The sequence below is a fragment of the Aythya ferina genome, assembly GCF_964211825.1.
Source record: "Aythya ferina genome assembly, chromosome: 4".
NCBI classification, from domain to species: Eukaryota; Metazoa; Chordata; class Aves; order Anseriformes; family Anatidae; genus Aythya; species Aythya ferina.
Genome location: NC_140300.1, coordinates 26,412,495 through 26,534,390, shown reverse-complemented (window position 1 = coordinate 26,534,390; position 121,896 = coordinate 26,412,495). Strand labels below are relative to the sequence as shown.

Sequence of the window (121,896 nt, the reverse complement as noted above, 5' to 3'; positions counted from 1 at the left end):
GATTTTTGCTAATTCTTCAAATATTTTTCTCCTACATTAAGGGAATTTGGGAAAAATGAACTGTATCTCTTGCATTCCCATGATAGTCAACACAATATGTGACCTATTGTCATTGCTGCTTCCCCCCACACACACCCCTTTTTTCCTACCTAATATGCAGATGTTTCAATTTTCCTTAAAACAATTTGTATTCCTTACACTTTTAAAGAAAGTCTCTGAGCTATGAGCTCAGCATCAAAAGTTATAACAGCCTCTGTATCTCCAGACAATCTGAGTCAATGGATCACTTCTGAGAAGTGCCATTTTAGTGTGCTGTGGACTAATCAGTTAATTATTTAATTGGTACTCCAATTAGGATAATTCAAGCAATTTGGGCAAGGAAGAGGTTTGTTTCCCCTACTGGGCTACAAATACATATTTTTAACTGTCTGTGGTGCTAAGGAAATGGAAGAGAGGAAATCATAAAAGAAGATCAAACTGAAGTTTCTTTTGCACCAACATTCTGAACCGAATAGAACTAAAACTGCAGACGGTAAGGTAAGGAAGAACTTATTTAAAAGTTCCTACAAAAGCTACTACAGAAGCAATAGATTTTATCAACTATACAAACACTTACCCTCTAATAAGGAAATGGGAAATGGTGGGACATGGTCTAGAATTGCAGCTGCACCTCATTTTGGTGATAACGGTGTGGAGAATTCTTTTGTCCACCACAGAAAAGCCAGTATGTGAGAAGGTTTTTCACAGTGTGTTTCAGCTTGTCAGCAGTTTCATCTTTATTACATGGTTAGATCTCTTATTACACATTAATATCTTATGTTTATTAGTCTAAAGTTACTTGGAATAATCCTTTTTATGTTATGATACTGCAACTGACTCAGTGTCCTGATCTCCTGCTATTCATTCTCTGCTTTTGCAATGAAAATTTCTAAATTATCCATTCAGTCTTGCAGAACATTAATGACAATAAGATGATTTCCAATTATTCTGAGCTTTTCACAATGTCATAAATAACTGACTACTTGAAATTATTCCCTTTCTCGCTATTCACACATTATACCGGTTGCTAAGGCCTAAGTATTTATGCCTGAACAGTAGTTGGTTTGTTGCTAAGTTATAATAATGATAACAACATGTTAACTTTGAAGTTTAGTAAGCATAACACACATATCAACATTGTTTTAATTATTTAAATATTGAAGAAATAGTGATCATCAGTGTTGAAGAAAAAATTTTATGCTAATGAAAGTTTGCTATGAGTGATATTTTGTTAATTTTAGCAATGTATTTAGGTCATGATAGCATGTCTTAACCATTGTTTCCTCCTAACTCCCACTGCAGATCTTGATTTTTTTTTTTTGTTCAGATTTTCACTTGTTTTTACTGTTTGTTTGTTTATATATATATATATACACATATATATTTTATTTTCTGAGGTGGAAAAACTGCTCTCTTTCCACATATGAGAATTACTTCTGACTTTTTTTTTTAATGTTGACATTTGATTTCTCATGTTATTAATTATATTTGAATCCCTTACAGCTGCTCAAGTACCAACTGCATATTACATCCCTGCATCCAATTACATTTTCTGGTAACAATTATTTTTTTTTTCTCATCCTGGTATGTGTTGCAATAACACATTGAGTACTGCTGTTCAGAACATTCATAAGTCTCCTTCATTAGAATTTATTTTGATCAGTTTTGAAGGACCAGAGAGGGCCACAAAGATGGTCGAGGGGGTGGAGCACTTCTCTTATAATGAGAGGCTGAGAGACTTGGGACTGGAGAAGGCTCAGGTGGGATATTAGGGTTTATAAATACCAGAAGGGAGGGTACAAAGAGGCACTTTTCAGTGGTTCCCAGTGCCAGGATAAGAGGCACAAACTGAAACACATGAGGTTCCCTCTGAACATCACAAAATGCTTCTTTACTGTGTGGGTGATGGAACACTGACACAGGCTGCCCAGAGAGTCTGTGGAGTCTCCCTTCTTGGAGATTTTCAAAAACTACGTGGATGTGGTGCTGTGCACCCTGCTGTGGGTGTCCCTTCAGGGCTTTGGACCAGATGGCTTCCAGAGGTACCTGCCAACCTCAACCACTGTCATTCTATGAAGGAATCTTATTGGTTTCAAGTATTTAATTAATACATTACCCACAAATTATTCCAGTTGATTAATTTGTAAGTTCACTTACTGATTACAATTTCTAAAATGTAGACCATATATAAAAACTGAAACAAAAGTCTCAGTTCATCTAAAGATTTCCTCAGTGGGGTAATGTATCACTGCATATCAAAATTACTATTTTAGTAGAAATTAACATTCAGATGACAAAGTCTGCCTTGTACCTTGTATACTTGAGGAAAGTCATAGCATTTGATTAAGAGAATAAGTACAGTATTATACTGTAAACAACCAAAGATGCTGAAATTGCACAGGCAAATAGGTGAGTAACTGACTTACTGATCTACATCATGTTCTCATATATAATTGTTTACATTTTAAATTTAATTTAAGGAAAAGATCATACCAAATACTACTAAGTAACAATTCCTCACCTCATGCTTGAATTACACTGCTGTGGGTTTTGTTCCTGACTTGTTGAACCAGTATCACCCACTCAACCATGTCCAACCTCTCCGTGAACACCCCCAGATACAGTGACTCCACGACCTCCCTGGGCAAACCATTCCAATGTCTGACTGCTCTTTCTGAGAAGAAATTTCTCCAAATTTACTACCTAAACCTCCCCATGCACAACCTGAGGCCATTCCCTCTAGTCCTATCACTAGTTATCTGTGACAAGAGGCCGACCCCCAACTCCCCACACCTTCCTTTCACATAGCTGTAGAGCGCAATAAGGTCTCCCCTGAGCCTCCTCTTCTCCAGACTAAACAACCCCAGCTCCCTCAGGTGCTCCCCACAGGACTTGTGTTCCAGACCCTTCACCCAGCTTCTCTGGACACACTCCAGGGCCTTGATGTCCTTCTTGTAGTGAGGGGCCCAAAACTGAGCACAGTACTTGAGGTACAGCCTCACCAGAGCAGAGTACAGAGGGACAGTCACCCCCCTGATCCTCCTGGCTACATTATTCCTGATATAAGCTAGGATGCCGTTGGCCTTCTTGGCCACCTGAGCACATCTGCCAGCTCATGTTCAGGCAAGTGTCAACCAACATCCCCATATCCTTTTACTCTGCACAGCTTTCAAACCACCCTGCCCCAAGCCTCTAATATTTAGTGGGGTTGTTGTGGCCAAAGTGCAGGACCTGGTGATTAACCATGTTGAACCTCACCCAATTGGCATCGACCCTTCCTGTCCAGGTCCCTCTGCAGGGCCTTCATACCCTCTGGCAGACACTTCCCCCCAAATTTGTATTGTCTGCAAACTTACTGAGGGTGAACTCAATTCCAAATTGTCAATAAAGATATTAAAGAGAATGGGCCCCAACACTGACCCCTAGGGAACACCAGTCCTGACTGGTTACCAACTGGATTTAACTCCATTCACCATTACTTTCTGGGCCCAACCTTCCAGCCAGTTTTTAACCCAGCAAAGAGTATAACTGTCTAAGCCATGGGCTTCCAGCTTCTTTAAATTTAAATTTATGGAACTCAGAACAAAGCACTTTCCTGCCCAGGTAGCATGCAAGGGTAGATTCACATTCATTCCTAAACTTGCAGCCCTGAAAGAAGCAGAATGGTGTGTAGTGAGGCCATTGCTCTCTCCTCCCATTGAAGTGGAATATAATCTGGTCTTGTTACAGGAAAGACAATGATGTTCTTTCATAGGAATTGTACCACAATTTTTCTTCATTCTACTTAATCAAGGAATGATGCTAACAGTTGAGCCTGAAGGCATTACCTAGTCTTCAGGGACCATTATTGTTCATATTTTGTCATTTTGCATAAAAGCTTTTAAAATAAAATGCAATGTTGAGGCTGTAAAATAACCTCAATATCTGTTTAACATCCCACTCATATGATATCTCAGTGAAATCCCAACAAAAAAAGAAAAGTGGTTTAAATGAAAGAGGAAAAAGCTATGGAAATCACATCTGTTGTATGGTACAGCACCATAGGGATTGAAAGAAAAGGAAAATGTGCAAAGAAGCTAATAAAAGAATTACTTTAATTGGAAAATAATTGGAGAGGGAGAATCATCCAAGAAGAAAAGTGCAGAACATGACTCATATTATTTTCATAGCAAGTTACAAATAAATCGCTTAGAAATGTGTTATGTTATTTGAGTGTTTAATTATTCAGAATAGATTTTAAAGAGAAAATTTTAGAAAATCTTATTTCTAACCCTGACTGTCTTTCAGCCTGACCTACCTTTAAGGAATTGATGCTTTTTATGTTCTTTTACACTTTAGAAAATCTGACTAAATAAAGTAACATGATTTATTGATACATTCGTTTTAAGAATTAATTCAGTAAAAGGCACAACTGTTTTTTTTTTTTTTTTTTTTTTTTTTTTTTTCTTGCTAAGCCAGATATATGACCATTTCAGTAAATTGTTAAATTAGGGTTAAAAATGGTGTTTACACAAACCACTTTCTATATATAAGTACAGAAGTAACATTTGTCACTCATAAGAAACATCTATAACCAAAATAAGTTAGAAAAGTCTTCTATAAGAGAAATCACTCATGCTTTAAGGATTATTTTAAAAGTAATTGTCACTGGTATTTAGAAAAATAAAAGATTTTATAACTTTTTCATCCTCCCAGAACGTACACCTGTATAAAACTCTTTAAAGCATAAAAATGTTTAACAGAAACCTGGATTTATGTAAATTTAATGTGAGATGAGAATTGTATTTTCATTTCATGGTATATTTCCCTAATTCTAAATCAGAAACTTCGTCTAGGCAATAGTCATTAGCTCAATAATTAGGGAGTGACTCAAAGAAATCTCACACCCAGTGCAGCAGAATGTGAATATCAATACCTGCAATATTTGTGAATAATTTAAAGTAAGCATTTGAGTGTTTGGAAAATTGTATTGCTAACTGCTGTGGTGTCTTACATCTTGTTGAAATCTCTGAGTAAATCTCTGACCCTTTAAGCAGATGGTGGTGCTTGCTTTTGGTGAAGGGGCACCTTGCAGGTGGATGAACCTGGAAAGAAACACGGATAGACCTGCTCTTTGTGCTGTGAAAGACCTAGACCATCAGCTGCCATTGAGGAAAAGATCAGATTGTATTACAGCTCAAGTTTCTAACAACCTTTTAATTTTATTTATATTTTTTTTATTATTATTTTTTTCCTGGATGTAAAATACTGATATTGGATTGACTTCTGTGTGGCTATCTAGCTGCCACCTCCTCCCCTCATGTAAGCTGGTGGCACAATGTGGCCTCACAGAGTCCAACAGCCATAGCTCATTTTGGTGGTTGCAACAGCAGATTGGGCAAATGAGTCTGGGGTTTATGGCATGACCCCAGGTTTACAGGGAATGATTGGAAGGATGGTGTCAGGTGCCTTGTCTTACTGGGGCACCTGACAAAGCATATTTCTTGTGGTGCTCACAAGGATGGGGGCCATTAGGGCTTTTTTTTTTTTTAGTGGTGGGAAAACTGTGAAAGCTGGTATGGATGGAGCTGAAAAGAATGATAACAACCTCTCAAACTGTCCTTCAGGTATGTAGCTCTTGTATTGGAAAATGTCCCAGCAATAAAGGCACGTGAGAAAAGAGAAATACAGATAATATTCTTAATTCACACACACAAAAAAGTCAATTTATCTGATTTTGTGAGTTGCTCTTTCTTCTCCTATAACTTTTTATTTCAAAAAACATTAATACTTAGATGTGTCTTTTATTCAGAATCCATGACACTGAGATTTTGGTAGAGAGGGACCTTGTATTCAACAGTGAGCTCTCATTGCAGTCAACTTTTAGAAAACCTTCCTCTACTTAAAGTGCTCTTGTAGCCTTTCTGCTCTTGTAGCCTTCGATCAGGTTACAAGAGGCTATATAACAAAAGAGAGGTTATGTAATAATGTACCGCTTCAAGTAAAACGTATTTCATATTCATTCCTCAGTACTATATATCCCTTTCATAGTCATACTTGAGAGTCACCATAAATAAATTCGGGGTTAGATTCTACCTCTCAAGGTGACTTGTGCAGAATAAAGGCAGTTGTTATTGTGTTTCAGCTCTTTGTAATATATGTAGAAGGCAAGGAGGGTTTTATCAAAAGAAAAATATTTCAGTCTCCTGTCTTTTTTATTTTATTTTATTTTATTTTATTTTATTTTATTTTATTTTATTTACAGCAGAAAGTCAGAAAAGCAGGAAACTTGCACTTTCTCAAAGAAAACTTGCTGAGCAATTGAGGGGGAATAGCTTTCTTCAAAATCAGCCTGTTTAAATTTCATTTGTTTGAGGGATTTCTTCTTGTTTCTTCTTGTTGTTTTCTTTGCTAACACATTTAATCCTCATGATTTTTTCCTTAGTGAAAATAACTCTTTCTTAGCATTGGTCTTTTCCAGATCTTTCCCTATCCTTTCTAGCATCAAGCATTTTCAAGTTTAATTTCTTTAAATTCTGTTTGATTGTTAGGGATTTTTTTTTATTTTTTTATTTTTATTTTTTTAATTTTGGTTGTTTTCCCAGCAAGTGGCATTCTAGTGAATTCTTTATTAGCTTAGTGATAGGATTTTTTCCCTTAGCTTCAGTACTTATTGTATTTCCTTTTAAAAAGCGTGGGAGCTTACAAGAGCATTTCTGAGTCCTGTATCTCCCCACAAAACCACAGAAGATAAGATGTAGTGTACCTCTTCTCAGGCACAGAACTCTGAGGAAGAAACAGTTTTATTTTCAGAAATGTCTGCATGCATTAGAGAGAAGTCAATAACAGGCAAACCTCAACTGCATAACATCCTTTGCAGTTAGTCTGAAAGTAGGAAGGCGTAAGGATTTATAATGTATGTAAAGCCATAATCCTTTCCTTAGCTTTTCCAAATCATCTGAGAAATTCTCCCTCATTCCCCTCTGCTTGCTCAGGGAGGGTATAGAGCTGGAGCTGCAGGTGGGTGCAAAAGGCATGGTGATCCCCCAGCTCTTGCAGTACAACAGGGGCACGAGGTGACTGGCACCAACTCTGCACGGTGTGTGGAGGAGATGGCAGGCAGCTCGCATCAGAGACCATCTTTCAGCAGCATGCAAGCCAAAAAAAGAGGGCTTCCAGAGACAGCTCAGTTACAAGTTGTGGGTGCCAGCAGTCCCAGGGAAATTCTCAACAACTGGAAAGGGTAAACATTTTCTTTTCACTCTCCTTCCATTCCTGTGAACAGTCAGGCTGTTGGCTGTCCCCTTTTTCTGCTTCACCCACATAGATATATAACCTGGCATCAGGCTGTGCAAGGTGGGATGTATGCAAGTGTGTCCCATCTTGCTGCAACAGAAAAGAAAGCTCAAGTAACATTACAGAGCAATAATAAAAGAGTTATTCCAAAAGTCTGTGGTAAAGTTCCTGACGGGTATGAGAGAACTTACCAAAATGTAAAATGTAAAAGAGAACATACACTTTAGTCAACTAGGGGATTCAGATCATACAATTTTTTTTTTTTTTTCTACAGAAACAGAGTTCACCCAGGAAAAAAAAAAAAAAAAGGCCATGAGATATTTCAAACCAATATTAATTCCCAGAAAATCCCAAGTTAGTACTCTGTTAAAAAAAAAAAAGAGAGAGAGAGAGAGAGAGAACATTTGTTCTGATAGTAAGATAGGTGCCTTAGAAATGGCTTTGAGAATAAAATTCGCTCCACACGTATCAGATGTTAGCAATCATTTTACTTGATGTCTTTTGGCATCAAACCAGATCACTGTTTTTTTGTTTGTTTGTTTGTTGTTGTTGTTGTTTTCCTATTTAGAAACAACTGGGAAGGTTTAATTATTAAAATAATGTGGGATAAAATTAATAATTGTAATAACTATTAAACAGCTTCAAAAGGACTTCTTGGTTCATAAAACTCACGATAACCCAACAAGGGATATTTAACTCAAGTTTATTTAAGGTATTTTCTACCTCCAACTTGTCTGGTGCCTCAAATTATTTCTGAAATATAGAGTATATTAATTCTTTCACTTGAATGCCTTGGACTGATCTCCAGGGAATTCTTTTAAAGCAGATCACATTGTAGCTTTGGTAAAATGAAGCTCAGACTTTTACAATTTCCTTTCCTTCAGCATTTCCATTCCCAATTCAGTTAGCCTGAGTTGCATGAAAAATAATTATATTTTGCTTGTCCTTTAACTTGCCTCACAAAAATTCTTCTCCCTTACTTTGCATGCACAGAGCACCCATCTATACTTTCTTTTTGCTTGGGTAGGAAGAATGAAATTGTCATGTCATTTCCTTCTCTGGAAATTATAATAAAGAAAGGTTATTTTCAAAATCTCATTCTCTAAGGTATGTCATTTTAAGTTTGATTCTGAGGTTTGTGAGGCTTTACCCTACGAAGCTCCTGTGGGTCTGCCTACAGGCAGCATTCTTCTGTTTGTGCTTAGGTCCCCAAAGAGTAACTGTTGGGGTAATGTGTCACAAAATGTCATTCCTCAGTTCTGTTACTGATTTCTATTACTAGCAAATTTCTCTACTTAATTTGCCTACATTTAAATTGTATTTTCTTTGGCACAAGCTTTTTGTGTTTATTGGCAAAACAACATTTACAACTCTGGTGCCAGTAAACAGATAGACAATAATCAGGATGTTAGAGATAATACATGATATCCAGGCACCATGGCATGTTCAAGATGCTGTGTTTAAAGCTCACCTTGTGACTTTGTAGTGAATTTTAACTGGGAATGGTTTGTTTTCCATTAGCACAGTCTCTGCATAGTGACAGGTATAGTGGGAAGATGACAAAGTAGTAGCCATGTTCAACACTGTGTTGTGTAAATGATGAGGGAGCACACACAGCCTTTTCTTATCACAGGCACTTCCATTTAGAGCATATGAAAAATGATGTGAGACATATTAATATCTAGGTAGCTACTGTGCTCTACAAGAGCTGTCTTTAAAAGGTTTGTTTGTCTACTGGAGTATCTAACTGTTGTGTTTGTTTTATTTGTTTTTTTTTTTTGTTTTTTTTTTTGTTTTTTTTTGTTTTTTTTTCCTTAAAATATGTTTTCACACTTAGATGTCATTTCAGTCCTGAAGAACTACTACTTTAATCTGCTGAATGCTGGATGGTCCCTAAGGGATTTTAGGACACCATTTAAAGTCAGATTTTATAGCTCTTTTATGCTTTATGACTGACACAGCTATTTTGAAGTGGAGAGAATGCCTACAAAGTAGATAAAGGGGAAAAAATTCTCAGGCAATTCAGAATAGGAAAAGGAAGAAGCAAACACATTAATAATTTGCTATATTTAATCACAAGCTACGGTATTACTCCCTTAGAGGGAGATTTCCTGAAAACATTCTACTCAAAAATTATTGAATTACGTTAGGTTGAGAGATTATTTAAGAAATTCTGTGAACTGAAGTAATCAGACACGTCAGGGAAGTAAAAAGACAATGTCTAGAAAGTTCTAGAAAGGACTTTTGGGGTTTTATGTATTTAGGGTGCTGTTATATTTAAGGATACAGTACAAAGATGTGCTGTGGCATATTAAGTGATTCTTTGTTCTTCAGTAACTGTGTCTGATGGGCTGTGATTTTTATCAAGGACTCCAGCAGCTCATTTCATAAGCATTTATCACTATTTTATAAACATTTGTTTTCCCTAAACCACCTCTATTAGTGAAAAACTAATTATCCCAAAACAAATATCAGAGATACAAGGAACTTTCTCTCTCTTTTTTTTTTTTTTTTTTTTTTTGTTTTTTCTCACTCATCTCTCTGAAACTTTATAATTTTGGACAGAAGCTTCTGTAGCTGGAAGGAAGTAGAGCTTTCACAGAATCACAGAATCACAGAGTCACAGAATCACAGAATCACAGAATTTTCTAGGTTGGAAGAGACCTCAAGGTCATCGAGTCCAACCTCCAACCTAACGCTAACAGCCCTCCACTAAACCATATCCCTAAGCTCTACATCTAAGCGTCTTTTGAAGACTTCCAGGGATGGTGACTCCACCACTTCCCTGGGCAGCCTGTTCCAATGCCTCACAACCCTTTCTGTAAAGAAGTTCTTCCTAACATCTAACCTAAAACTCCCCTGGCTCAACTTAAGCCCATTCCCCCTCGTCCTGTCACCAGGCACGTGGGAGAACAGGCCAACCCCCACCTCTCTACAGCCTCCTTTAAGGTATCTGTAAAGAGCAATAAGGTCACCCCTGAGCCTCCTCTTCTCCAGGCTGAACAAGCCCAGCTCCCTCAGCCGCTCCTCGTAGGACTTGTTCTCCAGGCCCCTCACCAGCTTCGTCGCCCTTCTCTGCACCCGCTCAAGCACCTCGATGTCCTTCTTGTAGCGAGGGGCCCAAAACTGAACACAGTACTCGAGGTGCGGCCTCACCAGAGCTGAGTACAGGGGGACGATCACCTCCCTAGCCCTGCTGGTCACGCTGTTCCTAATACAAGCCAGGAACTTTTCCTTTCTGTGCGAAAGGAAAAGTTTCACCTTCACAGGTGCTCTTTGGGGCCATCAGAAGATGAATTGTGCCTGGAGAAGGCTTAGATAAATGAAAGCTCAGTCCCATCCTGATACAGTCTGACCAATCTGGTCAGAAGCAATTGTAACAATGAGAGTATACAGAGAATTCAGAGATGGCCAGGAGGTCAAATGGTGCCTGTACAGATGAGCTGAGGGCACAATTAACTTGTGGGTGTGAGGTGGCTCCTTATTTGTGTAGTTCAGGGAGCACTGTTAAGTGACTGCAGTTAGCCAATGCTGCACAGGTTTGTGCTTTAAGGTCTTGCAATCCCTGCATCTTTCCAGAGTGCTAGGGGCTAGGTGGAAACAATGACACAATCTCTTCATCAAATTGCTGCTATTCTTGTTTTGATTGTTGTGACATAGAAGGTGATCAAATATTCCTACTCAGTAGGACCTTATATATACAGAGCACTTCATTAAAAGAAAAGCTATCCTACTAACCTGTCTATGATTACAGCAGGTGTATGTTTTAAGAAATGAACAAATAAACAATAATTGAGATACACTACATATCTTTAGAGTAATGCATCCAGATTGCGATCACAAGGGTGGAGCACCAGACCACATAGTTTGTGCAGTCTATGTGGGCTAAAGAAACACACCTTCTGCAAAGTCAAGAATTTATTGTTAATCTAATTAACATATTAGAAATCTAATCAAAGACTTATTACTAATCTTGTTACAATGATACTGGCACTTACTGTTCAAATTATCCAATTACAGCTAATTCTCATTTATAATAAAGATACAATTGCTGAACACAGACTTCATAGTGTCTATCCTTGTCTCTTTTATGTTCACTTTTTCACTGATACTCTGGGCCAGAAGACTAATAGTACTACTCTTCCTTAAAGAGAATATGGTAAGAAAGGGGAGTTATTCTGGGGATCTGGCATCTCAGATGTTTCACTAGAAGGAACACAGTGTTGATGGTTGGATTTCTTCCTCCTTATTTCTGGTTTGGTCTGAGATTATTTTTATAGGTTTTCCAGCAAATTCATATGCTTTATTTATTTTTTTTTTCCAGTGGTCTGAAAATTCCATGTTACTTTTGGATTTTAGTACATATGGTTATTCATGTGTTAGATACCTTTGCTATTTTTGTTATCCCTTGGCCCTGTGCTAGCCTGGCCTCAAGGTTGCATTTCTTTAGTAACCAGTAACTGCTTGTTTGTGATTTATGTATTTAGCCCTGAGGTTTCTGGTATCATCTTGCACTTGCAGTTTCAAGGCTATAATATTGATCTTTTGGAGGCTGCTGTACTTCATGAGCCTTGAAGGTGTTCTTTCCTGATAAAATAATTAACACTTCATTAGCACAACCTAGTCAAGCATACAAGCATACATCCTTGTTCAAAGCTTATTAAAGAGTTCAGTCCACAAAAATAATGCTCCACAGATGCATCTATTTGTGTATAGATATGCTCTGGTAACTACTTGATATTAATACGTTGATATTGATAGTTATGGCAATATCACTGTTATCAAAATTGCTTTACAACAGGAGGGATTTCAGTCAGTAGAATCATAATAGCTATTTAAAACATTTATAGCATGTTACTTTTGGTCACTGCCTTAATGTAATTATATAACTTGGTAGTGCAATTTAGTGGCTTCTATAAGTAAGAGAAGATTTGAGAAGTTAAACTCAAATCCTTAGCATACTTCACACATTGTCAAAAGCTGTGTAGGAAAGAAGATAGAGTAATTCTGTTTGAATGCAATGAATATGCAAAATTCATTGGTAGGTAGCACTGGGACACAACTCCTAAATCATTGATTCCAACTTATTGTTATTACCGACATGAATTAAGTTTCTTTGTATACTTAACAGTTCTGTTTAAAATCCATTTATGTTTTGCACAGATAATGATATCACCTTAAGCAGGTTTGTACAAAGAACAAAGGCAGCTCAAAATGCCTACTAGCAACTCTTTCCCCATCCAAGACTGGATATTTTGACAGTTACATATTCTAAATGGGATTTGTAACTGGAAGCTGTGTACTGGCTTTGTTAGGAGAAAGAGGCAGGACCACAATATAAAACATCCAGTTACCATGAAAAATCCTGGAAAGAAGTAAAACTAGTTGCAGACAGGAGAACAGGGAAGCAAACTCTTAGGAGCTATATTAGTGGGAGTTCTTCTAGAGCTAAAAGTTTGAACTGATTTATGAAGAGAATATTTGGGTAAGTTCATCAAGTTGAGGAGGATTTACTGAAGGACTTAAAGGCACTAAAAAGTACTTAAACTTACAAAATCTCATGGAAAAATACTGTCTGAAGATGACGTGTGATTTCAGAATTCTGCTTAAAAAAAAAACAACCTTCCAGCACCAAACATAATTCTCTTAGTTCAACAGCCAAAAATTCAGAACCATATTGTGAATGGATCATAAAACCAATCTACCTTATCTCCTACCTCCTATAGGTCTTTGTTCAACAGGTGCTAAGTGCTCTTTGCTTTCAACTTGTTTGTTTGACAAATAAAATTATGTTAAACTGAAAGTAACTGCATTTAACCTCTATTTTGCTTGGAATTGTTCACATTTTTTTTCAGACTTGGTAAAGACATTCTGTAGCTGAAAGTCTGTCTGCATTCTCCAACTATTTCAGCTAGTCTTAGACAGTCTCTTACCTTTTTTTTTTTTTTTTTCCCTGAGAAAAGACAAAAATCATCACAACAGACTTGATTCTGGTAACTTGTTGATAGAGAAATACAGGGATAAAGATGGATGGATCATCAGCATGCAGCAGATTACAGACCTATAATCCTGAATAATATATTGGGCTCCTATAAAAAAAAGCCACAAAACCAGCAATAAGATCTGAAATTTAAAACAAGATTGAAAGGTATTTAAAAGTCACCGTTATTTAGAGGGATGAAGGTGATAAACATTTCTATAGCCAAGGATCAAGGACTAAATCTGGAAAAGGCAAAAGGAAGCATATCTATGTCATTCATACCTACCTCAATTGTAGGAAACACAATCTGCTGTCAGTGTAGATACACTAGGTGGACAGTTTCTGACAAAACAAATAAGGACATGATGAAGCCTTCTGCAATCCAGATGTCACACAACAGGGCGAAAGTTTCTCAGTTTAATATATGGGTTAGTTTTTCTAAGATGATGATAAGCTCGGAGATGTAACATGGTGTCTACTACTAGGTTATTCTTGTAGCTAGCAGGGTGATTTTATATTTTCCTTACAGAGAGAAAGAAAAGCAGCCACAGACGTGTATGATGAAATGGGGAAAAGACTACCAACCTTCAGATGATAGGTTGAGACAGTTGGGTACATTCATCCACGGCTAAAAGATTTTCAGAAAAGTTAATTAGTAAAGTAAGGGTTTTCTTTTGGCTATAGTTAATTTGATAAATTCTCAATGATTAATATAGGCAGCATTAGCAGCATGAAATCTGCAAGATCTTGATACACAGTGATTTGTTTTGGTTTGTTTTTTATTTGGTTTGGTTTGGGGGATTTGAGGTGTAGTTAACACCTCAACTCCGTATAGCCGCACTGTGGATGAAAGAAGGCAAGAGGCCTTCTGTACAGTGTACAGAAGTACACTGCCTTATGCCCCACTGTACGCTGTATGCTGTACGCTGTACAGTGGGGCATAAGGCAGAGGGGAGACTGATCATTTTGAGTTTCTAGGAATTTAATGCATTCTACCAATTTGTCAGAAACAGTAATTAGCAGTAGTACAGCTACAGTGAAATTCATCTGAAGGAATGGGAGGGAAGGACTAGTCACACAGATGAATTGTAGATTCTCTGTGCAGCTGAGAAAGAGAAATTGAATCCTCCAAAAGAATTATTCTCCTTTCCATGGACTACTCGGTGATCCTGAGAAGTAAATCTCTTAGCCTAAACACTCCACAACAACATCAGATGTAAATTGGGTGTCCAACTAGGCACTTGCTAAACTTTCATTTTTGCTGTGACTTTCTGAAGTTCAGCTATAACTTGGAATTTCCGGACATTCTAACAAAATAGAGAGATTGCATTTAAAATTTTCTCTCCACTCCTTGATAAGTAAAACATGTAAAAATTACTTCAGTATGGTGATTTTTTTTTTTCACCTAAATTATTTCTCCAAGGAAAATATGACAATATTTCAAGGAGCATTCTTACAGGATAAAAACATATCTTGCTATCTTGAAAAGCCTTTAAATAAAATCAAAATGTAATCACAACTACATACATTATGTAAGATGACATTAGGCGCATATAGTAAGATGTTGCACAACTTTATATTATGTTGCAGTTATTTTCAATACATTCTTAATCATCAGAGACTCAAACAAGATTAATGGAATCATCTCTCCTCAACAGATGTAATGTGTAGGGTCACCCATTTTTCAGAAGTTTTAAAGATTTGTTTAAAAGCAGCTTATTCTGAGCCCAAACAAGAAATATGCACTTCTGACTAGGACATTCCTATAAGGCTACAGCAAGAATAGTTGCTGCAAGCAAGAATCTCCATCATCCCAAGAAGGCAAGTAGCTTTACTTTTTAAAGACAGTTTTGAGTGTTTAGTCACCAGGAGAAAAATGTTCTGTGATATCCATTTGGCAGGGGACTACACCACTGCTATTCAAAAGTATTTTGCCATTGCAGTATGCTCCTGCAGTCATTCATACAGCTATGACTCAACTTATCTGGGTCTTATACAGGGACTGTGCTTTAGCATAGTATGTTGGTGACTCATGGCCAAGAGGTAGCATGAAAGTCTCTTTTCCATTTTTTTTTTTTTTTTTTTTTTTTTTTTTTTTTTTTTTTCTTCAAGGGCCTGATCTCACTCTGCTATGGACTGGATCTGTGGAGTTTTGGCAAAGTCTGAGACTGGTCTCTCTCTTGTTCTTGTCATGATTCACCAAGAGAGTGCAGCTGTACTCCAGGTCCAGCTCACAACACAGACTCTAAAACCTGGAGGCAGGACTTTATCAAAAGAATAATTACCAGAAGAAATCTGTAGAATGAGGAAAGGCAAGCAGGGTTCATGATGGCAGAAGGCTCTGCAGAAAGACAGCACTGAACAGTGATTGTCTCTTTACCTTTCTGTCTTTCCAGAAGGTTTTCACACTCAATATCTGTTTTTATTAACTGGAATGTGTGCACCCCACTCTGAAATTTGACAAGGTAGTTAAATAAATTTAAAAAGTCATTGATATTATGGTGGATATTTTGAAGAAATTCTGTGGAGGGGAAGAGACAAGCTGGAAAAATGGAAGTAGGGGTATGGTCCTCTTAAAAGAAGTTTTTCTCAGCAGAAATAGTGTGACACAAGAGGAGCTGCAAAATGCCTTGTAAATACTCACCTAGATCCTGGTATTGATCCAGAGAGAAGTGAGGACTATGATAAAGAGGTGTATAAAATGGAGATTCTTCAGCTACAGTATGCATCATCAAATTCTGAATGAATGGCAGCTATTACTGGACACCTGTCATAAACCTATGACACACTGAGATTGACAGCTATTAACATATTGCAGTCTTTGCAATACTTCTAAAGGAAAAGGGCTAGCCTCCTGGTGGATGACATTTTGCCAGGAACTAACGAGTGTTTAATAGAGAAAAAGAATTAGTAATATAGAAGAAATAATTTAAAGAAATTAAACAATATTCATTAGAAAATTATTTTTAATTTGCAATTTATTTTGTTAAATCAGTTTAAATTAAAATGATATTTTTCAGACTAAATAAAGAATCTCTTTTAAATGGCTAATACGGTTTGGTAACTGAGGTGAAACTTCTCAAAAACATGGAATACTTTTAGCTGCTATTAAAGAAATCAAAGAATATAACAGAATACCAGCTGAAGAACAAGATAATATGAATATCACCAGTCTTGTCAGTGGAATTATTTTAGGAGATATTTCAAGAAAATGGTTGAATTACCCCAGGGAAGGATCATACTCAATAATAATAGTCATCAGTAATATAAACTTAAACAACTGTTACCTTAGTCTCTGATCAAAAGGGTGAATTGTTATTGATAATCGTAGCTGTTAATGATTATTCTCCTGAGAGCACAAGATAAACCGTAAGATAATTACTTCATATTAAAAAAAGTTGATTTCTGCACCATTCACTAGAACTACCTCTGCACAGCAAAAAATTTGCGTCATGCTGGAATGATGAATTTTCATCATATACTAGAATATGCAAGTCAGTGATTAAGGATGACTGCAAAAACAAGAGTTTGTCTAGCAGCAAAAGTCCCAAGACTAGGGGTATTCTAGTCTTACCTCTCTAGGACTGATTAAAGGAGAAAAATAACCTTCTCTGGGACTTGTTAAGAAAAAAAAAAATCAGAGCACTTTTGTATTGATGAAGTGATGAAGTCATTTTGAAAACATTGAAGACTTCTGCATTTTGACACAATGGAATATGCATTGTTCATATGCATATGTTCTTTATTGTTTAACTTCAGTCTATATCAACACTCCTTAAAGCTGACATGTTTGATACCATCAGGAAATGGTTACTGGTAATTAACAGTGTTATCTTTATGTGATCTAGTGAGGACTTGTCATGAAAAACTACTGAGGAAGATTGTTTCTTTCCACTTTGTGCTTCAGTAATTAAGCTTGGAACTAATGCAGTTTTTACATTATGTATTTTGACCTATTCCTGACACTGCAAATAAATCTGTTGACCTGACAATTGACTTTACAGCAAACTATTTGTATAATTTGAAGCTCAGACAGATCTCTCCTTATTTCCCTAGGAAGCATGGGAGATACTGATGATTGTGATGAATTAAAAATGGAAATTGAAGATATCTTTTTAAAGTGTCCTACACTAACCAATAATGGGAAGATGAAAGAAGAACCATAAGAAGAAAAATGGAGATGCAAAAGAAAATGGGAAAATTAGTGCAATCTCAAAGAATATATACCCTCTGCAATAGGCAAGGAAATGTAATCTGATGCACAAAAAATGCAATCTCCTAAATACCTCAGGGTTTTTTTACAGTTGAGAGGTCTAGAGGTCAATTAATAACAATTATAGGAGAAGTTCAGTAAGTGACATAATATATTACAAAAAGAGTGCTCATGTTCTGGACAGCAATTATATTACTCTTCATTAGATTTGCGATGGGATTCTGTTACTAAGAGTTTAAATTGGCATTCTGGAGAGAGTGTTTTTACATTATCGGACAGACCAGTCTTATGAAGAGGATTCACCTTTTTATGTCTTATACTTTGCAGATTAAAAAACTTCTTATATTCTGAGGAGGATTTGTCAGGATAAGGTATACTGAAAAGCCACTTTCAACTTTCAACAGAGGCAGAACCAAGTACCAACCAATTCTTTTTGAAACTGGGAAAAGTACAGACCACACTCTTTTGCCTGTCCCATTATTTTTCATTTTCACATCTTTGTCCTCCTGATCTGGCTGGAACAGTAAGTGTTCACAGTAGTCAGATAGAACAGCTGCCCTGTTAGCCTCTAACAAAATGAGACCAGACAGATAATCAAATATTAGTCTCCTGAGAGCATCCTATAAGCTGTGAAACAATTCTTATTCTTACCATTTTCAGAGAATTTCCATCCTGCCTGGAGACAAGAGGAAACAGCAAAAAGAAAAGAAAACTGCTATAAGATTTGAAGCTATGAGAGCAGGTGCTTGGAAGGCTGATTTGCCACATCTAATGCCAGGGTCCCTGTTTTCTAATTATTTAATGTGGTTTTAGCTACATTGGCAAATACTGTGGAGGAGAAGGTCTTCAGAGAAAATTAGTTGGTGCTGAGGACCACAATTTATCTGCTCCTGTAGACTGAAGACCTATTAGAACTGGAATACAGTAGGTTCCAGCACTTCTGGAAGGCACTTTCTAGTTTAGTCTCCTCCAAAAAGATGCTGCAAACATCATCATGTGCTTCAGGACCTCTCTGTTATGCCAATAAAATCTCAGTACATGGGGATGATTGGGAAGTTCAATTTGAAAGTAAACTGTATATGCACATCTGTAGTTCACTGGGGTGAACCATGTTGCTTCCTTGCCAGGGAAAACAACATAGACTAGAGAAGAGTCTGAACCAGTGCTCACCTCCCGCCTGCAATACCAACCTAGTCCAAACTGGACTTATGTTCCTAAACCACTGGCCTGAGATGCCACAGGCATCTCAGTGCCCCATTCCTGTGTAAGACTCCTCATCCTGTCTCGCACATCCTGTGCGAGACAAGTGCCTCGCACTTGCAAATATGATGCAGCCCTGTTTCTGTTGGTCACTATGTTCCACAGGAAAGTCCACCATCTTGAAAGATGGGAAATCCAGGTCCTGGGAAATCCAGTACCCATGGCCTGCATTTTCTGTGATATTTCCTGGAAGGTGAGGGAGAGGCAGAGAAAAAAAATATACTCTTGGGGGGAAAAAGAGACAGAGTGTTGACTTATATCCTGAAAAAAGAGGACGGGGCAAGAAAGTATTCACTTCTGTTTTCTGACTCATATTGAGAATATTTCAAGGTCTAGTGAAAGGCAATGGCAATAGTCTTTAGGAAGGCCAAGCAAATTATTGGGATTTGAAATTACCTTTTTTCACCTAGGCACTTCAGCCTTGTTACCCTGTATCTGCCTCCACTTCAACGTTTTTCATTTTGTCATGGCATAAAAGGAGAAGGGTAACAAATGGTAATTGTAGAGGAATACAGTTTTGTATGATCTAACACTTCTCCTCTCCCCTGGATGCAAAGATGTGTCTAGCTGTCTAGCCTTCTCCCTTCCCACATCCGTCGCTCTCTACTTGAGATTACTTCTCATTTAATTTTTAAGTGCCGCTATAGTTGCACTGTTAGTAATCATTTTAATGAATAACATAAGTGAGTGAGCAGTTAAATCAATGTATCAGAGATGAAATCTTAATTAAAATGGTATTTAGCTATGGGAAGTGAGAGTTTTATAATTTATTTTCTATTAAGATGTTGTCTGTTTCACCGAACACAATTATTTTGTGGTTTTAATCATGATATGAAAGCTTCACTGACGTTATTTTTCTCCATCTTTCTGTTCTCCTCCATGAAAATCCACTGGCTTCATCTTTAAGGATACATTTTAAAAGGTCAGTGCTAAAATGTTTGTATTCATTTTCTTTGTTCTTGAAATTATTTTTATTATTATTTATTTATTTATTTATTTATTTTTACAATTGCAACAACAGGCTACCATGCTGTTTATTATACAATTCTTCAATTTTATTACAGGGTAAACATTCAGATGGGTTTAAGTATGAAAGATTTATTACATATTTGAAACAATGTTTTTTTCTTTTTTTTTTTTTTTTTTTTTTGTTTGTTTTGTTTTTTTAACTTTTTTTTTTTTTTCCTGATGTGTCCTAAGGAGAATGTAGCTGTTTTTGTTTGGACCGCAGTTACAAAATACACGTGACTCTGCACTGGCATATCTAGTTATTCAAGTGCAAGAACATAAATCACGTGTATAGTCTTTGCAATCTGAGGGGCAAGGTACCCACAATTCCCACAAGTAATTACTTTGTGCATCCACACTTAGGATTTGCATATGTAACTTCACTAAAAATGTGCTAAGTAAATTTGAATCTACCGTTCTGAAGACATGGCTGCAATGGTCCTTTAGCTCTTGCTATTATACGCACTTTTATTTTTCTGGAGAACAGAAGACCTAAATTATTTTCTTTTCCTTCTCCACACATTGGATGTCTTTGCTCTCAGCAGGATAAGTGCTCCTTACACAACTACAAAAGTGACGACCACCAACTTTCCTCAAGCATAGTGAATGCAGTTGGACCACCCATTAGTGCTACCTTTTCAAAACTCTTCATGTACTCAAAGTGGTATGCAACACCCAGACCTGCCTTCAAATTTAATTTGTTCCTGTCAGGAAAACAGTTATGTCACAGAGAAATAAAGAACGTGTGATACCAACTATGTGAAATTACATAGGGCTGCTTTTAGGTTCCTGGGTGGTCTCGAACAATGAAATGTTGAGGACTCAACATGCTTTTCACCCCTCAACTAGAAGTGAAAGCTCCCAGGTGCAAAATACAGTTTTGTTTTATTTTCCTCCTCCTTAGATTTGGACTTGGACTTTAAGCATGAAAATTCTTTATAATTGTAGATGCACTACAGATTGTAGGTACCTCAAAGTTGAATAGGTAGCATCCAGACTGGAAATCACGAGCTTGTGCCAAGTTTTACAGTGCCTGAGGGATAGGGGTATTTATATATATAAATATAAACACTATATACAGTGCCTGAGGGATTTGCATGGAATCCAAACCAAACCTCACAGTTATAAGAAGTTGGGAAAGGAGTTATCTACACTGGCTGTGTAGAAAAAAAGACTTTCATGTTGCATTAGATTATCTTATTATATTGCAATCCTGAAGGTTGGAGTGTAGAAAAAGATTTCAGATGAGCTTAGGCAGAATCTTGGTCCCGACCTATGTAAACTAGTGTCCTTCTGGTTGCTTATAAGGGTGCTGTGCTACAATGCTGGAGCATTAAATGGTCAAACATAAATGCTTTCTGTGGATCTTCTACTATTAGGTAGCTGCATGGCTGAGGGCTGCAATGCAGTTTCATATTTAGGTACTTCAAATCTTTACCAAATTCAGTCCTTGAATTATCATCTTCTGTTTGCCAGCATCATCACTTCCCATTTTACTTTTCATTTTCTTTACTCTAAGGAATTTATCAATACTCTTTATTTTCCACAGTCTTAAAAAATAAAACTTTCATCTGCAAATTTTGCTATTTCTTGTCTTTAAAACCATTAGTTCAGTGAGGAATCGGTAAAATAAAATAAAATCAGGAACAGACCTACAAAAATGTGACCATGCCAATGGTACTCTCAAGCAATTTGTGAAAGATGACATTAATGTCCTACCCAACCTATAATTATGCAGCTCTTTTAACAATTAACTGATAGACCTAAAAAGGTCTTGAAAGACAATAAATTATGTAGCCCTATTCTTCTATTCACAGACTCATTAAATATGACTGAAGAAGTTAGAGACACATTGGTTTTCCTTTGCAGAAGACATTCTGGTTTGTTCCTCTTTAATAACAACAGTGATCTGAATCCTGCAATTTTGTTTGAGCATTAGCATTGTTCATTTTGCTGTTTCTGAAGTGATGCCTAATAGATCTGAAATTGCACTGGTGATCCCTCTAATGTTTTAGTCATTTGTTTGTTTGAAGAGAGCCCTTCTACTGTCAGCTGGAGAAAGTGACTTTAACTGAGAATTTAAATATTGTTGTTAGGTCAGCTTCACCAATACCAAGTGTTTGATGAGTATCAGCAAGTCCTGATTAACACACTGTCCCTTAGTTTATTATCCTGCATCAACATCTCCTTCTTTTGATGCTCATCTGGGCAAAGTTAACCTCCCCAGATTTCCTTCAATATCACCTCTCCCATTTTACAGTTTTCCTTTATTGCTTCTTTTGTTTCCTAGAAATCCAGAAAATATGAGATTTTTTTTTTTTTTTATCCTTGAGTTTTCTTTTTCTGATAGTTTACTATTATTCTTTCATGTTTGCTTTTCAAAGTTTTTATAACAATTTTTCATCTATTGTTTTATGATGGACTTCCTTTGCTTACAGGAAAAGTCAGATTTGCTACTATCTGAATCCAGTGGGTCCTGATACCATTCTTGTTCTTGTGTCATTTGAGAAATCTCATTGGTGCTGATTTTAAACTATTTTTAATGTCAGTCTTCTGTGCCTCAGTATCCTAATCCCAGAAATCTAACAAAAAAAATATTTTTGCACTATTTATTCTAAATGTTATGTTAGCTGTAATCCTTTACCTCCTTAAGTGCTAGCAAGCAGGTGGTCCTACACAGGGGTGAAATTATGTTTTTAAATCTTTATTGTAAACTGCTCATATAGAAAGAAGTTGTTTTGTAATCTTGCAAGTACCCTTAAACTTCTCATGCCAAACTTTCTCAATAGTCACGTTAATTGTATACCATTTCATTGATGGGATGAAGTTTTATAGAATAGTAAGAATTTTAATGGCTCCATAAACATCAGAATGCAAAGGCATAAGAAGAATTCATTGCATATTTTGTGAAACTCAGTCCATTTGGCAGATCAATCCATAACAAACCTAAAGACCATGGCTGTTTTCAGGGCAAAAGGACTTCACAGAGAGAAAGGGACTTGGAGATGGGCTGGGATTACTTTATTGCTTAGGGGGACAGCAGACCTGCTCCTTAGAGCCAGTGCCACCAGCTGCAGCAGGAGAGCTGCTCCTACACTTACTCTTTAATAAATGCATGTTCTCTCCTCTGAGCTCATGCCTCTGCCATCATGCTAGGATGCTGCCTGCTGTGTTAATCCACCAATGAAGAGACCTCAGGTCATATACTAATATGTGCCTTTACCTTCTGCCAGCACCCCCAGGACTGGCTATTAATTTTCAAGTCGTTGAATTTTCACTTAATGTACTGCAGCTCTCTGAAGCGTGGTGAATTTCTTTAACCATTAAAGCAGCTGTAAACTGTGTGTGTGGAACAATAACTGGATGATGATGCATAAAGAAACAGGAGAACCCAAAACAAAACAACACCTTTCATAGGAATAACCACTGAATGGGGCATTAGTTGCATTTTTATACAGTTTTGACTCAGAGGAGGATTATGATAATGATCACAACCAAACAGGTTGCTTCATGCTGAGAATCAAGCAGTGCAGTTATTCCAGGAGTGCCCCATAGACAGCTGCAGTCTGGGACACCTCCAGGGACAGGAAGAATTAGGGAGAGAGGCTGGGGTTGCCGCCCGACCTGAAGCACAGGAACGTGCGTAGTTTCCGCGCTAGTCCCGTCGGAGGAAAGGGCTGCGGGCGCAAAATAGTCGCCGAGTTTCCACCACCGCGGTTGCCTCACAATTTATACAAATCGCCTTTCTTTTTTTTTTTTTTTTCCCCGCCTACTCTTCCCCGCAGGTCTCCCGAGAGGGGCAGGAGGAAGAAGCAACAAGGGGAAGGAGAGGTGGAAAAAAAATAAAGATAGCTCGTTTTGCATTTTATGGCAAGCCCCTACGCATTTTGTAGCATCGTCGGCTTCAGCCCCCGGCCTCCCTTCCCCACCCCGGGGGCGCTCTGCGGCCGCGCAGAGCCGCCTGCAGCCTCCGGACTTGCGCGGCTCTCGTATTTGGGGTGCGCACAATTACCGCGGTTGCACTTGCGCGCCGCCTGCCTCCAGCGCAGCCCTAGGGGGCCGCGGTTAGAGGGGAGGGTCCCTGGGGACGGGCGAGGGGCTGGAGGCTGGAGGCTCCCCCGATGCCTGCAGCTGGTGCCTCTCTCCCCCAGAATCGCGGTCGAGCGGGACCGCGCAGTTCTCGCGGGTCTCCGCGCAAGGGGACCCAGCGCATCCTCTCCCGGCCGCGAGTCTCCGTTTGCCAGGGCCGAAGTGCTGCCCCTCAGGCTAAAAAAAAAGACTAACATATATATTAAAAAGCCTAATATATATTATATATAGCTTTAAATAGATATTAAATATTTTATACATCATACACATATATATTAAAGATGTTTTATTTCCCTCTTTGGAGAAAATAGCAAATCAATGCCACCCTTTCCTCCAAGCATGTTTCCCTTCTAGTAAGGGAGGCTCCACCTCTGCTAGAGATTGATTCGCCCGGCGGTTTTTAGGATAATTTATGGAGCAACCTGATGAGCCTATTGGGCGAGTTGCTCGGTCCTTGTAGAGTGGGTTCCTACCTGTTTGGGTGTTTTATTTTATTTTTCCCCCCTTTTCCTTCCCCTCCCTTTGCCTGCCGTGTGCCGCGAAGGGGGGGGGGACGGTGGGATTGGCAGGGTCGCCGTTCCCCAGCCTCTCCGGAGAAAAGTCGGGGAAAGGAGAAGCTCCCGCACGCCCATGGATGCGTGGGGGGGCTCCGCGCCCCTCTGGAGCCGCCGCCGCGGGGCCCGGCTGCTGCTGCTGCTGCTGACCGTGAGGCTGGGGAGCGGGTGAGTACGGCCGGGCACCGCCACCGCCAGCCCGTCTCCTCCCGGGGAGGTGCCGGCCGGGCTTGGGGAAGGGAATGAGGCGTGCTGAGAAACTTAAATAAATAAATAATAATAATAATAATAAAATTTTAAAGGTGCTTCCTTTAGATGCGGGGGAAGCCGGCACCGGGAAAGTAAAAGTTCTGCCGCATCCCACTTGTTCGTGGGAGCGTCGCATCACCCGGCCGGCGCAACAAACAGCCACCCCCGACCCGGCTGCGCTCCCACGGGTGGGGAGAGTCTGCCCCCGCCGCGGATGGCAGGGTGCTGGCACCGCTCGTGGTGCTGCTAGTGCTGCTACTTTTTTTTTTTTTTTTTTCTTTTCCCCCAGCCAGTGGGGTGCTCGCAGCCGGGAGTGCCTCCTGGCCTTGATCCTGCCCAGCCCCAGCTTGCGGGATCGGGCCCACGCGTGCCGGGCTGCTGCTGCTCAAGTCCGCCAAGTTGGAGATGTGCCCTCCGAGGGAGAGTTGCGAAATTTGGGCTGGAGGGCTCTCAAGACACAACAGTTTGGTGCTGTTGTGTGTTAGTAGTGCCCGTAAAAAAATTAACAAAAGGCAATCTGATCGTTCAACGGCTTTAATAATTCAGAAGTAATGTGCATCATTCCACAGGTTATACTGTCCTTAAAAAACAAAGCAGTATCGAAATGGTATTCAGTTGTTGCTCAGTTTCTTCATAAAGGAAGACCAAATTGTCATTCCAAGAGGCTATATCAGATATGTAGTATAAAGACTGGCTGAAAAAGAAAAAAGAATCCATAAACATTTTTTTAAAAGTCTATTAGAATGTAGACCCCTTCCTCATGTTGAATGATCATTTATCAATCGTGTGAAGTGTGTTCATCTCAGCTCATCTCTCATCTTCCGAAGGCTGCTGTGTTATCCTATTTAGAAACCCTACTGATTATACTTTTCTTATTCTGTCTTTTAAAACCTTGGCATATTATGGAAATATTTTTCAAAAGCATTGATGGAAATTATACCAGTGCAGCTGTGCATCTTCAGAATGCTTCTTAATGAACATATTGTACCTCAGGTATGAAAGAAATTATCAAGTGGTTTGAGAGAAAAGAATATGCATGCTAATATATCAGTTCAAAGGCTTGGTTACAAAGGAGAAGGACTAGCTTAAAAAAAAAAAAAAGTTTTTTTTTTTGTTGTTGTTGTTGTTTTGTTTGTCAAAGTGTGGTTGTGATTATAAGACTAGGTGTTAGATTATTATGTTTACATCTCATTAATGGTCGCATTTATAAAGAAGTTGATGAGAAGTCTTCAGTGAGAAAAAGGAGTAACTTACATGCATCTTTTTATTTTGTGCTTCAGAACATCTCAGATAAAATGCGCCCGTTGGTTTAAATAGGCACTTATCTGAATCAACGTTTTTCAGCCTTGCCTTTCATCCAGAGAATACATAGGAAAACAGTGTCTCTGTTGAGAGACTTTTTTTTTTTCTTTTTTTTTTTTTAACGTAACCACAAATGGACATATTTTTCAGATCCCGATTCTCTGATGTGTATTGCATTACAACTCAGGGTGTTTGCAGAGAGCTTGCAAGCTCTAGCACCTTTTAGCAGCCTGCCACAAAGTATGATGGAAATACTATTTCTCTTCTCTGGCTGCCTTTCTGTAGTTTCAGCCAGAGCTTTTCATTGAAGTCCAAATGAAAAAACATAGAAGCAATGCTTTTCTCAAGAATAGACTAGGCTACACCAATTCTAGCTGGTTTTCCAAAAACATCCTACAGGAGCCAAAACATCTTTCAAGCCATGGTTTTTAAAGGCTGCAAATTGCATAACTTTTCGTATGCATTTCATAGAATGGTTTGGGTTGGAAGAGACCTTAAAGACCATCTAGTTCCAACCCTCAGTTATATATGTTGTTTTGTGTCGAGTGTGGGTAAAAGTTACTGCAGATATGACATGTGGAACTAAAGCCTAAGAAAGGAAATCTGAAGTTGATTTCAACCATTTTTAGTGTATTGCCCCCAACGCCATAGCACACCTTCACTGAAGGAATTTGCAACAGTTGAATTCTGATCTGTAAAACAGTTGTTTTACCCTAGTTCTGCACACACACCACAAACAGACCAGAATTATCATTGCACTCGGTGTAAGTTCATGAGCTGGTATTTTGAAGAGGGATGTCTTCAATAGCTTGTCTACCTTCTACAGAAGTGATCCTTTCCAGGTATGTGCAAGAAAAAAGTAGTTACCCAGCAGTCACCACAGTCCTACAAGTTCAGCAGTTCAGCACACTCATTATACTTAGTAATCTCAAATAAACAGATATTTCTTGGGGAGACCATAAGGGCTGATAATAAAATTAATATTGTTTTCCTAGTTCTAAATATACAGGCACAGCTAAACTGTCACTTTTTTTTTTTTTTTTTTTTTTTTTTTTTTCTACTGAGTAGAGCAAGAGTTCAGTTGGAAGGGACCTTCAAAGATCATTGAGTCCAACTTCCTGACCTCTTCAGGGCTAACCAAAAGATCAAGCTTATTAACGAGGACATTGTCTGAATGATATCTGTCGGTCAGCATCTATACCAGTATATGTAAGGTTTACTTTATTTTGCCATACATTCTCTTTAGTTTTGGCGGTGGCTGTTCTAAAAAGCAGTTATAAATGCCCCATCACAATGGGACTGTCAGCAGGTGCAAATGTCAACTAATATTTTCTTTTCCATTTCATAGCATCTCGTAGGAAAATACTTATATAATACAGCCTACATTTTCTTCTTGGATAAATTCATGGATCAGAGTTAAGCCTGTCATAACAACATGGGTTTCTTAATGCTTGATAATAGTGATTTAGTGTTTCATTTGAACATCTGCGATGTTTATTCATTATTATCCTTACTCATATATGCTTTTTTCATGACGTGACAGTGAAGAACTCGTTATTTAGTAGAACCAGTTGTTTAAAAAGTTCTTTATTTTATTAACAGTTCATAATCTTTTTTGGCAGAGTTAATATAAAATTTAACTAGAAATAGTTAAATATCAAGAATGACTATTATTTATGCATAATTTTCTGTTCCTTTATTGGATTTAAAGGAAATCTTCAAACTATGGCAATCTGAAAATGATCTCATAGTAAATTAAACAACATTTTCATTTGCTTTTAACTTTCTGCTTGTTAAATATTGTTGCTTGCTACCAAGTCAAACTTTTTTTTTTTTTTTTTTTTAAGCTGGGTAGAAAATGTTAAAGGTGAGCACTCATTGACTTTGGTCAACTTTTTAATGGATACATGTCTGACCACGTAAATTACAAGGGGATAAAAGGACTAGTTTTTTTCTTTGAAGTTACAGAGGAACAAAATTTGGGTTTAATGCAACACCTAGTTTCTATGGACAGTATGCAGGAGTACCTTGGCATATGTGCAGTTGGAAAGTAAGTTGCACTGGTTTGTGCTATCATATATAGCTGAAGAGGTCATGTATTTTGAACTCACAGAAAAAAAGATAAGAGTCTGCAAGTTGCCAAGATGAACAAACAACCTTTTTTTTTTTTTTTTTGATAGTAACATTTATGAGAGAAGAGTGTCTGGGCTTTTAAATTACTTGCTTAGTCCTCTTTTGCATGGCATACTAAACTGATTATGCACTTAAAATAATATCATAACGTGTGGTAAAAAGTGACAGAGAGAAATTATGATTACAAACAATAGTATGTAGCACACTGACAAGAGTCTTTGAAAGGGTGGTGGATGGCAGTGGTGCTAAGCTTTATTTTTTGACAATTTCACTTAATAGTAAAAATTTGTAAGGAAGAATAGCTCAAATGCAATTGAATTAATCTGCTGATGACATGGAAATCCTGATTTTGCAGTTTTACACATGTGAGTGCTTCTATTAATAAATCTAAAAATAGTGTGGTGAGTTCAGTGGCCTACTGGCCTATGTAAAAACCTGATTCTACATATTTAGACTTAAAAAGGTAAATCATGCACTGAAAAAGATGTTGTGATAGAGGTGGCTGGAAAGACTAGATATGTCTCTCCAGTGCTCCAAGAAGTTGAACAGAATGGAATTTGCTTCAAAGAGGGAAATCCTAATGATTGGCAAAGATGAAAATAAATACTTCATAAAATATGCTTTCATTGATGTATGTTCAAGTCTGCAGGATCTGTTATGATAATCTGGTCCAACATAAGAATAAATGAAGATGCAGAACTTAACTTCTGCATCAGGTTTGTTGCTTCAGTATAACTGTTTTAAGCCCCTGCACACACACTCAACAAGAAGAAATCCAGTGAAGTATTTTACAATATTTCTAGTCTGAGGTTTTTCTAGTTTCCAGCCACTGGATTTTCTGCCTTCTTCTGCTAGATGAAAAAGTCTCTCCGCTTCCTTTCTCTTCCTCTCTTTCTCTCTTCCTCTCTTCCTTTTTTTTTTTTTTCTTTTTTTTCTTTTTTCTTTTTTTCTTTTTTTTCTTTTTTCCTTTTTTTCTTTTTTTCTTTTTTTTTTCTTTTCTTTTTTTTTTTTTTTTTCCTCTTCCATTTACCACATGCTACAACTGTCCCAGCCACTTTTGAATCTGATGTGCTTCAGTCCATCTCTTGGGAAAACCGTGACCCTGTTTGTACCTCTGATTCTTGTACCTCTGTGAGGGCAACCTCACAGTGTGGACCCATGGCTGCAGATGCTCTTAGGAATGGAGCATGGTCTGCAGCACCTTGAAGAAATCTCAGAGCACCTCAAATTAATCCTGAGATTCTTAAGGGAATCACTATCTTGGTTATAAAACATCCAAAGGGAATCACTATCTTGATTATAAAACATCCAGTTTTCTGTTTTCACCATTGTCTTTCATGACATGTTTGGATTACTTCCTTGCTTCGAAAAACTTCCTCACCTCTCAGAGATGAGAAACTGATGTGCAGTTACGTCCATAGCAGTATTTATGGGGTGAGTGATCTAGTCCAAAATGAAAGTTTTATACAAATGTGTGACAATCAGAGATATTCAGCACAGGGTGGAATTTTCCATTAAATTGGATTTACCCAAGCTACAGCTGGAATTATTTCCTTGGTATATATAGTTTAAGAGGCAACTTGATAGCAGCTTACATTTTTCTCTCAGATAAGTAAACTGAGCTACTTAAATTTCTTCAGCAAATATTGAATTATTCGTTTAGACATTTTTTAAACCCTTTCAAATTTTTCTTTGAAGAGCAGACCTCAAAAATGGGTAGATTATACAAATATTAGCCTCACTAATGGTATATACACACAGAATATTACTTCCCTACTCCTGCTTAATACTGCTGAGATAATATATCCCGGGATTAGCTCCAGTACTGCCCTGGTGTACTTCGTGTTCTTTTTGATTTTTGCCTTGATTCTCAAATCCTTTTCAGTGCTACTGCATTCCTCATTCCTGGTCGGGTGTGAATGTCTTTCCATGGTCCTAAATTATATGCAGTCATTCTTCTTGTTTTCAAGAAGATAGACAGAAATTGCAGGTAGAAAAGATCTGAGGTAACACAAGATACATCCCCACTGGATGAAATTATTCGAAGGCTTAAAAAGTAGCTGATTGCCCATATAATATGGTTTTATTCTTATTTAAGGCAGTGTACCATGAGGGATTAAGTCTTCTTATTAATAATGTAATATTATAGTCCAATTTATCTTTCAGAATAAAGTTCAGCGGGGTGGAATTTATATTAGGAAAAGTTGTAATATTAAGTATTAATTTAGGTTGCTAACTCTGGCACTGTAAGTCATGACAAATTTTTTGTTTTCTCTTCATTGTGCAATGTCACATTTACATTGTAGAATAGATTATGTAGATGTTTTTAAAAATAAACTATTCCCTAAGTTTTCCTTGAGGGAGAAATGTACTTGACCTCACCAACATATAGACATTGAATATGTACCAGATTGTGTCAGACCTGCTGCAGGTGAGCTATGAAGCCATATCTTAAGATCTAGATTTTTTGATGAAGATCTGATGGCCAGCAGGTTTCATCCAGCAGGGGATATTTCTGACAGTCATAAACTTTATTCACCATCTGTCAAGAGGTGGAATGCTTCTCTTGTAAAATACATGTGTTATATTTAATACACAATAAATTACACTGGGGAAGAGAGAATTTTGCTTGCAGAGACAGACAGCAAATTTTATCTTGCATGGTTTAGGTATTGTCACTAGCCCTTAAAGAGCATATTTGCCTCTTTGTATGATTATTCATTAATTTCATTGACCTTTGGATTAGTCCACAATTGCCTAATAACAATTACACAACAATTACACAAAAAATTCAGAAGAACCCATTGACTCTCTTTCTCTTGGGTATAAGTTGTCATTGCCTAGTTATAGAAGGTGTATGGCTTTTTCTATGTTATTGAGCCAGATTCACCTATACACTGCAGTTATGGTATGCAGTTCAATACAAGTCTCTAGTTCTGTTGCTACTACAGCCTATATATATTTCTTAAACTCCCAGGGAAGAAGACTGGTGCTTGCTCAGGTGTGTGTCATTACTTGGAAGTATTTTTAAGAAGCTAGTTTTTGTGAAGGGCTATAGTAGATTCCTAGTTACCTGAAGATTTTGCAGGAAATATGCTATGAATTGTGTTAGAACACATGTTTGCATGAGTATGCATAAATATCAGTAGCTTATATAACTGAAACTACCTCATGAAGGAGAACTTGTTTTATATATTTCTTGTGATGCAGGAGACATTTTAAAGTTGAAATCTAACACTGTTGACTTTGTTATTTGATTAATGTTATAGTGGCTGTGGGGTGGCATTTAATTAGGGTAACTGCTTTTTATTAAGGTTATGGATCTCAGTATTCATTTATGTTAGGTTTGTTTTAGGTCTAGTTCTACTCTGGAAAACGTTTCTTCAATCAAAGCACTTAACACACCAAAAATACATCAGTTCATTCTGAACCTGATGATAATTAACCTTTCATCAGTCAACTGCAGATAAAGATCTGCAGTCTCTTGAACTGGATGCTGACATGTGGCACATGGATTTATGTCTGTTTGTCTCTGTGTGATGATTCTAGTCTGAAACTCCGAGGAGGTCTGATACTGTTGTGCTTAATGTGCTCCAGATATCCAGAGGTGATGCCTTTTCATCATCATGTCCTTTCTTAGTAATTTGGGAACATTTTGTCCTTTACTTAGTGCCATTTGTCTCTTTTCAGTCATATCTACTTAGACTCTATAATTTGCTATGGTTATCCTTTTATCTTCTGTTCTCTGAAGCTCAATTTCTTCCCTGCTATTTGGTCTGAAGGAGCACTGGAATATGGCATTTTATGTTTTAATTGCTTGATTGCATGGTCTGACCAAAACCCACAAAAAAGGTGAGACTTACCAAATGAGAAGGCAAAACTTAACAATGTCCATTGCTAGGTTTCATTCAAATCCATCTGAAATAAATCTCCCTAAGAATTTTAGTAATTTACACTTCAGTTTCAGTCAAGGCAGTATCAATTTTCTTAAAAACTACTTTATCTTCTTGATAAGTTTTATTTTCTTTTGCATATAATGGTGGGAAGACTCTCCTTAGAAGACAATTGGTAGGAGAACATAAATGCATATTTCTCTAAAAAAAATATAATGGCAGAATGCACTTTATGCCTAAGAGGTTTTGTTGGCCAAAACAAAACACACAACACATTCTGCAAGTTTTTAACCAGAACATAGAATAATTGGTGTGAAGAAAAGAGGACTAGTGATAAATGTGTCCTGGTTTCTCACTTGTCTGGGGCAGAAAAAGAGCTGCTCAGAGCATCAGGAACAATGATGTTAGTATAGCCATTGCTGAAGAAAAATCATGTATTTTTAACTTGTTGAAAGATTGCTTATGTTCATATGTTTGATGGCAGTGCTGCCATTCAGAGGGCCCCAGAGCTGATGGTAGAATGGGTTGAGAGGAATATTATGAAATTTGTTGAGGATGAATAAGAAGTTCTGCAGCTGGGCCAGAAGCCCCCCCCCAGGCAACAGAACAGGCTGGGGACTGCTATCTGAGGAGCAGCTTTGCCAGAAAGGACCTGGAACTTGTGGTGGACATCAGGGTGCCTTAGCAGCAAAGGCGGCCAGCAACATTTTGGGCTGAACAGGCATGTACTCAGGAGGTTGAGGGAAGTGACTGTCTCACTCTGCTCAGCACCTGCCAAACCACATATAGATACTGCATCCACTTTTGGGTCTAAACAGGAGAGAACTCAGCAGCGGGCTGTCAAGCTGGTCAGGCAGGAAACCTTTCCCTGTGATGAGAGGTGAGAGGCTGTGGGACTGGGGCTTGTTCAGCCTGCAGAAGAAGTGGCTTTGAGGGACCCAACAGGAACCCCTAGCACTTACAGGAAGGTGATTAAGAAGACAATGATAGCCTCTTCACAGTAATGAGTGGTAAGAGAATAAAGAACAATGATGAAGAATTGCAACAGGACAAGACCCAATAAGGTGTAATGAAAAAAAACACCACACTATAAGGATAGATAAGCTGTGGAACATGTCCATTAAGGCTGTGGGATTTCTGTCCTTGGAGTTTTCAAAGACCCAAATGGGTTAAGCTTTAATCATCCTTTTCTGAATTCAGTATGAGCCCTCCTTTGAGTTGAATTTGACTTCCCAAGGTCTTTTCTAAAGTGTGTGATTCTGTGGGAAATAGCAAGAATTAGCAAATTACATTTTTTTTTTCCCCCAGTATTGTTTGCTATCTCACTCATATGAGGTTCTTGCTCTCTGTTTTATAGTGTAAAAGAAAAGGGGTGCAGAGGTGCAGAAACAGCTACTTGTCCCAATCAGATTTACAAAACTGGGAAGAGTATTTTTGTGACCACATATGAAGGTAAACTACTATTTTTACTAAGGTGGTCAAAATGCTTTATCAAACTTAATATGTTTGAGAAACCAGTAGCTCTGAACTGGCACAGAGAATTACCTGTATGTGGATAGATAGATGTGTGGAAAATTTTCAACTAATTTTTGGACAGTAACTTGGTAGAAGCAGAGATGGCAGTTATACTGGTTTGAACATATCAATAATTGGATGAACTTTCAATGAGAGAAAATTAACTCAGTGTTATGTGTAAGGACTGGTGGATAAAGAATAACTGCGATGCTTTGAGTCCAGATGATAATTTCTGTGAGAACTTTGAAGTCATTTGAATTGATAAGAACAAATTTGACAAGTGTCATTTGAAATAATATAACATTACATGAAAGTTGACATAGGAGGAGAGCAATTTGTGTTGGTCTCAGAAAAAAATCTTCTGTATCATATCTTTAATAATTCCTGTTGTTCTGAACTTCAGAAAATCATGTTTCTATAAATGTTCTTTGGAGTCAGGTAGTGCTTTTGTTAAGTGTTCAGAGTTAAGTCTACTTGTATTGTTCATATTAGTTTTTGTTATACTAGTATACCACCGAGATGTTGAAGATCATTTTACAAGAAATGTGATAATGCTTTTAAGTGAAGGTCTTACTGAGACTAAAATTAATTGTACTGAACTTATTGTGTGTGGGAGAAAAGTTTCATATCTTTCAGAGGTGCACTTCAAAGCTGTAATGACTCAGAAAAGCTTGATCACCTGATGCTTGTGATATGCATTAAGATGCCATGAGTCTGGTAGTCTAAACACTCAAATTTGTAGGCAACACTTTCGATTATATGAATTGTTGAAATGCCAGCTTTTGTTTTGTTAGGTGATTTTCTTAAACAAAACTTTACCAATTATCAAATAGGTAAGTAAACTTTACTTCTTTATTAAGTTTAACCTAAAAATGGAGTGTTTTTTTCTCTATGATAAGAATCTTTTTTTTTTTTTTTTTTTTTTTTTTTTTTTTAATTATTATTATCATTATTATTTTCCCTGATAATTTTAATGCTGGTTTCAGGGGAAAATTCATCCCTTCAGTCAAAACTTGTGAAGGAGAAGGGAAAGAGGAAACAAGGCAAGAAATTATGAATAGTCAGAAAACATGATATTAGAGAAAGCAAAGAACATAAGTAAGTATGTATATACAGAAGAAGAATCAGCCTAATGGTATCTGGTAGGTAAACTGCAAAAATATTTTAAAAAGCTATATTAAGTAAAACAGATACTTTTTTGGGATAGAAATGGATACAGTGGGATAGAAATGCATTTTGACACACAACGAGATGCCAGACTCTGGGAAGGCAAAAAAAAAAAAAAAAAAATAAAATAACAACAGGAGGAAAGGGAATAAATTGATAAAAGCACCTGAGATGAAATGGATGGGGAAAAAATAAAAGAGATGTTTTTGTCAAGAGAATGTCAAACCACTTTAAGAAGAATGAAGATGAAGGAATATGCCAGTGAGTCTATATCTCACAGGATTAGAAAGAGCTAGTAACGCTTCCCAGATACATGTTTTCAGTAGCCACATTTCTTTGTTTGCAGTTCCAGTATTTTCCCAGGAATTTTCTGCCATGAATAAAGCATACCGGTGAAGAAGCTGATGATGAAGTGCAAAAGAGTTCTACAGAAACTTCATATACCAAATGAGTATGAAGTCAGTCATCAAGTTTTGAAGTTTTGGAGAGATGTCTAAAAAAATACAGTACTCGTAGAAGCAGAAGAAAAAATTCAGGAAAGTCCTTGAGGAAAAAATGTTGTTGTGTCCTATTCTAGCAGTCATTCCCCAGGGACATAGTCACTGCACCAAGCCTGTCTGAATTTAAGGAGCGATTGGACTATGCACTTAGTCACATGGTCTAAACTTTTGGGCAGACCTGTGTGGTGCCAGGAGTTGGACTTGATGATCCTTATGGGTCTCTTCCAACTCGGGATATTCTACATGTATGATTCTATGATTCTATGACTATGTGGTTCTGCTGCTATTGGTATTGCTGTGAAAAAGTGATATTCTTGTATGTGCAGGACTCAGAGTCCTGAAGGATACTGCAAATCTGTTTCAGGTTCTTGTTTTATCTTAGGTAGATCCAAAAAAATATGCTATTATATATTTTAAATTGCTCAGATAAGAGCAATTATTCTTTCCTACCATGTTGAAGTTGTACATGTATTTTGCACTATTTGTAATGAAGTCTCTTCTGTCTCGGGCAATGTTTAAACTTGTCATCCTTCTACAGTTCAGATTTTCTTCTATACCTGGCCCTATGCCTTGGTCATTCATGTGAAACATATAAGAACTTGCCTTTTTACCTTCAGAATTAGAACCAGCACCTGTAAAAGTGCTTGGCTCTGAATACTGGGTTGTCAAATCCCATGCTTTGTTTTTTGGCAATGCTTTAGGTCTTTTTTCATAGTTGACTAGGTCATCTGACATCTGAACTCTTACTGATGGGGCCATGAAATACACTTTTGTATTGTATCCAAGCTTATCATGTTTGGTGTTCTGGAGCAAAATCATGTCTGGTTAGATGTCTGAGAGGTTGGAAGCCTGACCTGGAAACCTTTGTCTGGACTAATTTATTGTGAAACATTGTCTGGTTAATTGTAGGATATTGACAGACTTCTGAAGTCGTATTTTTACCATGAGTGTATTCTTTCATGTTTGTAGTTTGGGAAACATTACCATTTTGTCTGAAAGTTGAAAATCATTTATTTATTTATTTTTGAAGTACTGTAAAATAGAAGTTAAATTGAATTATACTTAGAGGAGATACAACTAATATGCTGGGAAGCACAAACAGTGAATAACAGCTGTCTTCAAGCATTTTTTATGATTTGTTAGTTGCTTCTTGCATTAAATATATCAAAATATATAGGCTGCTAGGACCTTACATATAAGAAGCAGAAAAGTGCTATTACTGATTGTGGAATCATTTAAGTTTTTAAACTTTCTGTTGTGGACTTTATTATTGTCAAGATGAAGATGTCTTGTGAAGACATGGTCTTCACATTTGTGCTCTATCTATCATTATGCAACCTTTTGAAAGCTGTGCAGGCAATGTGTGCTGGGAACTTCCTTTCTCAGGTTCCAGTCACTACATCCAGTGTCAGACATCTATTAGTTGGCTGTGGTTTGTGAACACTGATTTCCTCCCCTTATCCTTTCCTTTTCTTTGTAAAGCCTCTGCATGCATCTTTAGCTGCTGAACCAGTTCATTTGTCAGCCAGAAGAGCAGACTTGAGACTGGTCTTTTAGAAATGGAAATGTTATTTCATCTGCTCATTAAAAGAAGCTTTCTCTTTCATCCTCAGCTTTGACTTCTGTTCTTCTTTTAGTTTGTCTCAGAGAGTCAGATGAGTGGAATGCTCTGTGCAAGGCAGTGTGTCCAGTTTACCAACAGGAGAGAGTTAGCAGTGCTTCTAGAGTAAAATGGGATTATGCTCATTTTACTCAGAGGAAAGTGAAGGCATGAAATGTCAGTGGAGATAATACAGGTTTTCTGGCCATTCTCTATTGCTTCTCCAAAAGTCTATAGGTTCCCCATAGATCAACCCTACCTGGAGAACTGTGAACCCTTGTGTGTGTTGGGTGAGAAGAAGAGCCTGGGAGTGGGTAATGAAATTGATTCTCAGCTGTGTTTAAATACCCTGTCTATGCTATCCATGTACTTCTATGTGTAATACTTTCATATGCTGATGCAAATGGCAGTAGCAGCAGTCTCACTATATCCTTTTTTTTTTTTTTTCAGTTCCTTATATAACCTGACAGATGTTAATTGCAAGTTAAAGCTCACCTGATTGTTTTTTCTCATACTTAAAGTAGAACAAAGACCTGTGATATTAATGTCTGAAGATGTGCATGCTGCCTGATGTTGGAAAGACTTATTCATTCATTATTTGCTTGTGCTGGGGGATTTATTAGCCATGGTAATGTCTCCAATTAGTTGAAGGACAGAGAGCATAATTAGGGCACTTTGTGCCTAATTACTGTTCACTGTATACATGCAGTTACTGTTAAGTTTATGAGGCTAGCTGAAATGTTATAACAACAAACATGTTAAGAAGTTAAGACTTTCATACTTAGAGAATTATAAAAATTAGGGTCAACCTAGAAATATTTGAATGTAAAGATGTAATATATTTGCTCTGAATCTTTGTCTCTCCAGACAGTCTGAAAAAGACCTACTGAGTGAAATTTGTTGAAAAAAATATAGTTTATAGTAAATGGAGAGAGGATCAAGTGTGATGATCTGTGTACAGTGACATAATCTTTAGGTAAACTGGGAAAGGAAAAGAACTCTTCTTTAATTAAGTTTGCCTTTCTCCCCTGGGTTATGAGAGAGAGAGGAAAGTACTATTGTTAAAGTTAGGGTGGAGTTAATTAGCATTAGTCTTCATGGGTTTGTAAGATTTATTTCAACTGCAAAGAAGTAAAATAGTGTTAAGCTGAAGTTAACTGTTGTTATATTTCAATGGCATACCTGAATTTAACACTTTATCTTTTTAGTTTGGAATTAAATTTATAACCTTCTATCTTGCTCTTTATCCCATTCCAAAAGCTGGGGAAAAAAATGGCCTTTGAAAAGTGAATTAAGAGGCACAGAGACTTACTGTGGCAATCGGCTCTGGGTCAGATGCGTTCTGCAGCAGAGCGGGGGATTGGGCAGGCAGGACTAATTTTTCCGGCACCAAGCCCGCTCGAGGCAGCCGCCAAGACCCGGCAGCCCTCGTGAGGGAGGTGAATGAGGCCAGAACGAGGCATAGGCGGAGCCAGCAGCAAAGGCGGAGCCAACAGCGCCCTCCCGCCCCCCGGCCGTTCATAAGGTGCCCCTAGGAAGCGCGAGCAACCAGGAGTGTGGTGACCAGGATGGGCAAATAGGGTGTGGCATGTCAGAAGGGAGTGGTGCGGCAGCTAATAGGATGGGCAAACAGGGTGTGGCGTGGCGCGGCAGAAGGGTGAGGCACGGCAGTTGGCGCAGGCAGGGAAAGCAGGAAGAGGTAGAAAGTCTACCCAGGAGGATGCCTAGGGCGAAGAAGTCAACTCCATGCCTCAGGACCGCCTCCAACAGGACAGAAAGAAGGGTGCTTGTTGTGGGTGACTCCCTTCTCAGAGGAATAGAGGGACCTATTTGTCAGCCTGATCCTACCCGTAGGGAAGTCTGCTGCCTCCCTGGGGCCAGGATCAGGACACTGCCAGAAAGCTTCCCAACCTGGATCGCCTCTCTGACTATTATCCTTTTTTAATAGTCCAGGCTGGCAGTGATGACATTGAAGAGAGAAATCTGAAGACCATCAAACGGGACTTTAGGGGACTGGGATGGTTAGTAGATGGAGCGGGAGTACAGGTGGTATTTTTGTCCATCCCTGCGGTGGCAGGGAGGGGTACAGGGAGGACACGGAAAGCCCACCTGATAAACACGTGGCTCAGAGGCTGGTGCCAACATACAAATTTTGGGTTTTTTGACCATGAGGCACTTTACTCGGCACCCAGCCTGATGGCTGCAGATGGGTCCCTATCTCTAAGGGGAAAACGGATCCTAGGCCAGGAGCTGGCAGGGCTTATTGAGAGGGCTTTAACCTAGGTGAGAAGGGGAACAGGGCTGAAACAAGGCTTGTTAGAGCTGTGCCAGGGGGAACAATGGCAAGGCTGGGAGAGAAGGCAATGGTCCAACTGAAGTGCATCTACACTAATGCATGCAGCATGGGTAACAAACAGGAGGAGCAGGAAGCCATCGCGCGGCAGGCAGGCTACTACTTGGTTGCCATCACGGAAACGTGGTAGGACCACTCTCATGACTGGAGTGCTGCAATGACTGGTTATAGGCTCTTCAGAAGGGACAGGCAGCATGGAAGGGGTGGTGGTGTGGCTCTCTGTATCAGAGAGAGTTTTGATGTCACGGAACTTGAGGCTGGGAATGATAAGGTTGAGTCCCTATGGGTTAGGATCAGCGGGAAGGCCAACAAGGGAAGCATCCTGGTGGGGGGCTGTTATAGACCGCTGAACCAGGATGAGGAAACTGATGAAGAATTCTACATGCAGCTGACAAAAGTTGTGAAATTGTCAGCGCTTGTTCTTGTGGGGGACTTCAACTTCCCAGATATATCCTGGAAGCACAACACAGCCCAGAGAAAGCAGTCTAGGAGGTTTCTGGAGAGCGTGGAAGATAGCTTCCTGACACAGCTGGTTAGTGAGCCTACCAGGGGAGGTGCCCCGCTAGACCTTCTCTTCACAAACAGAGAAGGACTGGTGGGAGATGTGGTGGTTGGAAACTGTCTTGGGCAGAATGACCATGAAATGGTAGAGTTCTCCATTCTTGGAGAAACCAGGAAGGGGACCAGTAAAACCACTGTATTGGACTTCTGGAGGGCTGACTTTGAACTGTTCAGGACACTGGTTAGTAGATTCCCTTGGTAGGTAGTTCTGAAGGGCAGAGGAGTCCAGGAAGGCTGGCTGATCTTCAAGAAAGAAATCTTAATGGTGCAGGAGCAGTCTGTCCCCACATGCCCAAAGACGAGCTAGTGGGGAAGAAGACCGGCCTGGCTGAACAGAGAATTGTGGCTTGAGCTTAAGAGGAAAAAGAAGGTTTACAATCTTTGGAAAAGAGGGCAGGCCATTCAGGAGGACTATAAGGATGTTGTGAGGCAGTGCAGGGATAAAATTAGAAAGGCTCGTCTGGAGTTCAATCTGGCGACTGCCGTCAAAGACAACAAAAAATATTTTTACAAATACATTAATGCAAAACGGAGGACTAAGGAGAATCTCCAGCCTTTACTGGATGCAGAGGGAAACCTAGTTACAAAAGATGAGGAAAAGGCGGAGGTGCTTAATGCCTTCTTTGCCTCAGTCTTTAGCGGCAAACCCGGTTGTTCTCTGGATACCCAGTACCCTGAGCTGGTGGAAGGGGATGGGGAGCAGAATGTGGCCCTCACTATCCATGAGGAAATGGTTGGTGACCTGCTATGGCACTTGGATGTATGCAAGTCGATGGGGCCAGATGGGATCCACCATATGGGTGGACCAGATGGGATACTAAGAGGACTGGTGGAGGAGCTGGCCAAGCCACTTTCCATCATTTATCAGCAGTCCTGGCTATTGGGGAAGGTCCCAGTTGACTGGCGGCTAGCAAACGTGATGCCCATCTACAAGAAGGGCCGGAGGGCAGACCCAGGAAACTATAGGCCTGTCAGTTTGACCTCAGTGCCAGGGAAACTCATAGAGCAGATTATCTTGAGTGTCATCATGTGGCACTTACAGGGCAACCATGTGACCAGGCCCAGTCAGCATGGGTTTATGAAAGGCAGGTCCTGCTTGACGAACCTGATCTCCTTCTATGATAAAGTGACGCACTTGGTGGATGAGGGAAAGGCTGTGGATGTGGTCTACCTTGACTTCAGCAAGGCTTTTGACACCGTTTCCCACAGCATTCACCTCAAGAAACTGTCTGCTTGTGGCTTGGACTGGTGCACGCTTCGTTGGGTTAGAAACTGGCTGGATAGCCGGGCCCAAAGAGTCATGGTGAATGGAGTCAAATCCAGTTGGAGGCGAGTCACCAGTGGTGTTCCCCAGGGCTCAGTACTGGGGCCTGTCCTCTTTAATATCTTTATCGATGATCTGGATGAGGGGATTGAGTGCACCCTCAGTAAGTTTGCAGATGACATCAAGTTGGGTGCGTGTGTAGATCTGCTTGAGGGTAGGAAGGCTCTGCAGGAGGATCTGGATAGGCTGGACAGATGGGCTGAGGTCAATTGTATGAAGCTCAACAAGGCCAAGTGTCGGGTCCTGCACCTGGGGTGCAATAACCCCAAGCGGAGCTACAGGCTGGGAGATGAGTGGTTGGAAAGCTGCCAGGCGGAGAAGGACCTGGGAGTATCAGTGGATAGTCGGCTGAATATGAGCCAGCAGTGTGCTCAGGTGGCCAAGAAGGCCAACGGCATCCTGGCTTGAAGCAATGTGGCCAGCACGTCTAGGGAAGTGGTTGTCCCCCTGTCCCTGGCTCTGGTGAGGCTGCACCTCAAGTACTGTGTTCAGTTTTGGGCCCCTCGCTACAAGAAGGACATTGAGGTGCTTGAGCGAGACCAGAGAAGGGCGACGAAGCTGGTGAGGGACCTGGAGAACAAGTCCTATGAGGAGCGGCTGAGGGAGCTGGGCTTGTTCAGCCTGGAGAAGAGGAGGCTCAGGGGCGACCTTATCGCTCTCTATAGATACCTTAAAGGAGGCTGTAGAGAGGTGGGGGTTGGTCTATTCTCCCACATGCCTGGTGACAGGATGAGGGGGAATGGGCTTAAGTTGCACCAGGGGTGTTTTAGGTTGGATATTAGGAAGAACTGCTTCACTGTGAGGGTTGTTAGGCATTGGAGTGGGCTACCCAGGATAGTGGTGGAGTCACCATCCCTGGAGGTTTTTAAAAGAAGTTTAGATGTTGAACTTAGCGATATGGTTTAGTGGAGGACTTGTTAGTGTTAGGTCAGAGGTTAGACTTGATGATCTTGAGGTCTCTTCCAACCTAGACAATTCTGTGATTCTGTAATTAGGCCAAAGATAAACAGTTTTGGACCAACTTGTTCTCCTATGTGAGTATTTCTTTAAATAATGTAGTGTACCAGCCTCATTTAGATCCTGGTAACATCTCAACAAATCCTGCTGACTGTAATTCTGAAGGGTTTTCTACCTTTGAAACAGAGTGGGTCAAACCAGTGTAGCATGACAAGAATTAGTAATTCTGATTCCTAGAAATTAGTGTATATCCATTCTTTGCCCTTCACGTGTCTATTTGCTCTGTGTGGGGAATTATCTGCTTTATGCAACTTTCCCCAAATCTCTGAATGTATTACTCCAGCTGGCAGGTGTTGTGTGCTCTGTTTCACTGGAACGCATACAGAAGATATTCTATATATTCTGCTCACTTCCTTTTTCCAGCCAACACCATTCCTGTCTTATCTCTCTTGTGTGACTTGCAAATCAATTGCTATGGCTTTCGAATCAAAAGTGCAGAAATGTCTGCCATTACCATTGCAGAGAGATTATAGTCTTCATTGCTTGCTCAAAGTGGTCTTGGGCACATTCTAAACAAAAATTAAAAGGATGGTGTTCTGGTAGCAAGATGTCGCAGTCAGTCATCTCTGTAAAGGCTAGTTAGATAGGACTGGAGAGAGTGAGAATGTCTCCTCTCAAATTAGGAATAGCAATAGTGCCTTTTCTTCCACATTTGGATATATTTATTTCTAATCTGCACTGGTTCCTTTGCTTGTTTAGCTAATGGATGATCAAGTCACAAGGTCTTGAGCTAGCATACTGGTATGGAAGAAAAGAAACAGTTCCTGATAAAAGAACTACCTTAAAAGGATTTATTTAGTAGTGTCTGGAAAAGCTGTTGGATGTTGGGATGGAATTTTTCCATCTCACCCTGCTATTGTATTATTAATAGCTTTCAGAAACTTATCAGTGTCCACATCTTCATAGTACTTTTTATTTCAAAGTTTTAAAAGTAGATGTCCAGAGATTTTCCATTAAGCAAAACAGGAAGTACAAATCTGATATGTACTTATATATTTCTTTTATTTTTATTAGTTTCAAATATATTTAAAGATATTACATTATAGAAAAAAGAGAAGTGGAGAGTGGATTGCTTGGAGAGGTAGTACTGTTTTTTCTCCTTGGATGTCTCCAATACCTGACTGAATCAAGCCCTGATCAACCTGGTTTGACCTTTAGGCTGGACTAGAGACTTCATGTGGTCCCTTCCCATATGAGTTGTCTTGTAAATCCATAAATAAAACGAACGCTTCAAAATGGCAGTGTATTTGAGTGGCTGTGCATGGACGTATCATGGTTGTAACTCTTTTTGCATTTAGGTCAGCATGGGCATTTGGCATGATGTCTTGTACCATTCATTTTGGCTAAATCTAGTCTACTTTTAATAATGATGATGCATAAAAGAACATTAAAGGGAGACAAAACTGTGTCCTCATCACTCTGTGTCAACTATGGAGCTCTGGTAGTTTCCTTGTACTTTCTGTTGTTTAAGGAATGGGGAACAAAAAGAATAAGACACAATGGTCAGTTTTGTAGTGAACATTTCCTTCCTTAGAGAGCTGCTCATAAGTTAAGTTTTACTCCTCATCATCTTAATGCCTCAGGGAAAGGCTGGGATTGCCTCTGCACTCTGATGAACCATAAGATAATTTATGTAGTAATTAGATGACATAAAGTACAACCAGGCCAAAAACAAATAAATAAATAAAATAGTGTGGTAATGAAACATGAAAGAGATGGCAATAGGTAGCTTTGAGGGAAAAGGAGTGTACATTTACAAAACTTCACTTCCTACTTCTTTTAGCACTCCCATTAGTGGTATCCTGCTAATGGGGAATGTTAAATATTTAATAGCTGACATTTCTATAATGTCTATGTAGTGCAGTAAAAGGTACATTTCAATTTAAGAGAATGAAAGCACTTTTCGGGTTGTTAGAGGGGAAGCTGATGGTGAACCTTGTATTTAGATTTCTTATTACTTCCAGCTATAATAGACTCTTGTGACTTGTTTGCAGCAAGCTAGGTATGAAAATCCTGATATCCAAGCAGTGCCTTTTGTTCACCTTCTGGAAACTTACTGAATTGTTGCCAGCTCCCTCTTGCACTTGCCTGACTAAGCAGGCATCCTGAAACTACTGAGCAATTACTACAATGGTGATAGTCTTGAGTTTCAGCGAGACTTAATAGCATTATGTGAGAGGTGGTGCAAGGTCTTTTGGATACAGTATATTTTGGTGCATTCCCATGAAGGACTACAATAACAACCAGGCATCTCTGTCCTTTCCTGACTTTTTCTGTTCTTTCTCTATGAAGTCGTAGTGTTGTGGAACATCCTTGTGGTCTTCATTCCTATAGGAAATTTACTGAGAAATTCCACCCTTAGCCTTGAGTGCAGTATGCTTGTAATTTAGAAGCTCTTTAAAATCCTTTTCTAATAATGTAGAAATACATTTTTAGTTTTGGTGTACAATACAAATTGGTACAAGGACAATTCTTTGATTCCTTTCCTTTACGGGAATACCTATGCTTATGGTAACATTAGAACTGATTTATATGAATTGCATACCCTCAGTAATAATTGCTATCCAGTGTCCATTTGTGAAGATTGTGTGACTCTCAGAGTTACTGCTATCAGTCTGATGCACTTTGCTTGATTTGAAGCCCATAGCAGTTCCCTGAAATATGCTGGATGAGTAATGTAGATTGCAAACTTTAGCACTGGAGGAATACTTAAGTCCACACGCATTTGATCCAAATGGAAAGAAAACTACTTCCAGGCACTCTTTGACCTTTTGATGATATCTGAGTGACTCTGCAGACACAGCCAATGTACTGCCATTTTTTTACTAATGACTTAGCAATAAAATATATATTGCTGCTTATCTAATTAAAAGATAGGCGATGTATGAATATACAAGTGTTTTTCTTGTGCATTTGTTCCATCTTGATAAAATAGATGGCTAACAGATAATTGTAACTGGAAGGAATGGTACAGAATTTTAACTATAGCACATATACGTGCAGATATATTTTTGACACATGACTGCAGCTTCTAACTGTGAATGTTTCATAGCATATGGACACAATATTTGTTTGTTTTCTTAAAATTTGAATGGAGTCGAGTGAGTGCATTTGAGGTCTTATTGTTATAGATAGAATAAGAGGCTACTAAGAAGGAAATCCTGCTAATGCTTTTGACACCAATATGTGCCTATTATGATGACTAAACATCTACTAGAAACATTAATACCATGAATTGAAAATGGAGTATGTACAGCAAAAAACCCATAGGAATTCCATTTTGCGTTTTAAAACAGGAAAAGGTTGACAGAGGATGCCTACTGGTACTTTTATGAGTTTTACTCATGATTTGAGTTTTTCTGTGTATGTAATGTGTTAATGTTTCTCTTGACATATTTATTAGCTTAAAATTTCTCTGCTATAAAATAAAATGTTGGTGGTTCAAACAAGGTACTTCTCTTTCTGTTGGCACCAAAACGCATTATAAATTACTTTAAATTATATTCAGTATTTTACCATTTTCTTCTTCACCTTGTGTATTTTGTTTAACTGTTTCTTTCTTTCTAAACTTTTTTCTTCTTCTTCTCTCTCCTCCTTTTTTTATCGGCACCATTAGAGCCGATAAAGCAGATGATGAGGATGACGAAGATCTAACAGTGAATAAAACATGGGTCCTAGCACCAAAGATTCATGGTGGGGATGTGACTCACATACTGGACTCCTTACTTCAAGGATATGACAATAAGCTTCGGCCAGATATTGGAGGTAAGCTCTTAAAATAATTCAGTAAATAGAAGATGTGAACCAGAGATCACCTGCATTTTGCTAAAGTTGGCACAAATGTGTTTAATGTGTTATTATGCTTAATAAAGTTAAATATAACAGCAATAAAATGCAGTGGTTTTATAGAACTGGTAAAAATAATATACCATGCATGAGTAGAATTTTTGTGTTATATTTATAATTTTTTCCTTATGCAAAGTATTGTTTTCTTGGGACAGTGATCAATAAACCATTAAAAGATAATTATATTTTGCTTTGTTACTCCAAGATAATATTACAAAAATAATTGTATATATAAACCAGCCACAATTAAATATATAGAGAGAGAGTCAGCAGGAGTTTATTAAAGTATTATTCCTAGACATTTTAATCTTACTTTAGAAAGTGAACTGTAAATGTGTATTTTAAAGAGATTGAACTCAATCCACCACTCGTCTTTCCTTAGCTCAGATTTTGAAAAACTTTGTAAGAATCTATGAAGACAGTTTAGGACTTTTGAAGATTATAGGAAGGAAGATTTCATTACTGTATTTTAAACTTTGCAGTTAGTAGGAAAACAATTTTGTCTTTCAATAGTCAAAATATCAATTCAGATATAACTATTAAGTATAAATATTTAATAGGATTTGTGTTGAAAACATGGAATACATGAAAAATTCACCATCTCTTGTCTGCCACATGCATACTGGATCAAGCTAAGAAAAATAATTTTATTTCTCTGGGTCTGTTTTCTGAACTGTGGATGGAGAGGTGGAGGACAGACTTATGTGTTAAATACTTGGTGTCAAAGAAATTTAATTTAAGTCTATAAGCTGCTTATAGAATAAACAATTGTACAATCTAGACTTACTTCATTTATGTAGGAGATCAGAGAGATGCAATCCCAGACTGTTTGTTTCCTTTTAAAAGTTTCTGACAATCTTTTTTTTTCCCCTAAATTTCTTAGTTCTGTTTTGTTGCTGACTGTTTCATTGAAGACACTGAATGGCAATTTTTCTGTTTGTCATAACAGGGAATCTCATGAAGTTTGCTTTAAGTCTTTCCCTTCACCTTTATTTCATTGAACTACTGTGAAGATTTAGACAACAAAAAACTCTTCCAGTTTATTTTTCTTTAAATTCTCAATGTGTGGCAGATGTATAGCATTCCTGTTCTTTCAGACTGCTCGATGCAAGAGAATTATAAGGGAGTAAACTATCTCCACAAAAAATCCTTCAAATGGAGGGTGTAGATGAAAGAAAACAGAATTCTGTTTCTCTTCTCTCCCCTTAATATTTTGTAATAAAGAAAGGGAAAATAGAGAAAGAGAAAATTATTCTGACATATCCAACTGGTTATTCACTGGTCCTGGCAGAGCAAAAGCTCTGCCTTTCTGTGAGTAACTCTATGTGTAACTTTCTGGATTTCAAATACTAGTTTCCTAAAGAAAACACCTCCTAACTTCTACCTTCTCTCATATAAACACTCCCTTTCTTTTTCTTCTTTACTTTCTTGATGATACACTTTTATAGTAATTTGACCTTTGCTATCTGGGACTTACGTCTACCCATATATTAAAAGGCTGGTGAACATTAGCCAGTGATGAGAACAGGAGACATTCTGGGGTATTCACATTGTTGTTAGGGGAATAAGTATTAAGGCTGATCATTCTGGATGGAGGAGAAATTGCAGAGTTCTGCCATGGGGCAGAAATTGTTCAGAATGTAAGATGAAATTTCCACCTTCAAATACAGGCATCATATTCTGTCCAGATGCTTGAGAGATGCAGCAGAGATTTATCAGAGAGAAAAACAAAATCGGCCTATTGTTCATTCATCTTAGTCTGCTTCAATTATATGGATAAAATCTAGTGTCAGATTCCACATCTTCAGAGTGTATGTCAGTACTTTTACAGCAAGGTTATTGACTGGAATTATAATTATCTTTCAAGGTAATAATCTCCCGCATAAAATCTTTACTATTGAATTACAATGCTCAGTAAAAAACACTTTTTATTTTTTTATTTTTTTTTATTTGTTTTGAGGCCTGCAATTTTTGAATTTAAATAGCAGAGCAGAATTTTTTCTTCCTGATGTTGACACAGAATTTCAGCATCTCAGAGTGAGATAAGGGGTTTCATTGTTAAATACTCAGAGGAAGATGATAAAGGAGAGCCAAATGAAAGTTGAAAAGTTAATGGTAATGCTGAAATTTAATAGCAGAAAACCACATTCTGTCATTTTTGGTGTGTCTCACACAAGTATCCATGAGTTGTACTGATTTCTAAATTGCTAACCTTTAATATGTTTATTAAACATATTAGTCTTTAACTCACATATAACATACTTTTAGATGTTTGGAGCATAAACATATTATTAAAGTACTTCTTCTCAGTATGAAATAGTAGCGGTTACCACCTGGGATCTCTTATCTGTAGTATAAATTCCTATAATTACAGATACAATCTTGGAGTGTTGATGTATTAATGAAAAAATATTCTCCTGTATGTTTACCTTTTGGCTACTTATAACCACACTGTTTTAGCTCCAGTCCTAGATCAAATTGTTTATTATTTTTCAACTTTCTAAAAGGCAAGTATTCTGGCTGCTCATTATTTCACCTTTCACAACTAATGGATACTAAAATAATTAATATTAGTTTATCAATTTATATATATTTTTTCTAGCTGTGTCTTATGCCCAGTGTTGTGTAAAACACAACTGATAATCTGAAAGTTCAATTAGAAATATTGATTAGTGACATATTACATCTCTAATGTAATGTTTTCAATCACCAAGTTAAGAAAAGTCATTACTGAAATATTTTTAAGAATGATGAGGATGATAGCTCATGGGCATAGAGAAATTTCTACCTAGAGAATTTTGTGTAGTTGTGATTGTCCTGTAAGCAGAGCATGGGCAAGTAATTGCATCTCAGTCCACTAAGGTGAAAAGATGTATTCAGGGATTTAAGGGTTACATTGACAAAATGTGGGCTTTCAAGAGACTGACAGATACACTAACTCTGAAAAGATAAGGCTATAATGAGGGTATTCTCTTGAACATGTAGGTGCTCTTATTGTAGTATCGACAAAAGGTTGTTATAGGCAGGAAAGTAATAAACTTAAATAAGCACAAAAAGTAGCAGGAAAATGTAGAGAAGTATGTATTCTGATATGAAGAATATTTTACAAGAAATAAAGGAAATTAAGTACAAGAATAATGTGTAGGAGACTGTATGCAGTAAATGTTAAAAGTACTCTGGGTGCACTGCATGGAAAATGATGGAAATTATAAAAGTGTTGGGGTAGGTATTTGCTAAAGATTTTATTATTATTATTATCAATTATATTTAATAATAAATAACAAAATAATAATAAAGGTAGAAGAGTGAAGAACAGGGCTCTGCTTTCATCAAACTCACTGAAAAAATTATTTAGAGATGGAGCTGGAAGCCCACTGTAAACACTTGAGGACAAATTTTAATATAGATAGCCATATAAGTATATTCTTAGATTAGGTTGTGAAGATTGTTATTGCTATATTAAATATTTTTACAAATTAAAGACCCCTGTTATTTCTTTATGCACCTAATTTCTTTGTTGAATAACTGCTTTAGCACCAAGAAGAGAAAATTCTTCAGGCTTCTTTATGCAATTAATAAATAATTACAGAAAATTTTCTCTCAAAAAAAAAAAACAAACAAAAAAAACAACTTAGATGAAGTTAGCAAAAGTCTCTGTTTAAATTAAAAATTGTGATAAATAAAAATAAGTGCTATGCCTTCACTGTAAAATGCACATTTTTTTGATAAGGGGAACAGTGAATTAACAGGAGTGAATTTAGATGGGCTAACATTCTATTGGGTAATGGTGAGGACTGAAGTAAACTAAATGGAAGAATATTCAACAAGAAAAAGGGCAACATTCTACATTTTTAAAACAATTGTAATAGTTTCTGTCAGGAGATAGAGGTTTGTAAACCTAGAACAACTGGTAAAGAGAGATCTTCAACAAAAAAAGCAGAGAGATTTCAAATATCAAAGGCTGAAAATTGGACCTGGATAAATACAGGCTGAAACAGAGTTACTTTCAACAGCAAGAACAATTATTAAAGTAATTTGTCAATGATCAAAGTAGATTTTTGTCACTTTGATTTTTCTAATCTAGAGCGAATGTGTTCCAGAATACAGATTTTTGAACCCAAACTTGAGTTCAGAATATTCCTGGGGATTATCCAGCATCATCCCTTGCTAGTGAAGCACTGGTTCATATCTGCAAAAGAAAGACTTCTTTCCATGTCTTGTTGCTTGCTGGGAAATTCTTTCTCATTCTTGAATTTTAAGCACAAGTCACTTATTTCTTTCCTGGGACAAACCTGTCCTTAGCTACATGCTTGTGTCAAATGATGCTCAGTGCCAGTCAAACTTTCTAAATAACAGAAATTTAGTCTAGTAAAGAAAAGGTAGAAAAGCAGGAAATCAGGAAGTGTGAGTGCATCTCTCCAGATAAGGCTTAGCGAATGGGTTCCCTCTGTCTCTTGCATGCTACAGCTAATTTGAGACCTGATGAATTCTCTCTTGTGGGCAGCTGCTTCTTGGTGTTCTTTGCTCTCCCTGTTTAATATGCAGTCTACTGTCCTCTTGCATTCTTGCTTTACTCTAACCTCTTTCGTGCTCTCTTTTCACTCTTTGGAATCTCTTTTCACTCTTTAGAAGTTTCTGTAAGTCTATAATACTGTTTTGCACTTCACTCAGGATGTGTTAAACAGCTTTCTTCCTACTCATAATGTTTTCAAGGCTGTTACTAAATTTTGTAAATAAAATAAGAAGTGTTCACTGTAGAAATATCTTCCCAAACCACGTTTCACAGTTAGCTCTTTGTGGAGAGCAGCTGAACAAAGTAATTATATGGATGTTAAATTAGTATAAATAATGTATTTTCCTCCAGCTTTTGTCATTTTAGTGGGCTCATATCAGTTCTAGTTTATGAACATGAGTAGAATGAATTCTTTCTTCTAGTTCACAGAAACACTGGGATCTGTTCTATACAGAAGAACTAAGAAAAAAACAGCCCTTTTAATGTTATTGCATCAGATATATTTCTTCTTCTTCGTTTGAGTCAATTAAAATAATTTCAACAGAGGCAGATTTTCAGACTCTTCACTGGCTCTTAATAGGTCTAATAATCTTACTCAGAGCAGTATGGAAAAGGCAACTGAACCCTGTGGCACATTACAAGAGAACCCTTGTGGCAGATCAAGTACTGCTTTCTGCAAGCTGGAATTTCATAAAATTGACACAACCCACATTAAAACTGGCTTACTGACAGATCTCAAAATTCAGTTATTAATAAGGGAATATCAGAGGTAGGGCTGTCTCACAGGAAAGTCTTGATCAAGAGTAGTGCTATTTTGAAAGATTTCAGCAAATTTATTTTTTTTTTAAGTAGGCAAATGATACACAGATTGTTGGAGACTGTATGTGCAGAATAATTCCGTCCTTCAGTAAATTCATAGACACAAACAAAAGATAATTGTTAAAATAAAGAAAAAAGAAAAAAAAAGCCTGTGGGTTATAATTCAAGGTGAGATCTGCACAGAAGAGCAATGATTTAGGGCAAAACTTGGTTATTTTGTGTAGTATGAGTTCTTAGGTATGCATCACCCAGAAGAGTAAGTCCCCTTTGAAAAGAGACACTATGAGTAGAAAACTGGAAGTATTCATGCAGCACCGATAACACCATTACAAAAAAATTCCACTCTTGGTGTCCACATCTCAAGATGGGTCTGGAAACAATAGAACAAGTTTAGAAGTTAAAGCTGAACAGATTATCCATGACTAGCATTTGCAGTATGTGGCATGAACTGCTCAGGTTACGGAAGTCTGAGGTGACTTTAATCCTTGTGTGTAGATGTTTGTGTGTGAAGAAGAGGTTTGACATATGGCTAGGAATTGCCAAAGTTGGAATTAAAGAACTGAACTTCAGAATAAAGCAAAATTTCCTATTAATAGGAAGAATTAAATATTTCCTACAATTACAGGGCAAAAAGGACAGGATCCAGCATTTCTTGACCAATGAAGCAAGATATGCTTTGATCCAGCTCCTTATGTTCTAGTCTGGCAGTAGTTAAAATGAGGGGTTTGTTATATAGTTAAACAGGCTTTCAAAATCAAAGGGAGTACATATGTATTTATGAGACGTGGCGTGTGTAAAAATACATGTAACATTACAGAGGCAACATGTGTATATATACACACAAATTTATTTATTTACTATTATTTTTTCTTCCTCTGATATTTCCATCTGTGCATACTAGTTTCCAAGGGTCCATTTAAACATTCTGTGAATCACGCTCGGGACAGCAGGATGATCAAAGGATTTAGTGCTCTGTGGTCATACAGAAAATTCTTTGTGCAGCCTGACTAGGGTGTCTTGGTCTCAGGTTCAGGGCAATGGGTAGTCAGATTTGGGATCAGGGAGAATTTCCTGCCAAGTGAGACTGGCAGGGAAAAGGTATCTTTGGATATTTAGGAAATGTATCTTGCCCGTTGTCATAGCTGACAGGAGGGATGCCCTTTTTCTTTCTGTGTGCCTGTCTGAATTTTTGATTTTTAGATTTTTTTTAGTTTTAGATTTGAAAAATCCTGTATTAATTAAGGTTTTACATTTGTTATAGAGCACTTAGGAGATCTCTGATTGTTTGCAGTATAAAGAAATCAAATCTGATGACGTAGCACCCCTCTTCTATGAAATCAAAGTACGTTTTTCCTGTACCTTCCTCCTTTTCCATCTACAAATGAGCAGAGGTGCTTCACTTTAATGTGTCAGATCATGGGAGAAAGAGCAGCAGAACTTTGTAATTAAGGAACTAGGACATATATCTTGTGTCCATACTCTTTGTCATTCACTCTCCAGTACAAGCTGGAAAAAATGCCTGGTGAATTGATGTTGTTGAAATGCAATTCTCTCCTGCACCACACCCTGACCATTTGTACCTTTTCCCCAAAAAACAGTTATGAGTTTAGAACTGATTTATCAATGACAAGTACATCAGACATGACTTTCTTTGGAAGTTGCTTAGAGTTTTTGTCTTTCTGTAAATACAATACGAGAATATATTTCTAAAACAGTTAATATTGTCAGCCCAGTGAGAGTAGTTTTACTGGTTTTCTTAGAAAAATAAGTTTGAAAATGTTTAACTTTTAAATGACTTTCTCTTAATGAATTTTCAATTTGGTGTGCGGAGCAGTATATTGATCAAGTTGATGAAAGGATATTAATAATCCTTTGGTGTTCTATTATTGCATGAATTGAAGAAATATGTAATAAGTTATTTTATTTTTGTCAGACATCTTCAGTAGGAATTGACAGAGGTGCTGTATATTGATTTCTTGTAGTTGATAAACACACCTGCTCCAAGACCTTATGGTTTGCTCTACTATCATTTTTTTCTAAACATTTGTTTCTGTTTATGATTAATTTTTAATGTTGGAAGAATGTTATCCCCCTGCACCCTCCTTACCTTTTATACTTTTTTATATCTATCTTGTACCTGTTAACATGACAGATGGTGGTTGTATTAAGAATTAAAAAAATCATCTTGATAATTCTAACTTAATTCACATGGAATAAGGGAGTCAAATCTTATATGATTCTTCACGGAATGAACAAAACAAGATTTACTTTTTCTGAGTTTAATAAATGTTGTTTAACAAATGTTGTAAAAATTGTTGTTTTAATACATACATTGAAATATATTAACAGTGTAAAGAATTAATTAAATATGTAATTACTATTGTTACTATTTTGTTTAGTGAGAACTACGGTAATTGAGACAGATGTCTATGTTAACAGCATTGGCCCAGTTGACCCAATCAATATGGTAAGTTTTGAATATTGACAGAAAGTAGTATCTGAAAGATGTTGTAGATTAATATTATGAGATAATTATAAGCTTATTCAAATAAGCTTCTTTATGTCTTACTGTGTATTCTTGTGCTGTTAGATATAATTGTGCCTATTGCAGAAACTTGTTTAGACTATGTATTCCAAATTGTTTTAATTATTTCAATAAACTTATTTTTTAAAATGTGTTTTCTAAAAATACAGAAGACATTGCATCAAGTGTTTATTTTGGTACATGTTGAACAATTTCACTATGTTTGTTTATACTTGGTCTACCTCTGGCCCAGTATAAAATATTTCCTGGAGATATTCTTAAGACTAGGAAAAATAACAATTTACCCAGCATTTGTGAGTAAAACCGTTTTCAGTGTAATGAGTTATTTATTTTGATAATTCATGGAAAGAAAAAAAAAATAAACTCTATTGTCTTCCTTCTTCTATGTCTTATTTAGTCTTATGGGTCTTCCTCAAAGTGTGTGCACATAGCTGGTTTCTTCAGAAGTTAAAGCAATGCAACGCACCTTAGTTTCAGGAGAGATATGTTGAGGTCAGATCTCATCTATTGGTACAAATACTGAAATAACAGCACTTACGAGGAAGTTCAGTCTGTGGCCTTTTCTCAAATTACTTAGATTTTCTGTCATTTCTGTCTGAAATGGTGATGCTAGAGGATTTAGAGAGGCTTCTGTACAAGACTTTTCCTGGGCAGTGCCACCCAGCACTGGCAGTGGCTCCTGTCAGTAGCTCAGGATCTGAAGTACTAAGACTGAGACTGGCACTTGGGTGAGTTTGAGCTCATTGTCCTCCTGTCTTTTTCCTTTTCTACCTCCCTACAGGACTGCTCACAGTTTTGCATTTGCATACAGAAGGGCATTTTGTTTAGTTCTAGTATGCTGGGATATGCCAGAGCAGGCAATTTCTGAGCACTTGGTGAAAGCAGTTATTCCAGAAGACTGTTAAAGATTTAGTGATTTGCTTGTATGTCATCATGCTTGGGAACGGGGAATGTTGACTTTCATTGGTGTGAAGCTGGAAAGGGCAGTGGTACTTAGATACTAAGGATAAAGATGCCAAAAACAGATGATGCAGATCTATGGCAAATGACATACATTAAAGTGTAACAGTCTACCAAGTTTAGGGTTGTCATCACTTGGGCTGTGGCAGGGAATTCAATGTTTCAGGTGAGGGCTGTATGTAAATAACTGATTGAAAGAGCACAAGCAATGTGGTAGGGGATTTTTTTCACATTTTCATGCCCAATATAAGTGCTTTTTGTGGTTTCATCCCTTTTTCAAATGTAGTCTTTCTCCTCTGCTTCTCCTCTTCACATCTGAAGGAACTCACAGCGGGAGCAAAATATGGGGACAGGCACTTACTGCTAATGAGAACATAGCAAATTGTAAATGTTTCCTTTACTAGTAACCAAGGTTTCCTTTATTAGTAATGAGGTCTTTCAGCCAGTGACCAGTAGGTTGCATACATGAGGACCAAAAAGGGGAAATATTTACAGCTCCAGTTTGCCAGTTATAAAGAACCAACTCTTGCCATCCTCTTATCCCTACCATGTGTTACACCTGCAGTGATTATAGGATCAGCCATAGGACTATATCATGCCACTTGGTTAGAGGTCTACCCATATCTGCTACAGTTGGGCAATGCTGCTTTTGACATAGTGCTAACAAAATGCAGTCATACTGACTTTAATCTAAGGCAAGGATATCAAATTGAAAAAGCATATTACTTCATTATAAAGTAGGATCCTACTGGTTATAATGTATATCAACATTTATCCCCCTAACCTGATTTAAAAAAGAAATAACAATGAAGCTGCTCACCAGAGGCTAATAAGGTAAAAATGTCTTTAAAACACAGAACTTTGAAAACTATTCTATGTTTTAAAAAAATGAGCAAAGAACTACTTAGCAATTCAAATTATAATCTAAGGGCACTATGGTCTTCATAAAATAGCAATTGCTTTCTCTGTGCTTGGACTCCAGGAACCTGGATCATATGAACATCTAATATCACTAGAAAAATAAATGTTTGTGAAAATAAATAAAACCATATATATGCAAATAGTTTTTATTAAGGCTTCCAACTAAGATGTCTTTAATCTAGGAAACAACATTCTCAGCAAAAAATAATTATGGATTTGACCCTGTAAGCAATTGTTATGTGAGCTCTTTCATTAGGGAAGCACTTTTCCCTGGAGTTAATATTGTTTGTGCTAGTTAACCAATATTCCAAAAATTGCTTCCATTACAAGGGTTGTCCTTAGTCCTTCATTTTATCACTTTATGTGAGAACACATATCTGTGATTCCCCATCAAATTACTCATTTGCCAAATATGTTAATTCACTCCGGCAAATGATGTCCTTTAACTATTTAGTTAGGAAACAATATGGCATGATGTAGAAAGGTTTTTTTTTGAAACGATGTTGAAACAGCATATCAGGGGAGTATGTTCCTCTGAAAGCTTCAAAGGACACTCATTATGAGAGGAAACTGATTTATGTTTATAATTCAGTCTATTTTCCTCTTGCTATCTGATAGACTCTTTCACTTTCATAAAAGTGAGGCTTTAAGCATATGTATGACATTCATCAGAACTTGTTTTTGAAGGCTTGCATTTTGGCTTTCAGTATTTAATTTAACAAAGATCTACATACATTTCTAGATGGTATAGACACCCCATGCATAAATAATGTCTTCCTACAGCATGTGGTCTCTCTAGGCATCTGCAGCCTGAGTAAACATTTTTAACAAGTGTCCAGATCAATGACGTATTTAGGCTTCTAATACTAGATTTTTGAATCTGTCGTTTAGAGCTACCCTGGGCTATGCATCCTGCAATGGTCATATAAACCATACCTAAGTGCATTTTTACGGTCAAAGTCTCGGTCCCCAATACCTCTGCAGTGGTCTAGAGGTTTCTTAATGGAATTTAGACATATGATGAATATTTAGAGCCTGTTTTTGTTTATGTGGAAGCTTATTCTGCTGAGCGCTTAATATATACATTCTAGGCTCTTTCCTTCCAGAGTAGGGCTAATATATATATTTAAAAAAGGCCACTGGTGGTACAGTTTTTAAGTCTGTTATATGGTCCCTGTGTAGAAATACATGTTCATCCATGCTGTCTGTGGGCCTCACAATCTTTTTTTTTTTGCTGTGTTCATCCCCCAGTCCCTCTGTGTTCACCAACACATAAAGTTTTGTGCTACTGTTGCTCCAATGTCTCCAGGATATGCAGATGTTCTCTGCTACTGCCTGTGGCAGAACCATGCTAGTGCCTTGGCTTTTGTGGTCTGACAGCTCAGATTGGAATTCCTTTCATGTTGGAAGAAGATTGTGCAGAGCAGAACCATTGTCTGTAAGAGCTCTATGATAACCAAGTGAGAGTAAAGGCATGAGCACTTCTGGCCACGTTTGAGAATTTGAGTTTTCATAAGGTTATCATAGAATCATAGAATATCCTGAGTTGGAAGGGACCCTTAAGGATCATCAAGTCCAACTCTTGACACCGCACAGGTCTACCCAAAAGTTCAGACCGTGTGACTAAGTGCACAGTCCAATCTCTTCTTAAATTCAGACAGGCTCGGTGCAGTGACCACTTCCCTGGGGAGCCTGTTCCAGTGTGCAACCACCCTCTCTGTGAAGAACCCCCTCCTCATGTCAAGCCTAAATTTCCCCTGCCTCAGCTTAACCCCGTTCCCACGGGTCCTGTCACTGGTGTTAATGGAGAAAAGGTCTCCTGCCTCTCGACACCCCCTTACGAGGAAGTTGTAGACTGTGTAGGTTGTGCATGTTCATCATGCAAGCATTACAGGTTCTGTTTTATTTTGTTTTGGAGTCCATTGTATGCATTTTATGAAAGCAGCTTCCATTCTCTTTCATAGTGTAGGAATAATTGGAAATCAGAACAGAAATATCAACAAGTCTTTGAATATTACCTGTCGCTTATTGTATAGCATCCTCTTTGGACTGAACTAGAATAGCACACTTTCTTTCCCAACTTACTCTTTTATTTTGACTAAGAAAGGTAGATCCCAATCATTCTGATGCCTATCAGCACTAAAAGTGATCAGAGTTAACTGCTTCTTACTCAGAGGAGTGTTTGAGATAGATGGAGACAATGTTCATTTACAACAGCTGAGGAAATATTCACAGAATCACAGAATTGTCTAGGTTGGAAGAGACCTCAAGATCATCGAGTCCAACCTCTGACCTAATGCTAACAAGTCCCCCACTAAACCATATCGCTAAGTTCAATATCTAAACATCTTTTAAAGATCTCCAGGGATGGTGTCTCTACCACTTCCCTGGGCAGCCCATTCCAATGCCTAACAACCCTCACAGTAAAGCAGTTCTTCCTAAGATCCAACCTAAAACTCCCCTGGCGCAACTTTAGCCCATTCCCCCTTGTCCTGTCACCAGGCACGTGGGAGAATAGACCAACCCCCACCTCTCTACAGCCTCCTTTAATGTACTTATAAAAAGCGATAAGGTCACCCCTGAGCCTCCTTTTCTCCAGGCTGAACAAACCTTCTGTAATCTTAAACATTGTTGTTTCTTTGTTATAAAATACGTATTTTTTTATAAAATACGGTATAAAATACGTATTTTTTTTAAAAAATTAAAATAAGTATTAAAAGCAGCATGTCTATTAGTATTTCTTATTTTGCAAGCTGTAGGAACTTGAATAATAATTCATAAATACAATTTTATGAATGCTTTCTGTTTTTCATGGGGGAAAAAAATAGCTTAAATTGATTAGTCTGGTTCTGGCAGGCAGCGAGTTTGCCTATTACTATTGCAAGGTACTTGCAGCTTATCCTACCTGGTTTCGGGGGAATCAGCCAAGTACAAGCAATATTCTGCTCATACTGGCTCAGCACAACAGTCTGTATGTCACTCTCAATTTCTGTGATCATTTTGAAGGGAATGGCAAGGGCTGAGGGAAAAGACAGCCTTTGTATGACAGGGAAATGTTGCAGTAGCTTTCTGAAAACCAACCAAAGAAGAGCCATCTTTTCAGCCCCCACTTTAAACAGCATTTAGTACTTGTCACTTTTTCAACTGCAGTTTGCCAGTCGTCTCTTTACAGATATGAAGTCAGAATAGGTAGTTAAGGTCCCACACATTGCACTAGAAAATCTGTGCTCTTTGATATACAATGTGCCCTAATTTGTTAGGAATCATTTAGGAATGATGTAATCTGCGAACTTTTTGTTCTGTAGCTCATTCTTTAATCTTGTGTTAGTCTAGTTCATATTTCAGGAGATATTGTTTTTGTTTTTGTTTAGTTGCATTGTGTCACTTAAGACACAGTTGACATATTTTCAGTATAAATAATAATTAAGAAAAAAAAAAACATCTTACTTGACTTTAAATTTCTTGACTTCAGTAGAGAGTATGCCACTGGTTTAAAATCCATTTTATATCATTTTAGATTCATCATATTCACAGACAAAACAATAACTTTTTGACCCTTCCACACTTTCCTTTGCTGTGGATAATCACTGCTCTGTATGTGAAGTCTGAAGTCTGAAATCTAAAAATTTTCCGTAATGCAATGGATCACAGAACCAGGAGCAAGGCCTCAGACAACCTCACAAATTCTGATTTTCTTCTTCTTTTTTTTTTTTTTTTTTTCTTAATCTGTCACAGTTAATCTCTTGTTCGTGTTTCCATTGTTATGATGACAATTTTTTGTAACCTTTCCAATTGCAGTCTTGCTCCACTCATACCATTTAGAGATGTCCTACAGAGACAACATTCCACAGTTTCTACTGAGTTATTTCTTGCTCCTGCTTCCTTTAAGGAACTTCAAAGCCTATTCTCAGCTCTTTTTTTTTTTTTTTTTTTTTTTTCTTCATTTTTCCCAAGAGGCTAGCTTCTGCTTGAAAGAAACTTTTTATAAACAAATAAAAAAAGCTTCTAAGCTTCTTCCCTTTTGTTCTCATCATGATCCTGCTTAAACTTTTTTTTTTTTTTTTTTTTTTTTTGTAGAGGCTACAAAATGTTGCAAGCAATTAAGCCTTTGCTGTGCTAAAATCACTATCTGTAATCCATAATTCTGACTGGTATTGTGTTCTGTTTTCTGTTACTCTTGTTCCTATTGCCTTTACAGATTTATTTTATATTATTTTATTTTTTTATGTTAAATTTAAACTGTAAGTTCCTTGCAGAGGATGTGTATCCTATATAAGCACTTTTGAGCATCTGTGAAATCAGTTTTGACCTAAACCAAGAATAACAGTAATATAATTACCACATAGCATTTCACTGAAAAGATGAAGGTATCAGCTATCACTCAACCAGTGTTCCACTCCTGCTTTTACTCCAGACTGCACAGACTTCTTGGCTGCTCTGCTGTACAGTTTATTGTTACTTCTGATGCCTTAATATCTGCTCCAAACCCTTTCTGACTGCTGCTGTGGTTGTCTGTCTTGTATCTGTAGCTTAGACAAGCTACATAGAGTTCTTTGTCATGTACCTCTTATCTTTGCTTCAAATATATTATAAATATTTTGGAGAACATTGCATGTCTGTTCTTTGTTATTAATTCTTAATCTGTCTGTCTATATGGAAATTTGTGATGCTGCATTCAAATTGTGGGAGTGATTCTGCTGGCCTAGATTTGCCTAGGTTTTGGGTAGAAAGATGAGGGATGTGCTTTGACTGTTAAAACTGCTTGTAGTCATCTAGAAATTGCCCTTGGCTTTGGCTCCTACAATACAGGTTGTCATTGACTCCTTCACTATTGTGCTCCAGAGGAAAGCTGCTGTCCTTGTGAGTGCCAGGATCTATGCTGACACTATAAAATCTCAACATCTGTTAAAAGCTGAGCAGCTATAGGAACAGGATTTTTCTCCTCATAGAGCATGCTCTAGGAAGTCTACTTTGCCAAGCGAGGGAATGGTCTGCTTGCCCTTTCTACAGCCACACCTCCTAGCTTTTTACTAAGGAGGCAAACCCATTTTTGGAATAAGTGTTTGGAATAAGTGTTTGTACACTCTTAGTAGGTGTGAGAGAGCTGATAAAGTAGCTATTAAGAAATGCAGTGTTCTTTTACTAGTGAATGTAACTTCCCTGGCTGTTATCTTGGCTTTCATTATTTTTATTTTGTTGTAGTGTGCCAGCCCTTAAAAAGGACTTGGGATCAATAGTTAAATAAAGTCATTGGAAGTTCTTATCATTTATTCATGCTTTTATATCTTCAGTGTAGCACACAAGTATTAGGAGGTTCCTGACTGCCTCAGGAACCAGATAGGTAAACTGGTATGACTGCTATTATTTCACATAGGATCACATATATCACGTATCATACAAGAGTTGCAGGATAGAAACCAAAAGCAGGTAAGTCTCTGTCCTGGTTTTGCTGTCAATGTTGGGATTTTGGTTTTGCCATTAATGTTGGGATTTTGAATCTTATCAGGAAAATTGTGGAATCAAAAGAGCAAAGAGTAACTTTGCTCTTTTTTAAAAGAGCAAAGAGTGCAATTAATCTGGTGGTAAAGCAGTTGTAGTGTACTGAACAGTGAAGTGTTGTGTTTGAGACTTATTTATAAAATGAAATTGTAGAAAACCATGTATACTTGACTGATGCACAGCTTTGTTGCTAAATTTGTTCGTGGGACTAATTTTGACTACTTAAGTCTCTCTAGTTATAGAAAGGTAGATGTAGCTTCAGAATTTAGAAACTACTGTTAATGCAGTTGATAGATCACTACTGGCAGCCTTGAAGCTGAAGACTTACTCCTTATTAGCATTCACTCCTGGGTTTTATTTATATCTATGTATATATGTATGTATGTATGTCTGATTTTTGAGATCTGAGTTGTCTGCTTCTTTCTGTAGTTTAATGTTTTTGAATGGCAGTGGCTGAAATGTTCAGATTTCAACTGAAAAGCATAAAAAACCCTTTCTGTATTATTTTCAATATGCAAATGTATCCATATTGTTTACTTCCTCTTCTCATGCTTTCTTCAAAAGTCCCAAATCTAAGCTGATCATATGAAAGCAGAGATTTTGCTGAAGTATTTTAGTTATTTTTCTATCTAATCTTTTAACTAGTGGGCAAGATTTTTATTATAATCTACAAAACAAATAAATCTTGCCTTTTGTTCACATTTTGATTTGCATCTGTCACTTTACATGTTCAAAACAAGGACTGGAGAAGCACAGATGCCAAATTATGTTGTGAGGAGCAGTGGATATCTTCTGTATCATGGTTATATAGGTCTCTCTGTGCTCCCTCACCTTCTGTAGATATGATTTGCCATATTTGCACTTCCCCTGTGCATATGTTGTTATAGTAATACCCTCCAGTGTGATTAGCTGCATAATTATAACAATCGGACTGGTTAAAAGAGTCTGGGAGCAGATGGTTTACACTTTTGTTTAGTGTATTTCCTGCAACCTCCACCCTTTCCACCACTGTAATATCACTAATTTAATATTAGATGTACATATCAGAATCATTGTGATTTGTCAGATCTTTTCAATCTCATTGGAGGGCCCACAAGTGAACAAACTAAAATGGCTTACTAAAATGTGGAATTTTACTTTTGCTTCAGTCCCAGACATGGGGATCAAGTTCTGAAACCATGGTTGAGTCTGATGCAGCTCAAAAACCTTATTTAAACAGCTTTTAAAGTAACCCACCAGGGAGAGCAACCGTATGTTAAAACTTTTGTTAAGAGAAGTTATACTTAAAGGATAGCTAAGTATTTGAATAAAGTACTTAAAGACACTGCATTGGTGTCCAGAGATATTTTGGTGAGGGAAAAGGTAAAGACTATGAGAGCATACTGGCTTCTCAATGACAAGGTGAAGATAAATTGGCTAGTGCCTCATGGTTTTGTTGGCTCTTACCTCTTGAGAGAGCATGTGTTTGGTTGCCAGTTTGTCTATGACTCTTCATTGTCTAAACCTCTTAACCATCACACTTATCTGAGTCTTTGATATTAAATCGCATAACTTCATGTCAAAACATATAGATTGATAGAGCGTTTTCTCTAGCTTCCCTTTCTTCATTTCTTTTTCCCTGAAGAATTCCCTGCCTCATTCACATTAAATTTGACTTAAAGGAATTAGAAAACTGAATAGAATAAAGAAACTTGGTGAAAATATTATGGGTAACTAAACAAGATGAAATCATGTTACACTCAGCGACTTAACTGAGTTCAGGCACTACCTCTGAAATAGATTTCTGAATTCGCTTGTGGCACTGCAGAAAAATCCAGGTGTGCTTCATGTAAAATTTTGAATCTAGTAGAGAAGCTAGGGTAGGTTTATTGTGAGTGAAGAAGGAATGAAAAGTAGACACTTTTATTTATTTATTTATTTATTTACTTATTTATTTATTTTTACCCCTCTGAAATTCATCAGTAATGAACTGTATTGCAGGGCTGTAGTTGGATTACACAATATTTCAGCTCCATTTTTTTTTTTTTTTTTTTTTTTGGGGGGGGGAGGGGGGCTTCTCACTGCATTGTATTTAGTCCCAGAAAGCTAGGCTACTTTTTCCAGTTGCCAAAGAAAATGTGTTGTGGTTAACACAATCCAGCCAGACATTTAGCTACTCATTGCTTGACTTTTCTACAATTTTTACTATGGAATATCAAATCACTTGTGAGACTGCCAGACAAAATAATCAAGAAAAAATGTTTTCTTCTTTGTGTAATTTTTTTAATCCTTATTGATGCTATTGTTATGTTGGAATTGGCATGTTGTAGGTACACTAAGAAATAATCTTGTAGAATGGTATTTGCCCCCCCCCCCCCCAACTTTCCAATAAAAAACATTAGCAGGCTATTTTCTTGCTTGACTATAATTGAACTGTACTTGTTCTTTTTGAGAAACTAATTTTGAGAATACAATATATTCACATACAATAACTGTTCCTACTCTATTTGAAATAGTTGCTTTTACTTGTTTTTCTCTGAGACTACACACCTGCTTGTCAGTATTCACAGATTGTTGTGACTGCATGGCCCTTTAATAGTAATCTCTGATTTGTCACTGTATTCCCAGATTTTGGAGTTTGTTATGATCTTTTAGAGAGGAAAGAGATGGAAGAGGATTGCAGTTATCTGTAAATAATTAGGCAGGTGGGCTCTTTATGCCAGCTGCACAAAAGAGTTCAGTGATCTAATCAAATACCAAATCTGAGCTAACATGTGACATGGTTATTGAACCATGTGAGGCTAAATATGAATAAGCACACATTTTGCTATGGCTGTGACTAATGTAGGCATAGATTGATTTCATTTTATTCTGCATGGCTATTTTATCATTAGTTTCATTTGGAAGAGAAAATAGTAAACCAGTTTTTATGGTTACAGAATGGCATTGAATTGTGAGCTTTATAAGATTAATAGAGGTAGTGATAAGAGTGTTAAATTTCACTTTTTCTAAGAAAACAAGGAAAGCAAAATAGTTGCTCAGAAAGATTTGCTGCACTAAAATAAAATTGTATAAATCTGATGTGCCGTTGTGCTTTTTATTATGGTATATAAACAAAGATGGGGATTTCATTCATCTCATTCTGGAAACAAAGTACTTTTAGAGAAGATACCTAAGTGCTTTATTATAGTGATTTTTCTACCACATTTTCAACATATTTTAGGGACCCCTGTTTCCCCTTTTAATGAGAAAATATGAGTTTTGTTTAAACAACTCCTGTAATACACAGTTCTGATAAAAAAAAAAAAAAAAAAAAACTTGCACATTTAATACTGAAAAATAGTAGAATCCAAGCATCTGGGTCTACTGAGGCTGTTCCTTTGCTCTGTACATTCAAAATCATCTGTGAGATCCTCTAATTTAGGGTGGTTGGTATTCTATGGCAACCTGAGTTTCCTTGCCTTTGTGCACAGTGCCACTGTGAAGTGGTTGCTTAGGTTAGCACCTTCAAACTCAGTCAGCCTGCTCTTTTCATACATTTGGTTGTTTCTGTTGATTTCACTCACTGACTTTTTTTTTCTCCTATTTGTACTGTTAAGGCAACAAATAAATCTTTGTTCATGCTGTTCCATTTAAGTCCATTAAAGCACTTCTTTAGTGTACTGTCTTGTGTATTCATTTACAATAGACCAAAGCAAGTTTCCTTTCCATTTGTAACCACTGTAGGTGAACACAGAAAACAGAGTTTTAAGAATAAACAAGACCTGGGTTTTCACAGCTGTCTTGAAGGACTTTCATAGAAATAAAATAATCAAGTACTTGTTCTGACCTGCAGAATCTTCCCCTGGTGGCAAAGCCCCTCAAGGAATAAACAGAATTTGAGTGAAGTCATCCCTAAAATGCATTTTTCATTACTCCTTTTGTTCCCTCTGTCCCCCTGCTGTTTGCCTCCTACACTATTCATTTGTAATCTTTGAGTGAATGAGTTACCAAAGTCCAGGTGGACCAGAGAGCAGAGGCAAGCCTCCTTCTTGAATTCTATCCCAAACCTATTCTTCTCCCACATGAAGAGGTGGGAAAATTGAGAGAGGTTTAGGCAGTCCTAATACCTATCTTTGCACTTCTCAAGGATGGAGTGGAAAATTTCACAAGCTTTCTTGGGAGGTGGCTTTTATCATTTGGAGAACTGGGTGAGGAGTCCATTGACTATTTGCAACACACATTTTTATTGGCCAAGTAAACTCGTAGCGCATCGTTTGGCTTAAGCAGGCATTTGAACCATTGTCTCTCTCTCTCCCTTTTCCCCTCATAAATGACAGGTGACCAACAAACACAATGTGTCTAAGTCTCGTCTTCAGTACTTTTTCCCAGCAGACTGAGCTCTGAAAAGAGATGTTGAGTTGTTCATTGGAGGTGTCATGGGACAGCCATCTAGGAAAGATCTGCCACAAAATGGAGTGGCTATTGATGTTTAGATCAGAGCCATGGTCTGGAGCTGTGACAAACACAACAGAAGCTTTGATTCTTTATGTGATGTGGAGGAGCAAATGGTGGGATTCTTTGCAGATGCAATGAATTTTTTATTTCAATGCATATCTCCCTCATATCTCCCTCTTTACTGTGTCAAGAATTGCCTCATTAAAAGGCTAAGTTTATTATTGTTGTTATTATTATTATTATTATTATTATTATTCACCACTTTTATTTTATATCCATAAAAGTCTACTGAGGAGTTTGCTTTCTATCCAAAAAGTTTTCTTCAGGATCTAATAAGTAATGTCAAGTTCCTTTAGGGAAATTCCTTTCCTGACTATGATAATGTCACACATTTTGTGTGTATGTAGTAAATATATAAGGCAGATAGTAACAGGTAATTCTGCAATCTGAGTTGTTCACTTCCTGTATATCCAGGAATTTTTCAAAATCTGAAATTTGGCCACTGGATGATTTTTTATTATTATTTTGTTGTTGTTGTTGTTGAATGTTGAAGATGATTGTAGCTTTCTTGAAGGACCTTAAAGCATATATTGTGGAGTTTTTTGGGGAGAGGAAAAACGTAAGAATTTTTTTTTTGATTTGCTTTTTAAGCAATGGAGAATCTCTGTCTGTAGTATGTAGACTATATGTAGTATGTAGTCTAGCCCAGAATTGTAAAGGCTGATCTTAAATTTCTGTCTGTGGCCCCAGAATTTGTTGTGTTTTCTGAGGACCACCAAGTTACAACAAGCTTCTATCAGGTCTCCTACTCCTTAGCTCCTCCCTTATGTTTCAGGGGAGAGGAGGTAGAGGCAGAAGGCTGTATGTGCCTTTCATCAGTCTGTAATTTCCTAGCTTGGGGCAGCCGAGTGCAACACAAATGATACAAAAGAGAATAGAAGAGGTGGCCTTGGATTTATATATGAATTACAAATTCTTGACTTGCAGGCTTTGGTAAATGTATACATAGATATGGATATTTCTCTGTGTGTTTTTTTTTTTTTTTTTTTTTTTTTTTTTTTTTTTTTTTTTTTTTTTTAGGAATACACCATAGATATAATTTTTGCCCAGACTTGGTATGACAGTCGTCTAAAATTTAACAGCTCAATGAAAGTGCTTATGCTTAACAGCAATATGGTTGGAAAAATTTGGATTCCAGACACTTTCTTCCGGAACTCAAGGAAATCTGATGCTCACTGGATTACAACTCCAAATCGCTTACTTCGAATCTGGAGTGATGGAAGAGTATTATACACTCTAAGGTGGGTTCTTAATAAATAAGTAGAAAAACAAAAACAAACAAACAGAATTGTTATAGCTAAGAATATGAAAATAAAAAATATGGAGCATGTCTCTGGCAATTCTTTCTTGGACCACAGGAATTTGAAAATTTTCTAAGGAGAAAAAGAATAAACTATTTGATCATGAAAAACATAAAATAGTTAGTACTGAAATATATTGCGCAGATCATTGGGTAGATCCAATTGAAATGGATAGCAAATTTTAATTACATTTAGGTAAAGACAGGATTAAAAAAAAAAAATATATATATATATATTATGTAGCCAGTAACATATATCAATATATCAGTAACATATATAGTAACACATAATAGTGGTGGTCTGTCATTAAGCTAACACAGATCTAGTCATAAATCATTTAACAAATTTCTGTGCTAAGCAGTTCATTATTTAATTTCCACCAAATTATATTCTATCAGAAAAATATGAGTGCTTCAAAAAATAAAAATCATAAAAAGTTTAATTAATTCTAAGGACCAAGTTCTGCCTATACTACTTTACGTGTTTACCCTAAAAGGCTTTTAAACCTGTTCCTCCAAATTTGGCATAAGCAAACATGTTGGCAATTAATCTGCTTGGTAAATGGGGCATGCTTTAGATGATTTAAAGTTTTGCATCTAGGCTATCTGTACTGATCTTTTAGTCACTTATCAAAGAGTTCTTGAATAGCTTTAGTCTACAGAAAGAATTTTAGGGTCATCTCTCAGTTTTTATTTTCATTTCGCAAGAAAGTCTAAAAAATCTTGCTAGTTTTGGAGCTGTTAGTGAATGCAAAAGATGCCGTAAATCTGATTCTGCTCTCCATCAGTTATTACTATCATGATTACTATTTAAAGTAGAAAGTTTAAATTACTTTCTTTTTTTTCATTTATGATGTTTTCATATGCAGGCTGTTAGTGTTGTATGAGTATTTTGTAAAAGTATTCTGTAACAGAAGAAAGAAGAATTGTATTGTTTTAAAGAGATTCTGTTCCCTTAATTTTTTCTTAATATGCTTCATTTGAAGGTATATGAATACCTTGGGAGAGCACTTTGTAAACAGTTTATTCTTCTGGTGTTTATAAAAATCCCTATATAGTCTCTTTTGTTAACATGATATTTATTTATTTATTTTTAGCGAAAAATTCATACTTAGACTTTACCCTTCTGTCTGTTTAGTTTAACAGAGTTTAATATATCAATCAAACAAGCAAAACAAACCAAAAAATGTGAGCTCTCCCAAAGCAATAGTTTAGAGTTATTGTGCTGGAGTTTGAGCTATAAAGTGCAATAAGCTAGTAATAAAAGAGCAAAACTGTGTATTCACCTGGCACTGTAAAAAGCAAACATCTGTATAGTTGAGATTATGGTCTGAATTTAGCCTTAAGTGGAATAACAGTGAGAAATCCATAGGTTGCTGATTGAAGCAACAATAACTAAGTCTGACAGTACTCCAGATTCCCCTGCACCACCACTCTTTCCTAACTCAAGGTGTGCTGATTCTTTAATGCTCAGTTACTCTTACATTCTGGCCTACTGAGTTTACTCTGAGCTTAGACCTTACTCATTCCTTTGCACCCTTCAGTGATTCCAGATCTGGTTGCATTGCTTTTAAAGAAGTCTAGTTTTGTTGTCTTTTTCTGTAAGGGCTTGATTATCCAAAGACTTAAAATGGAAAGCAAAGGCAATAAATGCATATACCATAGTTGGTAAATTTGAAAAGCATCTCCAGAGGTCTCTTCCCTCCTCCCCCCTCCTCCGCCGCCCCCCCCCCCCCCCCCAGGTGTATAAAAAGAACTACACTTTCCCTTATAATCCCATATCTTTCTCTTGGTCAGGTCAGATTTTGGGAAACCTAATGACATTTTGGGTAGAATAACTACTTAATTCACAGATTTATGGTGTTTTATGGTAGTGCATGGAACAACCCTTTTCCTATCCCTTTTAGTCTGGTATGGAAGTATTGCATACAGTTCAGCACATGAGCATTTTGTTAATTTTCATGTTAATTTTCAAAGTCTTATTTTAGAAGAAATTCTGATTTTCTTCACTGGAGTACCATCAGACAAGGAGCTATTCTAAATGCAAAGAAGGCAGTTCAGAGTCAAACCCTTTAATCTAGCTTTCAAGTGAAAGTTAGTTGAACTGTTTTTCTCATTCGTTGCTTGGAAGATCTTTGGAAATCTGTAATAGTATTTTTCTAAAAGCAGCAAATGTTTCTGTTGTCCAAATAGTATGAGTTCAAAACTGCTTCTAAAATGTTTATTAGCTACCTGAATAATTTAAGTGCCTTAGACATTGGATGAGTAGAAATGTTATGAAATGCTCTTTCCAATCCATACTACTGTCTTTACCAGAGCTTCTTCCATAAGCATAGAGCAGGCCCTATGTTAAAGTTTTGGTGTAATAAACTCTCCTTGCCCTGCCTTCATCCCCACCCTTTTACCCCTTTTTCTTTAAGAGACATCTGGGAAATCCCTCAAATCACTTGACATTTTTGAAATTGACTTGATATGGCAATTGAAACAACACAGGTCCTCAGGCTGCACGTGATGATAGTTTTTGTTCTTCAAAGGTCATGGTGGATGCTTTTTGCAGATACACAGTTGGCTATCCATAAGGTCCATTAAGTGGCAAAACTGATTTCAGTGCATGCTTTTTACTATCTAGTCTGAAGTTTCTGGATGTCTGGATGCTTGAATATAATCTCCCTTGTCTTTTTATTTTTTCCTTTTTTTTTTTTTTTCTCTCTTTTTTTTTTTTTTTTTTTTAATTTCATTTTCTAATTAGACTGACAATTAATGCTGAATGTTATCTTCAGCTTCATAACTTTCCTATGGATGAACACTCCTGTCCACTGGAATTTTCAAGCTGTAGGTGGTACAATACTTTGTTTTCTTCTCTTTCTACATTCAGGCTTTAAATTTCCCTAAGTTCTGGCAACAAGAGAGCAAGTAATTACTTTTTAATGCCTTGCACTGAAGGAAAAATAACAGACTTGTTTATAATTTGCTTTGATTTATTGTATTATTTATTGCACTATTAAATGCAATAATGAATGAGTTGAATTACATGCATTTCATTTAGTTGCAGCTTTAAAAATAATCATATTGCTTAGGAATGTGATGCAGTGCCCATTCCAGTTAATAGGGATCTATTTTCCTGGAAGAACTTTATTTTTTAATGCCTGCCATACTTGCCAGCTTTGAATTGGTTCCATGTGGTATACTTAAGAGCAAAAAGACCTGCTCTCTTCAGCCTGTTCTTGTAAATGCTAAATCAGTATAACGACTCCTTATACTTTCAGTCGAACTTAGTTATATGAGCAACAAATACAACATACAGACTTATTTTTTTAATATAAACTATGTTAAACATATATATACTGTTCCTAAGGGAATTGTTCTATTACTGGCAAAAGAATCCTAAACAACCTGAACACAGCTAAGCAATTTATTCCTAAATGTGAAATCTAATAGGCAATGAAATCAAACTTCAGTGATTCTTCTTAAATGAATATTTTCATTTAGCACTTTCTTTTTTAATATTTCTAGCTAAATTAACTTTGGTAGCTCTGATGTTTAAATACAATTTGGATAATTTGGAACAACATGTGAAACACATGAAAATCAAGAAAGTTGCAGTTCCAGTTGGATTACTGAACAGTGACTCCAGTCACAAAAATCCATGCTAGGGAACTGAAATTTTAGCAAAGTATAAACTAGCAAGTGTATATACTTTTAAGCTCTTTGTAGTCTATTAAACTTAATGTATATTACATATTGATACATAGCGATGACTCTGAGACAGTTTTTCATGTCAGAGTTCCAAAATTTTGTGTAGATATTTCCTAACCAGTTGTATTTGTACCGTTTTTGGTTGATCATACTAGCTAGACTTAAAAGTTAGGCTAGATATTTTTTCATTGTTAGGTGTATCAGGTGGAGTACAGATTTTCTCACTTTCTGATGCACTTTATATATTGCCCTAGTTTAGTTTATAAACAACTTCAGAAATCACAAAACATGCTTTGATATATACCATGGCTGAACACTTGATTTGCTCTGTTTTGTTCTAGATGGATATCCCAGAAATGAAATAGAATACAAATGGAAGAAAACCTCTGTTGAAGTAGCAGATCCAAAATACTGGAGATTGTACCAGTTTGCATTTGTAGGGTTACGAAATACAACTGAAATTTCTCATACTCTGTCTGGTAAGGCAAAGTGTGAAGTTTTATTGCATGTAATGTCAATGTAGAACAAATATAATAGAAGAAGATATAACTAAAACCCATTTTAAATGTCATCCAAGAATGCATTATTTATTTATTTATTTATTTTTAATTTGTAGGTGATTATATTATTATGACAATCTTCTTTGATCTCAGCAGACGTATGGGATATTTCACTATCCAGACATACATTCCTTGTATTCTCACAGTTGTTCTTTCATGGGTGTCATTTTGGATCAATAAGGATGCAGTTCCTGCAAGGACATCTCTGGGTAAGGATGTGTTTTGTCACCTCCGAAGGTTCTGGTACTCCGCAGGAATACAAAACTGCAGAGGGCACTGAATTAACCACAGTTTATTCCCCTTCAGGTTATGACCGTTGCTTACCCTTTCTCTTGAACTGCAAGGTATGAGGATCCAGCTGTAGTAGCACAGCACAAGGAGGGAGTGTTGAGAATGGAAATCTGGAAACATTGACCCAGGCCTTGTGGACATGCTGCTGTTCACATAAATATATATTTTTCTTTTTTATGTTTTTTTTTTTTTTTTTTTTTTTTTTTGTCATCTCCATTCTCCAGAAAACTGTGAAGATATGTTTTTATTTTATTTTATTTTATTTTATTTTATTTTATTTTATTTTATTTTATTTTATTTTATTTTATTTTATGTGTGTGTGTTTGGTGAATTTATTTTGTTTATTTGTTTGTTTTAATAATGAAAACAAATGGCTCTCTTAAGTCCAAGATAAGAGAGAAAATTTGCAACCAAAGTTGAACTTCAACCATTTAAGCACATTAAATTGCAAATTTTCTGTTTCCATCCTTTGGGACATTGATTTTTTTACAGATATTACTTAAACATTGCAAGTTCACTACAGTTTTAGTTCTGTGTTAATGTTATCATGGCTGAACTGATTGGTGTGGCACTAGCCTCCTACATGTGATCATTTGGGATTCATACACTGCCTTGTAGAAGTGTCGTAGTCCCCATATATTCATAATAGATGGAGATGCATGGAAGGCATAGGATGCACATTAGCAATTCACAGCTTAGCACTGGTGGGTGATTATAGTAAAACTGGTAATGACAGTATGACCCCTTCTTTTTGGAAAGGCCAAGAGTTGAGAGTGTATCTTAGGATGTGAGAGATCTTCATCATTTTAAAGGGTTTTGAATACACCATTCCCACCTGGTAGGAGCATTTCCTACTAGAAGTAGGAAAGTCCAGGCTTTAACTCCCTGCCTTTCCACTGAAAATGGACTACAGTCCAGTCGGGACTGGAAGATTCAAGAGTCAAGAAAGAAATTAAGCAAAAATGAGCATGGCTTAGTAGCCTAATAAAAAGGTAAGGGAAGAAAATCCAAGTCTTGGATCTTACATATGTGCTATTCAAAAGTTCTGTGATAAGTTTCTGAGCATAAAATCTTGAATAAATAAGTGAAATTATCTCTTCATATTAATAAATGTATTATAAAATTTCTTTTACTTTGTAATCATTGGGCATCATTTTGGGGACAGTCCAAGAGGATTCTAGCTGTAACGAAAAAAAAACTGTCGTATTGGTATCCTGCTAGTATCTAATTTGTTCTTTTTACAGAGTGCTTTTTCTGCACCACTAACTCAGCAAATTTGCTTTGGATCTCATGTTGAAACTAGAGTTTTCATGCTGTCACTTCAGCAGTACTGTCTTTCATCTACTTGAGATGTACTACAAATGTTTGCCATATCATATTTATGGCTCCCTGCAGTTAACTCTGAGTTCCTTTTGTGTGAATACTCAAAAGCCAATATTTGGCAGATTGTAGGATGACTTTTCTCAAATGCAGGCGTCCTGATGAAATTAAAAAAAAAAAAAAAAAAAAAGAGTTAAAGAGTTTAGAAGTTAAACAGATGTAATTTTAAAGGGAAAAAAAAATAAAATAAGGACTGATAAATTAAGAAAAGAAATCCAAAACTAAGTAAGGTGCATCATGGCAAGTAGTTGTGATGCTGTGGAAGGTTTGCTTCCTTCCAGAGAGCAGAGAGGACTGGAAAAGTCCATGTCATCTTTCATCCTTTTGGAACAGAAGCCAGCAGAGGGAATAGTGGGTGTCACTTCCAACCTGGAGTCTGTGCTGGGGTCTATATAAAATGGTATATATAAATGGGGTATATATAAACTGCTTGGTAATTTTTCTTGCATACATGCTGGAAGATCCTGGCAGATTGGGGTTTCCCAAAGCAGAAGGATTGTAATGATTAAAGGCCTTTGGATACATAATTTTGCAGAGTAATGTCTAATTGATTCTCAAAAACATCTACTGGGAGCAAAGCACACTACTGAAAAACTGTGTGGTTGTCTGTGTGCCCTTTTAGGCAAGTAATTTCTTTGAAAAATCTGTTGTAAAATCACCTCTGCTTCCCTCCTGCATCATCAGTCAATAGCAACTCCTGATTCCATGCTTAGATTGAAAAGCCATAGAAAGCCCTAGACTGGTATAGCACTTAAAAACAAACAAACAAACAAACAAACAAAAACTTTTAACTTTTTTTTTTTTTTTCTTTTTCAATAAGCCTGCACATGTAAGTAACAAATTATGTGTGTGTTCAAGTATTGCTCTCCAAAGTAAAGGTCACATCTTAATTTTGGACTACTATGAAAAAGCTTTGCATCTCCCTGAAGCATCACATATAAGAAGAAAGTGTTAACACCTTCTAAATGTTAAACCAGTGAAAGGGGTATTGTTGAGATACTAAACAAATTGGTACCTAGGACAGCTTGTTCATTTAATTAACCTATATATATAAGTAAATAAAGGGAAACATTTTCTATTACTAAAGACAAAGTGTTGAAAAAATATCTAGTAACAAAGAATGAGACCAGAAAGGCTAAGAGAGTCATCTAATTTGACCTACTACAAATCAGAAGCAAATAGTTGTAAACATTATTCATATAATCATAGAATCATAGAATAGCTTGGGTTGGAAGGTACCTCATAGATCTTACAGTTCCAACCCCCCTGCTTAGGCAGGAACGTCACCCACTAGATCAGTTGCTCAGGGCCTCATCTAACCTGGTCTTGGGACATCCACAACCTCTCTTGGCAACCTGTTCCAGTGCCTCACCACCCTCTGAGCAAAGAATTTCCTCCTAACTTCTTATCTAAATCTCCTCTCTTTTAGTTTAAATCCACTTCCCCTCATTCTGTAATTATCCGATTGAGCAAAGAGTTGCTCCCCATCTTTTTTATAAGTCCCCTTCAAGTACTGAATTCCTTTTTCTGATGCTTTCTGAAAGTTTATTGTTTCTGTTTTTGTTGTTGTTGTTATTATTTTTAATTATTGATATATAATGCACCTTTATTTTATCTGTGTGTGTTTTTAGACATTTTAAACTATCAAGAACCAAGGGTCTTTTACCTGTTTATAAAATGTGTGCTTATTTGTACCACTTTGCCTATTGTACTTCTTTTACACATGCATTCTGTAACATTTATAAAATTATACAAACTTTATCAGTGTCTTGTTTTCTTTGATGTGTGTTGAATATGGGAAGGATTTAAATTAAAGATGAAATGTGCTACCTTCTGAATGATCCCCTGGTGGGCACTGGATCCACAGTGTGTATGAATGTGATCTAGGATGAATCCTGTTGTGGCTCAGTTCTTGTATGCCTCATGAATGAATTAAGGGCTAATTTGTGTAGTGTATTTATATATATATAGTAACAATATGATCAAATTACTCACATATATCCTTACTTTTCTGTTGTCTTTCTTACTTTCGTTATCAAACAGGCATTACAACGGTGCTGACCATGACAACATTGAGTACAATTGCCAGGAAGTCACTCCCAAAGGTTTCCTATGTGACAGCAATGGACCTTTTTGTCTCAGTTTGCTTCATTTTTGTGTTTGCTGCCTTGATGGAATATGGCACCTTGCATTATTTTACCAGCAACAGAAAAGGGGACAAAGGAAAAGATAAGAAGGCAAAATCTAAGCCATCAGTAAGTTTAACCAAATGATTAAGAAGGAAAAAAAATGGTTCTTGATTTTATTATCATATTAATTTTGAGGTACTTTTTCAAAGACAGCTTATTTATTTATTTATTTATTTATTTTTATATAAGTGGGGGGTTGTATTCGTTTTCTGTAAATACTACTAAAAAGCAAACTTTTGATCATTCCACTCATATGTGAGTGAGAACACAAGTCTAAAACACCCTAGAGGGTTGTTTTGATGTAATTTTCCATGCTATACCCATGGTGCTTCTACAGCTGCCCATGGAGCTTGTGCCTATGGAGAGTTCTGTAGGGGCAAAGCATTTCTGGAAACAACATCTGTCAAAGAGCCACAGGTGAGATTTTAGCAACAAAGATAATGTAAATGGACTGAAGCTGTGAGGAGTTGTTAGGGTCTGTATCACCTAATGTCATTTGGGTCTTACCTTGCTAACACTGCAGAGGAAAAACTGCTTATTATCAGTTAGAATTCTGACCCTCTTTCACTTCATAAACAGTACTTTAAGTAATTTTTTCATTTACTTCCATGTTTCTTTCTGGTAAAATGAATCTTCTGTTTTTTTACCAGTTGAGGTTTTTCTTGTATGAATGCCCAGATATCATAGGAGCAAATACTATTCTATTTTAAGAGAATTTCTGTTCACATGGTTAGAATATTGGAATTTCTGAAAAAAAACATTGTTGGAAGACAGTACAAATATTTAAAACTAATCTTTAAATTGCTAAAATATTTAGGAAAAGGAATTAAATCGCTTATTCATTAGAAAAGTAGTCCTATTAGTTGAGGCTTTATTCTAGTCTTCTTTGGGACTGAATAAAAGGAAGGACAAAGTTGTAAAGCCCACTTTTGGATCATTTCATCCAAACAAGTTGTAGCATAGACAAATCAGTTGTCTTTCCTGGGAGAGGGCTGAATGACACCTGTGTAAGATCAAACAGAAGATGAAATGAAATTACAGAAGCCCAGATATGGAATTGCAGAAATCCTGGTATGAACCACATCTGTTTTGTGACTCCCATCAGTAAGTGCTGGTGCACCTGTTTTGAGCAGTGCTATTGTGGGAAATTGTTTTATGGCAGCTCTGTGGAACTGCTGTGGCTTAATAGCAGGGAAGTGAGAGTCCGTTTGTTTCATATGGACAACTAATAATGGTGACAAGACTAGCGGTGAAAGGTTAGTACTACATTATCCTGCCTTTGTCGTGTATCACCATGATCCTCAGGAAATCCCAGACAAGAAAATTGGAAGTCAATTGGAAAATGTAGATGTAAAACCTCCTCGCTGTTAGTGGTAAGAGCAACTGCATGGAAGGTAGGTGTTAGCAAGGGCCACAGCTAAACTTACTGTGTTTGCTTAATGATAGAGGCTGCAGAATTTGGGGTACATCCCAGTGTTAGTATAGTTTCAGTTCAGTTTGAGATTATTGTGGCAACAAAGTCTCAACAACACTTAGGGGTCAGGGATCAGAAATGGGTGTATTCACAGCATGTGCAACAAGGAAAAAGTGAAGAGAGGAGGATTACTGCATATTCAAACCAGTGAGAAATTAAAGATCAGCTGGTGGCAAATCAGCAGACATTGAAGTGGTTTGAAAGTATGCTCTCAAGAAATGGAGCACTGAGACCTTCCAGAACTCGTCTTCCTATATCAGCCATTTGTGCAATAATCTGACAAGTGCTTTGAGATTTTCCACACATAAAATAACGCAAAATATAGAAGAATAGTGAAATATAAACTAAGACACGTCGAATGAACAGCTGACATTTGGACTAAGATTAGAAGTAGTAATTTAATTCTCAAAACACTTTTCAGTTGTGTTTTACTTTGTTCTTAAAACATGCCTTTTATTTCTAAGGAGTGAAAAAAAAATATTTTCATGTACAGTTCTTTAAACATGCTTCAGCACATTATGGCTTTAAGAGCATACTAGATAAGAAATGGCTAAAAAAATGGAGGGTGTCAAATTGAATATATTTAAATGTAAAGGATTTTCATTCAATAAATAAAGTTTTTATTAAAATTTAAGAAAATCTAAAATTTCTTGCTCCAAACAGAGCAATTAAACAAAATATCTGGTTAATCAATAGGAAGTCACACACTTACAAATCTGGATTTATTTCCTCTTTCTTTCTTTCTTTCTTTCTTTCTTTCTTTCTTTCTTTCTTTCTTTCTTTCTTTCTTTCTTTCTTTCTTTCTTTCTTTCTTCTTTGTCAGAGACTACTATTCATTCTTTCTTGCAATTATGGATGTGCAATTAAAAAAGAAAAGTCTACACAATTTAGTTAATTTAATTCAAATAGTCATTTTATTTTTTTCTGAAAAGTTCTTATTCACAGGTGTGTTTTCCTAAGAAAAATTGCTTTGCATAAGTTTTATTTCTATTTCAAAATGCAATAAAATATTATTCCAAGAACTGATGCCGAAAAGGTGTAACAAAAGATCTTGTGAAGTAATGGTGAGATTTTACAAATGATTACTGCAATATTATCTTAAAAAATATGTGCTGGCATAAATCAAGAAAGGTACTATGAATTCGCTTATGCAAATCCACATTAGTAATGATAATGAGTTTGGGCAGGAAAGATTAAACTTAATAAGTTGTGGATCTTGTTCTGGTTTCCATTTCACCTGAAGTGAATGTATCGCCTATGTTATGAGCTCCACAGATGATGGCTGTCTTTTGTACATGTGCTATTGTTAATTCAAACTAATTTGGTTTTCATCTTACTGCAGAGTATTATAAATGCTTGTCACTGTATGTAGAATTTTATCTGCAGTATTAATAGTTATGTACATGCACAGTACACGTATAGTACTCTATATACATTTTTATTTTTTTTTAAAGTCCCTGCCAGTCCCTGCCAATAACATGAGTTTATGTTATTGTGAAGTATTGCATTCTACTTTGCCACACACCATAAACTCACTTATACCAAAAATGGAAAAAAAAAAAAGGTTAAATGATTTTTTGTTTTTTTTTTTGTTTGTTCAAGTTACCAGTTGTCACTACAAGTTTCTTTCTGGACTATTCACCTTTCTGATGATTTGAGCTCTGCTTTGTAATCTCTAAATTCATAGGTTATGGATCCTAGATCTGTTTTCTCTCATTGATGTGGATCCATGTTGGGCTCAGTAGGCCAAATTGCTAAGGAATTTATTTTAGTTTTGTCCTTTCCTGATCTCCAGGTTTACCTTAAAGATTTCATTTGATATTTTGAAAAATATAACTTTTTCACATCTTATCCCCTCACCCCACCTCCTTTACCTTATTACATTGTTTTATGTACATGTTATGTATTCCCTGTAAGGAGCTAGGCCTGTAAGATGGCACTCTTTCTGCCTCTCTCAGGGCACCTCTACAAAATTCTACATGTACATCAGAAGCTAGTTTCAATCAACTATGGTGGTATAACATAGGATTTGTTGAACAGATGGCAGGGAGAATGCTGGTAATATTTCCAGCAACAGAAGAAACTCTAGAGCAAACAATCACTGAGTGCTGGAGAATCCTGCTGGGATTCTGAAGGTACAAGCTATTGAAAAGTAAGGATTTCCTTGGCTGCTCTTCTTATAGGACTGTTTTAGTTTTTCTTCCGTTTTGCTGTGGAATGGACTATTTCCTTGTTTCCCTTCTCTGAATGTCTTCCTGTGATATGTCAGTAATTCTTGAGAGCAGGTGACTACTATAGTAATCTGAGTGGTGAGTTAGGTCATGTGATCAATGTACCCTTGAAATATAAAACATTCCTTCCCCTTTTGGTGTTGAATTAACACATTGATTATGAAGTCTCACTGCATTCTTTACTGTGGTCTTAATCTCGTGTAATGCATAATGACTGGTTTTGATTGCAAAAAAAACATTTTTATAATCTATATCTATTCTGGGGGAGAGATGTTCTCCAGATTAGGCACAGATAAAGATGAGGTATCAATTCTCAGAAAATTAGAAATCATTTGTCCCGTCAACAATAAAAAGTTGTACCATCATTTTTTCTTCCTACCATGATGTTTCTGAGTTGGGAATTCCTATTTTATTTCATGAATGAAAATGAATCATTCCATCAGTCTTACATTGGTGGAACCAGCAGTCAGAAAATTCTTGTAAAGTCAGAAATAGGCATGCCTATATTAAATAGACATATTTCCCTATATATATTTCAAAAAAAGTAATGATTTTGTAAGTTCAAAACAAATTTAATGTTACATTTTACAAAAATAAGATCTGTTTGTAATGTCTCATATGTAGCTGCTGTTTTATTGTTGTCAGTATTTTATCATAACTGAAAAGAATAATGAGGTCCTTTAGGATGATAATTACCTCCCTAGGTCATCATGTCTAAAAAGTGTTGAAGCAGCATCTGTATTAATCTTCCTCTGGTAAAAATGCTTATTAGTAAAGTTACAAAGGCTATTAAAAATATAGAGGATACTACACAGTTTTAACACTGTCCCCTTGGGATATGGTAGTAAAATGTCCCTGCAGCAATAAAGTTCCTCCTTTAACAATGTATAGACATCTGTGTACTGGCCAAAGTAATTTCCTGGAAGTGGGACAATTGGACTCTAAAGCATCAGAACAATTGATATGATGTGGCTTCTTGCTTTTCATACATTTCTCATACTTTCCTATAATGTATACTTTCATACTTTCCTATCATGTATAAATTATAAGAAGGATTCTTTTATATGTTTCAGTAGAGAGAGTTGCTAATTACTTCATTGTAAATTCAGTTAATGACTGCATTATTTCCTGTTTTGATTCCTTGTATGACAAGAAGAAAAAAAAAGTAAGAGCAGTATCGATGTAACCACCATATTCAGTCTGAAAATTTTAGGAGATACCAGAAGTGGGATGGGACTGAAAGAATGAGTGAACAAGATGACTATAGAATAGTGTAAAAAGGCTATGGGATTTAGAAATTAAAATAAGGACAGACAGAGAAAGGGAGAATGTATTTTGGAATATTTGGGAAAACAAGGATAAGGAGTGAAGAGCTACATGGAAACAAAATAATAAAAAGAGGAAAGATGGGCAGTGGTAGTGCAAGTATAAGGAAGGCGGAAAGTCACAAGAAAGGTAATAGCAAACAACATATATAATAGGTAATAAGGCACACAGGTTATTTCTGTGAAAGTTATTTATGAATCTTAACACCTGTTACACTCAGTTTTAATGAGAATGCAAGAAGGTTGAGTTATGCACATGGAAAGTAGAAGTAAGAATTAAGAACTAAATTAATCATTTTCACTGACTTCATGGCATTCTCCTAAGGAGCCTTATGTCTTGGTTTCTTTCAGCATGGCATATTTAGGGATTTAGCATCAGAGGGTTAGATGACATAACCTGGCCTTGTGTGTATCAGCCTGCAAAAATCCAACAGTAATGCTGTTTTGATCCCACTATCTTCCTTTAGTGAAAATCCAGAAACAAGCCCAGTCCAGTACTAAAGATTCCAAATGATAGTAAAGCCATCATTCCCTTGGTAGTGGTGCTTATATCCTGACCATGGTTTTGTTTATGACCCAGTCACCAAGCTGTGGCTGACTTCAAAATGTCCTTCTGTGTAGAAGAACAGTGTTGTGTAGATGGGATCAGCTAACCCTATCTGTGTAACTCAGTATTCCCAGATCCCATCAAAACCCAGTTTTCACTGTGGCAGGTAAAAAACATTTATGATCTTTTGCCTGCCTGAGCTAATTATATAGAGCAGTTCATAATTTGCAAAGCTCCCAAAACTGTTTTCTGCAATATTTGAATTTCTTTATATTGTGCTAATGTGCTTATAGTGGCCCTTGCTGTGGGAAGCATATGGAATTATTTGACGAGAAGGTAGAACAAAAACAAACACTGTATTTTTCTTTTTTTTTTTTTTTTTTTTTTTTCTCTTAAGAAACCACCTGCAATTGCTGTTCGACCTGGATCAACACTGATTCCCATTAATAACATTAATCATCTCCCCGAACGTGATGATGATTATGGATATGAGTGCCTAGAAGGGAAAGACTGTGCTAGCTTCTTTTGTTGTTTTGAAGACTGCCGCACAGGATCTTGGAGAGAAGGAAGGATACACATTCGTATTGCAAAAATTGACTCCTATTCTCGAATCTTCTTTCCAACAGCCTTTGCATTGTTCAATCTTGTTTATTGGATTGGCTATCTTTATCTATAAAATTCAGTGGTTGGACAAACTCAGAAAAAAAAAGTTAGTTACCTGTCAATGCTTTTCAGTGAATGACCATGGAATGACTAAAGAATAGAGCTGGTACAAAATGATTCAGATTGGATGTTTTTAAAATCTGAAACAATGAGGGAAAATATGATGATGTAGTCTCCCTCTTGTGATCAACTATAGAACATATTTTGAAGAGGAAATTTAAAAATAAAACTTCTTATGATTTAGGTTATCTGAAAACAAACCTATTTTTGTCCAGCTCTAACAAAATGCACAGACAAAAGGCTATATTATTGGACTGAACATTTCTACATAACCTTTGAATTTCAATTCTAAATGATAATGCAGATGAATTCTGTAGCATCTCTTACACCTTAACAAATAAAGCCTTAATAATATGAGATTAGTTATTCTCATTCATTTCATCTATAAGATGATGATATTTATTAACTCCTGACTTTAAAAAGTTGAAGTGGAACATTTCTATTTTTCAACTAGACATTTGTTCTCTGCTGTATGTTAAGAAGAATGGTTAAGTCATGATTAATCACATTCATATTTATACAAAACACAGAGACAAGAGCAGCAAGAAATGCGTATATTGCAAAAAATCCACAAGGGTAATTCTGAGCTTGTCTTATCCTGACCATTGATATAGGCTTTTGGCTTTCAGCCTTTGATTACATGTATGTCTGTGCTCCATCTGCTGTTATTTCACTATTGCAGGTTTCCCAGAGTTCTCCAAGAGGGCTACAAATTTGATAAATTCCTACCTAGCTGCCATTGATCTAATTTCATGGAATCCAGACTGGTGTTGGCTAACTTATTATGTTGGCCCTTCAACATAATACTCTACACATCCTCCCCATCTCCATCTCCTTTGTCTTATCCATACTCAGGGGCAGAGAAAGAGTTAAAGAGTTTAGTAGAATTTGTATAATCAGAGTTTGGAAAAACCCTATAATAGTACTATAGACTTTGTATTCAAAGCCATTTATCCATCCTATCCATTCATGAGTAAAATACAGGACCTGGTCTGCTTCACATACAGTATAGTTTTGTATATTCTGTTTGTTACTGCTTATGCTTCTCACTGAGCCAAAGCCAGATTTACTGATACTGTGTTACGGATTGCTGTGTAATTACCTCCTTGATATATATATATCCTTGATATATATACTTTTTTTTTTTTTTTTTTCTTAATGAAAAAGCCTTTTCATAAGAGGAAAAAATAAATATAATTCTTATGTATTACAGATCCTTCTTCAAGATGGGATGTATCCCCCCAAAATCACAGGACCAGTACTCTAACCTTTCTATGGTCAGAGCTTCTGTTCCCTTTAGTAGGAATTCTTCAGTGGTAGTCTTTCTGGACTAACTTCTATGTGTTGACTATTGCTGGCTGGCAGCATTTACTATCTAAATTCTATTTTTAAATCCATTGTCTTCATTATAGAAAAATGCAGTCTTTCCTCCTTTCTCAGAAAGAAACTGGTCTCAAGTGAGCTTGCAAAAATCACTGTAAAATTAAGATATGCATTAAGTAGAAGTCAGAATTACACAGAAAACCTTACAGATCTTTAAAGAGGATTAATGGGATTAACATTTGGCTGTAGGTGAGGATGCTTGGTACTAGAGATAAAGACATGATTAATGGTTAATTATAGAAAATGATACATGGAAGAAGCCACCTTCCCACCCCCTCCCCCATATTTCTGAATGTGCTACCTCCTCTGAATTTTTATCAGAAATAAAGTAATGGATTTTCATAGGCTAGTTGGTACCAGAATTAATAAGATGTTCAGTACATATGTGAACAGTTACTGCAGTGTTCAGCCCTAAAGTTTAATAAAGAATGCCAGACTATGTGCGGTGAATCTGGAAGCAAGTGTGACTGAGAAGATCACATTTTAGTTCAAGCTTTATTTCTTTATTTAGCCAAACATCATCTGTTGTATGACCTTTCTGAGCACAAACTTCCTCTGACTGGTAGACTGAGGGTAGAAGTGCAGCATCATTAACAATGTTATTGTTTCTTTAGATTCTCATTTTCAGAAAATGTTCAGTACAATGGAAATATGTCAGTTTTAATTCCATAGTGCAGTGTGATTTTTGACAGCACACTAAACATCTTCCTCTGTAGGAGGGATGAAGGTGGCTTCAGTAGCAGTATGTTAGATGCATATTTGAAAGTCATTCTACTTGCTACTCAATACAGGTCCAAATTTTTGTGAGCTCCTGCTTGTCATTCATTTATCTTTAAACAACAGGGACTTGAAAGAACTTGTCACTTTGCAAGGGGAAATACAAATTTCACAGCACATCCAGTTAGTTTTTTTATTTGGTTGTCAGTTGCCAATCAACCTCCAGTGATTTACCTGGGCAACAGAAAACATCCTGAATAAAGGAGGGATGGATAAAAAGTCTTTCATCGTTAATTTCTATAAAACAATGTAATGAAATATTAAATCTATGGAATGTTATGACTTTTGTTTAGAGATGCACTTGCTTCTGTCTGTTGACAAACTTTTCTGTGTATTTCATCTGTTTCTGATGAAATCATTTCAGTTTCCCATAGTACTGTGAGTTCAAATTGAAATGGGAATGCAGTGAACTGTAACTTAGCATGTAATAAATGTGTTATTTTAGTCCTCTGTGGTTTTTTTTTTTCCAGTTTGCATGTAAATTAATATATAAATTACATTAATATATTACAAGAATATATTATTATTATTATTATATATATATAAAATTATATATATAATTATATATATGTAATATATAATTATATATATATAATATAATATAATATATAATTATATATATATATAATTATATATAAATTACAAGAACTCTAAGCATTGGTCAAAAAAAAAATAAAAATGCAAGAAACAGAGACAATGGTTACCTAGGCTTAGATGCTGTGACCATTTTTGAAATCTACCTGGAAAAAAACTCATTTACTGATAGGTGGGATTGCAATATTTGGAGTCCTATTATTCTGACCACTACTGCTTAAAGACATGCTTAAACCTATTCCTAATCAGTACAGTAATTAGTCCAGAATTTAGAAAAGCATGTGCTTATGTACTGACATAAAGAGTGATGCTATCCTGAATTGATGCCATTAAGACATGCTTAATTTGCATTAATTTCAATAATGAGTGTTCAGTAGCTCAAATCATTGAGCATTAAGGATGGGAGCCAAAGCCTCTTCAGTAAAACATTTTCTCATTGAAAGAAAGGGACACAGAGGAGAATTTGCCAGAAAGGCAGAGAGGGGACAAACAAATCTGTGGAAACTGTTTGCACCCATGGTGAACATCTCCTGAAATGTATTTTTCAAAACAGAGACATTTATTTCCTGCATTTGTGTTTACCACTTGTAAAGTAAGTACAGGTCAAAGTGTTCCTTTTTCGTAAGGTTTTGTCTGTGATCGTACTTCCTGATCTTCAGTGCGTGTCTTCTGTGTTTGAATGCATGTGTTTAATGTAGTAGCAGTAAGAGTGCAACCAACGCATGAGCTCTGGGTAGTGTATTTTATATTCACATGTTGATGTCCTTCAAAGGCTTTAACCTTATCCAGTTTTCTGACATTCAGAGACATAGGATTGTGGAAGGCTTTGAAGGAGAATCACCTCCAACACAGTTTCTATAATTTTCTGTTGCTTATTTGTAATGGTAGTAAAAGATTTGTTTAAAATTGTTATCTGAACTGTACTTTGCAATTTATAATTTGTGAGCGCCTTTGGCCTTTCAATTGAAAGCTCAACAGGAGGAATCTGGATTTAAATTGCCATGATGTAAGATATATATTTTACTTAATTGTATCAGTTATCATTTCAGTTTACTGTTTCCATAAAACTGAGGATTAATGTTAATACTTCTAATTTGCATTATTAAAATCATTGCTTTCATAACTTTTTTTTTTTTTTTTTTTTTTAATTTATTGCAGTTCTCAGCTTAGTTATACATTAAAGACATTATTTTATGTTTGTAAAATAAAACTGTATTTTGTGGTGTTTATAATAGAGAGAATAGCAACTAAAGTAAAATTTCTTAGCTAGACTAGAGTTTAGAATATGAAACAAGGAATTAGAAAGAAGTGTTGTGCTTGTGAATTTCCACAATGAACATGCCATGGGGGAAATTGACTCAATGACAAAGGTTTTTCAGGTTGAGAAAACACCTGTGCTGGTTCACACCACGTACTTCTTACCCAAGTGGTTTAAGTCAACAAAAATCAGTATGTCCTTTGGTGGTCTCTTGCTTCTGCTTCAATTGTTCCAGCAATTGCAGTTGGAAAGCCATGTTGCCAGATGACTCAAAACCTGAAAAAAAAAAGAAAAAGAAAAAGATATTATTATACTCTTGTCTAAGATAATGTTACAATCAGATGGAAGGGATCATCCGACTGATGATGCACCAGTATTGCCCCCTAGATCACTAAGTTTCTTTCTCTTTCAGAGGTTGGAAAGGTGGATTATGATCATGTCAGGCATAAACCAGTGTCCTCCAAGGATTCTGGTAACAGTTTTTGTTTTGTTTTGTTTTGTTTTGTTTTGTTTTGTTTTGTTTTTAAAAAAGATGATTTCTGCCTGTTCTGCCTGCTGGTCTATGATTTCAAACAGGCTACATGATTTTGTTTAGAAGATGGATCAGAGCTATTACTTCCAGAATAATGGAAAAGCATCCCTGTACATCTGTCTGCACATGTACAGTTTCATTGTGTTGACTGTCCTGTTACAAGGCACTGGATTTTTATTTTATTTTATTTTATTTTATTTTATTTTATTTTATTTTATTTTATTTTATTTTATTTTATTTTATTTTATTTTATTTTATTTTATTTTATTTTATTTTATTTTATTTTATTTTATTTTATTTTTTTGCATATGTGGGATAATTTGGTTTGCACTCCTGGGCAAGATGTCCAAAACTTGTTACAGTTTGTGGGTTCTGAGACCTGTTCTAGATCAGTGAATACTAAATTTTTGAGGTTATATATTAGCAAATCTCACCGAGAGAACTGGAACATTACAAAGGCTTTAGAGGAAACTTCAGGCTGCCATTGCAGGTAAGCAGTTAAAGTTTAAAACTGTAACAGAAAAAAGAATCTCCACCTTTTATCTATAGGCAGGTGTTTTTGCCCACTAAAAAATCTGCAATATGTATTAAAAAATATATTAAATGTTTCATGGTATTTTAAGGAAGAAATTATATCTGTAAAATTGCTGAGCAATCTCATTTCCCTTCACAGTGACAAATCTTGCTTTGCCTACAAATTTTGCTTATGGTAAATCAACATAATATGAGCTGGGTGAGGGAGCCACAGGGGATGTTAAGACCTATAAACTGTTCTATGTTCTTCATCCCTGTTCTTAGTCAAGAAAAGAGTATTAAAGTACTAGAAAGTGTATGAAATGTATAAATGAGGACAATTTTTCTACTGAAAACAGGGCTTGAGTTTCACTAACTGATAGGATCCAGAAAGAGACAGGAGTCTGCTCACAGTAATAAGTCTTCCCTTTTGTAATTCTTTGTGGTAGCTGCTTTTCCATACATCTCTGAAACTCAAAGATTACCCAGGCTGGAAGTAATTTGTTTGCATTTCTGGCTTCACAGAATGATCTTTATCATCATGGTTTAAGTCTTGCTGAATTCAAAAGAAAGGTTTCCTCTTCAAGCTTCCCTGAACTGAATTCATTCAGGGAATGTATGAGAGGTCTACCCATTGGAAAAGCGATTTTCTTTTGATCCAGCTGAGGAGGCAGACTGGCTCTGTAGGGTGGCATTAAGACTACTTTGTCATTTAGATTTGAAAATGTTAAACACTCTTAACAACAATGATCAGTACTGTCCCCACAGAGAGTATAATATTTTTTGCCAATTCAATATTTAAAAACAAAACCCCCAAATGGCTTCTGTTGGTGGGAAGTAAGGATGAGTCATTGTTTACTGCAGAAGTCAATTTCCCTTTAAATTGTTTTTCCTCCTGAGAAAAACAGCAAATACAAACCTTTTGGTTTGCGAAGTCTGCAGAAAGCAGGTCACAGTCATTTTAAACAGGTAATGTCATGTTTGTCCCTCTGCCTCTGATGGTATAGGAGCAGGAAAACTGAAGGGACCTGAAGGGTTCGGAATACTCAAGACAGGTAAATGTAGACATCTGTGTATTCACAGGCTCAACATAAATACACCATCCATGTTCACACTATAGTCACCCAAAAAATCTTAGTGATTGGTGTGTCTTCACAACATTTGCTTTTCTCACTGTTGCCCACCATGAATGCCCAGAATGTTCTTCATGGACATTGAGGGTTGCATTATGATATATTTGTTTATAGTTTAAATTATAATATAACATAAATACTTCCTTAAATGAAACCAAGGGATCAGAATCTGTTAATCTTATGTTGATTCCTATCTTGAAAAATATAATACTTGTTTATAATTCCTATTTCAATTAATTAAACAATAATGCTATAATTTGTATTCCTCTCTAATGAATTTTTATAAACAGTGGTTTTGTTTTGTTTTGTTTTTCTATATATTATTTTTACAGTTTATTTTATAGTGTTTCATCTGAAGACTAAGTTTATGGTAATTGTTCAAAAGTAACACCTGGTAATTTATTGTATGACGTCTCTATTATATTGAGGTTTCATTATAATAGCTGCTTCAAATGTGCATACACCCTTATTGAAGGTCTTTGTCTCAACATTTATAGGTCACATAATGTTTCACAGATTCACAATTTGTTTCTTACTAATACATATTAATACACCCTTTTTTATTTTTTATTTTTTTATTTTTTCTCTGTTTTTAAAAAATCTGTCATTTTTAAGCTACGTAATTGAACATTCATATTTGAATGTTCAATGTATTCAATTTGATAGAGTTTTGGCAGCAGTGGACAATATTGCAATATTATGCATCAATGTTACTTTTAAAATGATATATGAAAGCCTTTGTTATACCTTCCTGAGCAAAAATACAGAACATTAAGATAAATTGAATAATTTTCAGTGCTCCTTCTAAGGAGTATATATAAAATACATAATACTAATGCAAATCTGCTATCCTATTTCAGTTTTACATTCAGAAGCCTCCTCAGTTGGGCTAATATTGTATGTGCTGATACTTACAGTTCTGCTCAGTTATTTGGTACTTCTCCAAAAACCTTGTTGTGCAGTTGTCCATTATTATATTCAGTTGCCCAGAAACATCAAAGTATCCTCACAGGCTTTTAATGTGATTAAACCATGACTTCTTCAGCCCCTCTTAAAATACCGTAACTTTTTGTGTGCAATGCCAAAATTAAAGCATTTTCAGATATTAAATTGAATATTATTTGCTTCTCTGCTTTGATAAAGTCTGTGTGCCAGGTTAGAGTAAAACATTGATATGACCATTTTAGTATTTGACAACATTATTAAAGAGCACAATGGAACAGAAAACTTCATAGACGACAAGATGCTCTTGGCTAAGTCCCATACAACTAAGATTTTGCAAATGTAGTAGAAATTATATTAGCAATGGAAAGACATTTTCATATATAGATTAGAGAGCATATTCTTAAACCTTTTTATATACATCAAGCTCTGATTGTCATTTTCAGAAACATTTTTTTCTATAAAAATTTTGTTCTAAGCATAAAAAAATATGTTTTATTATTTATTTTGTTTCCCCAGTTAGAATGCAGAAATATTTCAGAAGTTTAAAATAATTCTGGATTTATTTGATGAGTTTTGTGGATTCACATTAATTTATTTTTACTAAAAAACAAAAACAAAGCAACAGAATGGAGAACATAAATGTTCTGACTGAAGATAAGAATTGGTATCACTGAAGACAAACATGAAAATTCTGCTTCTGGTGAAAAGTTGATTTACTGATAGGAAAGAATTTCGTCAGTACTGAGGGAGGTGCTGTGATTGCATTCATGGAACAGATGGATTCTAGTTTTCATTGTATGAATTCTATTGCTGTCAAGGTAAAAGATGTACTCAGAGTTTATTTTTTTTATAAGCTTCATTTTCCAGTGTGTAATTTAAATACTGTTTTAATTTAAAATCTGTTAAATACTTGCTTTCTAGAGAGTGGTGAGTGTTTATCCCTTTCTGTCTTTCCTTAAGCTTGCTTTTAAAGCAATCCAAAAGCAAGGGACTCAAACTAACTAGGTATCACAGATAGTTTTAAATAAATATAAAATTTAGATTTCTGTAGAATATTGCAGAAAGTTCAAGGTTATATATAGTTTTTTAGCCTTTTGTTCTCTCTTGCCTGTGGGATTTTTATTATTATTACTGATTTGTTATTTTATTTTATTTTATTTTATTTATTATTTTATTTTTATTTTATTTTTTCTGAGGTCTGAGGAGAGATGAAAGCAAATAGAAGGATTTCACCCAGTGTCTTTTTGACAACAGAATACCTCATGCAGAATAGTATATTTTCTGCTAAAATCTGATTTTGAGTACTCCTTTGAGACTGATGGAAGGAATAATGCTAACAAGCTCAGAAAGGAGGAGCTTGCAGCCCTCATTATCAGAAGGTGTTTAGCTGTTCAAAGCATTGAAAGCAGAATTTCTGTATTAAGGTTATAGGAGAAAAACTAGCGTAGAAGGACTTCTTAAAAAAAAAAAAAAAGTCAGAAATCTGTTGCCCAGAGAAGACTGACATTAGTTTGAAGGATAGGTGTTATAACTCATGACTGTATTGTAAATGTTAATATGTTAATGTCTACAGAATTTTCATATAGATGTTGCACTAGTCCTTGTGCATTGAGTGGAAATGTGCTTGCACCCTGATGCATGGTTCATACTGGCGTCTCTAAGACATAGCTTGTAATATTTTTAATGTAAAACTCTGAAAGCCATAGTCTTAAAAGTAAAAGTAAAAATAGTAAAAGCCACCACTGAATACCATGTGTTCTGTGCAAAATGAACAAATTAGATGTTTGTGCTCTGATGTCTCTAAACTGGTAAGAATTAAGAGAGTTTCAACACTGAACTTTGTAAGAGAGTTGTAATGCATTGTTGGCACTGTATCTGCTGTGAAGTGCATTGGTTACACTGTGAAAAAAAAAATAAAAATTAAATAGTGCCTGGCTTCTTACTTTTAAATGCTATTTATTTTCTATGTGGCATACATTCTTTTCTCTTTAGGAATGAATAAAGACCAACCAAACGTCTGGAGCCAAAATTCCACTTTACCAGTCATTTTGTTTGGGACCAGTTTGATAGCACAGACCTAATGAAAGATTTCCTGTTACTGCCAAAAGGAATGGTCCTGTAATGGTGATTGGATAATCCCACTCTCCTTCCTCTTCCAGGATCCCTCATGGCCATGATGTTTGTCTCCATTTTCATTGTTTTGCTTGTTATTTTATAAAAGCTTGTACTTTTCTATTAGTTGTGTCAGGGGGCAAGGAGCAGAGTTCATGCTGAAAGCAGATGCCTGGGGGAAAATCACTCTTTATTTTCCTCAATCCTCAAATAGTTTTTACTCTTTGATCTGGATGGCACACTGGAATATCTGCCTGTAAACACCAGATTCCTCTTGTGATCTGTTCCAGGAAATATTTTAAGTCATTCTAAATAGACTGTGGAAAGTTGATGAAAGGGGCATACAGTCAACATAAAAAAACAAAACAAAACAAAACAAAAAACTCTGGGAAAGGAGTCAGAGATGTTCTAAGCCACTGTGGGCATTCAGAGTTCTGAAGGATGCCATAGATTTCTGCAGCCACTTATACATTTACATTAAAAACAGGAATCTCAGCAATGTCTAGGTTCCTTTCAACACTGTATGTTCTTCTTTTGCTGGTAACTACCTCCAGTATTATGACTTGCAAGGTGTTGCTTAAGTTATTAGGGTTACTTAAACTAAAGGATGGTTGATACTAATAAGAAGGGGGAGATGTGGGAGTGTGGCCATGGGGGTCAGAAAGCCCCGTGGTTGGTGATAACATCAGACTCTTAACGATAAGGCCATCAGGAATGTAAAAGAGTTTAGAAGAAACAAAGAAGGGTGATTCAGGAGAATCCATGCAGTCTCCGGTTGCTTGTTCTCCAGCCATTAAGGCATGGAAGTTTCTGGGTGTTTGCTGTTGCTGTTGTATTCAGAGTTGTTTGACCAATGAAAAGTTGTTTTTGAAAAGGACTGCTGTGGGGAGAAGGGTATAAGAGGGGAGCCTGCCCTCAAGATAAAAAAAGGCAACACGATGAAGTTATGTCATCAATAAAGAAGCAGGAAAGAGGAATGAAAAGGAACAGGCCAGCAGAACGGAGACTAGGATGGGAACAGGCACACTGATCGCCCCATGAAGACAGGTTTGGCCAAACTCAGCAAACCACTCAAAGAAGCTCGCACAGAAAGTCACTGGAAATAGCCGCACCGGAGCTGGAGAGAAGCTCGAGCTGAGAGAAGCAGACCTGCGCACACAACTGCCCCTCGCTGGTAAGCAGTTGTGCATCACGGGGAATCATACATCCTTAGAAACAAAGACTGTCCTGGTAACCTTACAGCTTATTCTCCTTATTAACAATCAGTCAGTTTATGATCCTGAAATATGGGACCAAATTGAGGACAAGGTGGGGGACTCTGCAACTAAAAACGACAAGGTTGCAGTGGGATTGCTCAGCACCTGGCAAGCAGTCTCTGAGGCCTTAAAGAGCCACGTGGGACCACAGTCAGAAACATGTGGTTTGCCAGAAAATGAGGGAGCTGTGGGCTCGTTTACTGATCCTTCTGCTACGCCATGGGCCCCTCTGCTGCTACAGCCATCGAAGGCTTTTGCTGTTCCGCCCTCTGTTGGCCTGGACGTGCCTTTTGATCCAGACCCTATTGGCCTTGAAAAGGAGATGGATATGTTTTTCTTCGATCCGGGAAGATTAGGATACATAAGGCCCGAAGACTGGGTTGCTTAACAACTTAAAGCGAGACATATTGTTCCCACGACTAGCCCTGGAATTCTCTGGTGTTTTTAATCAAGAAAAGGAATGGAAAAAGGAGACTGTCATGGAAGATATGGGAACACTTCAACGAGGCCAACTATGCTCCCCCAGTCATGGACATTAATAGTAATAGACTTAAAGGACTGTTTGTTACCTTTTCTGATTGTACATATGTATAGGCATACTCGGGTTTAGTATGTAAAAGCAATGTTTTTTATATTTAGAAGGTTCTATGTTTGTGTGTGTGTGTTGGTAGAGCATAGACTCCCCGTGCACCCAACGCTGTTTACTTGTCTTTTATAAATATTACTAAATTCAGGTTGAGTTGAGACTCTATTTATAACAGGTCAGAAGAGTCAAACCTCTAGCTTTCACAGTAATGAAGCAGCTGATGAATAAGGAAACTAGGCAAAGCCCTTATGTACAGACTTCAAAGTAAATTCTGTCATCTATATTTTAAGGTAAACATTTTTCATTATGACTGTCAACATGGTGATTTTCAACAATACATGCCTGCAAGAGACTAATGACTTCTAATTGAAAAAAAAAAAAAAAAAAAAAAAATTATTATTAATTTTTCTTAAACAAAAGTGAGGCTGCTAAGACTTGAGTGAGGACCACTCTTGCTGATTAATTTTATGAAATGTCATTGAATCACAGAATCACAGAATCACAGAATTTCTAGGTTGGAAGAGACCTCAAGATCATCGAGTCCAACCTCTGACCTAACGCTAACAGTCCCCACTAAACCATATCCCTAAGCTCTACATCTAAACATCTTTTAAAGACTTCCAGGGATGGTGACTCCACCAGTTCCCTGGGCAGCCTGTTCCAATGCCTAACAACCCTTTCGGTAAAGAAGTTCTTCCTAACATCTAACCTAAAACTCCCCTGGCTCAACTTAAGCCCATTCCCCCTCGTCCTGTCACCAGGCACATAGGAGAACAGGCCAACCCCCACCTCACTACAGCCTCCTTTAAGGTATCTGTAGAGAGCGATAAGGTCGCCCCTGAGCCTCCTTTTCTCCAGGCTGAACAAGCCCAGCTCCCTCAGCCGCTCCTCGTAGGACTTGTTCTCCAGGCCCCTCACCAGCTTTGTCGCCCTTCTCTGGACCCGCTCAAGCACCTCGATGTCCTTCTTGTAGCGAGGGGCCCAAAACTGAACACAGTACTCGAGGTGCGGCCTCACCAGAGCCGAGTACAGGGGGACAATCACCTCCCTAGCCCTGCTGGTCACACTGTTTCTGATACAAGCCAGGATGCCGTTGGCCTTCTTGGCCACCTGAGCACACTGCTGGCTCATATTCAGCCGACTATCCACCATCACTCCCAGGTCCTTCTCTGCCTGGCAGCTCTCCAACCATTCCTCTCCCAGCCTGTAGCTCTGCTTGGGGTTATTGCGCCCCAGGTGCAGGACCCAGCACTTGGTCTTGTTGAACTTCATGCAGTTGACCTCAGCCCATCGGTGCAGCCTATCCAGATCCTCCTGCAGAGCCTTCCTACCCTCAAGCAGATTGACACACGCATCTAACTTGGTGTCATCTGCGAACTTACTGAGGGTGCACTCGATGCCCTCGTCCAGATCATCGATGAAGATATTAAAGAGGACCGGCCCCAGCACCAAGCCCTGGGGGACGCCACTAGTGACTGGCCTCCAACTGGACTTCACTCCATTTACCACAACTCTTTGGGCCTGGCTATCCAGCCAGTTTCTAACCCAACAAAGTGTGTGCCAGTCCAAGCCAAGAGCAGCCAGTTTCTTGAGGAGAATGCTGTGGGAGACGGTGTCAAAAGCCTTGCTGAAGTCAAGGTAGACCACATCCACAGCCTTTCCCTCATCCACCCAGCGCGTCACTTTGTCATAGAAGGAGATCAGGTTCGTCAAGCAGGACCTGCCTTTCATAAACCCATGCTGACTGGGCCTGATCGCCTGCTTCCCCTGCAAGTGCTGTGTGATGACTCTCAGGAGGATCTGCTCCATGAGCTTCCCTGGTACTGAGGTCAAACTGACAGGCCTGTAGTTTCCCGGGTCTGCCCTCCGGCCCTTCTTGTAGATGGGCGTCACGTTTGCTAGCCGCCAGTCAACTGGGACCTCCCCCGATCGCCAGGACTGCTGATAAATGATGGACAGTGGCTTGGCCAGCTCCTCTGCCAGTTCTCTCAGTACCCTTGGGTGGATCCCATCCGGCCCCATCGACTTCATCGACTTCATGGATGAAGAATCAGAATAAGACAGAATCACAGAATCACAGAATTTCTAGGTTGGAAGAGACCTCAAGATCATCGAGTCCAACCTCTGACCTAACGCTAACAGTCCCCACTAAACCATATCCCTAAGCTCTACATCTAAACATCTTTTAAAGACTTCCAGGGATGGTGACTCCACCAGTTCCCTGGGCAGCCTGTTCCAATGTCTAACAACCCTTTCGGTAAAGAAGTTCTTCCTAAGATCCAACCTAAAACTCCCCTGGCTCAACTTAAGCCCATTCCCCCTCATCCTGTCACCAGGCACGTGGGAGAATAGACCAACTCCCACCTCTCTACAGCCTCCTTTAAGGTATCTGTAGAGAGCAATAAGGTCGCCCCTGAGCCTCCTTTTCTCCAGGCTGAACAAGCCCAGCTCCCTCAGCCGCTCCTCGTAGGACTTGTTCTCCAGACAGCCAAGTTCTCTTAATAATATCTTAGATATCAATTTGTAATGATTAGTAGAGCAATTGCTAAAATTAGTAAAATAATTTCATAATAATAATAAAAAAATCTTTTTAATAGCAAATATGTGGCCTGACAGTTTTCTGTTAATAATATCTACAGTAGAAATTGAACTCTTTTAAAATGTGCACTTAGAGTCCAAATGCTACCTATGGATGTTTTTTTAAATCTGTGTTGAAAAGAAGCAGAAACTAAACACAGTAGTAGGTTAAACTGTCTTTATGCTCCCTGTCTTGCCATGAGGTCCTGCACTTTGGCTTGTGGGACCAGTCTGCGGGACCTGTGACTGAGAACGGTGTTCCTTTGCTAAGAGTGAGGTCTGTGATGTTCTCACCTCTCTTTTGGGAAAGGGACTGTGAGCACTGAAATCATTCCATAGTTCAGTGAACAGCCAATTTATGGTAATGAATTTCACTCAACCAGCTATTGTTAGGTAAATGTTAGTAATGGAAAGTTTTCACATCTCATTGGCAGTCCCTGGTGCATAGTGTCAGGTTAGCTGCAGCTCTTCTATTTTCTCATCTATTTTCTCCTGCAAGAAACACTGCCTCAGGTTTCCCCCTCACCTTTTCTCCTTGTTCAGAGCCATCACCTTCAGTCTTCTCAAGCCTTGCCATCATAACTTTACCCAGCAAATCTGATATGTGGTTCTCTTCGTGCCTTAGAAATCACTTTGTCTTCCTGAGCTTCCACTGCACTGTCCATCCTTTCACCTGCTTCCACACCTTTATTTTCTCATTTTCTGTTCTGTCCTGGGTTAATTCACACGTTCACAAGAAAGAATTATGGAAGATGAGAGATGATAACTGTGAAAGTGCCACTGTTAAGAAATGAGACATTTTCTCCCCACACACCACCAGCGGTCTGAAGATGCAGTATATCAGCCTCCTGCTGTCTGAAGTATCCCAATGTAGACTTCTGTCTGGTGTGAAGTCATCTAATATGGAATCGTAAATAAGCAGCAGATCTTTCCTAGCACTCTCTTAAGTAAGTCAGAAGGTGAAAGGGAGAAAAAAAAAACTCCTTAAGAATGATTTTTGGTTTGGGTATTCTTACATGGCCCTGGTGTTGACATCATAAAGCTCTCAGCAACAGTTTCTTCAAAGCTAGTAGGGTTCCTGAATACATCTTTCCCATGTGAGAAATGCATGTTAAAATAGATAATCTGGCAAAAAAGCTCATATACTTTACTAAGCATCCTACCAGCAATGGATAGGCAAACAGGGATGCTGGTATTTCAGCACACACTGTGTTCAGTAAACACCTTCTTCCCCTGCTTCCCCTGTAATTTGCTATACTAAAAGTCCTAACTTAAGGTTGATGCTGAGGTTCATGCTCAGAGAATGAATCAAATGTTAGACATGAGCCTTAAGACTCAGGTTTTTAAGGTTCTCCTTCCTATTCTACCACTGAATCTGTATGACTCAAATATCTTCCCTTTTAGTTGATATAAGTAGTTTCCCCGTGTCTCAGAGTCTATCCATAAGATGTCAATAATATTACTCATGGAGCTGTTGAAATTAACACTGAATGAATGAATGCAAAGAATACACATTCTATGTTGATGTTATTCTGTTCTGAAAAAGAAAATATATTCAGCTCTTCTGTGAACCTACGCTGGTTAAGGAGACAGGTGACAGAAGTGTGCCTGAAACTTCTCTACTAATGAAAGTAATTTAACTTACATGTACATATTAAAAGGTAAATAAAATAGATACATCCTCAGGATAATTTAACTATCAGGACTAACCTCAAGAAGTAACTAGAAGCAGAATTCTCAGGCAGGTATCCTCAGAACAAAAAAACCTCTCTGCTAAAGGTAAGAAATTAGGTAACATTATATGTTTTTGTTGTTATTAATGACAATACATATGAGCAATATTTGTCTTGTTTATCTGTTGCCTGTTTCAGGTCTGTTCTGACAACAAAACACTGTATCAATATTGGCTTTATTTGTAGTTAGTCCTACATACAGTACTGGAGGACCCTAAGACCTTCATAGTTGCGCTAACAGCAGCTGTAGCCATAAATACAACTCAGCATTGCTTATGGTCAGAATGAGCAAATTAAAAAAAAAAATAATAATATATACATGTATATATATAGATATAGATATAGATATATGAACAGATTAAAAAAAAAGATATGTATCTGTCAGAGAATAAGTAGAGTTAATAGCAAAGCTTAGCTTGTGCAGTGACAGTCCTAACTGCTCTAAGTTTATTTAAGTTTACAGGACCAGAATATCAGTGTAAGGCAGTATTGCTTCTCTGAAATCAATAGAATTGCATTGAATTACAGCTGCAACTTTGCATGACCTAAATTATTTCATAACTAAATGTGTTCTAAGTGTTTTATAACTCAGTATGTTCTGACTTCGGTAAGAATTGTCACAAGTGTTTTACATCAAAGAAGTCATGGTTTTGAAATTACAGCTTTCTCAGAATACAATAAGCTAGTGAAATCACAATTCACTGTGATTCTGATCACAGTCTAGTGTCATTCAAAATGACAGTTGAGACTGACAAGGAATATTCAGTACTGGTTTTATTAGTAGCTGCTATTTAACCTACACAGTCAGTTGCATTGAGTGCTTATGTTCTTGACTTAACATTAGGGTTGTATCTACTGTGAATTGGGTTTGATTCTGTATATTTGGAATTCTAAAACAATATGCAGTAGAAGAAATTTGAATATTATTTTCTTCATCCACATACTATTTCTTAGGTTATAGATTTGTTGTTTTCTTCTGATAACACAGAGTGCTTTAAAATCCTAACATTTATTTCTCTAAATGGGAAAAGCTTGCTACAGACATCCTTTAAATTTCCCAGCAGCAACAATGAAGATAAATGTGCATGTGTTATCATTACAGTACTCCAGAAAACACATTAAGTGGAGTTATAAATCAAAACTATTTTGTCCTCTAGACTACTTGGGATTAGTGGTTAATAACTGGGCAGCAGATTCAGCAGTGCACAGACAACCATTAATGGTACCCTTACTATGAGTCACTGTCCTGTGTGATATAGCTAGCAGTCATGAAGTTGCCAAAACTTTTATTTCATAAAGACATGTAGAAATAAATGGTATTTGACTATGTTGACTACCTAGTACATGATTCAGTCAGTGAGAATTATTAATTCCTCAGTATATGATTGCCTCTAAAATCTATCTGCTTTCTGTATGCTCTGCCGCCTTTGTGTCCTGAAGCATTTCATTTACTTCTCCAGGAGCAAACCTTTTAATATCTCTGTTAGTACAAAGCCAGTACCAAGATATGCTCACAATAGCTGCCTTAGGAAAGATGACTAAAGCCACTTTGCCAGACATTATTCTCAGAATCTGATGAAAAGCATCACTGTAATTTCCACTAAGTGACTGGAGTTGTTGTTGTTCTAAATGGTGGAAGAAACACACAACACAAACATACTTGGCTGTGCCCTTCAGATCTCAAGACAGATTGTGTAATACTGAATGCATTTTTGTCCATGAACTCTGCACTGGAGTCTTCCTTATTCTGTTAAAAAACAAAACAAAACAAAACAAAACAAAACAAAACTGTTTTAGATAACAATACTTTATACCTTTGTGTAGAACTTGCATGGATTGTCTTTGTCCAATTAAACAGCTCCCTTTTTCTAAAGAAGTTTCAATACTAGGTAGGGAGTAGAATGTTAAACTGGAAGCCATAAAATAATTAATGAGTTTAAAAAAGATATAAATGAACAACAGTTGCCACTGTTGTAAACTAGTTTATATGGCTAAAACACAACAGCTGAGAGATTAGTGGCATCAGTTGCAATTCAAGTAATTTCTAATCCTTATTTAAATATGACTAAAATCTCAATGATTTTACATTCCTTTTGACTACATTTTTTTCTTTTTATTTATTTTTTCTCTCTAATAGTTTACATTTTGACTTTGTAAATGTTTCTCTAACCTCTCAACTTTCCCTTTAGTTCCTTATCCTAGCAAGGTTTATCTTCTGGTGATACCTTGCTTTCCATTTCTCACTTGCATTAGAAATTTTCAAGATTTTTCTCTTTCTTGTCTCCCCTTCCTTCACTTTGCCCTCCAGGAAACTCATCTGCTTCAGCTGAACTAATACTCAAAAACCCCATCAAACTATAAAGTGATGCTTGTATGGTATTTGAGCTACCAGCCAGGAAGATGAACATCTTAACATTTCAGGCACTAAAATAAAGTTCAAAGGCAGAAAAATAGGAAGGACTAGATTGAGAAGTTGTGACCTACCTCTGAAATGAAATCAAAATCCTGGAACTCTTGTTGTGTAATAGACTTAAAAGGCAGCTGCACAATTTCCTTTGATCGTTGCCTGGCAAAACATGACAATGAAGGGCATGAAGGTTGAGTTTAAAAGAAAATTTGTGTGTGGGGGGGCGAGAGAGGAACTGATGTGGGTTCCTGTCACTCTCTAGACTGATGAAGAATGCTATGCCATCCTCTGCTCAGATATGCTTTCCTGAGCTCATCTATACCTGGCACAGTTATGCTAGTACATTTTCCTGACTCAGTGCTGGGATCAAACAACCAAAGGGACCCAAACAAATTCCATTTGCAAATGCTTCCATTTCCAAATGCAAACATTTCTGTGGGCAGGAGGCCCTGGCAGAGCATGGGAAGCTCCCTAAGCATGCAACCCAAAGCCAGTGGCGTGCTGCAGGCATGTCTGCTCCACGCTGCACATATTACCATATGGATCTGTTACGCTTAGTGCAAGTCTTTTCAGCAGCTCCACTTAATGCAGCAGGGAAATGGGAAGCTAAAAGGCCCAATAGATGGACTTCCCAGCATCACTGCATTTTTCTGCCTTTTGGGGGAAAGGCAGTGGTGCCTTCTGCTTAGACTAATGGCTCAGAAGGAGGAAGGAGCCTACTTTCTTTCTCCACACTAACCCAACAGTTTTTATTGGCATTTTCCCAGGACTAGATCCTGCTTCATTTAGTATTTCAGACTAAAACCAGAATAATATTTGTATTCTTCTGCCTTGATGAAAGATACAACACTAATTTTATACAAGGAATTAATTCTGAAGAATATGTCCTAGATAATGTTGTCATCTAACCCTAAATCTCTTATTTTGCTGTCCTCTGTTGTCCTAATCAAATTCTTTTTTTTTTTTTTTTTTTTTTTTCTTTGTGAATTCCTCTCACTTTTACCAGCACTGCTGCGTTTCTGTCTTCCTGTTTTATCTTGCCATTTCACTTTCAGACTTCTGGCCTTAAAATACAAATTTTCACAGATATAGATTTTAAGTGGATTATCACAGAGTGGTAAATGAAAATCTCTGTATTCAAGGCTGTTCCAACTACTTGAAGCTCTGGACTACTTAGAGAAGGGGGAAGGCTTGCACCAAGACAAGATTAACCTTTCTTTGCTTTATATTCCTAAGCTCTTTGTGTTCTCGATTGAAAATATTCCCTTTGAAGGCTTTCTGTCATGAAAGGGATTATTGCTTGCCTGAAAAATAATAATTAGCTGATAATTTAAACTGAAAATAAACCACTAGTTCATGATTCATAGTCCAGCAGAGAAATTATAGTTTTCTGTGCAGGAAAACAATTCTGCATTCTAATAGTCATTACTCCCTTGGTGAAGGCCATGCAAAGACAACATTTTACCTGGAGACAACTTCACTGGGTGATGGAAGCTGATAATGCCTACTTGCTCCTTTTCACTACCCAGATACAGCTTTCCAGGAATAGTCTTTTCACAATTCCCCTTTCCAAGGGCATTTCCCTAGAAAGAAGATATTATGGAAAGCAGAAAGATCAAAGCAGTGAAGGAGCTAAACAAAACTTTAAACATCAGTGGAGGTCACTATACTTTTAAATGCCTCGCCAGATGTTTTACTCTTCAAGGGACAATAGTTTGAGAAGAATACAATTAGCTTCTAGGGATCAATCTACAGGGACAAATGTCAAATGTTAGCATCAGGGAATTAATGGTTAATAGTTGAAGCCCATTCAGAAAGTCTGAGGCAAACTACATTTTGACAGTCTTAAATATTATGGTAAAGGGTATTAGAGTCTACAAACTTTTTTCATGATTTATCAAGAAAGCCAAATCATCTGAAATATCTCTAATATGGGACATGTACTACCAGAAAATTTTATGCTAAACATTTTCTTTCAGCTGCTGGGCAAAAAAAAAAAAAAAAAAGGGGAAGGGAAGGGAAGGGAAGGGAAGGGAAGGGAAGGGAAGGGAAGGGAAGGGAAGGGAAGGGAAGGGAAGGGAAGGGAAGGGAAGGGAAGGGAAGGGAAGGGAAGGGAAGGGAAGGGAAGGGAAGGGAAGGGAAGGGAAGGGAAGGGAAGGGAAGGGAAGGGAAATTATTTTCAAAGCTACTCATAAAAAAACAAAAAACACATATGTCTCCAAAATTTAATTGCTGATGAATTTTAGACATTTTGAATGTAGTTCTGTCCTTCTGTTTTGTTCAGAAATTTCATAGGAAGTCAGAAAACTGTCAAATATGACTTTTTATTCTTGGCTGATTTTGGTCTCAGTGTTTAGTAAGAATTTCACTAAATTCAGTTATAGATGGTGCCAGTAGGTCTACAAGGCACAAAGACCCCTGAATCACTGCTAGCAGAGAGAACACCAAAACTAGAGGTAGGATGATAGCTCTACATCACAGCTGATTAGACTGTGTGTAGCACTGTGCTGTTCCTGAGACAACAGCTGTTCACTTTACACAGAGAGGGAGTGTTTGCTCAAGTAAAGTCAGCTAAGGACTCCCACAGGCCTATGCACCATGTAAAGTCACAGAAAGAAGGAATACATGACTGATCAAGTATGTCTAAGTGTCAACTGTGTACACAGTTCAATTTATCAACAAGCTTCAATGTAGGCTCCTTCCAAAAGTGATGATCTTCCCTCTGAAAATGACTGTTTAACTATAAACTCAGGATTCAGAAGCCATATTCATAAACCTCCACTTCAAAGCTGTCAAGAATCTCAAAGAAATGACATTTTGGCCTGACCTGAAGCAGAGAGATATTCGAGGTGTAGAAAAGAGGGTCCTCCATTTATTCTTTCCGATTCAGTTCAGAAGTAAAGACATGACTTGCTTGAAAGATGGAAACTGCTTTTATATGAAGACTGAGATGCTTTATTTATTTTTTTCCCCCACTTTGCATCTTCTATTTATTTTTCTCTTACAAAGAGAAACATTCTTTCTTTTTCATGGTATCTCATGGTGTCTCATGCATGGTATCTCAGGCATACTCATGGTGTCTGGGACAGCTGGACAAATCATTTTTAGTCTAATGAAGAACTAAGAACTTAAGAGGGATGTGCTAAGGAGATAAAATCTATAATCAGTGAATAATATGGGTAAACAACTGGTGAGAAATGTATTTCATTTCAGAGTGAAATAATAACTGTTGCTGAAAGGTTTATATTCTTTATATATTTCTTTACTGAAAATATAGATGTTGCTCTTATTGCCATCTGGGGATACTGATGAGGTTCCACGAGATTATCTGGTGTGATCTACTGTATATCATAAAGTGATGCATCTTATACAATTCTCAGAGGAATACAGAACTCAAAAACCATGAGTCTGTTTACATCAGGGTTTCAAAAAGATGTTTTTTTCAAGATTTAAAAACTCAGAATGCAGAGATGCAACTATTTAACTTGATAATATAGAGAAGAGATCAATTATCCTCATTGCTTTTTTTTTTTTTTTTTTTTTTTTTTTTTTTTTTTCTTGTTTGTTTGCTTTCTCTGAATGCTGAGGTTTAAAGTACTAGTCAGTGCATTTGTTATACTTGTGTCCAAAGAATTAATGAACTTATAAGTAACCAATATATTCTACCTGGGAGGGAACTTGACATTTTACTCCATTATATAGCAATCCTCTTCATGATAAACTAAAGCTCTCTTTTTCAGAGACATCTTTCTTCAGGCTATGATTTGTATTTGGAACTCCTCTTGTTCTGTGAGAACTCTTCAAAGCTAACTATGAGCACAATATTCTCTTAACAGGTTTATCAGTGTTCTATTTGAGAACAAACCTCTAGTTCCAGTGTTTTAATTAATCTTGTATATTCCATGAGACCAAGTGTTTTATTTTGAATTGCCTTCTAATCCTTTTAAAATTCCTGTCCTTGTTATATTTTCAGATGTAAGTCTGAGAGGAGCTCTTACCAGAGCCTAGAGGTAGGTACAGAAGGAAGACTTCATCTAGAAACATTGTTGAAGAGGCACCATAAGACTTTTGACACCAGAATCATTATTAACACATGAAGCAACATGACCATAATGGAAAAATACTTCCTCAAAACAGGGACCAGTGGGCATCCAGCGCTCTTAATTCCTGTTGTAAGTCCAACAGCAGTTGCAGTTCTTCCATGACTACTGATTATTTTACATGCTGTATTTCAGCTGTCTCATATGCTGTATGGACCATTTGAATTATAAACCAAGAATTGTAGCACAGAATAATTTATTTATATAGTTTTTCTTCTCCCTGAGGAATACTTCTAAATACCTCAAGTCTTGAGGGAGATTTTCCACCTTTTCCAACTTTCCAAAGAAATCCTTGGTATGCAAACTAATTTTCTTGTTTCAATAAGAACAGCAATGGAAAAACAACAAAGAAATCTAGAAGAATTTGAGGTAGAATTTTTGCATGGCAAATACTGTAAGCTATGCATATATTCTTGATGTCAGTGCTAATTTACTGGTATTTTGTAAGGAATACTAGTACACTTTAGGATGCTCTGCTCAGATCTCAAGCATGACATGTGCTTCTTTCTACAGGTGTTTCCTTCCAGATCAGCTGTACACCACTGACACAGTGAAACTTTCATTGAGGAAGAGTATTTTCACATGTATACAGAATAGACAGTGCTCAGACAGTAGACATAGTTTAGGAAGTGGAGAAAGCATATAGCATAGAAAAATGAAAATGGAAATAATATTTTTAAAGCAACATGCAAAGTTTGTTTCTATATAGTTTTCTTCAACTGTTTGTCACCAACAAATCTGAAATTAATCAAGTAACTGCTATACAGTGATTAGAAAGGAGAGTGATCCATGATGAATGGAAAACAGATACCGGCAACTCAAAATGATTTAAATACACTGAAGTGGAGTGAAATATACATGATGAATTAGTGAAAGTTTTATATGCATATCCACACAATGCAGAGTTTGACTGTATTTTCACTGATGTTTCCATCATATTTTTAATTTAAAAAAAAATAATAATTTTTTTTACTTTCTTGTTCTTAAAATCTAGTGGAATTATTGTGGCATACATTCTCCTGTGTATGGAATACTCTATCTGTCTTACTTTCAACTTGACTTGTCAGTGGTTAATACGTCCTTGATGTGAATAGGAAATTGGTCAGTTTAAATGAACTGAACATACTTCAATTCTGGAAGTCTTGCAGTAACCTATGAACTCACTTTATTCTATGGAAGGAGTTACCAGATCACTCTGTCCATCTCAACACATGACTTATATTTGACATGGCATTCAGTGTTATTTGTTATTTGTGTAGCTGCACAGGGCTCCCAATGATTTATCTTTGCTTATAATCTGTTCTTGAGACAGATCTACTTGCCATAGATAAGTACTGATGTTTGACCCTGAAATATGAGTCTTCCTGCACTGCTATGTGTGCAGATCTTCTTCTACACCTTCTAGAGGTGAGGTAGATGTAAAATGGGAAAATCACAAGTTTACCAGATTCCTCCAAAGTAGGAAGTTACTGAAGCCTGAGAACTCTGCCTGTTATGTAGGCAGCTGATAATGGTTGTGTTAACATATTTACATGTAACGTCATTACATTTCTTCATGAAATGTAGGCATTTCACAGAGATTTTCACAAAAGGTCTGGGAACTTGAGAGTCCTGGGCTCTGTCTACATAGACTCTGTTGTAGAAGATACAAGGATAAGTTAGAGTTGATTTAGTTGAAATAGCTTTAAAGTGACAACATACTCTCCCTCGAATCTCACCTCCAAACAGCACAGTCTTGGATAATGTGTACTGTTGGCTATTCAGAGAATGCCTTTATAAAGAGCTAAATTTATCCAGAATTACCAGCTCTTCTTTGGAACTTTTTGACACTAATGTAGACAAAATCTGATATAGGAACATCTGTAGAACTGATTAGAAAGCCAGAATCCATTGTGTAGGACCTTAATTTAAGCATCAGCTGGGTTAGGCCACTGGCTTGATGAGAAGATGATGAAAAAATTGTCAGGGAGAATTGTTTTGGACCTCACTTAGTTTGTTCTGGACTTAAAATGAATACCAAACTCTTTGGAGGCTTTAGATGATTTTATTTATTTTTTATTTTTTAAATTATGCCCTTTGAAGAATAAACAGAAAAAAGAAACTGTGGAAATATAATAGAAATATTGAACAAATAATACTTGCTTTGCAGTTGAATCCATCGGATTTGTACAGTCTTTTATATAGTTTTACTAGATATTACCAAGTGGTTTGAGCTGAGCCTTGATCAAATTTTACATATATATATATATTTTTATATATATATATATATATATGTATATATTCTGACCTGTTTAAAGTTTTTGGAAGGGGGGGAAAGGATCTCAGCTGCTATTGAGGCTTCTCTTTGGCAAGACGGTTTAAGGAACACCTTACTGGAAAACCTGCCTAACGAATGTATATATATAAAACCTTCTTAACGAATAAAACATATATATATATATATATATATATCAGATCTAATAGTAGAAGATCTGTTTGTGTGAGACAAAGCAGATTACAGCTGCTTGGCACTGCTTCTACTCAGTTGCCAGGATGGCTGAGTCATATTTTTAATGAATTACCCTCTGGTCGGCAAAAGATGTTTCTAAGCCAGAGTGCCATCCAGAGGGGAACTGGAATGTGTACTATCCACTTCTTTTGGATGTGCTAGAACAACAATCTTGATCTTTCTGAAGTAGAAAGAAGAATATTCTGTACATTTGGAGACTGGAACTTTAGAGAATTGCTGCAATCTTATTATGGAGATGTTAGACTTTAACAGATTGTTCCCATATCTTTGTCAGGAATTTTTATGGCTGAAAGAGGGAAACAAAACAAAACACAAATTTAGACCTGGTTTGTGACATTTACAGAAATGGATCAAGCTGTGAAGATAATACTTTAGAACATGCCAGCTCTTGTCATTGCAGCGTGGCAGTTTCTGTAACTGATCTTCAGAACAACCTTCCTGACACGATACTTCTGGTACCTGGATTGTGGAAATGCTAGTAAAAAAGTCCCTTTGAAGTGCTATGCCAAAGTAACTGAGTATTTCTTTGATGGAGGGTAAAAGGCACCCATTTGTTTCTAGTGTCATATTTTTAATTAGATCTCAAGAGCAAGTATTGTGTTCTCAAACTGGGACAAGGCAATCCTGAATATATGTGTCTTGCTGGGAGACAAGAGACTGGAGAGTGGCCCCACAGAAAGCAATCTGGGGATTTTATTTTTATTTTTATTTTATTTATTTATTTATTTTTTTTTTTATGGCAAGTTGAATGAGTCAACAGTGTGCCCTGACAGCCAAAACAGACAAATATATCCTGTGGTGCATTGGGCACTTCCTGGTCAATGGAAGCATTTGTCTCACTGTACCCTGCACTGATGAGGCCTCACTTCAAGTACTGTGTGAAGTTTTGGGCACCACAGTACAAAAGGGACAGAAAACTACTAAAGAACATCCAAAGAAAGGGCAACAAAGATGGAGAAGAACCTAGAGGGCAGGACATATGAGGAGCGGCTGAGGCCCCTTGGTTTGCTCAGCCCGGAGCAGAGCAGGCTGAGGGGAGGCCTCATGGCAGCCTGCAGCTTCCTCACCAGGGGACTGGAGGGGCAGGTGCTGAGCTCTGCTCTCTGGTGACAGTGACAGGACGAAGCTGCAACAGGAGACGTTCAGGCTGGATGTTAGGAAAAGGTTCTTCACCCAGAGGATGGACAGGGACTGGAACAAGCTTCCCAGGGAAGTGATCATGGCACCAAGCCTGCCAGAGTTCAGGAAGCCTTTGAAAAATGCTCTCAGACATATGGTTTGATTTTTAAGTGGTCCTGTGCAGAGCCAAGAGTTGGATTCAGTGATCCTTGTTGGTCCCTTCAAGCTCAGGATATTTTATGATTCTGTGATATACCCTTTGAATGAATTGGTTGAATTCAGCAAGTAAGTTATGATTTTCCCAGGAAAAATGAGTAGCCTTGTACGAATTCCTAGCTTTGCCTGAAGTATTTTTAGAGAAATGTGTGAAAGCATTTTATCTGGTACTATGAAACTGTTGTGGGAGAAATATAATATAGCAAGACTGTACTGGGAAGACCATCCTCTATCTTGAAGTCCTTCAGGACACAAGGATGGTTGCAGAAAAAAAATGCATTGCTTGTGACAGGAGGTTAAAATTCAGTCATTTGTCTTCATAAACAAGAGTTGCATTCTAAAAGCATAGCTGTTGACCACAACATAGTTCATCTTCACTGAGTCTCAGTGTACTACCATTGATTTAAATTGGTGATGAATTACAGATTCTCCAAATAAACTTCACATCTTACAGTCAATTTCTGACAGTCAGTAAGCTACATTCCTCTGAACAATTTATGTATTTATTTTATTAATTTACTACTAAATTAAGCTAACTTCTTGAGTGATGTTGAGAATGGCTATATTAAAGTAAAACTGCTGTTAACAAAATATTACAATGGAGTTCAATAACTAACTACATTTTTATTTGGCAAGAATAAAACTATTTGTATCACCTAAATAATTTTTCAGTCAACATTGTTTTGATTTGTCCTTGTAGATGCCTAGTATTTGTCTTCTTTTTATCCAACAAGGGCTTCTTTCATGGGACTGAATATTCACCACTTCAAACTCCTGGCCCCCTTGATACTGTTTGCTAGCATTATTAAAACACAAAAGCAAAATTGCTGCTGTTCAGAGTGCACCAGAAGGGAAAGGCCAGGCTGTTGATCAGCCTGATGCAGAGACATGCTGACAGCAGAATATTTGTTTACCATTTCTAATTCCTAGTTTGTCCCAAAAAGTGTCATTTGTTTTTAGCAGTGATTCAAGCTGACATTTACATCGCATCACATTACATTAAGCAGTGTTATGGTCAGGAGTAGTAAGCTATGTAGGTAGACTAGATAATTTAAAATAGGAGCTCCAAGTTAGATACATTGCTTAGAAAAAGCCTTTGAGGTTTAGCACAGCTGCTGCAGGAGGGATGAAGGGAATTTGGTCTATAAAGACTCAAATACACCATTTCAGAAAGATAAGTGGTCTTGTCAATTTAACCAAGGCCCAAAGCTACTTCCTGAGGTGTTCGAGTTGATTAAATCTGCCTGAAAGCTTTTTGCATGTGTGCATAACTGTTATTTCCTTAAAAAATAAAACACACCGTAACTGAAGTTATAAAATAGGTCTCAGATGAACCAGCACCCTTTTCTTGTAGTTCACTCTGCATTTTCCTCAGCTATAAAACTGATCTAAAACAAAAATATTATTTGAGCTCCAGCTGACCTCTGTCCAGATTTATGTTTTCTGATTTCCATTGGTCTCAACAATCTAGTGGAAGATGGAAATCTATCTATCTATCTATCTATCTATCTATCTATCTATCTATCTATCTATCCTTTTTTTTTTTTTTTTTTTTTTTCTCAAATAGCTTGTTCCTTTGTGTCTAGTGAAGCTTGTCGCCTTCCAGCTAGCTTTCTAATTGGATGAGTCCCCTCTTAAAAAGATATTTAAGAGCAATGAGCAATGCAGAATCCAGTGTAATGCTCTGTAATAGTGTACATTACTCAACAGTAGAAGTATGCTTAACTGTTCAGAAATATGAGGAAGTTTGATGAATTTTTGTAGGGATAAAAAAATCCATCTTAGCTCAAGACAAGAGTTAAAATTCAGCAACAATTTAAAGATATACTAAATTTACTCATTCAGGATTATGTTAAATAGGGAAGAAGCACGACAGATATATCAAAACTATTGTGACAGGCATAAAAAATTTTATTCTTGTGACAAGAATGAAATAGTAGACTTCTTACATCTTCTAATCCTTCAGTTGATGGTGGTGTTACAGGAACAGTTGATATGAATACAGTGAGTTTTGTCTTTCTTTGTTTTTCTAGATGTTACTCTCCCCATCTCTGGTCATCATACCACCAGACCTTCATCATCTTCATTCTGAAAGATGTCCTGAACAAAGTAAGTAAAAGAGATAAATTTCCATTGTCAATCTTAACAACACTAAATTTGAATGTATAATCCTCTCCTCTCCTCTCCTCTCCTCTCCTCTCCTCTCCTCTCCTCTCCTCTCCTCTCCTCTCCTCTCCTCTCCTCTCCTCTCCTCTCCTCTCCTCTCCTCTCCTCTCCTCTCCTCTCCTCTCCTCTCCTCTCCTCTCCTCTCCTCTCCTCTCCTCTCCTCTCCTCTCCTCTCCTCTCCTCTCCTCTCCTCTCCTCTCCTCTCCTCTCCTCTCCTCTCCTCTCCTCTCCTCTCCTCTCCTCTCCTCTCCTCTCCTCTCCTCCTCTCCCATTCTTGTGCCTCCTTTTCCTTACCCAGCCATATTTGTTGTCTCCATTTTCATTCTGCTATATGAATGGCAGACTAATATAAACATTTTTTTTTAAGAAAAATTCTATACTTTTCTGTTTAGAATGGTGGCAAAAAGAGCCATCTCAAGTATCCTTCTACTGGTACAAGTTTGCCAGGGCTTGGCAAAGCTAATAAGATCATAGACCAGACATTGTAAAGCATTAAGATTTCTGAAGCAGTACTCATGCAGACATTTAGTGGTGAAATCCAACATTGTGACCTCAGATTGTATCTCCTTAATCTTGAAGCTGTCAGAAATCACCAAGACTTAATTTCTGTCAGTACAAAATCAATTCTTAGACTGATGATATATGTGTGTAGCTCCATAAATCTTATTCCCAGATATGTTTTCAAAAACCAGACTGTCAAACGACCACAGTATTTCAACACAGCAGAAAGGTGTCTTTATTGTTTTTCACCTCTTGTTCAGTTGGTCAGACCTGTTTATGAAATACTGTCAGGTAATACTGACCACTGCTATTGAAGAACAGGGAAGTGTGGGAGACATGAGTATACTACAGACTCACAAAACTACACTTCTCTTTCAAGAGGTTTAATTTATGCTGATGTAAATATCTTAGGGATTAAAAAGAGCAAAAATAGAGCAAGGACTCTGAAAAATAGTGATGAAAGTGTTCTCTTTATCCTATTTCAAATGCTCTGACCCAGGTCAGCATATTGGGCTTGAAACCTTCTCTCTTCATTCTTGATTTTCTTGCTTTTCAAATATCCCTGCCACTCCCTATAGTACCCACTGTTTCTGATTTGCAGAGTGCAAAGCAAATCTTCACACTGCTGCTGAAATAACAGAGTTTTTATTCTCTGCTACAGTCACCTGAAACTTACTGGTTTGGCAACATTGAATAGTAGAAGCTCAGTCAGACAGTTTATAAGAGACTGAGCCAAGAAGAGCTGTATTTAGCTCCCTTTGATTGTGACTCTGCTTTGCCTGTTGCCTGTTGCAAGTTTGGGAGTGAAAATGTATTCTCTCTTTCTGATTATACAGTAACATCTTTGCTGCATCTGCACATCAGTCAAAGACCAATTGCTTCCAAACAGGCTCATTTAGAAGTGTCTATGTGACAGCTGATAGAAGAAAAAAAAAAAAAAGAAAAAAGAAAAAACAGGCAGCATTTAAATGCCTCTTTCTGTGAGCTTCCTTGTTTTCAGTGATATATGTTTTCAGTGATATAATGATTAAAAAATGATAACTGCTAGAATGACAATGATATCAACAAATAATACTCCCAGTAAATGCATGGCTGCAAGATTCTTGTGGTGTTTAGGTACCATGAAAAACTGGAAAAGTGTTCAGCAGTATGATATATTGTTAGCTCAAACTAAAGCCTGATTCAAACAGGAAAAATAAAGTTTATTAGTAAATCTCAGTAGAAAATAATTAATTGCCATTAAAGAAGTGACTTGTTTAAATTTGGACATTAATTTCAAATTATATGGCAAACTGTTGCCAGCAGTTTAATGTAGAAATAGACAATGATAAATTGTTAATGAAAACTTTTAAACTCCTTAAGAACTCATAAATTTGGATGAGTAGTACAGAAAAGATGCAAATCCTGGACTTATGTTCAGATAAAAGGAAATGGATTTATTACTATTACTATTACTATTACTATTACTATTACTATTACTATTACTATTACTATTACTATTAAAGTAAAATGACATTTCCTGCAAAGAAAGCACATTTTAACCAACAGGGCCAATACTTCAGACCCTCAGTAAAATGGTCAACACTTTGGTGTTGTCTCTTGGTGGAGTTAAAATCAGTAACGAGGTAAAAAATATTGCCTGTTTACTGCGTCTAATTGGGAATTTTGTCAGCTGACTTCATCTTGTATGGAATAATGTGATTTGATATTTCTCCATGTGACTGTTATCACTTCTTTTTGGAATATCTTCATAAAGAGGTTTGGGACTTTCTAAAACGTAGCTTTGAATTCTAATAAGTGCTTTTATACTGCTACATATTTAAAAGTTCTCTCTCTCTTTGCAGATCTGTAATCCGCATAAAAAAGTGTCAAAAAAAAAAAAAAAGAAAGAAATCTTATAAAATTGTGTATGCCATGAGAGCTGTAGAATAAATAAATAAAACTGCTTTAAGAGGAATTTGTGATTTTTACAATCTATTAATTGCTATACAAATGTGTCATCCACGTTTAATTTAAAACAAAAATTAAGTTTCTGCTTTTTAGAATGGCAGACTTTGTCTGCAAGTGTTTATAAGTTCAATACCTGAAATTTTCTTCCCTATGACATTTGCAAAGAGCAAATAGTAGTCTTAGTAATAAGCTCTAATAATTTGTGATAGTTGAAATTGCATGATTTAACACCTTGACACTATGAAATCTAGTAAAACTACCATGCTAAGAAAGCTTTTCAGTATTTTTATAACTTTCTCCTAAAAAAAAAAAATAGTTGGGGAAAAATAAAGGATCAAAACGCACTTGGTGTGTGACATGTACTATGTTATGGTACTTAACTGTGAAATTAATCTATAACCTAATCTTTCTCTCTTTAAATTCAGATGTTTAGCAAGAGATGAGGAGAAACAGATCAGGATCAATTAATTACTGTCATTCTATGCATCTTCCATAAACCATAAAGAGTGGTAATTGTGCAGCTCATTGAGTAGTAGAGTAAAACCACTTTCTTCAGAAATACCACTAGGTAGGATGCCTTTAAAGCTTTAAGCATATTACTGAAAGATCAGTGAAATTGAAAACTGTCCTTAGATGTTATTACAGCACTTTATAGAACAGGTTTTTGGGTGGAAGCAGCTCCTCATTTTCTTTGACAAATTATTATGATGGGTGAAAATAACTGACATCTCCTGGAATACAACAGGGAAGTACAAGAGAATTTTATGTTTTTGTTTTGCTTTGCTTTGTTTTCCAACATAGTGATGACCACCAAATGATGATTTTTTTATAGTGAATACATCCATGTTTTGAGATAGTTGTGGAAAAAGTCAAAAAGCTAATAGCTAATAATAGCTAATAAAAATAGCTAATAAATGGAAGGGATTTTTAAAATCCACGTCACACATCTTAACTTGCTCCCTAGACAATTAATTCTTTTCCTTCTGATTGCTAGCATCTGCGTCAGTGGCTAAATTTTTATCTTCAGAGTCCTCCCGGGAGTACTACCACCCATGAAATCACAAATGTATTGCTTGAAGAATGTACTGTGGATTGTATTGGGAGAGGTAAGGTGGTGAAAACTATATTTTTCAGGTGAAAAATCCATGTGAAAGAATAAGTATAATTTCTCTCTGTCCCTTTTCAGAATTTCTGTGCATCCTCTAGCTGAGATGGGTAGACTGTGCAGGCTGGGAAGCCAGTAATCTCCATGTAGAATGGTAACACAGCACTTATCAAGTAGTCTCAGAGTTGCTAGCGAAATAGCCTAGAGCACATAAAAGTTCAGCTTGTGGATGAAGAACTGCTGGCTAAGGCTAAACTCATATGAATTTGGATCTGTTGTGAACATATGCCCTACTTTGCTTTGGACTATTGATTCTTCATCAATACTAAGTACATCTTCATCAATACTAATCTATAGCAATTGTTAGAATAATGCTCAGTTCTTTTTTGTGCTTACTGGGGAGGAAATTTTTAACTGGGGGGGAGGGAGGGGGGGAAAGAACAACCACAGAGACCATACATAATTTTTGATCCAGGTTGAGTTTTGTCATCAAAGTGAAGTTGTATATGCCAGTCTTATTTGTTTCGTAGGTCTGTTGAGATTTATTAAGAATCACCATTTTGGTGTACATAATCTTCACAACTACTTTGTTTTCTGAAAAGTCACTGAAAGGTGCATGGAACTTCATAAAGTCCAAAGAAATAATTACTTAAAGCTGAGAAAAATGAACAAGCCACCAAAAAGAAATGATAGAAGGTACTCTGACAGAAGATAGGGAGATAAATATATATATACATATATATATTAATAGGGATATATATATAAAAAAATATATATTAATATATATATATTAAATCTTGTTTTTCTGGTCCACAGTTAAAGATTAATGAAAATAATGCCTTTCATTAGTTCTCTAAAATGCATAAGAATATACAAAATATTTCATTCTCAGAGAGATGTCATTCTCAGCAGAGATGTCATTGAGACTGTACACCAGAAAGAGACACACCACTTTTCCTTTAACCTCTACTGTATTTCTTGGGTATTTTTGTTTTGTTTAATCTTCAGGAAAACAGGACCAAACTCCAGGAATAGAAGCTTGAAATTTTCTCTCACCATTTCTTAACAACTCACTTTTCCTTGAACAAGACTGATTATAACCTTCCTTAGTGCTACAAAAAACACCCTAGAAAAACAAAAGAGAAGAGAGTTCTGAAGAGTAAACTTTATAGATAAATGTAAAAGTTGTACAATTTGTCTTTTTTTTTTTTTTTTTTTTTTTTTTTTTTTTCGTTAGTTTCTCTTCTATCCATGACAAAGAAAGTTTTAAACTTTTATATTGGTAATAGTGACCATTTGCAGGCAGCCAACCACATTAAAATGTATATAATTATTATATATGCCCAAACTTGTTTACTTTTGGATCTTGAATATGATTGCTGATTATTTGGGTGCATTTTGCACTAAAATTTTCATAATATCTATAACTTGTATTTTTTTTTCTTATCTAGTATTCCACATTTTACATGTATATTCTAGTTCCCCTGTAGCCTTTCTTAGAGCAAAACATTGTGTCATAGCAAGAGGATTTTGGTTATAATTTTGAGTCTTAAAGATTGTAACTGTCACTTTTATTTTATAGAGTTCATATTCCAGAGCTCTCCAGTTCTCATCAATTAAAAATCCCTGTTTTGAAGAGTATGGATATAAGTCTGTGGTAGAAACACACCTCTTACATAAATATTATTTACAGATAGCTTTATAAACACCTGTGTAAATATGTGTGTATATATAGTTGTGAAACAAAGAGAAATCTATGATAGCCCTATGTAAAGAGTTATCTTTACTACAAAATCACTTATTAAGTCCAAGCTCTGCTTAATGTAGTTCTTCATATGGAGCAAACATACTCCTCTGGAGTAAGAAACAACATTTGACTTCCAATTTCTGTTTGTCAGATGGCATTATAAACATATAGTAAGTTTGGTAATAATGTAAATAACCTATGCTTAGAACAGTGTGTCAAATCAAATCTGTCTGTATAAATTTGAATATTCTGCAAAAAAGGTTCATTATGGAATTCCAATTACACCTACACAACTGTATGTATATATGTTTGCCCAATTGCAAGTGAATTGTTGCAATCAGGTTATTTTGTGTCACCTTAAATTAGTCTGTGCTCATTATCTAAAAGTAGGGGTTATAGATTTATGACACAAACTGTCCTCTGTCTTGCCTTGGCAGCTCCAGTTCATTAAAACAATGTTATTATCATCATGAGCTATTCAAGTCAATATGCATCGGTACCAGTAGAACACAGCATTCATCTATTACTCTCAGCAGCACTGCATAGCTTTATTTATGACTAATCAGGCTGCTCGCAGAAGGTATATTCATGCCAATTACATGCTACCTATTGCATGGAATACCTAATTAAAGTTTTTTTCTATAAACATTAGCTTCATTGAAGTCAGCTTACTAGCAGCCAGACAGTCAGAGTCATGCCAAGTCCTATGTAAATCCATGAAACACATTTGTTTCTGACTGTTTGCATTAAGTCATTCTATATGCCTTGAAATCAGAGAGAAAAAGTAAATTTAAACTCCTTTGAATATAGTAAATATAAATTTAAAGTACTTGCAGGCAATGCTGCATAATTGCTGGCCTTCTTGGAGTTTGTTGCTAATTCTTATGTTTTTCCTTATAATTTGGGAATTTAATGTTTTTTCATCATGAGGATTATAACTTAGCTAATTATTTAGCTAATTAATTATAATTTAGCTAAGTTATAATCCTCATGATGAAAAAAAGGAAAAGCTATTGGCAGTTTTCATGCAATTACACTAACAATAATAATAAACAGAAATATAAATATAATTGGTCTCATACCTCTGAGAATGCCAGGAGTGACCCTGAGAAAGTGAAACTGAATTTCTGTTGTAATGGGGTCTAGAAGCTGACAAGCATTTATGAAACTGAGCAAATCCACTTGACTAGATTATACAATGGAGATCATCATTTTTTTACAGTGCCATAAGAAATGTCCTTTCAAGTGTGAGGACTACAATATGCATTGTATCCTGTCTTATTCACCTTATTCACCATCACCTTAGTCTTAAATCACATGAGAATGCGTAATTTTTAAACTTCATTAATGTAAGCCTTTTGAGCACATAAAGTAGCTGATCTATCAGTCCAAACTATGATCCTTTAAATATCCATAAGACAATACTCATCTCCATAAATCTGCATGAGAAACCTGTCAGTGCATATCACACCCAGGCCACCAGATCTTTTCTTTTTAAACGTTTCACTAAAATTAGTCAAAGTAACAAATTGAAAGAAATTTTTATTATTCTATACTTTATTAAGGATTAAAAGACAATTAAAAAGAAGTGTTTATTGTTTTAGTCTTCAATATTACCCTTTTAAATATAGGTCATAACACTGTCTAGGAGAGTAGTTCAGGCTGATAATGTCATTCAGGCGGATAAGGCAAGAAGAATTTTGAGTGAAATAATTTGCCTTTGTTACGTGAGCGTATCTTATTGACTACACACCAGCAGTTATGTAATACAAGCAGGGACAATTAAACTAGGTAGATTTAAACTATTTAATTATCTTGTACTATATTATGTGGTTTGTGGAAAGAACATGACACATTTAGTGAAGTAATAATAATTTTCCAACACACAAGTCATTTAAATGGAGATAGGTCTAATAATAGTCACCAAAAATGGCTTTCCTAAAACTCTTACTCCATTTCAGTTTCACGGCCTGGAGCTTATGAGAGATGATATTTCAATATCCTTTTTCATGGCCTTTGGCAGGAATAAGGTGGTACCTCGTTAAGATAAGTAGAAAGTGCAGGAGTGAGCAGATTTATTTATTTATTTATTTATTTTGGAAGCAGAAAGCAGTGGAACTTCAGTTGTTTATCCTTCATCTCTATCTGATGGAGTATCACATGTATCTTCAGGATTTGCAAACTTTATGGGCAACTTTTTGTAGTGTTTTGAATGGAATTTTATAATAAGAGGAAAAAGCAAAGACAAAACATGAAGGCAGTGAAAGTAATTAAGCATCTGAAAGCAACACATGGAACCAGATTTTCATTGCCTTTCTATTATGAAGTCTGAAATAGCAGTTCTCCCATGTTGTTTACACAACATTGCTTAAATAACTAAGGAAAAGAACTGGAAGGATGTCCTGGAGAGTGGAAATCAACAGAAATCTGAAGTTGGGGATAAACAGGTCAGAACTTCTAAGACATAGACATCAAATATGTCAGGGTATCACATTAAATTTACAGTTCTGTTTAGACCTATCTAGCTTGTGAGAAGTGTGGTAACTGCATTTGAAAAGGGAAATAGAAACCATATAGAAGCAAACAATGGAGATCTCATGTTGAGAAGAGAAGACAACTTCAAACTTTTTTCTTACTTTGCTTTTCTTAGGGAAAGAAAATATCATATAAAGGAAAACAACAACAACAACAACACAAACAAAAGCAAAAAGTCAGCTAAGAAGCTAGATAATTTCCATTTAAAAACACAAAAACACATCTGGTCTCCTGGACCTTGGTTCAGGAAAAATTTACTGAGGGCATCCAGGAGCCATAAAAAGATATCTGTGCCAGGCAGCGCTGCATGAGACCTTAAGAGACTGACTAAGTGCTCGGATAGTGGAAAAGAGCGTTCAACTTTTCTTAATATTGGTCTTGCTAGCTGAGGATGTGTTTTTCCTGAGGTATGTGATCCATATGCTGCTGTTTATAAAGGAGTTTTTGTTGTTTGTTGTTGTTGTTGTTGTTTTTTGTTTTGTTTTGTTTTTGGTGGTGTGTTATTATCATCATTATTATTATTTTCCCAACACAGACTTTTTTTTTCTTCTTTTTTTTTTTTTTTTTTTTTTTTCCCTTTTCTTGGATTAATGAGGATATGGGAATTCAGAGGATTCAGGATTATTTTTTATACAAAATCAAAATTATATCAGCCTGCTCTGGGTGTCTCTGCTTGGGCAGGGGTTTGAAGCAGAAAGCCTCCAGAGGGCTCTGCGAACATCAGCCATCCTGGGATTCTGTGATTCTATAGGGAGAAACAAAGAATTTCTGAATTCTTACTGTTTGGTACCAGCAGATACTGAGTTGTATTGTTCAGGTTATTGTAGCTAGAACACGGATTGTCACTATATATAAAATATACAGTGTTTTTTCATTCTTATCCTCTCCCTTCACAAATATATATATTTAAACATTGTGCATTCACAAGACATCTTTAAGAGATGTTGTCTTGAAAAGAATGGAAATCATAGATAAGGCAAAACCTCTTTATAAAAGCAAATGCAAATTTTTCTCCATAATACTTGGGAATGTTCTTCTTTTGTTGAAAGATATGAGGCCTGTGAATACAAAATGACCTTTTCTTTATGAATCTCTACAAAGAGGATTTGAAAACTAAGATAAAAATAATTCATTCAGAATGATTCAAAATGATATTTCATGTTAGATATATATATATATATATAGGGAAAGAGAGAGCTTCACAGAGCTATAGTTTACTTTTTACTTCTGAGGTAGAAGCAGTACACTTTTCCTTGAAGAAAAATTATAGCAGATACTTAATATTTTCCTGTTAGTCTACTCTAGAAATAGAGATCTTTCTCAAACAATCAATATTTTGCCTACAGACAAACATGACATGGGTTATTCCAGGTGAAAACACATGCTATCTTGTTCTATTCATTATAAAGAAAAACATGATATATTTCTTGTTCCTTCCCATGATAATATTGCTTACTTGGTTTGTGTGAGAGCAGCATTTGCTAGAAAGATAGAACATCCATGCTGATAAAAGTAATTAATTTAATAATGATAGATCTAGTATGTGAATTTCATTATAGTATGAATTATGTGTTGTCCACAATACTATAAAAATACAGTGGGTAGTTAATGTGATTTTTTTTTTTCTTTAAATATATGTATCTACATATCTATTTATGCCAAGAAATAGTGTAGGAAATAAACTTATAAAAATTATCAATCATGAGTTCAAAAAAATGCATTAGTAAGTTTTCAAGATTATTTAATTTTATTTTTTCTAGATGAAAGCATATTCCATACATAAAGTAGATAGCCTCTATTTACCCTTTTGATATAAAGTTGTGAAAATATGCTACTCTGAGACAAAATGCCATAGTGGAACAAGATAGTTTTGTACCCAACAGCAAATGATTGCGTAAATCTGTATTTATTAGTAAAACAAAAGTTACAAAAGGCATGAAGCCACACATATACATATCCACATAATTTTATTTATTTATTTTTGTCTGTAGACTTTTACAAGCTATTATAGTATGAGAAACTGTTACTCATCTCTCTGACTAGTGCTTTAATAGCAGATTTAGTTCTTAATATCAGGCAGAATAGGTGACAGTTCAATTCACAGGATGAGTGAGAGTAAGAGATCTCTCCCCAGGATAAAGTAATGTATTTAGGGAAAAAGACAGGTTCTTTTAAGTTATGTCTCCATTAACAAGTAGTGCAGCTTAATAGAAGTGGTCTGTAGGAGAAACAGTTGGCCCTGAGGACCTGACAGATATATTATAGTCATCTTAGGGGTTTTACTGTGAAATAGCTCCAGTCTAGTGTGCTCCTGGAATGTGTCACACAAAATAAGTGCGGTGAGCACACCTTTGTGCCACTCCACAGTGCCAACCAAAATGCAGTAGGTGGTAGCGAGCACAAGGTTTGCTTCCAAAGTGAAGTCCTCAGCCTCACTGAAATGCTAGTATAGATGTACTTCTGTTTCAGTTTGTAGAGTGTGCTGACTGTATCTGATCATTGCTGGATCTGATGATGTCCAACAGGGACACATAGGTGTCAATTTATCAGATGAAGCTGCTAATCCTTTTATGGCTTTATGAGGAAGCTAAAAAGGCAAAGAAAACACAATCAAGTTAAAAGTTCAATTTTTCCTCTAGGAAAGTGACTATTGAGTAACTGCCAAGAACATATAATAAATTGAAAATGAATAACTGTACCATAAATAATAATAATAATAATGATAAATTCTTGAACTTTGATTATCTGTAGTTGGTGTTTCTAACTTCAGTATGTAATCATTCAGGACTTTGCTTATCCCCACTTGGATCCGTGGATCTAGACAAAAGGATATGCAACATTGTTACACCGTGGTTAATATCTTTCAAAGTAGGTGCTGTGGTGGTTGCATTCTTTTAGCAAATTTTATAGGTGACACTTCACCTGAACCTTATGAAGTATGTGAGATCAAATTTTTTGCACTCTATCTACAACAAGATGAGAAAATCGATAGGTCTTGAATGTATTACCGATTCAATACGTATCATGATTCATTCTTCATTGTTGCTCTTTATTCACTAACATGTTTGATACAGACACTGAAAGATACTACAGTATATACTTTGTAGTCTATAATTATATAGATCACCAATAGATCATTGTTTCTACAGTAAAACATAAAGAAAATCCCTCCTGCTAGGAAAGACATAACAACAGATACAAAACCCCAGAGCACTTTTATTATATGCAGTTGCGGTCTATACATTAAATCTACAGTAGACACACAAGTTTCATTAGATTTGAATTTAAGAGACTGTAGTTATAGATATGCTTAGGCCTCTGGACTCTCCCCAAATTTAATATAAGCTTCTGGCTCAGCATGCTTGAGTCAGTGCCAGTCCCATGTACTGTGGTGTCACCAAAGACCTCATCTACACCAGAAAAATCATCTGACAATTAAAAACAAATAAACAAAGAAAGCAACCTAAACTAGTAATATGCATTTCATGCTCAGAGTACAAAAAGAGTTATATATAAACTCAGATTTTTCCTTGAAAAAAATCTAAATTTTATTTTTTCACTTAGGCTGTCTTGGCAAGTAAGCTCAGTAAAAAGCATGTTAATGAGCTATTTCACAGTTTTCACACACAAATCCACAGATATATAGTGTTGTATCTACAAAGCTGATATGCTTTTCTTGTTGCTAACTTATAAGTTAGTAACATATTCTCAAGAAATAACAAATAAGAGCTTCATAAATATTTATGTGGAATCTTGGTACAGTACTGCAATATAAATAGCAATATTAGTACATACTTTTTTGTTTTCCATTTCTGATATTAAAACCAAGTTTACTAAATATGTTAAAAACAAGTTTTTTTTTTTTTTTTTTTTTTTTTTTTTTTTTTTTTTCCTTTTGTTTTTGGACTAGGTATTTCTTCAAAAGAAAGCTAGATTTGGTGTATTTCCAATTTACATTAAATTCCATAAAGCTAGACATCCTGGCTAAGTTGCTTTGTGTGGTGTGGAAATTGTAAGATTTATGATGTCTTTGGGGCACAGCTGGGATCATTTGGGACTGTCTGAGACAACTGGGACTGTTTAGCCTGGAGAAGAGAAGGTTCAGGAAGGATGTTATCCATGTGAATAAATACCCCATGAGGGTTGTAAAGAAGAGTGAGTTGGGCTCTTCTCAGCAGTATCTTATGAAATGACAACAGACAGTGGGCACAAAAGAAAACATACCTGAACAGAACAGAACATGCTTTTACTGTGAGGGTGGTGAAATGTTGACACAGATTGCCCAGAAAAACTCCATCCATCAAAACACTACTGGATGTGGCCCCAAGCAATCTTCTGTATGTGACCCTGTTTAGACATTTAGATGTAGAGCTTAGGGATATGGTTTAGTGGAGGACTGTTAGTGTTAGGTCAGAAGTTGGACTCGATGATCTTGAGGTCTCTTCCAACCTAGAAATTCTGTGATCCTGTGATTCTGTGAACTTCAGTTGTTCCTGCCATCTTCAATAATCTTTTGATCTCCAGGACATAATTACGTATATGTTAGATAGAGATCAACTAGAGAAATAACCCACAATTTAGATAAATTTAATATCTCCCCAGGTTACTGCTGGGAAGCACTAAAATTTTCTGAAAAAGTCAGTTAGTATCATAATGCTGGTTGTATGGTTATACAAAGACTGGAAGGTCATGACCTGTAATGGCTGGGAACTGCACAGGCATATCAGGTATGCAGGAGGTTTCTATGTCATCCCTATGCCACCGATTGTTATGTGGCAGAATTTCCAACACACTTAGATGGAAGATGCGGCTTGT

The 121,896-nt window shown here is 36.6% G+C and overlaps 1 protein-coding gene across 6 annotated transcripts; it reads left to right on the top strand.

The window, feature by feature from the left end:
- The first annotated feature begins 24,335 nt into the window (after positions 1 to 24,335).
- On the top strand, positions 24,336 to 83,931 carry GABRG1 (gamma-aminobutyric acid type A receptor subunit gamma1). Of its 6 annotated transcripts, none has more exons than XM_084518604.1 (9): positions 24,336 to 24,586; positions 45,649 to 45,797; positions 53,610 to 53,677; positions 66,632 to 66,852; positions 69,661 to 69,743; positions 70,949 to 71,086; positions 71,224 to 71,376; positions 74,882 to 75,093; positions 81,002 to 83,931. In XM_084518604.1, exons 1-9 carry the CDS (start codon positions 24,495 to 24,497, stop codon positions 81,278 to 81,280), a joined length of 1,395 nt encoding a protein of 464 aa, XP_084374730.1. In that variant the 5' UTR covers positions 24,336 to 24,494; the 3' UTR covers positions 81,281 to 83,931. The 6 variants fall into 6 exon arrangements, with proteins under 6 accessions (XP_084374730.1, XP_084374735.1, XP_084374731.1 ...); XM_084518609.1 differs by lacking the exon at positions 81,002 to 83,931 and adding an exon at positions 71,474 to 71,511 and having other exon boundaries at positions 74,882 to 75,032; XM_084518605.1 differs by lacking the exon at positions 24,336 to 24,586 and having other exon boundaries at positions 45,658 to 45,797; positions 66,721 to 66,852.
- The last annotated feature ends 37,965 nt before the right edge of the window (positions 83,932 to 121,896 follow it).

What these genes read in the sequence shown, in the direction of transcription:
- GABRG1 (XM_084518604.1), top strand. Translation starts at nt 24,495, where the DNA reads ATGGATGCGTGGGGGGGCTCCGCGCCCCTCTGGAGCCGCCGCCGCGGG. An exon ending in ACCGTGAGGCTGGGGAGCGG is followed by an intron (nt 24,587 to 45,648) that starts GTGAGTACGGCC and finishes CGGCACCATTAG; the next exon opens with AGCCGATAAAGCAGATGATG. An exon ending in AGGCAAAATCTAAGCCATCA is followed by an intron (nt 75,094 to 81,001) that starts GTAAGTTTAACC and finishes TTTTCTCTTAAG; the next exon opens with AAACCACCTGCAATTGCTGT.